The following is a 144,179-nucleotide window of genomic DNA, read 5'->3' on the forward strand; positions in this document are numbered from 1 at the left end:
CCGTGTGGGTCATGATTGTCCATAGTGTGCTCCATATTAACTAGTGCATCATTGTATGGTATATTGGTATACATGGACTCGATGTCCAATATAACCAATATATCACTGTTACTTTTAAATTACTTTCCTTCATATTAAGAAATGAAATCCATCGAATCTCAGATATAGGATTTGGTTTCTTTTACTATAGGTTTTAAAAATGGTGAGCAGTCAAAATATCGAAAATTAAATATCGACCTACACTAATATAGAGGTGACTATATCGAAGGGACAGAATATCGATGTTAAGAATATCGATGGACAGAATATCAACCCTAAGGTAAGTAATATCGATTTTTTTTCTCGATGTAAATAATATCGAAGTTAGTAATATCGATATCAAATATATCGATGTTGTTAATATCGATGTTACTAATATTGATATATATATTATTGTTATGTATTTTATTATGTATTTAATATGTATGTGTTATATGTGTTTTGTTAAGTGTTCTACTTGTTTAAAAATATAGGTATACAATTTGTATATGTTAATAATGTTTTTTTAAGTTATTTTAGTTTTTTAGTGCAGTAGCGGGTTGTGGGTTTATAGGGGAATATGGTGGGGAGTAATTTAATTATACTAAATTAATTCATATTTTTAGGAATTATAAATTAATTTTGATTATTTTTTGTGTTTAAGTTCTGTAGTGGGTTGTGAGTTTATAGTGAAATAGGGTGGGAAGTAATTTGTGATTAAGTAATAATGTATTTTAATTAATTGGTATTGATAATTATATGATTGTTAATTAATTATTAATTGGTAATGAATTTTTATTAATTGGAAATTAATTATTGTTAATTGAATAATTGATAATTATGTTAATTGTATTATTTTATTATTGGAGTGTGTTCTGCATTTATAGGGAATAGTGTTGGAAGTAATTACAATTTATTTAAGTAATTATTAAATTTACTGTTGGGTATTGATAATTAATTTATTGGACATTAATTATTAATTGGAAATTATTTTAAATTCTAATTTGCTGGTTGTGAAAATTAATTTATTGTTGTTTTATCATTAATTGGTAATTAAATATTATTAAATAGTATGGATTGATAAAGGTCAATAATATATTAATAAGTAATTATTAATTGGTAATTCATGTTTAATAATTATTTTGGTGATGAAAAATAATGTATTTGTTCAATATTTGTTATTTGGTAATTGCGTTTTAATAATTAGTATGTTTTTGGTATTACAAATATGTTATTGTGCAATATGTATTATTTGGTCATTAATATTTATTAATTAATATTTATTGGTATTTATTCCTAATTTATTGTTAATTAATTATTCATTGGTAATTATGGTTTTAATAATTATGTATTGTATTTGTAAATAGTTTAGAGTTATTTAATAATGAATTCATTAATTATTTAAAAAAAGTTTTATTTATGAGTATGTTATTTTTAACTTCTTTGCTATCCAACGCTTACCCTACTGTTGCACTCTCTGGAGTTGGAATAGTAATTTTTACCCCTACGCTATCCAATGCTTTCCCTACTGTTGCACTCAATGGAGTGGGAATAGTAATTTGTATCCCTACGCTATCCAACGCTTTCCCTACTGTTGCACTCTCTGCAGTGGGAATAGTAATTTATACCCCTACGCTATCCAACACTTTCCCTACTGTTCAACTCTCTGGAGTTGGAATAGTAATTTTTACCCCCTACACTATTCAACGCTTTCCCTACTGTTGCACTCTCTGCCGTGGGAATAGTAATGTTACCCCTGCGATATTCAATTTTTTCCCTACTGTTGCACTCTCTGCAGTGGGAATAGTAATGTATACCCCTACGCTATCCAACGCTTTCCCTACTGTTGCACTCCCTGGAGTGGGAATAGTAATTTTTACCCCTACGCTATCCAACGCTTTCCCTACTGTTGCACTCTCTGGAGTGGGAATAGTAATGTTTACCCCTACGCTATCCAACACTTTCCCTACTGTTGCACTCTCTGCAGTGGGAACAGTAATTTATACCCCTACGCTATCCAACACTTTCCCTACTGTTCCACTCTCTGGAGTGGGAATAGTCATTTTTATCCCTACGCTATCCAACGCTTTCCCTACTGTTCCACTCTCTGGAGTTGGAATAATAATGTTTACCCCTACGCTATCCAACACTTTCCCTACTGTTCCACTCTCTGGAGTTGGAATAGTAATTTTTACCCCCTACGCTATCCAACGCTTTCCCTAGTGTTGCACTTTCTGGAGTCAGAATAGTAATGTTTACCCCTGCGATATCCAATACTTTCCCTACTGTTGCACTCTCTGCAGTGGAAATAGTAATTTATACCCCTACACTATCCAACGCTTTACACGTGATCTTCATAGAATCGGGAGGCAGGGAACGGAGTGGGCGGTCACCAGAACTGGTGACTGCGATTCGAACCTTTCCCAAAGCTATCATACGGCGGGATCCTTAATTGTTGTCGGTTCAAAATTCAGAGTACTGCCCATACATATTTTAGATACTGGCCATTCAACATATTGGCCTATTGTGAAGCGGTCTTTCCCTTACTTCCTATCAGATTTTAAGAACGGATACAGGTCCAGTGAATACCCTCTTATAAAATAGCCCTGACGAAGTTCCTTGTGAACGAAACGCGTTGGCTGAGGAGTTTGTTTTAATTGGAACTGAATAAAGGAATTGTTTAATACTTATTGGAGCTCTTGGATATTCTTCTCTGGTGCAGCGTCCTTTTATATATGAGCTATCCATCGCTTTCCCTACTGTTGCACTCCCTGGAGTGGGAATAGTAATTTTTACTCCTACGCTATCCAACGCTTTCCCTACTGTTGCACTCTCTGGAGTGGGAATAGTAATGTTTACCCCTGTGATATCCAATGCTTTCCCTACTGTTGCACTCTCTGCAGTGGGAATAGTAATTTATACCCCTACGCTATCCAACGCTTTCCCTACTGTTGCACTCCCTGGAGTGGGAATAATAATTTATACCCCTATGCTATCCAACTCTTTTCCTACTATTGCACTTCCTGGAGTGGGAATAGTAATTTTTACCCCTATGCTATCCAACACTTTCTCTACTGTTGCATTCTCTGGAGTGGGAATAGTAATCTTAAGCACTACGCTATCCAACGTTTTCCTTACTGTTGTTTTTTTTTGGAGTTGGAATAGTAGTTTTATTTCCTCCGCTATTTAATATTTTTTGTATTATTTTAGTTAATGTAGTATATAATTAATTTAAATATTAAAAGTAAATTTGATTTTATTAATTTGCTATACATAATTGTATTTATGTTATTGTTTTATGTGTATAGATGTATTTGTAATTTATAATATTGTTTAATAATTTATAAGGTATAAAGTATATATATTATATATTATATGTATATGTTTAATTAATGTTTTATTAAATTATAAATATTACGTGTTCATTTTAAACATAAAATATTTTTAACTGTGTTTATTTTATTTATAAGTATTAGTTAGTTTATTTTACATATTTTTTTAACTAAAAAAACAATATTTTTACTAACATCATTTTTGATGCCAATATTATTTTCCGATATTTTTGTACTTACCATGTTGTGGAGAGGATATCGATATTTTTGACATTGATATTCTTGCTCCGATATTTTTGTAGGTTGATTTTTTGACCTTCGATATTTTGTCAGTGATCCTTTAAAAATACGTCCACATATAGTGCAAGTGGATCAAGTAAGGAGCCGCATCCTGAAATATTGGGTCTCCTTGGCGGCTGTTGATGGTTTTTGTGGATTTTGGGCAGCATATAGATATCCAATGTTATATTGTTCCTCATCTAATATAGCCATAACCCTGCCTTTGTTCTTAGGATTAGTGGATAGTGATTGGATTGATTGCTTTTTCCTCCTTGTTTAAATTGTTTTGTACGAAAGATATTTTTGATGAAGTTGGTTTATTTGTATTGAGGACCATGTCCTCAAAGGTGCGGAGGACAGAAAGTGGAATGTATTTTTAGATCAGACAGGGTTTCTTTTATTGTGGCTTCAGTGTTAGCAAAGAAGATTTGTAGTCTTATTTTTCTAAGAAATTGTAATACCTCGACTTTAGTTTGTATGATGTCTTGTGTTGCAGATAGAATAAAGGACAGATATTTACTAGAGTTCACAAGTGGACAGAGTTTGAGTGGATGAAATATATATCAGTATTTCTGTTGTTTTTACCACCGGTACAACTTCCTCCTTGTTTGTATTTCGCCTGGGTATTGAACAGTGCCTCGACCCCTATCTCTGGATCTGACTCTGTTGCCTCTCCCTCTGTCAAAAACAGAACCATGGTCCTGGTATATGGATGGTTCGTTATTTCTGTGACTGTCTGAACTTGACTCTGAACTGGATGTATCTGAGAAAGTGATAACATTTTCCTGGCGCATCTGGGAATGTTCGGATTATTGAGTGGTCTTGTAGTAAAGAAATTGTCTTTTAAGTAAGGATAGTTTGATTTGTATTTTGTAATTCATTATATCTTGTGATGTCTGTGTGGTTTTTTGATTAACAGTAAAAGTTTTTCATTCTGCAATGTGTTTTTCTCTCTCTGCCAAAGGTTTTTTGGCATCATTAATGCTCTGGTCTTCAAGTAGCTCTTTCTCTAATGCTTCTATTTGTTTGAGCTTCTGGTCACTCCTTTTAAGAGCTGTTTCTATAGACAGTGACAGCCAGTCACAGGAGCACTTAAGTAGCTTTTGTCATCTTCAAAGATGATTGGGACATTCTTAACTTTTTATCCCCATGGAAATATATTATTTTTCACCTGTTCCAATAGTACTTGAGCATGTAAATGCGTTCTTATTTGTTTCTTTTTCAATCTTTTTAATCTCTCTATCTTGTCTGACTTAATGTTTGTATTGGCAGTTAAGCCCATACTTACAAGAGAAGGGTTCTCTAAGAGTTTTGTAATTTGATCCTCAGTGTAACTGACTGTGTAAGGTTCTGACATCCTCTGTATATGGTCACAAAGCAAGTTAGAACAAAATCGAGGATCTTCAGAATCCAGTGCAAAACAACCAGGGCCCCCCTAGTTGAACACTTTTTAGAAAAAAAACACTCAGAAGATGATTTGAGATGATCAGTACATTTTGTAGCTTCCTTGGATAAACGAGGAGGTAAGGTAGAAACACTCCTGCTACAAACAGAGAGCAGGCTAAATACCAAAGCTATGAATGTGGCCCCAAGGAACAGGAAGAGCTGTGGTCACTTTTCAGTTGATTTAGAACTATAAGTTTCCATAAAGTGTGAAACCCACCACTGTTTCCTTCAGTAAAGAGCACATCATCATTTTGTGTTCACATATGAATAGCATTTTTGCCTTTATGAGATTTCAACATCACACACCATTCTAAAACAACAGTGGCATATGCCAATGAGAGCTGACCATAAACGTAATGCTATCTTGGTATGAAAGTAGGCCGTTTTTCCATTTAACCATTCTCTATCGGTGACATATAGTTATGATGAGTTTATTTTCTGAAATGAGTCATATCATGCATAAACATAGTAACTGTTTTCTAAATATTTAATAAAATTGGTTGTTTGTTCTTTTTATCTGTGTCATTCTGTAACTTATGCAAGTGCACATTCCCCTTTTGAGCACTGTTTGCTGCCCTGTATTAATATCACCTAAGGGAGAATATTAACCATCCGGAGATTGTCCCAGTCTTTCATTTTTCATTTGATTATTTCATTTGATTTGTAGAAAAGGCTAGCGTCTGAGGAACACACCACACTTTGGGGGTGATTAGGATGGTGGGTGGCAGTGGTGTAACGAAACCTGAGGGGACCCCCTGCAAATTTCACAGAGGGGTCCGCTCAGGCCCCGGACCCAGTCATGAACTTTAAGGACAGTGACCTCACTGCCTGTGCAGGAGGGGGCACCCTGGAGCCCGGGGGGATAGCCTGTACGTTTGGCCCACAAAAGATCATCTGTGCTTGTTAATGCTGCAAGCTACTGTACTTCACTCACGAACGATTGAACCACGCCACAATGTCAATGGTACCAGAGGGTGCTTTGATATTATCATGTAAGCAACTTGCTTCTCAGCACACCCTGTTCATTGCTGTTACAATTATGTTTATCCAAGCCCCAAAAGCTGAAATCCAATATGCATTTTGCGGATTTCAATTAAGGATATTTAGGTCGGAGAGTTATGTTTTTTTTCCTACAAGCAGGTTCATGGCTTCCCAGGCACCTGTAAAATATTTACTTTTTTACGGTAGGAGAGGTTATCTTTAAATCATTATAACATTAATTATAGCATTTGGTCTATTGCTGCGATACCTTCGAACAGTTACAACAATGGGCATTTGTGAGTAATTCAAAGAAAAGGGACTAAAATCAATACTAATTAAGCAGGGGTTCCGAGGTCAAGTATCGCTCACCTCAATGCACAAGCCACCTCTATGGAGGTAAGAATTAGGGCCCACCTCCTGTCAAATGGCGAACGTGACCCCCCCTTCTCCAAGGGCAACAGAGCCCTCAATGACAGCACCTGACAGAGAGACACTCGGCTATTGGTGGGGGACAGGGAGACTAAGAGCTTCACGTCTCAAACCCAACCCATACTCCATACCCTAATATCCTCTGCCCTCCCCAGTGCAAGAAAGGCCACGGACACAATATAGCCACTTCTTCATAAGCACATGTTCACCTCCTAACAGTGTCTTAGAGCTAATCAGGTTTTTTTGTTCCCCAACTCAACCATGAAATCGTATCGACCCCAGAAGATGAGAGGCTGAGTAGGTCCATCATTATTCTAACTTATGAAGACATGGCTGTAGACAAGCTCCTGCTGTGCTGCATCAATCTATGAGCCATCAGTAGGAAACCCGAAAACAACCAAGGGGAAAAAGCCAGTTCCCAGGATAGAATTTGAAGACAGGAGGCCCTTGTATATTTATAACCATTGACCACCACTTTTCACGGCAAGTGCCCGAGCTTTGGTAGCGTTGGCTTTCAAAGCAGTAGGGCACGCTATGGGTGCAGCAAGCAAGGTCCAGAGTTCTGCACGCTATTCTACACAAATTACTGCATTATGGGCTCTCAGGAAGACAAGTTGTCAGTCAAAGAATTCAATATGCTGAATATGAAAAATATTTAAAAAGATAAAATAAGATTTATATGCAGGGATTTAAAAAGTTTTTGTATGGAGTATTGGGGGAAAATAGATGGTTTGTATTTGTGAAGCCTGTAAAAATATATTGCTTGATTGTACATATTGTATATTGGGCAGGTCAGTGCTAATATAAGGTTGTCAGCAATCTCTGTTACAGTAGTGATGTGTACCTTGTGCAGACTCTAGAACTGTCAAATGGGCTGTATTCATTGTGAAATGTGCACAATTGACTTTACTTCTTTTGTGATAAACTGTTAGACCTGTCTGGCTTTCTGCGTAGTCCCTCCAATTTATTATTTATTTTGTCCCCTTTTTGCCCCTCATACCTTAATTAATTTTTGTGTCCACTAACTTTTTCTAGGTGTTGGTCAAGGGGATAGGTGTTCTTTTCCCCCCTCATAGTTTTTCACCTCAGGCCTAGAGGCCTGTTCTAACCAACTGCCCTAACTGCCAAACCCAGAACTTGCCCATAGACTAGTATAGGGCGTTCCAGAACTTTCTGGTCCCTTCTGGACTCCTGAGGGGTCAGCCTATAAAAGGCGGAATGCTGGACAGCCATTTTGTCTGTCAGTGAGGAGCAGTTAGAGTGAAGGCTGAGGTCTGGTAGGGGTAGGATCCTGAAGGGTGGATTGCTCTACAAGAGTAGCCCTCTGTCAAGGCTTTCTCACCGCCCGTTCCTGTTGTCCTAGCCAAGCTAGTTCATCCTGCTGACCCTGGACAGTTAGGTGTAGGGGTTAACTTTCGTGATCTGGGAACTGAATTAAGAGGTCTCCTGTGCCCCTAAATCTGTCCAGTAAGGAGGGCTGGTGGTCTAGTGCTGAAAAAGTGCACTGTGGCTTAATCCTGTGGGAGCCCCCTTTTGATCCCCCCTCCCTCCCTAGGGCAAGTAGTAAGCTCCTGGCCTGGGTAGCGCTGGGCTCCTCTTACCAGTATCTGGACTTGAAGTGAGCAGTCACTCTCCCAACTGTCAAGGTGGCGGAGAGCGGAGAAAGGTCCCATTATGCCTGGGCAGTCTTGTGAGGCTATCGCTGTGATCGGGACCCCGGGGGCGCCTTCCGCGCTCTGTGACAGCGCCCGGCTGGATCAGGAGAGTGAGAGCGAAGTGCTCATGTCCGGCGCCAGCGCGCTAATTTCCCACTGAATTGGGGACTGCCTTGCAGGAGGGGCCTAGGGCCCAGCAGGCCCGGTGCGGAGACACTATACCTCCGCGCATGCGCAGAAGAACCCGTGTGTGAGAATCGACGATTTCCGCCGCTGAGGAGAGCTGAGAGGAGTAGGCGGCTTCGTCGAGTGGCTGGGGACCGATCCGAGCGCCGAGGGACAGATCCTTGTCGGTGAGGAGCAGCCCTGTTGAGTGGCTGAATCACCGTGACAGCGCCTCGGTTTTGCTCCTTGGAGGGCCTCCGCTCCTCTGTGAGGGGGCGGGAGGGCCGATCAGCTGAGGAGAAGCGTCTTGAGGCACAGAGGGTGAGCGGAAGAACCGCCTGTTGGCCACCCTCGCAAGTAAGCAGGGAAGAGTGAGGGGTGGCGAGGGAGAGCTGGTTAGGCCTCCTGATCGTCTGGCTTCCTCCTCACACTGGGCAACCCTGATTGAGAGGAAGAGGGTGGAGGGCCTGAAAAAACGAGTGACATAACTTCCCAAAACTGACCGATTCAAGAAGCCTGGCTTTACCTGTGGGGTGAAAGGAATATAAAGGCCTCATTTAACCCCTGGTTCTTGACAATTAGTGACAACTTGCCCCCCCTGATGGAGTAGAATTATGGAGGAGTAAAAGCAGAGTACATTGTGTAATTATCTGATCTATGAAAATATTAGTGTTACCTGCCAGACATGGTTATAGTGCTTGACTAAATATAATGTACTGAAAAAGCTAGTTGATAATTTGCTTAGCAGTTTATAAGGTATATTTGCTATTTCCAAGACAAACTGAAATGTCCTAAGCTGTAAATTTTGGAACAAAAGAGCAGAGATATTATTTTCTTTTTATAAACCAGTACATATTTTTACATACATTGGTGTAGTGTCCTTTTTGTGTGCTATTGCGTGGATTTACTGTTGGGTGGTTTGCAACCTTCACACTTAAGCCTCTAGTATTGTGTCTTACCCTAGGCCAGGCTACCCTAGGTAACCTGTCATCCCAGGTTCCAACATATTGGTGTCTAGCGGTGGGATCCTGACTGTGGTTGCAGCTACTCAGTAGTAATTAAACGTAATACACTAGCCTACACCAGGAGTTTTCTCCTAGCGGCCCTCCTAATTTGTCCCTTTGTTTTTCCAAATTTGTTCCTGGTGGTGGGGTGGAGGTGGCTTTAGGTTGCCCTTGCAACTCTAATTTCCTTGTGTGTATAACTTGGTATTGCCTATTGTGAAATGGAGTTTGCATTAGAAAACCTAGATACCTATTCTGTGGCTCAGCTGAAAGATTTCTGCCAGAAAATGGGGGTATTTTTTAAGCATGGTGCCAAGAAGGGGGAACTCCAGACCAGTCTAAGGGCTTGGGTGGAGGCACACAAAGAAGGGAAGGAGGAGGATGAAGGGGCAGACCGGGACCCGGTTGTGGAGATAAATGGATTATTCCACTCGGAGGGGGAAAACCTACTCCCAGGACCAGGGTCCTACTCTAGGAAAAGCAGTAGTGTCTCCGGGGGAAGCTTAACCGAAGCAGAGCTCGCTGACAGGAGGGAAAAGAGGCAATTAAAATGGGAGTTGGCTAAGCTGGAGCAGGAGAAGGAAGTGAAGAGGATGGTTCATGAGTTCAGGTTGAAAGAGTTGGAACTCCAGGCCCTGCAAAGGGGGCCCTCTCCTGTAATAAATGGTGGCAGCGAATCCAAAGAAACAGCTAGGGAGTCCAGACCCTATTTGCCAAAAGACCTTATTGCTAGCTTTAGTCAGGGAGATGACATAGCCACGTGGTTGGCTGCCTATGAGGTCTCCTTAAGAGCCCATGGGGTGCAGGAGAAGCACTGGGGGGGTGGTTTGTATAGATACATGCCTCCTGCTGGTCGGGACACCTTGCTGGCCCCGGAACCAGAGGAGCAAACCAACTACCCCATCATGAAGCTAGCATTAGTAAGGAAGTTTGGGCTTACCCCAGAAAGGTACCGTCAGAAGTTCAGGGGGAGCCACAAGTTGGGTACCCAGAACTGGGTGGACTTCCTTGACTACGCACGTAAGGCATTGGAGGGCTGGGTCAAGGGCAGTGAGGTGAAGGACTATGAGGGGTTGTATGATCTATTTTTGAAAGAGCACCTCCTCGAGAAGTGTTTTCCCGAGCTGCGCCAACACCTGGTGGACAGCAAGCTGACCAATCCCCGGAAGCTTGCAGAGGAGGCGGACATCTGGGCAAGTACCCGGGTGTCCTCAAAGGGGACTGGAGGGGATTCCCAAAAGGCCGGACAGGGCGCCCCTCAGAAGAAGGAGGGGGGAGACAAAAAGAGGGAGTTCTCTAAAGGTCCCCAAAACAGTTTCCAAGGGAAGGGAACAGGTTTCACCCCTAAGGCAATCCCGCCCAGAAACCCTAATCCTGGCCAAAGCCAGCAGCCAAGGGTTCTCCACTGTTTTGAGTGTGGTGGTGTTGGACATTATAAGGGAGATGTCAGATGCCCAAAGAGACCACCCCCTCCCACCGGAGGAAAACCACCGGGAGTAGCTAGTGTAGCGCTCGGGGAGGAGTTGCCCTTAGATAAGGGGGGTGAGTGGGCGGGTGTCACCTTAGTGTCCCTGGGAGAGCGGGAGATGGTTCCAAAGATCCAGGTGCCCCCAAATACTACAAAGTATGGGCAGTGGGTCACCATCAATGGCCAGAGAGGGGAGGCTCTGAGAGATACAGGAGCCAGTATGACTATGGTGAGAAGTCAACTGGTGTCTCCAGAGCAGGTGGTTCCCAATGTACTCCACCCCGCCGCGATGGCTGACGGCAGAATGGGCCACTATCGAGTGGCTGAGGTTCCCTTTGAGTGGGAAGGGGTTGCAGGTTCACTTCGAGTTGCCGTAAGCCCTGCCGTGCCAGTTGATTGTCTGCTGGGGAATGACATGGAGCACAACACTTGGAGAGAGGTGGAATACCGGTCGCACTCTGCGATGCTGGGTACACCTGACTGGGCCTGTGTGAGCACACGGTCTGCGACTACCCGAAGAGGGAGTTCGCCTGGGTTGGAGCCTGGAACAATGGCCCAACCTGCTGCCAAAAAGGGACAGACCCGAAGACAGGAAGAGCCTGCTTCGGCTTACACGCCCCATGTGACAGATCGGCCACCTGCGGTGGTGCGCCAGGAGTCCATGGAGGGGGAAGTAGACTCTCTGGAGGATTTACCCATCCCTGCTGAGTGGCATGTGGAGGGAGGACCTACCAGAGAGGAATTCTGTAAGGGGCAGAGGGAGTGCCCTACCCTTGAGGGACTGAGGCGTCAGGCTGAAGCCCAGGCAGCAGGTGATGCTACGGGACACCACCATATTTACTGGGAGGATGGACTCCTCTACAGTGAACCCAAGGTACCCCTACCTGGCTCATCAAGGGCCTTGGTGGTCCCGCAGCAATACCGAGCGTTTCTGCTGGAATTGGCTCATGCAATACCCTTGGCAGGACACTTAGGCCAGGACAACACCTTTGCTCGGCTTGTCCTCCACTTTTACAGGCCTCAGATGAAAGTGGCGTCCAACACTTACTGTCGGACATGTGTATCCTGCCAGACCAGTGGGAAAACAGGGGTGAAGCTGAAGGCTCCCCTGGAACCACTTCCGGTCGTTAGCACCCCCTTTGAAAAGGTGGGCATCGACATTGTAGGGCCCTTGGATCTGTTAACGCGGGATTACTGGTTACTAGTTACCTTACCAGATCCCAAACCAAGTCGACTGGATCGTTGGTATCTGTCATTGAGTAAAAGGCAATCTAACATTTAGTCAATCAATTAAGAACTTACACCACTCTAAATGACCACTGACCAGGATTAAGTTTCAAAGATTTAATATGAAGTCAAAGATAACTGAAGATACAAACTTCTTAAAATGAGATTCAAAAGGTAAACTGGTATCACTATGAACATAAATTCTTTGAATAATCTGAGTCTACAAAACAAAATAATGAGTACAAGTTCGAATATCATGAGCGTTGCCAAAATAGATACAAGTTGCAACCTCAAAGTCATTACAGAAAAGAAAATTAAGGTTAGTCTGTCCCTACTCTACACTAAGTGACATCCCTACTTAACAAGATCTTTACCCCTCTAGGTGTCAGCCGTGGTGACTTCTTAAGAAAATCACGCACTTCTCTTTGTCTCTTCTCTGATAATGGATCTCTCCTGATCAGTCTATCTGCCTACCCATCCGCTTCCTTAGGCTCCCAAAATCATCTGCTCTACTCTCCTCCCGGGTCGCTTTCTCTAATACCAAATCACATTTCCGATAGGAACGCCCCTTGGGACGCCCCTCATGTGGTACATCTTTGCGCGATAAACTCCATGATGGTACTCTTCAAGACCCTCGTTAAAGTTGACCTTGGTTCCCAGGCTTCTTCTCCAGTGCGCCAATACCCCCGGAAATTCCTGAAGACTCCTACAGGCCTGCGCCAAGCGCCACTGAACAAAGCTCCATTCATTTCGACTGATTAGGACCCCACGCACCTGCATACAGGCCGTCCTACAGTGGGCCTCAAATTCCAAACTCCACCATATCTATAGGTCATAAAGCATTATGGAAAGCTCTGTACTTGGCACCTCTCGACTTCTCCTCTAACGAGCACATTACAGATCAAAAGGAGCATCCCTATCAGTTCGGGCCTACTTGATTTACATGAAGCGGGTCCCTGCACTCTGAAAATATTTAACTTGATTTAAACAGCATTCTTAACTAACATACGTTTCTTAAAGCACACATCTATAAAGCATATATTTCAAACTAAATTAGATAATACGTTTTGGAAGAACCACGTTAACCCCACCTCACATTATTTTAGCAGCACGTTTAGATTTTCTGTGAATTGCCATGAGGCCTACACAATATACTGGTTTTGTAGAGTTCCACTTAACTCTGACATGATTCCTTTAACATGAGAACGTGAGGTTTTCATATTCATTCCAACATTTCTACATTAGTCTCATACTGCTATGATTATTGTTACCTTAATTAAAACACCCTATACATTTTACTACTGAATATAAGACACTCTGGTGCAAGGTATATGTTAACTAACTACGTGCTTGTAAATATGATGCACTTATACATTTTTTCTCAGACTAGTGCTCTCTCAGTCCCCCCTTTGATGACCTTCAGGGGTCATCACCATTAAAACACCATCACAAAAATGTAGGACTCTTCAAAGTGAAGTCGTGGCAGTACCACTTCTTTTCATTGTCTCCAATGCCTTCAGACTCTTATATTGTGTATCTTGCATCGCTGTCAACCTTTTCTCCTGTTCTCTCATAGATCTCTGCAATCTGTTTGCTCTATACCACTGATACAAACGCACCAATCCCCACAAAGTGATTACACAAATCACAATTATGATGATGGGTTTCAATATGTACCAAACGATACCCTTTCCTAGGTTGGCAAACCAACCTCCAACTTTGCCCATTCCATGACCTACTTTTTCCCACACGTTTATATTTGTCAGATCCTCAATTTCGTGGTGTATGGCAGTGATGTTTCGTATGTACTTCTCTAGAGGTTTTGAATTGTCTGGAATGTAAGTGCAACATTCCTGGACCTTCAAAGCCTTACAGACCCCGCCCTCTTTGGCTAACAGAACATCCAAAGCAAGTTGGTTCTGAAGAACCATTGCCCTTATCGATTGCATCTCACCCTCTACCAGCATTAATGATCTAGCAGTACTGGCAGATAACCTATCTACGACTGTAGCCAATCTCCTAATTTTGATGTCATTCAGTATCACTCCTAGGATAGGGAAAGCAGCACCGAATACATCCCCAATTACTTCTGCTGCGCCTAGCCCTCTTTTCCCTCTAGTTGGTATTCCTTTCTTTGTCGTTTCTAAATTCTCAACATGATATATTTTAGGGAAGACAATTGCCAGATAGCATGATCCGTACCAATTATCTGGTAGCTTCACATAGGCATTTCGTCCACATACAAAATATACATTTGGAATTGCTTGCATCTCTTTCAGGAAATCCTTGGAGTAGTACTCCAATTGAAAAGCATGTTCACAACTGACTTGACCTACATACAGATTCTCATAATAGGAGTAACTCCTGTGAATGCACAGTTTCCCCCATTTCTCCTTGTCTAAAGCAATTGGACCAAAGCTACCCTTTCTTTGGTGTATCCTTTCTTCCTTGGTCCAATCCGTTTCCCATTGCCCTGAAGCCTTTAGAATCTTCTGCCTCCTGTATCTAGTATCCACCTGCCCTATAAACTTTTTCTCGATTTCTGACACTTGACAAGTCAGATTATTTCTTCGGGCATGTGAAGTATCTAACGTTTTCCATGGAATGAACCATTTGTGTAATCTGTCTTCGCTCTTGTAATAGTCCCACTTGTTCAGATGCTTGTAATTTGGGACCTCTGGTAATGTCGAATCAAAGTTCGAGAAATAATACTCGAACCCCTCTCGTCCATAGAATATGCTTAACAATAAACTACATGTAATTCCATATGTCAATGGAAGATGATGGTATCTGATACCCTCCTCTACCGAAGCTGGTAATTGCATACAAACGTAGCAATTCTTCGCCTCCATGACATCAATATATTCGTAAAGCAATTTTGCATAAGCATTTGACCTGAAGTTTCCCTGTGACTCGTCAGTGTGTAATCTTTTTATTTCCGCTTCTAACAACGCTTTGTCTTTATCATTGATGTTTCCCCTACTATTAACAGTGATTGTCCTCTGTGTTGACACTCCCTTGATTTCCTTAACTGCAGTTGCATCTCTCTCGTGTCCCACTATATATGAAACAGTAACCACTAAAACTATAAGTGAAATCACCACCCCTAAGAGTGTGCCAACTATACATTTTGCCCTGCGGTTCGGGTTGCCAGCCTCCATGATCTCAAACAGTGTAGTTATGGATGTTCTTCCAGCATCAACTTCTTCTTCTCTCCAAACAAAGACTTTCTTTCAAACAATGTCTCTCTTTTGAACACTTAGAAGCTGACAATTTGCTCCGCAAACAGTTTAAAGTCCTGTAGAAAATAGACAACCCTAGCCCTTCTCCATCCTCTAAAAAGGAGACCCTATCATTTTCTTCTTCCACTCGGCGCTAGGTTATCTTGCAGCAATATTTTTCAAAGTCCTTTTCAAAAAGTCTTTTATCAAGCAGAATCTATGTAAGTTGCAAGGAGTGACACTACGTCTTCATAAATGTCCATACGAAGAAACATTCCCTCAAGTATTGGGCATTCCTTGCAGCAACATGGGAATTCAACTGTCTCTAGGATTATTCTCCTTATTTCACTCTGGACCAGGGGACGAACAAAATGAAGAGTTAATGTCTTTTCAATCTCTACTCCTGGTACTATCAGTTCTACATCCACAGTTACAAAGGGGTCCGTTCTGACCAGGATCACTTTCTTCACTTTCCCAGTTCTGCGCCCCTTTGAAGACATTTACAACAAGGTATTAATCCAAGACAATGAGTGTTCCAAGAACTTCCACTACTCGCTCAAGCATTTCCAGTTGAAGAAGAGTTCCCTCCAACACTGGATATCGTGAACAGCAAACCGGAAAATCAACTGTCTCTAAAATCAATTTTCTTATTCCGCTTAGGAGAGGAGGATAGACGATGTTGAGTGTCAGCAACCTTTCGGTCTCCGCCCCCGGTAACAGGAACAGTATTTGCACTGTAATGATCGGATCAGTTCTGATCAGGTTCACTTCCCTGACCCTCCCGGTTCGGTGTCCCACAGACATCTGCAACGAGGTAGGTCCAATCGGGAGTAGAGTACCTTCTGCTAGGCACTCGCACCCTTCTTGATCTTCTAAGACCCTCCTCGGCCTGATCCTGGGTATCTTCTTCTGGATCCGAGTCTTCGGATATAGGGGCAAGCATTTCTTCCTGAGCCGACCTTAAACTTAGCCTCCTTCTTCTTTCCGGCCAAGTGGCAGCTCCAATCCTTGTTCCCCTATTTCTCGTCCTCACCCTCGGTTCTTGATCGCTCTGGTACTGATCTGTGTCTGTGTCGTATTCACTGCAGCTCTCTCCTTCGGTTGCGTCTTCAGTCTCACTGCCGTCCTGTCTTCTCTCTTCTTCTGGATCCGATGCGTTCCCAACTTCTTCCGACACCCCCTCAGCCGATCCGATCCCCTCTTGTGACTCTTCTTCCACGTCTGGACTTTCGTCTGGGATAGGAGCTGTTTCTTCTAGAGGTGCTGGAACTCTTCGAGTATGGGATGCATGGATCCAATTTGGTAGCCCCCCGCACTTCACCGCGGTGTTCGTGATCAGGATTACCTGAAAGGGCCCACGCCAGCGTACATCTAGGCAGTTCTTCCGGACGTGCTTCTTGACCAACACCCAATCTCCTGGGTTCAGGTCATGACACAGATTCCTTGATGCTGGAACTTCAGCCGCCTGCACCTGAAGGGACACAGAATGGATGGCGTCACACAGTCCCTTACAATAATCCAAGATCAGATCATCTGTAATATTCAATAGGGCAGCAGTTGGAACTGTGGGAAGTCTCATGGCCCTCCCCATCAGAATCTCGTGTGGAGAGAGACCTGTCCTCCTGTCAGGTGTGCTGCGCATGCTCATGAGCACTAAAGGAAGAGCATCTGGCCAACTCAAAGATGTGGATGCCACTACTTTAGCCAATCTATTCTTCAGAGTGCCGTTCACTTGTTCCACAATTCCTGAGGCTTCTGGTCGATAACTACAATGCAGTTTTTGATCGATCTTTAATGTGGAGCACAACATCTTCACTATTTCGCTGTTAAAATGTTTTCCTCTGTCCGATTCCAGAGAGGCAGGCACCCCGAAGCACGGTATCAACTCCCTAAGTAACAATTTAGCCACTGTGAGTGTATCGCACCTACGTGTAGGGTACGCTTCAACCCATCTGGAAAATATACATACAACCACCAGTACATACCTAAGGCGGTTAACTCTTGGCATTTCAATAAAGTCTAATTGCATTCTATTGAAAGGCCCCCCTGACCTCCCAATGTGACTCAGTGTGACTGGTGTCCTTTTGCCTATGTTCAGTTGTTGGCAGGTAACACATCGCTTGCATACTGATTCTGCCGCTATCCTAAATTTTGGGCAATACCAAGTTTGCCTAAACACTCTCATCATAGCGTCTCTTCCTAGGTGTACAGGACCATGTATTTGCCTTGCCATGGGATTCGCTAGTTCCTCAGGTAACACAGCCCTCCCATCTGCTGAAATCCAAAAATCCATTTCACTTCGCACGCAACCTGCTATTTCCCATGCCTTTTTCTCTGCTTCAGGTGCGTTCTCCTGCATCACTCTTAAATCCTCCCAAGTGTCTACAGTCTCTAACATCATGCTTAATTCTGTCTTTTCTTCAGCACCATCTATTTCCACTTTTGAAAAAGAATAATCTTGTTCCGCACAATAGCGTGCGACCTCATCAGCGTACCTGTTGCCTTGTGATACAAAATCTGTATTCTTAGTATGAGCTACACACTTCACAATTGCTATGGCAACTGGACCTTGTAGTGCTTCTAACAACAATCGCACAAATTCTCCATTTCGAATGGGCGAACCAGAGGAGGTCATGTAACCTCTCTGAGACCACAACTGCCCGAAATCGTGAACCACACCGAAACCATATTGGCTGTCAGTGTATATGGTGACTCTCTTTCCGTTTCCTACTATGCAGGCATGGGTTAGGGCAATGATTTCTGCTACCTGTGCGGAATGTACTCCTTCCAGGCAAGCGGCTTCCACAACTCCAGTAATGGTACAAACAGCATAAGCTGCTCTCAACCGACCAGTATCGTCTCTTAAACATGAGCCATCGACAAAGTAAATCTCATCAGGGTCAGACAACGGCTCATCCACAATATCTGGTCTGGGTTTCGTGCATAGTTCAGTCACATCAAGGCAATCGTGGTCTTCACATCCTTCGCCTTCTATTACAGTAGGTAATGGCATCAAAGTAGCAGGATTCAAGACAGAGCATCTCCTGAGGGTCACGTTCTCCGCGGCAAGAATAACTTGCTCGTAGCGCGTGAGCCTGCTATTAGTCAGATGCTGCGTCTTCGTCCTGGTCATTAACAATTCTACAGAATGCGGTACATACACCACTAACGAATGTCCCATCACAATACTCTCGCTCCTCTCAATGCTGACACCTGTTGCAGCAACGGATTTGAGACATCCGGGCAACGCTGCGGCTACTGGATCTAATATAGCCGAAAAATATGCAACTGGTCTACGGGCATTTCCATGGGTCTGTGCCAAGACTGATAAAGCACATCCCTCTCTCTCACAGCAATAGAGTGAAAATGATTTCTCGTAATCGGGCATTCCCAGAGCCGGAGCACGACATAAATCGTCTCTCAGCTGCAAGAACGCCACTAGGCATTCGTCATCCCATGGTACCGGATCACTCACCTCCTTGTGCGTCAGTTTCTGTAAGGGTTTTGCTTTCAGTGAAAAGTTAACTATCCACTGTCGACAATACCCAACCATTCCTAGAAACATCCAAACCTCTCTCTGTGTCGTAGGCGCATTCATCTTCATTATTGCCTCAATCCTCTCTGGGGACACCTTGCGTTTTCCCTTTTCTAACCGGTGCCCCAAATACTGTACTTCTGTCAGACAGTATTGCAACTTGTTCGGAGATACCTTATGTCCATTTTCAGCTAAATGGTTCAATAAGGCAATGGAATCTACTTTACAAGCTTCCTCAGTCTCTGACGCAACAAGTAGGTCATCTATGTATTGGACCAGAACCGAATTCTGCGGCAGTACTAGATTTTCGAGATTCTTCTTCAACAATTGGTTGAAGATAGATGGGCTGTCTGTGAATCCTTGTGGGATTCGACACCATGTTAAAACGCGATCTTCCATTTTAAAAGCGAAAAGGTATCTGCTCTCTTCATCCAATGGGATTGAAAAGAAAGCCTGGCAAAGATCTATCACTGTGAACCATTCTGCTTGACATGGTATTTGAAACAGTATCACTGATGGATTCGGTACCACGGGACAACATGAAACGACTATATTGTTAATTTTTCGTAAATCCTGAACTATCCTGAACTTCCCGCTAGGTTTCTGTAAACCCATAATCGGGGAGTTACAGGGACTACCCACGATTTCTTTCAGTATTCCCTGTTGTATCATTGACTCGATCACAGGTTTTATTCCTGCAATCGTTTCCTGGGACAATTTGTATTGAGGCGTTCTTGGAAACTCAGCGTTTGGCTTTACCATTATTTTTACTGGTTCTACCCCTTTAATCAATCCTATTTCCTCTCCTGTGAAATCCCATACCTCTGACGCTACTGCATCTCGTAAGTCTTGGGGAAGATCTTCTACTGTCAGAGTAGGATATAACTCTACACAGGATTTTGAATTGGCTACCTTGGAAGTAGCGTCATCGTCTGTAGTCTGTACCTCCACTCCTTGCGGGGTGCAGTATATTGTGCAGTTCAATTTGCACAACAAATCCCTTCCTAACAGACATACAGGACTCGAATCACAAACCACAAACTGATGTTCGTTCATATGGTTTCCTATCTTCACAGACACTGGTTCTGTCAATGGACTAGTCAGCCTTTTGTTTGCGACTCCTACCACCTGAATTGTTTCCCCTGACATCGGCAAGTCTGGAACCACTGCTGACCTCAGAGTTGATCGAGTAGCTCCAGTATCCACTAAGAACGTTGTGGGACACCCTGCCACTTCTGCCTCAACAAACGGTCCTCTCTGATCCACCTCTAGGACTGCCCCGAGGGTACAGTCCTCTTCACTACCCACACGTTGCCCAGTCAATGGATCAATATAATAACACTTTTCTTCCTCGATAAAGAGAGGCATTTGTTTAAAGACCTTTCCCCCTGTCGCTATTTTCGGTGGCTGTGGGAACTGGGCCCGTGGAGCCGAAGTCCCCCCTTTGGCCACCTTGCTTCCTGGAACTGTCACCTTTGGAGCTGGAACTTCTTGAACCTGCTCCTCTACTTCTAGCTCTCCATTTTCAGGGTTAAAGGGACACTCGCGTCGCCAATGTCCCACTTGGTGACACAAATGGCACTTTGTTGTTTTCTTTAAAGTGGCAAAGTCTACTCTAGGTCTCTGCCCTTCTTCATTATCTTTGTTCTGACCGTTTGGTTTTCGTCCCATCCCCTGCTTCTGCTGTCCACCCTTCCCTGCTGACTGCATCTGTACTACCATCAACTTCTCCTTTAGATTCTTTGCTTTAGAATCTATTTCGTCACTGCAGTATCTCGCATATCGCAAGATCTCATCTAGTGGTTTGTTCTGCCAACAGATTAAATGTTGCTGTATCATCAAACAAATATCAGGTCTCAACCCCAAGACAAACTTTGACACAAACTGCCCTATATCTTTGGGATCCATTACATCGAGTCCACTGTATTGTTTGAATGTTTTCAATAATCTCTCATAAAACTCGTGAACGGTCTCCTTTGGTTCTTGTCTCGTTCGGTCTATTTTTACCCAATCTATGTCCTGTGGTGGTACCTTATCTTTCAGCCAAGCTATTACCCTTTCATACTTCTGCATGACAATCTCGGACGGTCCATTAGTCCGAACATCCCTCACTGGTTCAGTATTCGGCCATTCAACACTAGTCTTGCATGGTGTCCATAAGTCAGATGGAACCACGATGTCAAACAACGTGTTCAAATCAAAACACAATACCTTCGAGATCTTTACAAACCTTTCTACCTGCTTATACCACTCTACTGGATTGTCCCTTAACTTCGGAAATGAGTTGGTAAACGCAGCTAAATCTCCTCTACTCCAGGGCACATGTACATAATTTCCGTTCGATATTTCTCGCAAAGGGAATGCCTCCATCTGCATTATCCTTCCCTCTGGGGTCATCATACTTGTACTCCGTCTAACAGTGCCCTTTTTCGACCACCTCTCTTCCCATTTGTCCAGTTCTCTCCACACTCTTATTCCTGATACCAGCTCTCTTATGTGTGTTTTTAATCCAGTAGTTCTCTTCTCATCTAGGTCTTGGTCTGCGTACTACAATCTGTGGTTACTCTGCAATGCCCTTGTCCTAGATAAATCTACGGCATACCTGTCTGCCAAATTGGTCAGTTTCTCATGAAACGCTCTAGCTTTCCTAGTAATATCCTTTGCCTCTTCCCCGTAATAATGTTCACTTCTTTTTCTTTCAAACATCCCTTTCAAACACTTAAAACACTTCATGATTTCTCTTTTCTCCGCGTTTGTTTACTTCCTAGTGACAATCTACCAATCGCCGTGCTGTTTCCGCTAACTGGCCTATCCGATCGCGACTTTTCACTGACGTCGCACCAGCCGCCCAATCGCGTCGCGGCTCTTGCCGACGTCACACCAACAGTCCTATCACGTCGCGGCTCTTCACTCGCCACCCTATCTCAGCGCGGCTCTTTCTGACGTCACTCGTCCCCCTTTGCAGCAGTTCCCCTCCTTTCTCAGCTCGTCTCCTCGGTCATGCATGCGTCCCATTCATACTCTGAAAAATGATTACTTCCGTCCAAGCAATCACCTTTCTTGACTGTACGCCCACAGTCTTTTCTGTAGTTGTCACCTTAACTTGACGAAATGTCTTTCCGTTTACGTCCAGACAATCGCCTTCTCTGATAGGTTGCTTACGCACAGTAACTTTCGACCAGCGTCCGTTACTCATACACTCACTCTTACACTCCCCCTATCTCGGTCCCACGGCGGTCAATGGTACCTCGTGACCTCCGTACTATGGTCGACAACTACTCTGGATGTTCGATACACCCAAAACCACTTAAGCTCTGGCCTGAACTTAAGATTTGCCAGTTCACCCGTTTACCAGGTTACCGGTTCACCAGGTTGCGCGCGCTCACAACCTTCTCTCATTCACACTACAGGCATTCAACTCCGCAAGACATTACAATACAAATACAACACGAAACACCGCAATCTGTTCACGCATGACCCTTGTTATACTCACTCTCCTCCCGTACTGCTGCTTTTCTCGCACCGTCTGCACCTTCGGCTCACGATTCTTCCGCTCCTCGTCTCTCGATGTCTAGGGGCCTTGGGGTAAACTAACCTCTCTAGATTACCTTCCTCAAGAAGATAACCATCCTACTCTGCTACCAACTGTTAACGCGGGATTACTGGTTACTAGTTACCTTACCAGATCCCAAACCAAGTCGACTGGATCGTTGGTATCTGTCATTGAGTAAAAGGCAATCTAACATTTAATCAATCAATTAAGAACTTACACCACTCTAAATGACCACTGACCAGGATTAAGTTTCAAAGATTTAATATAAAGTCAAAGATAACTGAAGATACAAACTTCTTAAAATGAGATTCAAAAGGTAAACTGGTATCACTATGAACATAAATTCTTTGAATAATCTGAGTCTACAAAACAAAATAATGAGTACAAGTTCGAATATCATGAGCGTTGCCAAAATAGATACAAGTTGCAACCTCAAAGTCATTACAGAAAAGAAAATTAAGGTTAGTCTGTCCCTACTCTACACTAAGTGACATCCCTACTTAACAAGATCTTTACCCCTCTAGGTGTCAGCCGTGGTGACTTCTTAAGAAAATCACGCACTTCTCTTTGTCTCTTCTCTGATAATGGATCTCTCCTGATCAGTCTATCTGCCTACCCATCCGCTTCCTTAGGCTCCCAAAATCATCTGCTCTACTCTCCTCCCGGGTCGCTTTCCCTAATACCAAATCACATTTGCGATAGGAACGCCCCTTGGGACGCCCCTCACGTGGTACATCTTTGCGCGGTAAACTCCATGATGGTACTCTTCAAGACCCTCGTTAAAGTTGACCTTGGTTCCCAGGCTTCTTCTCCAGTGCGCCGATACCCCCGGAAATTCCTGAAGACTCCTACAGGCCTGCGCCAAGCGCCACTGAACAAAGCTCCATTCATTTCGACTGATTAGGACCCCTCGCACCTGCATACAGGCCGTCCTACAGTGGGCCTCAAATTCCAAACTCCACCATATCTATAGGTCATAAAGCATTATGGAAAGCTCTGTACTTGGCACCTCTCGACTTCTCCTCTAACGAGCACATTACAGATCAAAAGGAGCATCCCTATCAGTTCGGGCCTACTTGATTTACATGAAGCGGGTCCCTGCACTCTGAAAATATTTAACTTGATTTAAACAGCATTCTTAACTAACATACGTTTCTTAAAGCACACATCTATAAAGCATATATTTCAAACTAAATTAGATAATACGTTTTGGAAGAACCACGTTAACCCCACCTCACATTATTTTAGCAGCACGTTTAGATTTTCTGTGAATTGCCATGAGGCCTACACAATATACTGGTTTTGTAGAGTTCCACTTAACTCTTACATGATTCCTTTAACATGAGAACGTGAGGTTTTCATATTCATTCCAACATTTCTACATTAGTCTCATACTGCTATGATTATTGTTACCCTAATTAAAACACCCTATACATTTTACTACTGAATATAAGACACTCTGGTGCAAGGTATATGTTAACTAACTACGTGCTTGTAAATATGATGCACTTATACATTTTTTCTCAGACTAGTGCTCTCTCAGATCCACCAACAACAGCTGGTCACAGGTTTATCCTGGTTCTGGTGGATCATGCCACACGGTACCCAGAGGCAATTCCTCTGAGGACAGTCACTGCACCTGTTATGGCTAGAGCCCTAATGGGGATCTTTACCCGAGTGGGATTCCCCAAGGAAGTTGTGTCCGACAGGGGGACCAACTTCATGTCAGCTTACATGCGGGCGATGTGGAAGGAGTGGGGAGTGACTTACCGGTTCACCACTCCTTATCACCCCCAGTCGAATGGACTGGTAGAGAGGTCCAATAAGACCCTAAAGGGCATGATAAGAAGTCTGCCTGAGAGCCTACGGAGGAAATGGGACGTCCTCTTGCCCTGTTTGCTGTTTTCATACCGAGAAGTGCCGCAGAAGGGAGTGGGCTTCAGCCCTTTTGAACTGTTGTACGGGCACCCTGTGCGTGGACCTCTCAGCCTGGTGAAGGATAGCTGGGAAAAGTCTCCCAGAAAGCCTCCTCGGGATGTGGTGAACTACATGCTGGCCTTCCGGAGCCAAATAGCCAAGTTGTGGAAGCAAGCTTCTGACAACTTGGAGGCCAGCCAGGCAGTAATGAAGGAATGGTACGACCACAATGCTCACCCGGTGGAATTGGAGCCTGTCCAGAAAGTGTGGGTGATAGAACCTGGAGAGCTAAGTGCCCTTCAGGATCGTTGGACAGGCCCATTTGAGGTGTTGGAAAAGAAGGGTAAGGCCACTTACTTGGTGGATCTTAAGACCCCTCGACAGCCCCTACGGGTGCTGCATGCCAATCGCCTCAAACCCCACCATGAGAGGCCAGAGGTCATCCTGATGATGGTGACTGATGGTGCCGAGGAAGCAGAAAGCGAGCCTCTCCCTGATCTCTTTTCATCTCAAGAGAAGGATGGGTCGGTGGAGGGAGTGATTCTCTCCCCATCCCTAACTCCTGAGCAGCGAGAGGATTGCCGCCAGGTATTGGAGCAGTACTCTACGTTGTTTTCCCTTGTCCCGGGAAGGACTCACCTGTGTACCCATGATGTGGACACAGGGGACAGCCCACCAGTGAAGTCGAAGACCTACCGGCTGTCCGACAAGGTGAAGGCTAGCATCCATGGAGAGGTTGCCAAGATGCTAGAGCTGGGAGTTATTGAACCTTCTAACAGCCCTTGGTCCAGTCCGGTGGTGCTCGTGCCAAAAGCCGCGCCACCAGGCACCACACCCGAACTGAGGTTCTGTGTGGACTACCGAGGACTGAACTCAGTGACAAAGACTGATGCTCATCCGATCCCTAGGGCGGATGAATTAATTGACCGGCTAGGAGCTGCCCAATACCTAAGTACCTTTGACCTCACTTCAGGGTACTGGCAGATCTCCTTGACAGATGGAGCAAAGGAAAGGTCAGCCTTCTCCACGCCTGAGGGACACTTCCAGTTTTGTGTGATGCCCTTTGGGCTCAAAAATGCCCCCGCCACATTTCAGCGGCTGGTGAACCAGGTCCTCTCTGGAATGGAGAGTTTCTCTGCTGCTTACCTGGATGACATTGCTGTCTTCAGTAGCAGTTGGGAGGACCATTTGCAGCATTTGCAAGCAGTTCTCCAGGCCCTGAAACAAGCTGGATTGACAATCAAGGCCAGCAAATGCCAGATTGGGCAGGGGTCGGTTGTGTACCTTGGACACTTGGTGGGTAGGGGGACTGTGCAGCCCCTGCAGGCGAAGATTGAGGCAATCACGGCCTGGGAACCCCCCAAGACACAGACTGAGGTCCGAGCTTTCCTGGGCCTCACAGGTTACTACCGTCGCTTTGTGAAGGGGTATGGCACTATTGTAGCGCCTCTCACAGAGCTCACCTCTAAGAAAAAACCTCGACGGGTAGTTTAGACAGGAGCTTGTCAGCAAGCTTTTGAGAAACTAAAGCAGGCAATGTGTGCAGCACCGGTCCTGAGGGCCGCAGACTTCTCCAAGGAGTTCATTGTCCAAACAGATGCATCAGAACATGGCATTGGGGCAGTGTTATCGCAACTAAATGAAGAGGGCCTGGATCAGCCTGTGGTCTTCTTATCCAGGAGACTGCTTCCCCGGGAACGGAGGTGGAGTGCAATTGAGAGGGAAGCTTTTGCGGTGGTGTGGGCTCTGAAGAAGCTGCGGCCATACCTATTTGGCTCGCACTTCCTGGTTCAGACTGACCACCGACCCCTTCGTTGGCTGATGCAAATGAAGGGGGAAAATCCCAAGCTGTTGAGGTGGTCCATCTCCCTACAGGGAATGGACTTCCGGGTGGAACATCGGCCTGGAGTGGACCACGCCAATGCAGACGGTCTCTCCAGGTATTTCCGCCTTAGTGATGAGGACTCCCAAGGGGTTGGGTAGTCCTCCCCACTTTCAGCTGGGGGGGACGCGTGTTAGACCTGTCTGGCTTTCTGCGTAGTCCCTCCAATTTATTATTTATTTTGTCCCCTTTTTGCCCCTCATACCTTAATTAATTTTTGTGTCCACTAACTTTTTCTAGGTGTTGGTCAAGGGGATAGGTGTTCTTTTCCCCCCTCATAGTTTTTCACCTCAGGCCTAGAGGCCTGTTCTGACAGGAATATAGTTGGAACCACAAAATGGTGGCTACCAACTGCCCTAACTGCCAAACCCAGAACTTGCCCATAGACTAGTATAGGGCGTTCCAGAACTTTCTGGTCCCTTCTGGACTCCTGAGGGTCAGCCTATAAAAGGCGGAATGCTGGACAGCCATTTTGTCTGTCAGTGAGGAGCAGTTAGAGTGAAGGCTGAGGTCTGGTAGGGGTAGGATCCTGAAGGGTGGATTGCTCTACAAGAGTAGCCCTCTGTCAAGGCTTTCTCACCGCCCATTCCTGTTGTCCTAGCCAAGCTAGTTCATCCTGCTGACCCTGGACAGTTAGGTGTAGGGGTTAACTTTCGTGATCTGGGAACTGAATTAAGAGGTCTCCTGTGCCCCTAAATCTGTCCAGTAAGGAGGGCTGGTGGTCTAGTGCTGAAAAAGTGCACTGCGGCTTAATCCTGTGGGAGCCCCCTTTTCATCCCCCCTCCCCCCGTAGGGCAAGTAGTAAGCTCCTGGCCTGGGTAGCGCTGGGCTCCTCTTACCAGTATCTTGACTTGAAGTGAGCAGTCACTCTCCCAACTGTCAAGGTGGCGGAGAGCGGAGAAAGGTCCCATTAGGCCTGGGCAGTCTTGTGAGGCTATCGCTGTGATCGGGACCCCGGGGGCGCCTTCCGCGCTCTGTGACAGCGCCCGGCTGGATCAGGAGAGTGAGAGCGAAGTGCTCATGTCCGGCGCCAGCGCGCTAATTTCCCACTGAATTGGGGACTGCCTTGCAGGAGGGGCCTAGGGCTGAGCAGGCCCGGTGCGGAGACACTATACCTCCGCGCATGCGCAGAAGAACCCGTGTGTGAGAATCGACGATTTCCGCCGCTGAGGAGAGCTGAGAGGAGGAGGCGGCTTCGTCGAGTGGCTGGGGACCGATCCGAGCGCCGAGGGACAGATCCTTGTCGGTGAGGAGCAGCCCTGTTGAGTGGCTGAATCACCGTGACAGCGCCTCGGTTTTGCTCCTTGGAGGGCCTCCGCTCCTCTGTGAGGGGGCGGGAGGGCTGATCAGCTGAGGAGAAGCATCTTGAGGCACAGAGGGTGAGCGGAAGAACCGCCTGTTGGCCACCCTCGCAAGTAAGCAGGGAAGAGTGAGGGGTGGCGAGGGAGAGCTGGTTAGGCCTCCTGATCGTCTGGCTTCCTCCTCACACTGGGCAACCCTGATTGAGAGGAAGAGGGTGGAGGGCCTGAAAAACGAGTGACATAACTTCCCAAAACTGACCGATTCAAGAAGCCTGGCTTTACCTGTGGGGTGAAAGGAATATAAAGGCCTCATTTAACCCCTGGTTCTTGACAATTAGTGACAACTTGCCCCCCCTGATGGAGTAGAATTATGGAGGAGTAAAAGCAGAGTACATTGTGTAATTATCTGATCTATGAAAATATTAGTGTTACCTGCCAGACATGGTTATAGTGCTTGACTAAATGTAATGTACTGAAAAAGCTAGTTGATAATTTGCTTAGCAGTTTATAAGGTATATTTGGTATTTCCAAGAAAAACTGAAATGTCCTAAGCTGTAAATTTTGGAACAAAAGAGCAGAGATATTATTTTCTTTTTATAAACCAGTACATATTTTTACATACATTGGTGTAGTGTCCTTTTTGTGTGCTATTGCGTGGATTTACTGTTGGGTGGTTTGCAACCTTCACACTTAAGCCTCTAGTATTGTGTCTTACCCTAGGCCAGGCTACCCTAGGTAACCTGTCATCCCAGGTTCCAACATAAACCTATAGGAACGTTTCCTGGTTTTTAAAGGCTTAGCATAGGACTCAAAAATGCAGATCTGAATTTGGAGTCAACACGACTTGCATTCTAGATCGTTGAATCCAGCGCCATAAGACTGAAAGGAAAACTGCGTGGCCCAGAATGCAGTTTGTTTTTGGCTTGAGATGTCAGAACTAGCAGTTGCCATACATAACATTGTGTCAACTTGGCAACTATTCTTTGACTCTTGACCACACTAAAAACATAGATTTTACATTAGTTTTAAGGCAGGCAGACCAGGTTTCATAGCTTGTACCATGGACAGCTGGATAGTTACCTAACGTGCAGAATGTTTTTTCTGTAGTGGCCCTCCCAATATAGGGATGCGTATTTCAAGGAGATTTGTTGTAATGCTGACTTCTTAAGTCAGAAATTGTGGAGATATTATGTTTGTAACATTTAATAACATAAGGTCTCATTTATGAGGCACTACCGGCACTATTACGCCGCTGGAACGTCACTTTTTTTACAATCCGGTGCCGCAATGTGCCACTGGCATACTTATAAGGCCACGTAAAGTAACATTACGTGGCTTTACATGGCCTTATAAATATGTGCCCCAAAGGGTCTTCCATGGGTGTTGCTGGGGGTGTTCCCAGCAACATCAATGGCTTTTTGACACTGTCCCAGAATTACGAGAAATCGTAGGTCTGAGGCAGTGGCAAAACAGAAGCCTCCCAAGGAGAGGTTTACAGTAGACACAACGAGGAGAAATATATTTATTTTTCCTTGATTATCCTCTTTCCATGTGTGCTGCTTTCTGCACACCCATAGAAAGAGGAAAAAGCCTCTTGTGATTGTTTTTGTGCAGAAAGTTTCCCCTTCCTGCACAAACATAATCATCCCCGCAATGCAGGCACCCTTTCACCCTGGTGCAAAGATGCCTACATTGGTGCACGGTACAAAAGGGGGTGGTGATGGACGGAGCATCTGAACCAATCAAACACTCACACCCAGTCAAAAGATCTGGGTTTGATCCATCACCGTTCTTTAGCCCACTCTGCCACCCCAGTTCAGACATGGCTATATGCAAATCAGTCTGACCCTGTGCCTCATGGCAATAGTCCAGCCCGAACTGCCAAGCCATGCTTTCCGTGGACCGGAAACAAGCTTCCAAGGACCGGTTTCTGGCATTACAGCCGTCTTCAGCCCGGCTTGCTTGAATCCAGTGGCAAAGTGAGCAAGGGACTCACGTCTGAGCATATCCCGCCACACTTATGGCGGCCAAAGCGGTACAAAAGGGGGTGGTGATGAACGGAGCATCTGAACCAATCAAACACTCACACCCAGTCAAAAGATCTGGGTTTGATCCATCACCGTTCTTTAGCCCACTCTGCCACCCCAGTTCAGACATGGCTATATGCAAATCAGTCTGACCCTGTGCCTCATGGGAACAGTCCAGCCCGAACTGCCAAGCCATGCCTTCCCTGGACCGGAAACAAGCTTCCGAGGACCGGTTTCTGGCATTACAGCCGTCTTCAGCCCAGCTTGCTTGAATCCAGTGGCAAAGTGAGCAAGGGACTCACGTCTGAGCATACCCCGCCACACTTATGGCGGCCAAAGCGGTACAAAAACGGTGATGGATTAAACCCAGATCTTTTGACTGGGTGTGAGTGTTTGATTGGTTCAGATGCTCCGTCCATCACCACCCCCTTTTGTACCTACATTGGTGCACGGCAGCCCGTTGCGCGCCGGCCCAGGGGGAAAGGACTGAAATGCACTGTATCTAATAGATACGATGCATTCCTGCCCTTTTCTTTTGCCGTAGGTCAGCGCAGCAAACAGACCTGCTGTGCTGCCCTAAGGTAAAAATCCCATAAATTAGGCCCTGATATCCAATAATTAAAGGTAGCACCACATTAAGTCCTTTCAGTAAACAGTTGTCCATAACGTCAAGGTTGCAAATTTTAACAATGACAAGGCCTACTCAGCATTTCATCTGTATGAGCTTAAACAAAACTTTGCTTTTGATTATACATTGACACGTCACTGATAAGTCTTCAGTTCATGTTTAACAAAACACTGTTCTGTGATTGAAGTCTTGGATCATTTACTTTGTACAAACGTACCAAACTAATTTTGTTGGTGATACATTTTTGCTTGCAGGTCCTACATGTAGCATAAACAAGCTAAATAGAAAAATTAGACATTTAAAATTAACTTGTGTGGGTGTGTGGTGGGAGAGCGAAAAATAAGCCAATTGCAGAGCTATCAAACAGTCCTGTGGCTTGTGAACAATATCTTCGGCCACTCCAAGCTTTTTAAGCAACGTCAGTGACCATTACTTGAACAAATGGGGGCATTTTCTAATATTTCTCTCAATAAATTGACATAACAGCTTTGTTCTACTTACAATGAAGTGACACTCGAAGTGGCCACATACGGAATGAAAGCTCCCACATAAGCGCTCTAAAACATGAAAATATCAGTCATATCAAACTATACACTTGTCGGCTATGCACTAGTTAACCTGTTATCTGGCACTGAAATGACTTGTAGATCGTGTGAAAAGCATGTGCTTAAAAGTCAGTCGACGAAAAGTAAACATCGCAGCACAGCATAAGAATAAGGGGAACAAAAGTGAGCGGCCAAAATCTGAATTTTGGAGAGGGGACACCATCGTTTTATGCTAAGGGTAAGAGAACATTTCATTATGAATCGAGTAGTATGAATGTATGCTCTGCCACAGCTATTGAACAAAAACCTTTCAAATTTTTCTTCTAAAGAATAACCGCAGCATAGAAAACAGCCTTGTCTCCAAATATACTTAACAACCTGGCTATTTTAAGTAAAAAATTCTAAAACAGATATTTTTAGTTTATATAAAAGACACAGAAGGTTAGACCTAAAGTCCATGTCTCAAAGCAGAATATATTGCAATCGAATTACTCTGCAACATTGACTGTACATATAGATCATTATATGTCGGCCATAACTCAGTGTGTGCGCGTGTGTGTGTGTGCAGCCATAGAATTATCTAAATCCTAAATTACCTGATTCCACCTCAGTATATTAATTCAGTGTACCTCCCGCTAGGTATCATGAAGATGTGCACTTTGGTCCTACTCTTCTACTAAAGTTCTTAAGAACAGAATCAAATGCACTGGTTATGAGGTTATGGATTTCCGGTATAAGGTTGGTCTAGGGTAGGCTCTAAAGAAAGGCAAGACTAGGCAACTGCCTTCCATGCCAGATTGCTGACATTATGCCCGGAAGATGAGTGGCAAAATATTACTGTGGTGGAGGCAGTCATAGATCCTTTCACTGAGCCGGAGCCCCTCTGTGTAAAATAATCAGCCTTTCCAGTTAAATTCCAGCGAATTATCTGCTTTCCATATGCCACAGTGAGCAGGCATGCTGGAAGTTGGTACCATATCCAGAAACTTATTTTTTTCTCTGACCATGTGGAAAGCGGCGCAGTACACAAAATGCCTTTTGACTTTAATATCGGCTGCCACAGCGTTTTACTATGGAAGGCAGATATAAATGGCAGTGCCAGCCAACGTTAAAATCAAAGCACCTTGTATGCATGGGGCCAGTGGCCAATTTACTAAATATGTGGATATGAGACCAGGAGTTGAGTTCGCTTACTGATCTGCTGCTCTGCTAGGAGTAGGTTCAAAGGGCAGATTTCTAAATATGCTGCAAGCCTGGAAAGCTAAAAAACGGTGATGGATCAAGCCCTGATCTGTTGACTGGGTAGGAGTGTTCTGATTAACTCAGATACTCTGTCCATCACCACCCCCTTTTTGAAATTATTTTGGCCACCACAAGTGTGGAAGGGTATGCTCAGACATGAGTCCCTTGCTCACTGCACCATCAGGATTCAAGTAAGCCGGGCCGAAGACGGCTGTAATGCCAGAAACCGGTCCCCGGAAGCTTGTTTCCTTTCCAGTGAAGAATTGGCTTGGTAGTTTGGTCTGCCCTGTTCCCATGATGCACTGGGCCAGGGACAGACTAATTTGCATATAGCCAGGTTCTGAACTGGGATGGTGCAGTGAGCTAAAAAACGGTGATGGATCAAGCCCTGATCTGTTGACTGGGTAGGAGTGTTCTGATTAACTCAGATACTCTGTCCATCACCACCCCCTTTTTGAAATTATTTTGGCCACCACAAGTGTGGAAGGGTATGCTCAGACATGAGTCCCTTGCTCACTGCACCATCAAGATTCAAGTAAGCCGGGCCGAAGACGGCTGTAATGCCAGAAACCGGTCCCCGGAAGCTTGTTTCCTTTCCAGTGAAGAATTGGCTTGGTAGTTTGGTCTGCCCTGTTCCCATGATGCACTGGGCCAGGGACAGACTAATTTGCATATAGCCAGGTTCTGAACTGGGATGGTGCAGTGAGCTAAAAAACGGTGATGGATCAAGCCCTGATCTGTTGACTGGGTAGGAGTGTTCTGATTAACTCAGATACTCTGTCCATCACCACCCCCTTTTTGAAATTATTTTGGCCACCACAAGTGTGGAAGGGTATGCTCAGACATGAGTCCCTTGCTCACTGCACCATCAGGATTCAAGTAAGCCGGGCCGAAGACGGCTGTAATGCCAGAAACCGGTCCCCGGAAGCTTGTTTCCTTTCTAGTGAAGAATTGGCTTGGTAGTTTGGTCTGCCCTGTTCCCATGATGCACTGGGCCAGGGACAGACTAATTTGCATATAGCCAGGTTCTGAACTGGGATGGTGCAGTGAGCTAAAAAACGGTGATGGATCAAGCCCTGATCTGTTGACTGGGTAGGAGTGTTCTGATTAACTCAGATACTCTGTCCATCACCACCCCCTTTTTGAAATTATTTTGGCCACCACAAGTGTGGAAGTGTATGCTCAGACATTAGTCCCTTGCTCACTGCACCATCAGGATTCAAGTAAGCCGGGCCGAAGACGGCTGTAATGCCAGAAACCGGTCCCCGGAAGCTTGTTTCCTTTCCAGTGAAGAATTGGCTTGGTAGTTTGGTCTGCCCTGTTCCCATGATGCACTGGGCCAGGGACAGACTAATTTGCATATAGCCAGGTTCTGAACTGGGATGGTGCAGTGAGCTAAAAAACGGTGATGGATCAAGCCCTGATCTGTTGACTGGGTAGGAGTGTTCTGATTAACTCAGATACTCTGTCCATCACCACCCCCTTTTTGAAATTATTTTGGCCACCACAAGTGTGGAAGGGTATGCTCAGACATGAGTCCCTTGCTCACTGCACCATCAAGATTCAAGTAAGCCGGGCCGAAGACGGCTGTAATGCCAGAAACCGGTCCCCGGAAGCTTGTTTCCTTTCCAGTGAAGAATTGGCTTGGTAGTTTGGTCTGCCCTGTTCCCATGATGCACTGGGCCAGGGACAGACTAATTTGCATATAGCCAGGTTCTGAACTGGGATGGTGCAGTGAGCTAAAAAACGGTGATGGATCAAGCCCTGATCTGTTGACTGGGTAGGAGTGTTCTGATTAACTCAGATACTCTGTCCATCACCACCCCCTTTTTGAAATTATTTTGGCCACCACAAGTGTGGAAGGGTATGCTCAGACATGAGTCCCTTGCTCACTGCACCATCAGGATTCAAGTAAGCCGGGCCGAAGACGGCTGTAATGCCAGAAACCGGTCCCCGGAAGCTTGTTTCCTTTCTAGTGAAGAATTGGCTTGGTAGTTTGGTCTGCCCTGTTCCCATGATGCACTGGGCCAGGGACAGACTAATTTGCATATAGCCAGGTTCTGAACTGGGATGGTGCAGTGAGCTAAAAAACGGTGATGGATCAAGCCCTGATCTGTTGACTGGGTAGGAGTGTTCTGATTAACTCAGATACTCTGTCCATCACCACCCCCTTTTTGAAATTATTTTGGCCACCACAAGTGTGGAAGTGTATGCTCAGACATTAGTCCCTTGCTCACTGCACCATCAGGATTCAAGTAAGCCGGGCCGAAGACGGCTGTAATGCCAGAAACCGGTCCCCGGAAGCTTGTTTCCTTTCCAGTGAAGAATTGGCTTGGTAGTTTGGTCTGCCCTGTTCCCATGATGCACTGGGCCAGGGACAGACTAATTTGCATATAGCCAGGTTCTGAACTGGGATGGTGCAGTGAGCTAAAAAACGGTGATGGATCAAGCCCTGATCTGTTGACTGGGTAGGAGTGTTCTTATTAACTCAGATACTCTGTCCATCACCACCCCCTTTTTGAAATTATGCAAGCCTGGAAAAGGCAGATAGTGTGGTTCACGCTTGTGCTACACTTCAAGAAGAACGTCATGTTCTTCGGCTTGCCCCACCCCAGCTCAGCTCAGCTCAGCTCAGCCAATCTGAGCAGCTATTTTGAGTAAGGGAGGGCAAATGCAGAAAACAGTATAAAAAAAGCTAAAAAGACAATGAAGGGCAAATAAATAAATGCTGGAGCTCCAAACGAAGCCTTAGTTTTTAGATGCAATCGATTTTTTGGAGACCCCTGGTTAGTGCTAAGTGTTGCGCGATTGCGGAGTGGACCCTGGTAGCATGGGGGCTCCCCACACTGCGGGGGCTACGGGGGCCTGTGTTACGCCCCTGGTGGGTGGACTTTGTTTGCCCGCCATCCTTTCGTGGATTGGGGCCGCCCGCCATCGGTGCGGGGGTCCCGTTGCAGACATTAGGATGCGCCCGCCACACTGGTGGGTGCATCCTGCCTTCCTGACATTGTGGAAGGCGGTGCTCTCAACACCACCTGCCGCAATGCTAGGAAGGCATGTTGTGCACTTCCATTCACAACGTCGCAGGCACCATAAGGTGCCTGCCATGTTGTGCATGGAACTGCAGGTAGGTACCAAATGTACCCACCCATGTGCACCCCCACCCCCCAGAATGCCTGGAGTCCCACTACAGGCCCCCAATGGCAAAAACTGGCTGCCTTTCCGTGGCGGCAATGCACATCCCCGCATTTATGCTAATATGGATGGCGGTGTCTCCCAGACACCGCCACCATGTTAGCTGCTTTTCTGCCCGGTCGACTCTGCGACCGGGTGGAAAACCGGCGGACGTCTTTCCCTCCGCCGGGTCCCCCCCGCCATGGTAATGTGGCGGGGGAAAATCCTAGGTGTGCTGTGGTGTTTAGCGGGCGGATCGCCACCGCCATATGGGCAGTGATGATCCTCCTGCTATCCAAATGACCTCCATAGTTTGTGGAAGTTATATCACCGGGGAAACTGTGATCATAGGTGCGCATGGTTTCACTTCCCGCCTTCTTTAATAGGACTATCAATTTTGGCCACACACATTCAGGTGATACCATATTTTCATGGTAATGGCCTCTTCCACTTTAATCAGCTACGTAAGACGCGACCCCTAATGCAGCATCAGCAGCATCTTTTGCATTACTGAACAATGCAATAGCGACAAAAGATGTGACTCCTTATCCAGACTGAATGACTTCCTCATGCCTTTCTGTCATATCAGCGACCAGTAAGTAATCCTCACTTTTACTGCACCATTTTTTTGTGCACGTTTAGCTCGTAAGTTTGACTGACATACATTCACTCGCTTCTGTTTCATCTAGGAGAGAGCCATCATCACGGATACCTTCCAGACCTTCCAGTCCGAAACACATTACATGTGCCGCAATGTGGTCATGACAGATTTTGCCAATCTCCACTACTTGAGCTGTAAAATGGAGTTCACAACCGGGAACATTTCTAATAAGTTTATCCCGGGACTCCTTAGCCCTCTATAACACATTTTCTAGTGTCCCCAGATTGAGCACCAGTTTCCCTTTTTGCTTTATTCCTAATTTTGATCTCATCTGCGTACAGTGTAGGTAAGCAGACCCGTCTCCTTTTTTAGGGTTCAGCCTTATTGCATACTCACACTTCATAATTTGGTCTTACAGACACTGCGTTTTGCATGCTTCATCACCCATGTGGGGCTGGTGTTTCAAATCCTTGTAGACATCACTCTAAGTCTGCTTTCATAGATGTGTAGCCTACAAACTATGTTTTTTGTCTCCTATACTCCGGTGATTTCCATCCTGTTGGCATTCAAGCATGGTATATAACATCATGAATTGCATAATTAAGCGACAGAACAGTCTGGCTTGGAAAGAGGTACCTAAGAAGATGTGCGCCTACAGAACTACTTTTGACTTCTGTACCTCTTCTCTTTTAACCTCATATTCATTTCATAGTATGTATTACACACTATTGAAACTTCACATATTATATCATTTTGAAAATTTGGGTTATTCTGATCCCGCTTCGTCCTGAGGACGTCAAAACATGTTGACCCTTACCATCTAGGACCAGCACCATTTAGCGTACAAAAAAAGATATAAACCCATTTGGGCTAGATCACAAAATTAATGTTGCAGATAATTAATCTTTGAAATCCATGCGATGGTCTAATATGAATGTGATGCTGGGACCTGTAGACAGTTTTTACAGTGGTGCCTCTAGAAGGGCTCTTTATCTGTCATTTGCGTATACCTGTTTAACCTATTACATTATACGTTTCGTTATTTGTTTGAGTAACCTTGAAAATTGATTGGGAGTTACAACAATTGATTGGAAACTCTATTTATGACTCTATTTGAATAATGTCAGTCTAAACTTTGTACATCCCTAGATTTGGCACAACAATTCCTTTTAGCACCAAATTAAAATGATTCTACCTTTTTTCTTAAAAAAATAAATAACTATAGCAAGTGAGCTTTCCCACAGAGACCACAAATAAAAAGTGAGCTCATCCTGACATTGCATGTATCCGTCCTACTGGACCTTTTTGTTTCTTTTTTTACACATATTCATTCAAGCATGACCAAATACCTCAAGCATATATTTAATGGATTAGAAATAGCTTCCTCTCCAACCGATCTAAGATTTAAAATGTATTACTTGATAGGTTTACCTTAGAACACTGTTTATCTGAGTGGCCAACAAGATCAGTGTTTTGGTAAATAACATCCATTTCAATTATCCAGGCTGTGGAAACCAAAGTGCAGCTAGCACAAACCTTTTGTAATGTTAAAAAATCCTCTACAATGGTATTTGCAAGAAACTTATAGACTGATTACAGGGAACAGGACCAGGTTAATCAGACATTACAATCACTCCAGTGGCTTTCAGAAGAGTCAGGAATTTAAATACTAAGCACAATACACAAGGCCTTGAGAAGAGCTCACAAGGGGCATTATAGTACTGTGTCATCAATTCCAGTTATAAAATGAAATAACATATTGGAGAAGTAATCATTTGCCAGCTTTTTTATGTAAGTGTAATCAATTCCTTTCCCATAATCTGCAAAACGTTTTGGGACATTTTTCCCCTCAAAGTGTTTTTTGTCTTAACACCTATCAAGCTTTCTGGTCTTATGGTTCTAATGGCTTGTCAGACAAACTGGTCCACAATCAACACTTCTACTTCCCATTTGAGAGTAGAGGCTAAATGTGCACAATGTTATGTACATATATCCTCTTCTACTGGTGATAGTCAGTCTGTATTTCTTTCCAGCATAGATTATCATTGGGCTCATCATCCACTTCAACAGATGCAGGTTTAGCTAGAATTTGAGTATCAGGAGTCACAGGTTTGAGCAGAGAAACATGAAACACAGGATCTATTTGCAATGTACAGATAAGTCTAAATTCACAGCAACAGGATTCACCTTCTTTATGATCTTGTAGGGACCAATGAACCAAGGCTTGAACGTAAGGGGGCCCTTTAAAGCGATATTTACACTGTAATTTGGACCTAGTGTTCTATGAGCATCTGCATGCTTCTTATACATTTCCTTACCTTTGTCTAAATTCTCTAAAGCAGTGTGCTGTATATCATGAATGTTATCTACCAAGTTTTGTGCTGTGGGTATACAAGAGGTGGACCCTAAAGGGAGAAGCAAAAGATGAGGATAGAACCAAAAATTGCATTGAAAAGGAGACATCTGAGTGGAAGTATGTATGCCATTATTGTTAGCAAATTATGTAGCCTATAGGTAGATATTCTAATCATCAGTAGATATTGCTCAATACACGGATTCACTCTCTCACTCTGGCCATCTGTCTGGGGGTGGTGACTAGATAATAATCGAATATCAACCTGTAATGACTACACCAATGCTTTCTAAAATTTGGAGGTGAACTAAGAACCCCTATTTGAGGTGATAATAGAAGGAAGGCCATTCTGCAGAAAACTAGTGGATAACTCCTTTGCAGTGGGTAAATATTTCAGAGGCATCAAATTGGACATTTTTGTCAGGACGTCAACTACTGCTAAAATGATGGTATATCCCGGTTCTGTCAGTGGCCATTCCACAATTAAATCCATTGAAAAAGTGTACCAAGGGGCAGGAGGTGTGGGCATTGGTGTTAACAACCCTGGAGGCACTTGATTGGAACACTCGCCTTGTGCACAGATATTACACTCTTGTATGTTGTATAAATAGGCTAGTGACTTAAGAAGGGAAGGCCACCAGAAGTATCTAGGTAACAGTTCAAATGTCTTTCTTTCACCAGGATATCTTTGAGTAAATGTGTAAGACATCATTCTAATGCCTGTTGTTGTAATGGACCTGTAAGAACATACAGACTACCTTGTACATTAATTAAATCATGAATCAACATACTATTATGTATGAATGCTTCGGATTTGGCCTCCTCAGAAATGGTGCTTGGAATATGTCATCCAAAAACTGATCCTCTGAATAAACTACATCTACTATCTTCTCTCTTGATATTATATGGGGTTGTTCATTTTGATTCTTCTGTATCTGAAATTCCAATTGTGAAAGAGAATCTGTCTTCCAATATTGGAGCCCTGCCTGAAGCTGAATCACAAAGTCAAAATCACAAAAAACACTGCGCCCAGCATAACTGTCTCATGGATAGAGCTTGTGTAAACTTTAAAATGTTTACGTTTCAGTGATGAGTTAGCACCGTGACAGTATGCAGAGCACCCAACAAATAATGGAACCCTTCCTCAAAAGCCTTTTTAATAGTCAAATGTTCTCTATCCCCAAACAAATAGTTTTGTTCTGCAGGACTGAATTTGTGAGAAAATAAAGTGACTGGGTATAAAACTCCTGTGCTACGATCTTGTTGGGATAAAATACATCCCACAGCTATTTGTGATGCATCTGCCTCGAAGATGAATGGTTGAAAGTTATCTGGGTATTGTAATATAGGTGCACTGGTAAAAGCTAATTTAAGTCTTTAGAAAGCCCTTTCTACTTCAGGAGACCATTGGAAAACTATTACCTTTCGCGACAATCTGGTAATGGGAGAACCTAAGGAGGAAAACAGTTCAATTAAGCGCCTGTAAAAATTAGCTATACCCAGAAAACTCTGCACCTCCTTGACCATCTACAGGGACTTCCACTGAGTAATAGCCATCACCTTTTGTGGATCCATGCTCACCCCCTGGTCTGAAAAAGACATAACCCAAAAAGGAGACAATGGGAATGTGAAATACACATTTTTTAATTTTTACAAAAAGCTGATCCTTTTTTAGTCTCTGCAATATAACCATGACATGCGTCTTGTATTCTGTCATAGTAGATGAATACATGAAAATACCATCTATATATACAATGACACATATTACCAAAAACTCCCTCAACATCTCATTTATAAGAAAACTGAAACGCTACAGGAGCATTACAAAGGCCAAAACACATGACCAAATACTCAAGACATGAAACCACCCAAGAATGGCAATCACTCCATGACACAGATATATGGTACTATATTTAAAGTCCAGCAATGAGACTCATGTTTGTGTAATGCTGAGACAATTATTCACATCATTTGGTTTAAATATATACAAATCTGTCCCATATATTTCTGTCTAGAGAATCTTTCATGTGAAAAAATATATAAAACTTTGACTAATCAGTACGAATGATTAGATAGATGAATGTGTCATGTATGAGGTTTGCTTTTATTTTAACTACGAATATGAATACTATCTAAATTATCTTTAATAAATATTATTTTTGTACATTTCTATCGAGGTGTGTCTGTTCTCTCTTCCATAAATTGCTATTTTGTTCTTTTTGAAAATGTATTGAAGTTGCACTAGGAATTTGACAGTATGGCCAACTACTCACACAGTCCAAACTTTGTACAGAAAGCCGTCTTCCACTCATCTCCCTCTTTTACTTGCACCAAATGATATTGCCCTATTAAGTCTAACTTAGTGAACACCTTCGCCTCCTTAACCTGGTCTAACAAGGAATGAATCAAGGAGTAAGAGATACCAATTTTTTATAGTAACGCTATTGAGTATGCAACTTCGAAGACCTCCATCCTTACAAGGGATGAAAAATAGAGAAGAGGCAATTGAATACATTGGTCAAATGAAGAGGTCATGGCAACTGAGCATCTCATCCAAGTAGTCACAGAGATGTATGTTTTCCTTTTCTTTTAAAGCATAAATTCGACTACAAGGAATCTGAGCCCCAGGAATCAGATCTATACTACAATCATAAGGTCGGTGTAGTGGAAGAGCAGTAGCCTTTTTCCTCATCAAACATATCTGCCAGGTCCTTATAACACAAAGACAATTGGGGAATCTTAGTTCCATTAGTTGCCATGACGTCTTTACATAAAACATCTTCCTGTCTGCATTTGGTAGCTCAAACGTCAGATAGAAAAATAAGGGTTCTGGTAGCTCATTCAATATCAGGATTATGTTTCATAAGCAATTGAATACCTAATGTGGCCTGAAATTGAGGAGCCTACATTAAATCAAACTCTAAAATTTCTTAATGAATACCTTGGATTTGTAACCGTATGTTCTGTCTAGAAAGTGTATTGGGCCAAGACGTAGTATCACTTCCACCTAGGGTCTTCAGTTCTTCTATACTAACCTTTTGTCTTGTGGGAATTCCTAACTTACTAGCCATGTCTTTGGCCATAAAATTGTCTGTAGTGTCTGCTGCATATTTTCTCCAAGAAAGCAAGGCATGAATAAAAAATTGCTGCTGAGAGTGAATTGACGTAGTTTGAGCTAAACTATTTGAAACTATAAACCTAGAACAACCTGGAACTCTTGTCTCATCATGTTTCAAGTTCCTTTGTTTCCATACTCTCCTCTCCATTTTGGTTTCAGTGTTTATTCACGTAAGAAATGGCCTCTTAGTCTACAATATAAACATAATTTCATATCTCTTCATCTTTGTCTTTCACCGACACTTGAAGGCCGTCTTACACTCCTTATTTGCATAGGTTCTGATTCCTCTACCATGTTTTCAGGTTCTGCTTTCCTTTATTTAGGTACAAAAGTTCTGATGTCCAAACACCCTCTGTCTCTATGTCTTTTTGATAATCTGTGGTTCAATTTAACTACATGATCAGTTAATTCAAGATTCTGGAGGGTCTACTACTAGTGCAAAGAGATTCTTCAATTCCATCTCTTCATCCCCTGTGTACAGTGAACTACGTTTAGCCTCAGGCCAAGCAGATTCAGCTACCAATCGATTGAAATTAGAAAAATATGTCATCAAATCTCTGTTTCTCTGTCTTAAATTAGGCAATTCAGGTACCACTGATTGAATTACTGAATGATGATCAAAGAATCTTTTTCACTCTGTTTTAAAGGCAGTATAGTCATACAACAATGGATTGTTGCGCTCTACCAAAGGAATAGAGCAGGTTGAAGCAATCCCCCCCTTCAGTACAATACAAATGCCACTTAGATTGCTCTGTTTGAAAACATGCTGCCTTGCACATGAAGTGTAATTGACATTGGTTAATAAATGTAGCAAACTCTGTAGGGTCCCCTGTAAATCGTTCAGGTGGGCCCAAAGGTATAGAAGGAGCAGTTGTAACTTGAATAACTGAAGATGAGGCTTTCAGAATTATATTACCAAATGTGCCCATGCTTGTCCCTGGAGCTGTATTAGTGGCACTTGAAGACTGTAATGGGTATACGCTCTATGATAATATCTGTATTTTCTTTAGCAGATGTTCTATCATATGTGCTAAATCAGCTAATGTAATAACTCGGTTCTCCATGGTGCTCGGGCAGAAACCAAATGTAGTCTTGGCGTTCTATGAGATTCTCACCTTGTATTTCCACAGTTGCGATAGGATGCTAAGTAGCTAATCCCCAACTTCATTCTTGAAGTAGGAAACCCAACACTGTCAAAGTTTTCTGAGTTCAATGAAGAACAGGTGATGGGAAGAAATAACCAAATATCCCTCAGAGACTACTCTGGTATGCGACTGCTTAAGCACCCAATAACATTCTTCCTATAAGATGAGACATAGAGAGTACAAGAGAGTGCTTGCATGTACAATATTATTCAATGGTAAAGACAGATTGGAAATCAAGGCTTATCAGTATCTGCATGTGTTGGTCTAGTAAGAGGAAAACATATGTATAAGATGAAGAACTCCTACTGACCACTAAATTTACACTCTATGGTGTTGTCCACACACCTACTTTTACACTGTATATCAAGGAAATAGGTCGCAGTAGTGAATCTTTAAATAGTCCCAAAGACATTCATTCACATCAGGTATGTACACGAGGAATACTGTTCCAACCAAAAAACAAAAAGGTAAAAAATTTAAATACAGGGCCTTCTCTCATAAATCAGGTACAAAGAGCCCTACTTTTCTAAATATATGATGTCCCAACACCTTCACCAAATAGCTTTTATCTTCGTTTCTTTTGTGCAAAAGAGCTAAAGCACTCAAGGATCATGAAAGTGCACAGAAAGTGCAATTATAAATAAGTAACTCTGCTTAGTATTTTTCCCTGCAGGCGTAGCGCATTACCATGCTTTGAATTGACATTGATACTTTTTCATTATTTTTCCATACTCTTGTTCTATCAGGTTTCCATGAACTTCAGGAGTCAAATGAAATAAAATGTGAATGGGCTACCAGAAACATGGGAGAAAAAGCAAAACAACAGCCAACTCCACTTTCACCAGATGAAGGCGTCAATAACGACACAGCAGCGTGGTGAAAACCCGGAATCAAAAGGTAAGTGAATCCGATAGCAGGAAGTTGCAGGCATGAAAATTACTAGAATGCCAAGCAGATTCATTTTGTGTCCAGTCGCCTCATATGTGAGTTGGCTCCGCCCCTGTCATGCCTATTGTCCGGATTGTGGCAGGCCTGGCAGCTGGATTCGAAGACACAGGAGGCTGTCGTGAAAAATGGGGTGGTGGTCGTCAAGCCTGGCGATTCTATCATCAGACATAGAAGCTCGGATGCATCCATTAGGATGAGGCTGCACACTGTAGCCATAGAGGTCTCCAGGAGGCCCAATACTGCTGCTAGGAGGTCCAACTGAAAAGGATTTGCTGCTGCTGAGAAGAACATAGCGAGAGCTGTGACATAACCATGTGATGCACCTTTGTCAGATTGGCTTGCAGGCAGATCCTGATCTCCTGTCAGTTCTCAGAGCATGCCCTGAGTTTTGGATCTTGGTAAGAGGAGGCGACTTTAACATCACACCAAGGCTTCAGGACCTTGGGAGGGCACCACTTGGAGGCTAAGACTCACTTCAGCAGGGACTAGCAGCAGCAGGCAGGTAAGTTGCAGGGTCTCTGAGATGTGTTGTGTTCCTGTAGCTCACACGGGAGGCCAACCTGTCAGCACTTGGAGCTACTCTGGTGGTTCTGGGTTCAGGGTCCAGGCTTCCTTCCTTATGCAGACTCGCAACTAGGTAGTCCTTCCAGCAACAAGGCAGTCCTCTCAGCTACATGGCAGCCCTTCCAGCTGCAGGGCAGCAGAGCAGTCCTTCTTCTGAGTCTTCCACAGGTCCAGAAGTGATCTAAAAAGTGGTTCTGGAAATCCAATATTTATACTTGGAGCCAGCCTTTGTGTGTGAGGGGTATACTTGTTTCTGCATTATTGCGTATTGTTTTGAGGTTCAAATTGTAGAAATTGCTCTGCTTCTAGTCGTGATTTATTAGGGGTCCATAGAAATAAAGAGGTTAAGAACCGCTATTCTACAGTAATTCTTTGAGTGGTTATTCTTTTTCCATTTTTTGGGGTGTCTACATTTACACCCAAGTCTGGGAATGGAGTGGTTAAAGGAGAGAGCATTTCGAGTCTCTTATGTGTTGCCATAAAATTGATTTATTCACTGTATCCTATGATGCAGGTATTTTAACAAAATGACAACAGCACCATTTTGACAGTTCTGTTGACCCTGTTGCCAAATTCAAGTAAACAAAACATTTGTCCATCGTACTGTGCTCCTGGTGAAAGCCGACCGGTTCACCAGGCACTAAATTCAAGTCCAATTAGCTAATAGGAATATGGCTCCTTCACCCCTTTCTTAAAGATAATTTTAACCATTTTTGGCTCGAGGGCTAGCATGGTAGCTGGAATGGTGTCGGGACAGATGAGCAAGGGACAGAATGGTTATACTAATATGTGAAGCTAATGATTTTCAGTAAGAGATGGTCAATGTGAAAAAGATAAATGTTTCTATAACCGATCAGGAGCTTTATCTAAAGAGAAAAAGTGGAAACTCGTCAATTCTATGGCACCCTACTGTCTGGTGCAGAATCCAAAAGCGTCGAGCCATTTTCAAACACTTATATATATACACAATCCTGAATAAACCAAATTTGCACCAAGAACAGAGAACAAGACAAAATGAAATAAGACAAAAGGAAATCAGCCCTCCTTTCTTAATTAATTTAAATATTTAAAAGCGCTATAGAGAATTTCGTAGGATTTTACCTCAACGCTGTGCCCTGGCTGGAGTGAATATGCATTTTGTAATTTAATTCATCCGGGCTTCTGCATATCCAGGATAGGAAACAAGCAGGGCTCCATTCAAGGGTAGACACGTCAACCCACTATTTTCAGAGGGTAGATGTCATTTGCCCTGCTGCAAAGCTGCCCACTTTTAGCTGACTGCCAAGTTCCTTTCCTACTTCTCCACGAATCCTCAGAAATAACCTGAACTCATTCCGGTGGCATTTTCTGACACAGGAACACTTTCAGCAGCGCCTGCACATTGTCATCTTTTGTTCCAAGCAGCAACTTGCAGGCAGGTAGGTGGCTTATCAGATTACAGCTTCACCCATAACAAAAGCTGGACTTATGGGGCCATTATGCCTCATTTTGTTGGAGCTGGAAGTTATCAGGAGCCTCACACCTAGATGCAATGGAGGAAAACAAAGGCTCACATGTAATCCCTTCACCGGTACTTGACCTATTTAACGCGGCAAAAAATTTGCTGCAGTGCAGGCGTTCGGCGGAGTTGACGGGGCTGCGTTGACCGTTGGTCGTGCGCAGCACCAGGGAGGTATTGCTCGCGTCGGCCGTTGGCCGACGTAAGCACGGAAGGGGTTAAGAGAGAAATGCTTTTGACTTTATTCTGTCCCTGTATCTAAGAGATATGCATTCACTGTAAGAATGTCAGATGTGTTGCGCGCCCAGTATTTACATAAATAACAATTTAAATATCAGTACTTAGTTTTATCACGTTTAGTACTTTAGAACCACTCAATTTCAATTCAATATCAACTTTATTTCAGTTCTTTGGACCATAAAAGGGCATTAGATGAAAATTAAACAAGGTACTACTCATCCAAATGCAGGGTGTCAGAGAACTTTACATCACGTGTACAGATTATGCATTGACAATAAATCATATGTGTGTACATCAATATTAAACATGTCTGACATAAGACAGTGAGGATTACAAACTGTAGGAGCAACATTTCCTTCATACCTTACTGCGCTATATTAGAAGGATTACAATTTATGACATGCAAGTAATAAAAGGATCTCTGTCTTAAAAGCAGTAACCACTTATCCATTTACATAAAATAAAAAACTGCCATGTGTGTGTTACATAATGTGCTTTGCAGGAGACATATAACCCTCTATGTTACTTTGATTCAAAACTAGGACTAGGCAAAACATGTAGAGAGCGAGAGATAATAGGACCAGATGCATTCTCCCAAAGTTAATATCACACACAAAAACAACTGGAATGTTCAAAGGAATCAGTTGCAGAGGGGATTGGACACTGTTCAAAGGAAAGAGGTCTCTCCTCAAACCTCTTGGCTCTCCAAAGATATTGGAATATACGCCTCACTCAATTATCGTGACAGGATAACACCAGCAGGACGGACTCAACCAAAGATAAAATGGGAGTTCTTACAATTAAATCAAGCTGGATAAGCTGGGATCCCGATGAAAGATATACAGTTAAAAATACCTACAGGTATACCAAAAGGTTTCCTTTATATATAGGGTACCTGGAGTATGGCTAATACGTTTGTTGAGGTATTTTATTAAATGCATAGTTCAATTAAACCTCAAAAGATTGCGCCAACACGCTTCGGCCCTCTCTATGATCCCGTTCGGGTCTGGGGCCTGTTCTGAGGGTTTTCTGTAAGACATAAAGTTGTTTAACGAGGTTAAAGGTGGACACAGATCTTTCCAGCATATATGTTATCCTTCAGAGTTATCTTGCCATCATTATTATTCCCTGAGTTTTAGCTGGCACACAAAGATCTTTGCAGCAGATGCCTTAACTCCATAAGATATTTTAAAATACAGACAATGCAACCAATTAAGCAGATCAGATGTACTGCCACATTTCTTCTTGTTGTCATTTTCTTTGTAGCAGGGTTAAAAAAAAGTATAAGTTGAGGTCAAGATTTCGCGTCTGGGTTGTGTCAATATTTTGTCCCAAAGCAAAATCTAATTTATTAAATACTGTAATGCGGTTAAAAAAGAAAATATCACTTACCTGCAGCTGGTCACTGCCTCTCCTCCGTCCTCTTCTGTCAGCTGGAAGCAGACATGCTTCCTCAGTCAATCATAAAGCTACTGTCACCAGCATGAAAGCTGCGTTGTGATTCGTCTGAGTGGCCTGGTTTGGCATTCAGACAGGGAGTTGGATTCTGTGCATGTTTTCGACCCAGGCTGTGCAATACACCCGGGTGGAGAACATGCATGACTGTTTGGCCGTCCCAAGACGGTCAAACCGTCATGAGCACTTAATTAGGTGCACCAACCACTCCTCCCCTCGGCTGGCTGTGACAACAGCCAAACCCCGTCCCAAAACTGGCTTCAGCACAGAAAAATAAAATGATAAAAACATAGCATTATTGTAATTTTATTTTTCCTTTCTTGCACTGCTGTAAAGCAATGGGGCGACGCTCCTTCGCCTTAGGGGAGGAGCCGCAACTTTGAGAAATAGGTCACCAAACGAATATGGAAAACCAGCATCTCACAAGTGACTGCTTTTCTTAACGGCAGTAATGACAACGAGTGTTAAGCAAGAACATGACAGCTCCTCAGTGCCAATTGAAACTAGCTTTTTCGTTGTTGTAGCAGTACCTCTCACAAATGAGGCTGATTTTTGCTGCCGCAGGGTGCGTCTGTTCTGGGTCTTTTCTCGGATGCTCCGTGTGGTAAAGGTAAAAAGCCCGCTCATTGCGCTGCAGGGGGAGAACAGACTCTCGGGGCCTCAGTGGTTGTCACATAGCACTGTAATGAAATGATTACTGTCTTTCAGCTGGCATTTCAGACAGCGATCGCGTGTACGAGGCTGCTGGCATTACTCTGCAGCCTTCCTTTGAACACCGCAGGAGCTGGTTCGTTTAATTAGACACCGAAGTGAGCAGGCGGCAGCAACAATAGCGCCTTTTACCTCCTGGATGGCAGGTAGTCTGACACGCGGCTGCACCTTTCATCCTCCGTAATGAAAATCAGCCGCCAGCCTGGGATCAATGTTTAATGAAGCGTGGGGAGCGTGGCCGCGCGGGCTGCGAGCGCGTGACCGTTTTCCGGAAATGGATGTTTAATTGTATTGACTGGTTGCGAGGGGGTCAGATATTAATAATCCATTGGTATAAGAATGAACATGATTGAAATTACAATGAAACGTTCTTTAGCTTTCACGGAAAACATGTATTTCGTGTTCAGGCTAATCGACCAGTTGAGTCATATTGTACATGGCAGGCTTTCAAGCAAAATCGCCTCTAAATACACGGAAAGGACAGCAGAGACGCAGTTGTATACTTTATTACTGCATAAGTGGACAGTCACAAAACACATAAAGTAATTAGTTTTTGGACAAGTGAGACGGATAGGCTGGAGAGTGGAGTCCAAGGAAGACATAACGATTTATTCAAGCAGACACTAGGAGGAGTATGTGTACACAGTTCATCTGTCTCAATACCTTCTTTGGATACAATAAAAATATAAATTGCTAGTTATATTTGGCATGCACGTCAATGGTGGATAGAAGCCAAGCAGCAGCTTTTAATAAACGCAGTGGGGGTAGAGGTTACCGCCACGGCTCCTCTTTCTCGTTACATTACTGACAAATGAGGCTGGTTTTGTAAAGAAAAAGAAGCGTTGTCTTTCCCCGGGGGTGGGATCCACCTATACCAATCTGTAATAACCGCCGCAAAAGGGAGACACATTTCCTTCCTAGGCTTTTTATCTGTCTAACAAAGCACATGAAAGTTGTTGTGGAGGGCTTGCTCCCTACGCTGGGGACTCTAACAAATCCCTTGCGCAGCTGGTGACACCCCGGCGGCGCAAGGTAAGTGTAAATAAGCCCTGAAAGCTTTAGTCTCCCTATCTCCTCGTGGTGTTGCTGGTTGCAGTTACGCCGCTGTCAGGAGCATAGAGCATAGTGGCAGGGGATTGTGGTGCTGGTGGGAAGCAGAGCCATGGAATTCCAGCTTGTAGCCCCTTGTTCTAAAAAAACAGGTGCTGAGACGGGTCCCTATCGCTCTCTCCATGTTTGCCTTCATCCTCAGGATGATAAAAAAGTAACTCTGCAGCAGTGCCACCCTTCACTACACTTTATGTAACTTCAAAGAGACTCGTTATAGTTCTTTTACAGTCTCATCATTTCAGAAGTAAAGCATTTTCAATATTTCAGGCCATAGTTGTTGTTTATTTATCTTATGCAACCAACATCTATTGGCAAAGCCAATACTCCTGGCTTGTTGTAGGTGCAATGTTACTTGTTGTGTCATATATCTGGATGCAATGACAGAAGCAGCAAAGTACTAGTCGGATGACACACTATGCTAAGCACAGATTTTTAGTTTACATGCTTAAAGCCATGCCCTAATAACATCGACCATGCCCCATTGAGGGACCCCCCAGTTTTTTCATCTCACTTAAAGCCCTGGCCCTGCTGCGCATGTGGCTACACGGTGGGTATCAGTGCAATTAGGGGAATGTTGTGTTGGCTCACAGCAGGAGGAGCCATTAGAGATGTTTGAACTTCCTGACCTCCTTATACAGTAAGTGTGTTCAGGTCCCATCTGCATGTTTTTTTCGGAACCTTCATATTTTAGTAAGGCCCTTAGGAAGACCAGGTATGCGCAGCATCTATTCTCTACTTCAGCATTTATTGTGGTGGGTCAGGCAGGAGTTGTGGTGTTGTTGGGACACAGTATCATCAGGACTTGCCTTGTGGTAGTGCCCTGCTGTCAATAGTGTTGTGCACGAATGCAGCAAGTTTTGTTGTCAATCCCAGAATATATGTGTTACTTTATGATAGTAATGGGTCACTGTACATGTATTTTTCTGCTGAGTCCTTAGCTGGGACAGTGATGTCTTATTTGCTCTCCAATCTCTAAACTGGCCTTGCCAACCAGCTTGAGTCTCCTGTTCTCGTCCACCCTCATTTGCATGGTTGTGGCAGTGGTGGCCTGACTTGCTTCTACAAGCTGTGGTAGTGAAAAAAATGCTTGACTCTTAGTTACTTATGGCCTAGTGGTCTAGGTCTCTTGAATCAGTCAGTAGGATGAAGGTTCCTTCTGTAAGTAAGTAAGTATTTCTTTATTCGGTTTTTATCATGTAAAAAAAAACATAAAAGCAGTTTCACACATAAATTTCATTTCACATTTTACATTAAAACTCAATGCTGTAGCTAAAAAAGTGTTTTAAAAAACGTGTAATAGTTCTAAAATATATACAACTTAAAAACAGATTCATGATATATATATGGAACCTTGTAATGGAAGATCCTCTTACTTGTTACATGCATGATTATATTTATCGATACGTGTGACTATGCAATAATATTTACAAATTTGTTCGATGTCGAAAAATACATTTCAGAAACTTAACAATGTACTTCGATGTCCACTCCTCACCCAAAAACTGTAGAAATAGCAAGGCCGGACGGCATCTTCTGATGCCCATAAGTTTTAATAACGGAATCAGCCAAATCTTTCTATGCCCACTGTAATATTTACAGAAAAAGAAAGTGTGAATTGTTGCCTGAGTAGAAATCTCATCACACGGACAAAGAGGTAATTCTGAATCCCAGTAATTTCTTATTGGGAAGGCAACCAGACGGTGTAAAACATTTAACCTGAACCTAGTCAGGAGAAATCTCTCAAAGGTGGTAAAGTCATGGGTTAGATAAGGCTGAATTAAAAAAGTTGTTTGAACATGCCATACAGTGTTGGACAGAAGGTTTAGAGGCTTCTTTGGTTATGAATGAAATTGAATGAAATTTTATTTGTAACGCGCAGCTATGCCCAGTGGGCGTCAAGGCGCCTACACCAAAATATAAAGCTGGTAACAGACAGAAACAGAGCCTACTGGTATGCCTTAATAAAGAGCCAAGTTTTCACAGACTTCCTAAAGAGATCAAGGGAGGGAAGTCGTTTGATTTCAAGGGGGAGTGAGTTCCACATCAGAGGTGCCAGTATGGAAAAAGCTTTGGACCCCCATCTGGCCTTCTTGGCTCTGGGGATTACCAGTTGGTGTTGCTCGCTGGATCGTAAGCATCTGCTCGGAACATATCTGATAAGTAATGAACCAAGGGCATCAGCCGAGCCTGCAGTTAGAGCCTTATAAGTGAGGCAAAGAAGTTTGAAGGTGATCCTTGACGGAATGGGGAGCCAGTGAAGGTTCTTCCTCGCTAAGGTCATAGATGACAACCAGGGCAAAGCGAGAGCAAACCGCGCTGCAGCGTTCTGTATGACCTGTAGACGCTGGAGCAAGCCCTTGTTGGCCCCGGCGTACACTGAGTTACAGTAATCGAGCCTTGAGCCAACAAGGGCAATCACCACCTGTTTCCGCGCCTGTGGGGACAGATAGTGCACAATCCTTTTCAGGGTCTTGATAACGCCCCAACAGGTCGCCACCGTTCTATTCACCTGTAGCTCCATGGAGAGCTGGGTGTCAAAGATGACACCTAGGTTTCTAGCAGATTTAGTAGGTATAGGGCAGCTGCCTAAAGAAGGGGGCCACCAGTCATCTGACCATATGTCCTGGTCCTTGCCAAAGACCAGGACCTCTGTCTTGTCCCCGTTCAACTTTAGGGAGTTGGAAACCATCCACTCTGCAACAAGTTGCATGCAGGCCCTAAAGTTAGAAGCAGTTTCACTGACAGAGTGGGTCAGGGATACCATAATCTGCGTGTCGTCCGCATACGACACTACCTCCATCCCCTGAGATCTTACAAGTCTTGCAAGGGGGGCCACGTAGATGTTGAACAGGGTCGGACTCAATGCCGACCCCTGTGGCACACCACATTGCAAAGACTTGGCAGGGGAGAGGTATTCACCTAGCATGACACGTTGCTCTCGATGTTGTAAAAAGGAGCTCAGGAGACTGAGCGCTGGTCCGGCTACCCCTGCCTCCCTTAACCTAGATGTTAAAGTCAGGGGAGACAGGGTTATCCGTAATTCTTCTAAATGTGTACGGGACAACGCCTGTAGTGCTTTCCTTGATAATGACCGAATAGAGGTTGGTACTAGATAGTGTTTTTCCAATCCTAGGTGATATAAGAAGCTTTTTATATAAGACAGCTAGCCAATTTTGTATGAGTGGTCCAAAACCATACAGTCAGAAATGATTCGCTGTGTGAATTCATTTTTGTCTGTCGACCAAATTCTATGCCAGAGGAGGAGTGGTTGTATTTTGGCTAGATCTGATAAATAAGAGATCCCGAGTTCCATATGACATGAAAAAGTAGATACGCTATTTTGTACCGCTAGAAGGAATCTCAAAAAAATGTTCTCAGCCACTTGTAGATTGTTGGTATTTGCATACCCCCACACTCCGGCCCCGTATAGCGCTACTGATTGGCATTTAGCTCTATATATCTTTAAGAGCTCTACCGGCATCCTCTTTCCCAATTATTTAGAAAAATTTACGAGGGCCGTAGTGGCTCTCATAAGTTGGAATTTTCTGGACTCGATTGCTGATTTACAATTAAGTTTATGGTCGATAATTATTCCCAGATATGGGTATTGTGCTGTGATAGACAGTTTCTCCTTGTTTAGATGTATAAATTGGGAATATCTTATTTAAAGCCTTCTAGAGTTCTAGGGGTGTACGGGCCAGTATCACTGCGTCATCCGCGTATAGTAGAGCTGGAATCGGACGGTTTTTTATTAATGGAAGATCCTGGCTCCCCTCCAACATGGCCCTCTCCAGACCGTTGGTGTAAAGCGTGAAGAGGAAGGGAGCCAGGACACAACCTTGTCGGACTCCTCGCTCTACTCCAAATGGCGCAGATAGTTTGCCCTTTACCCCGAACCGCACCCTAGCTGAGGCATTGGAATACAATTCGCGCAGGAAATTTACTAATGGTAGATCTACCCCCATATCTAATAGCACGGACCAAAGTTTAGCATGGCAAACGCAGTCGAAGGCTGCGGACAGATCAACGTATACCATGTACATACTACCCGCCTTCGCACTTACGTACTTGCCTAATATCATTGTCAGGTTTAGGGCCTATTCAACTGTCCCTAGGCCCTCACAAAACCTGAATTGGAGGTCCGAGAGTATCCCGCTATCGTCCGCCCACCGCTGGAGACGCTCAAGGATAACTCTGCCCGCCACTTTGCCCAAGGAGTCCAGCAGTGAGATCGGGCGGTAGCATGATACCTCCTGACGGTCCCCCTTTTTAAAAATAGGGACCATAATTGATTTGCTCCATGAATCCAGTAAACCCACCTCACAGGCTGCCTTTAGTACTCTAGTCAAAATTGGGGCCCAGAGATCTAAATTTGATTTGAAAAGATCTATTGGAACCCCATCAGGGCCAGGGGCCTTGACGTTTTTACTGGCATTTAAGGCCTGAAGTAACTTGACAATAGTAATTTCTAATGTAATTGGATAAGAGGGCACAGATTGTGCGGGGGTTATATCTTCTTGCCCACCCATGTTAACTGGACCTTTCTCAAAGATCCTTGAAAAGTGCGCCACCCAGACCGATTCGTCAATAGCCACCTCAATGGCAGGCACATTTTTGTGAGCGAATAGGAATGGAGATTTAATCACGGCCCAGAAGACTGAACTATTTTTATGGATGCAACTTTTATGTAATTGGTCCCATGAAGCCTGTTTTTGTTCAGATTTCCTGTCCTTTAGGGCTATGTTATACTCCCTCCTAAGAGTTGCTATTTCATGGGCCACCCTGTTAGATTTTTGCAGGGCAATTTTTAATTTGGAATGCGCTACTGTGCATCTATGATTAAACCACCCTGCTTTGTTCGATTGGGCATTTTTTAATTTTACAAAAAGTGCCTCGTTTATTGCTGTTAGAACCACCCTAAAGTTGCTTAGTACTTCCTCATCTAATGTGGACAGATCTAAACATTTAAGAATTGGAAGATAAGCTGTATATAGGACTCTCCTTGTGATTTCTGGAGGATCGACTTTCTCCCATTTTATGGAGAATCCGTTTGATCTGTCCAGGTGTAGTATGTTTTGTTTCAATGCACTGACTATACTTTGCGTACTGTGCTGATAAAGTGGTCGAAATGTTAAGCTCAGAGCACAGTGGTTGCTTAGTACATTTATCAGTGTTGCAAAATTAGTGGCGTGATTACCCACAGTGTTTGATATCAGAATGAAATCTATGGTGGTCTGCCTTACCCTCCCGAGAAATGTTGGATCCAACAATTGGGTTGAGGCGTTCATTTCATTAGTAATTACGAGATCCAAATCAAAAATGATTTCGTTGGAGGAGCTTCGCGCGCGCCCAAGATGGTCGCGTGAGCACAGGGCTCCCGGACCCTCGCCGCCTCCACCGACTATCCTGTACTTTATCCTGTTTTGGACGACGGGTGCTTGTGGGCGAAGATGTGCTGATTCTTTATCTGTTCTCTGAACTTTATTTGGACTTCGGGGTCCAGAGCTACGGAACGCCACATTTTCGGGCCTGCTCCATGGTGCCGCCCCGGGCTATCCTATCTTGGCCAGCCGTCTAGTAAGCGAACAACAACGGATTGCTAGTTTCGCCTGGGCTTGACGATCACTTTCGGTTTCGATTCCTGTACAGAGACCAGCTTCACTTTGCCAGTTGCGCGGCAAGCCCGAGGTGTTTTTGCTTTTTTGTCTCTTCGTCTCTGGGGCCGATCTATTGTGGCTTCCAGTTCTGAGACTGGCACCGGCTTCATCCCTCTTGGTCCTGCTCATACTACCGCAGTAACCATTTTCACTCGGCAACAGGCGACCCTCGGGGGTCCGGGATCCAAGATGGCCACCAAGCCGGAGAGTGAGAGACGCAAGACCAAAACGGGCATTCGAGGTAGTGCTTTGCAAACGAACATCATGGACCGGTACACCCTTACAAAGGGATCGCCGGGTGCAGCATCTAAACCCTCGACAGCTATTCCGGGGGACTCCTCGATTGAAGAAGAGCTCTCGCTGCGAGATGTCATGGGTGCCATTTCCGAAATGAAGGCTTCTTTGGGACAACAATATGAGGCCTTGACTCTCAAATTAGATACTGTTTCGATAGACGTCAATTTGATCAGGACGGACCTGGCTAAGACGAACGAGAAGGTCAAGTCCCTGGATCTCACGACCTCTAGTCTAATCACTGACGTCTCCGACTTACAAGCCGAAGTCGGGAACTTGCGGAAAGCTAATGATTATTTCTCTGGGCGTCTGGAGGATTTTGAAAGCCGTGCCAGGCGCAACAATATTCGCCTCATTGGGGTCCCGGAATCGTCGACTGCTGCCTCGACGGACTTATTGGTGGAAGACCTGGTGCTGAATCACTTGGCACCCAAGGGTCTCAGTAACTTTTTCACTGTCGAGCGTGCACATAGGGTCCCTGGTGGCAAGCCTAAAGTGGGTGCTAACCCGCGTCCCATCATTGCGAGGATCTTCAATTTCCGGGACAGAGACGCTATCCTGCAGGCTTCGAGACAGTCAGGTCCCATTGCCTTCGAGAACTCTACAGTCAGCTTCTATCCAGACTTTACACAACAGGTCCAGAAACAGAGGCTAGGGTTTCAAGGTGTCAAGAAGAGACTCAGGGAAAGGTCTATGAAGTATGCCATGCTCTTCCCGGCCCGTCTGCGAGTGGTGCATAATGATCGCACTTTTTTCTTCGACCATCCTGGGGTCGTGAGTGACTGGCTTGACTCGCTGCCTGCGGATCATGATCGTTCTGAGGACTCTGGCAAATCGGATCGAGCGGAGGGTGGCCTAATGGACCAGGAGTAGATGTTGTCTTTGACCCCCGTTCACTTACAGTTAACTTTGATTTGTGCTAATGCCGTGATATTCATGTCTGCAAGTATTAGTCCATATGGGGGCGGGAGGGGGGTGGGCAGATCCTTTCTCCTCCTGGGTTTTCTTTTCGTAGACTAGTTGGGTGGTTGGGCGACAGGCACACTGCAAGTTTATGGGGCTTTTTGGTCTTCAGCAGGGGTGCGGGGTGGGGGGTGAAGTTGTCTGGGTACTGTTGGGGAAACGGGGATGTTGGTTTGAGTTTTATTGTTATTTGCAAGGCGAAGGGCAGACGTACTCCTGTTTTTTTAAGTTGCCTCGGGTGTGGGGCGGGGGGGGTTTGACTTTGGGGATGGGGGGTAGGGGACTACGGGTGCTGTGTTGGAACGTCAATGGGTTGGGGGATGGGATTAAGAGGAGGGTGGTATTGCAACTGCTGAAACGCTTGTCTCCTGATGTTGTCTACTGCAGGAGACACATCTGCTCGGCAACAAATGCTATGCCCTGAACAGGCGTGGCTATCGCCTTGTGGCGCACTCGGGTTTCACTTCGGGATCCAGAGGGGCGGGCATTTTGGTTCGGACCTCCCTCCCCTTGGCCATTGATGATGTCCTACTAGATGATAAGGGACGATACGCCGCCATTGTTGGGTGATGGGAAGGGAAGGTTGTTATCCTGATTTCCGTATACGTGCCCCCGGGCCTCCAAGCCACCACATTCGCTGACTTGTGTGGACTTATCCTGGGTCTCCCCGAGGGTCTGCTTCTGGTTGGGGGCGATTTTAATGCGGTGGTCTCGGGGATGTGTGACCGTCATCCTCCTCGGGAACTGCCTAAGGCCCAGACTTGGTTGAGCGACTTTCTGGAAACGTTGGGGCTAACTGACTGCTGGCGTCTGCTCCACCCGGGGCAGTCGCAATATACCTTTCATTCTGGTGCTCATGGTAGTCTCTCGAGGCTGGATCATATCCTACTGCCTTCTGCCCATGCTTCCATTATACGGGAAGTTAAACACCTAGCGAGGGGTATCTCAGATCACTCTCCGCTTTGGCTGGTTGTTGATGCACGGCAGGGCTCGGCGGGCCGTGTGGCTCCGATTAACCCCTGGTATTTGCGAGATCCCAGGGTCAGGGCTGAGCTAGTCAAAACGCACGACTGTTATTTTGCTGAGAATGTGGGCTCTGTTTCCTCTCCAAGCTTGATCTGGGAGGCTTACAAAACTGTCATTCGAGGCCAGGCCCTCTCGTTGATTGGTGGTGTGCAGTCGGCTAATCGTGCTGAGGTGGTTCGCCTCGAGGGAGAGGTCACGGCTTTGGAGGGGAAATTGGAATCTGGGGTCACCGCTGAGGGGCTACACTTGTTGGAGCTGAAACAATATGACTACAGGGCTTTGGTTACGGACGCAGCTAAGGAAATGGGCAGGGACCAACAGGGCCGCCTGTATGATGTGGGTGATAAAGCTGGGAAGCTGCTTGCTTGGTTGGATAAGAGGGAGAATGCAAGTCGAGTTGTTCCTGTGATTGTTGCGGAGAGTGGTGAGAGTTATACTGACCCTGCTGATGTGGTTACATGTTTTGCTGACTACTTCCGTGAGGTGTACTCCCCGGTGTCTGATCGGTCTGAGCAGGATTCCCACTTGCTATTGCGGGATATCGCACTTCCCCGATTGTCTGACATTGATAGGGATGCTCTGGATGCGCCGCCTGGTGTGGAGGAGGTCGCCGCTGCCATCCGTTCGGTCCGATCCGGCAAGGCATCGGGCCCTAATGGGCTTCCCATTGAGCTTTATAAACTGCGTCCGGACACGCTGGCCCCGCACCTACGCTCGATGTTTCTCGTGTCCTTGGAGGTGGGCTCCCTCCCGCCGGACCAGAGACTGGCCTCTATAGTCGTCATCCACAAGGATGGCAAACCTCGGGATCGCTGTGCCTCTTATAGACCCATTTCGTTAATTAATGCTGAGCCTAAGATCCTGGCCAAACTGTTGGCGACGCGTTTGGCTACTGTCATTGGGGACCTTGTTCACCCCGATCAGTCCGGCTTTATACCGCACCGCAACACGGCACTTAACCTCCGAAGGTTGCACGGCGTCTTGGCGCGAGCCGAGACGCTGCGTGAGCCCGCCATCTTGGCGTCCTTAGACGCTACGATGGCGTTTGATACTATAGAATGGCCGTATTTGTGGGCGGTGCTTGCAAAGTTTGGTTTTGGTCCGGACTTCGTTCGGTGGGTCAGGTTGCTTTACACCGATCCCATCGCTCAGGTGGTGGTAAATGGTCGGGTCTCTGCTCCCTTTGTATTGGGCAGGGGAAAGCGACAGGGCTGTCCTCTGTCCCCTTTGTTGTTTGCTCTTGCCTTAGAACCATTGGCGGCTTGGCTGCGGTGGGAACCGTCCCTCAAGGGCATTAGATGGAATTCGGAGTTTGAAGACCGTGTATCTCTCTACGCGGATGATATTCTGCTGTATCTCACGTTTCCCCGTAAATCCCTCATTGTACTGTTTGATGTCTTGACGTCCTTTCGTAAAAATTCGGGTCTTATCATTAATTGGTCAAAGTCCTGTATATACGTCCTGTCGGGGGACGTTCCTCTTTTGCCCAGTGGGTGCCCCATCACGATTGCGCGAGATGGATTTCGATACCTAGGCATTTTCATCACTCTGAAGCCTGAACTGCGGTTTGACCGGAACTTGTTGCCCCCTCTTCAGCACCTTCGGGCAGATGTTGTCGCTTGGGGGAAACTTCCTCTCTCTCCCCTGGGTAGAGCGGCATTGTTCAAGATGATGTCGCTGCCCCGCTTCCTCTATGCTTTGCAGAACACACTTGACATAGTCCCGGCCAAATATTTCCGTGAGATTGAGACCCTACAGAGACAATTGGTGTGGGGGGGGGGTAGATCCCGAATTGCCATTGCTAAACTGACGCTCCCGTGGTATGACGGGGGAATTGCCTTACCTGATATCCGTCGCTATTATTGGGCGTCTCAATTGGGGGCGATAAATCACTGTATGTATGGCCCTTCACCGAACCCAGCCTTCGAGATGGATAAGTGGTTATTGCCAGGGGGTGACTATAATAGAGCCCTTTATTCCAGACTCACCCCTCGAACTGTGACGGGCCCCACTAGGACGGCTGCCCAAGTGTGGAGGCATGCCTCCATGGCGCTTGGGTGGTCTGATAGATTGACTCGTGCCACCCTATTGTATGCATCTGATAGACTTGGATCTCTCTGGCAGTCGAAGGGGTTTGACAAGTGGGATTTGATAGGCATCAGTAGAGTGAATGACGTTTGGACCAAAGGGAGAATTAAAACGTTTGAGGAATTGAAAGCCGAGTACGCTTTGGGCGATCGTGAATCTTTTCGTTATGCGCAGGTTCGTCATGCGGTGCTCTCGGTCTTCCCTCCGGGTGTTGAGATACCGGAAGCGTCCCTGCTTGAGGATAGGATACTGGACGGACATGTTCCAGATAGTACTATTTCGCTTATTTATAAGAAACTCATCAACTCCAGATCCGATCTCCTGTTTCGTCTTAGAGAGGTCTGGACTAGTGATGGGCTGGAGCTTGACGACGAGGATTGGCAGGCGGCGATCTCCTCCCCTAAAGAGGTGGCTATCCCGGCGCGCCTTAGATTTGTTCAGCTCAAAATCCTACATAGAGTGTACGTGACTGGTCCCCGCTTGATACACATGGGCTTTTCTGTGGATGGCTTGTGCCGGCGTGGCTGCGGTCTCCTGGGCACATTTCTGCATATCATTTGGGAATGCCCTGAGATAGTGAGATTCTGGACCCGTGTGCATGAGGTGATGAGTGAGGTCACGGGTGTGCGATCGATGCCGGAGGCTAGGAGATGTTTGCTGAACGTGTGGGAACCGAACGACTATAATGTGTCTCAGCTTCGATGGGTAACCTTGGGAAACATGATAGCCAAGAGAGACATTGCGCAACTGTGGGGTGCTCAGGGACCGCCCGGGATTCGGAATTGGAAACAAAATATGGATTGGTGCATGTTCAGGGAAAAAACTGTGTATATTTCTCGCGGTACGCCCCGTAAATGGGGGAAGATATGGACTCAATGGAACTCTTACCGTGGTGATATATGTACCCCCCTCTCCCAGACCCAGATAGTGCTCCTGTATCCCCATGACCCACTGGTTCCTCCACTTAATACTATGTACTAGACTGTTTTGTGTTTCCTCTGCTCCCCCACACGAGACTCTTTCTTTGAATAACCCTTCTGTTCAATGGTCGACCTTTCCCGCTCACACGCCACACTGTGCAACGTTATTTGCAATAATGTCTTCTCCTGTTCCTTGTTCCTTGCAAATTGTTTGTGTTTATAAAATCAATAAAAAGTTTCAAAAGAAAAAAAAAAAAAAAAAAAGATTTCGTTTAGGCAGTTTCCAATACTTGAGTGGGAAAAATGGACTATAGGTTCTTCATTTTCGTCTGTTATCCCACACAAATTCCGGTTGCTGTGTTGGCATGGGTGTTGATTAAAATCGCCCCCCCAAATGATGGTAGCTCAGTCGACAGACCCCCTTGTCAAGGGAGATAGTTTGAGGCGCAACCTACGCAAAACTTTCAACAGTTCTCCATCTTGTAAGTTGTTATCAAAATTTACCAAGAGAATGGTATCCTCTACGTTGAAACGAAGACTAAGTATCTGGAAGTTCACTTCCAGTTCTACAGGGGTTATTTCCACCCTCCCTATAGAATTCGAGATGAATATACTTAAACTACCTTTTGCTCTACCAGATGCTACAGGTAATGCGGGGGAGAAATAGGTTTTATAACCTAGCAGATGGATTTCTGTGGGGGACCAAGTCTCCTGAAGACAAATTATACTGTGATTCTCAAAAAATGTCAACCCAATGCCATTTTCTACCTAGGGACAGAGTCCGGCTATATTCCAGAAAAGAAACGCTATAGGAGGACCTTCTTTAACAGGGCTGTTATTCGGTAGTGTTATAGCCTGTTCTACCAGTGGATCATTGATCGTTCCGAGTACCACATCCTTTCCAAAAGGAAGAGTGGATGGGATACTTACTGACGACCTGGTATTTTTGCAGCCTACTACAGAGTTAGCTATCACCTTTTCGGTACAATTTAATTACACTGATGGTGTGCCGGAAAACATTGATTTAAACTGACTGCCTTCGAGACCAACAGTCGGGATTTCTAGAATTAATGGTTGTTTAAATTCATTACTGTCCCCGAGAACCTGGTTGGGGAGTCAATTAACTCCTTCCAGCCCAGAAAGCGTAGAAAAGTGATTAAAGGTGGGGACGTTGAAACCAGAACGTTTTATGCTGCACACATATAGGGCGCGGGATCTTAGAGGGTGTACCAACAATGATTGCGGGTAGAAATAGCTTAAATTGTGTGTCGAGATTTCATCCCCGCCTCTCTCAGTGTACCAGTCGCCAATGTGTCTGATTACTCTTCGATCCCTAAAATTAATGATAATGACATCCCCCCTTATATCCTTAGGTCTCTGACCCACCCATCCAAGTCTTCTTACATGGAGGATTTCGCCATTAATGTTGGGATGTAATGGCCTGTTGTTTCTCAACCAGTATATCACTTTGTTCTTGAGCTCTTGATGGCCTTCAGTTTTTCCAACCACTAGTTCCTGAACCCCAGTCAATACCACGACATAGGGTGCGGCCTCTGGTGGCAGGTCTATTTTTTCCTCTTTTACCCTTGGGTACTTAACGGGAGGAGTCGGCCTTAATGATGTATTGCTGGTGGATTGTTTTTGTCTACACGTTGTCAGTTCCCTAGTTAAGTCTGTGTTCTTTATAATTTCCTTTTCTATAGAGCCCAATTGTACTGCCATTCTTTTGACTCTCTCTAGTAATGGCAATATTAGTGATTTAACCAATTGCTCCATGCTCCCCATTAGATCTTTAATGGTGTGAGAAAATGGGGGATGATAGTCTGACGTGATCTTGCTTGTAGTTTTTCTTAAATTCCTTAAAGGGCTTTGAAATAATTTGGGTGTTTTTGCAGTTCTGCCATTCTGACTGAGCCCCCGCGCTTTCTTTTTCTTGTGATGGGCCCTGGGCCAGTTGTTTTGGTGTGTGTTTTATCTCTCGGGGTGTGCCTACGGGATATTGTGAATGATTGTACCTCAGATGGAATTTCTTACGGTGCTTTTACATTTGAATCGTTTGTATTTGATTCAGTTAAAACTGTTTGATCTTGTGACTGTAATGGATCGCTAATGTCTACAATTTGGTCTTTTTCCCTGCTGTGAGCTGGTGGAGTGGTCGCTAATTGGATAGTGCCCAAGGATGAGCGTTTTTTATACAGATGTTCCGAGGATAGGCGCCGTTCCGTGATGGCTATTTCACGTTCTAGCACCGAAGCAGCCCTAGTAATAAAACTATCCAATGTCCCCCTGACAGACCCACCGACCAGGGATTGCCTGCCTTTACTGAGACGTGAATTCATACTCCTTTAGCTTATGTTTAAAGGCTGAAGTAAAAAAAACAAATAGAGTAAGGAGAAAAAAGATCTCAGATAATTGACACTGCAATGAGAAATTATATTAACGGTATATGATCGCACTATAGTAAATATTGTTAGACCAATAGCTGGAAGTTCTTCATGAAGGCTATGATCTTACTGTGAAAGTCCCGGAACTGATCTTTAGGGGGGTGGCCCAGCCCAGCCTTGGCCAGCCCCGGACGGCCACAGACGGCCTGCCCTTTGCCCGGGCTTAGCCCGGCGGCCGCCCGCGCGTGTCCCGCGACGCGGAGGAAGTGCAGGTGTTTTGTGCGCCTCTGGGCGCGGAAGTGCGTGTGTCTGTGGGCGTGACAGTCTCGCCAGGAATTGTGGGGGCTGTAGTCCTCCCGCTCAGCGGCCGCTAAATGGTGTAATGAGCGGCGGCGGGGAGGACCGACAGCCGTGGGTGGCCGTGTGCTGCGGTGATTCCTCTAGGCAGCAGGAAAGCAAGAAAGCAGGCTGAGCAACCAAGCAGGTGAATTCAAAAAGTCTCCCGCTCCACCGAGGGAGCGCCGGTGTTTTGTGCGCCTCCGGTTGCGGAAGTGCACGTGTCTGTGGGCGTGACAGTCTCGCCAGGAATTGTGGGGGCTGTAGTCCTCCCGCTCAGCGGCCGCTAAATGGTGTAATGAGCGGCGGCGGGGAGGACCGACAGCCGTGGGTGGCCGTGTGCTGCAGTGATTCCTCTAGGCAGCAGGAAAGCAGTAAAGCAGGCTGAGCAACTAAGCAGGTGATTTCAAAGAGTCTCCCGCTCCACCGCGGGAGCGCCGGTGTTTTGTGCGCCTCCGGGCGCGGAAGTGCGAGTGTCTGTTGGCGTGACAGTCTCGCCAGGAATTGTGGGGGCTGTAGTCCTCCCGCTCAGCGGCCGCTAAATGGTGTATTGAGCGGCGGTGGGGAGGACCGACAGCTGTGGGTGGCCGTTTGCTGCGGTGATTCCTCTAGGCAGCAGGAAAGCAGGAAAGCAGGAAAGCAGGCTGAGCAACCAAGCAGGTGATTTCAAAGAGTCTCTAGACAGCCAGTGACGCATTCTTTGTATAAACAACCCTGGATGGTTGCTTATGACCGATTCTTTACTATATCTCGGTTCACAACGGCACTGGTTTCGTCCTCAATACCACTAAAAAAAAAAAAAAACGAAAAATAAAATCCTTCTGTTGTATCCATGCCATATGTCGGTTTACAGGACTATTGCCCTCCATTCTCTTTCTTTCATTCCGTTGTTGCTGTTGGGCTGGGGGTGAGCATGACATTCTTGCTCCATTTCATTACTCCTTTCCATGTTGATGATTGTGTTTTGGTGGCCCTCTTTTTGAACTGTATTTTTCCTGGAAGCAGATGGAGGACTGTTTTGTAGATATGACCTCAGGAGATTTCACTTCCTGCATTTCCAACATGAAAAATTGGCAGGTATGTTTTTTAAGTACAGTGGCAACCCAGAGGTCTGTGCTCACTGGTTGGATATCCCACAGTGTTTCTATTGAGGGAAGCATTGCTGACTGCATTTTAGTCTTTGCCTGTTGGTGGTCTATGATGTATGAGTGGCAACTTCCACCCTCTGGATTCCAGACCTTGTTTAGGTTCAGCTAGGAGTGTAGGCCAGCTCTGTGATCCTTTCCAGACTGGTGCTGCCAGGTGAACTATATACCCACTGTTGGACTTGGCCCTTTTGACAGGTTCACCCCTAAACTTTTTGCTTTTTAAGGGGACTTGGCGTTAGTTGTTTTTGGCTTCTGTGCACTTCAACACTGTGTCCCAGTGTAAAGTGCGTGCACACTCTGAGTGCATGTTGTGAGATTGGCCTGTCCTCCCATAGGAATGCATGGGGAATGTGTATGTCCATGGTAGTTCCTGATGTGTGGGGAGTGCAGGGGCGAGTTTGGTATGTGCAAACTCGTGAGATTAAATGCTGCGCGACAGTGTGTGCAGATTTAATGTGTCTAGTGTGGAAGTGCCACTTCTAGAAGTTGTCATGTCTGTGTAGTAAATTTGAATTGACTGTCTGGCTTGTGATTGGCTGGAGCTGGCTGGTTTGCCTGGCTCTTGGAGTCAGGGTGGGTCTGCCCCGGTAGTGAATGGAGAGATCTGCACGTTGATGGGAGGGAGTAGTGCACCTGGGACCTGAATAGGGCTGGGCCTTTCCTACACAATGCCTATACCTCTAAATGTATTTTTATGCTTAGGAGATTGTTTTGCCTTGTCTAGTTTATGCTAGTTAGTTTATGTGTCCCTGCATGATCTATACCTAAAGAGACTAGTATTGCGTAGTGTGTACCTACCTTTTACCAGTGGTTACTGGTAGTGTCCTACAATTGTTATTTTGTGCTACAATTATTCCATGTTCTAGAAGTGCTATTTCTACTAAGTGCTATTTCTACTAAGTGCTATTTCTACTAAGTACTGATTCTGACAGTGGCCCACGTGGCCCTGTCATGGGTATATAATCCCCTCTAAATACTGTCCAGTGCCAGTTGGCACAGTGTATCTGTGTGATTATGATCTAATGTGTTTATGGTAATACAAAGGCTATTTTTATATATAACCTTTTGTGGAGTTCCTTTTTGTGGTGTGCCTAGTGTGTTGCTGCTGTGTGTATGTGTTGCGCAAACGCTTTACACATTGCCTCTGGGATAAGCCTGACTGCTAGTGCCAAGCTACCAAGGGGGTGAGCAGGGGTTATCTTGGCATGTAACTCCCTTGCCCTGACTAGAGTGGTGGTTTCTGCCTGGCTTTGGTGCAAGCCTTAGCCAACCAGAAATCCCATGCCTAACACCCACTGTCCCACATGGCTCCTTCCATTCCTTGGCTTTTCATGGACCCTACGGTGGCTGCTGAGGGGAAGTGTTGGATTTGTGTTTACCTTAGGTCGAGCCTATCAGCAGCGCACATGCACTGCTTGCTCTGTGAGACTGCTGTAGTAGAGTATGAGAGAGAAGCCGCACCCACTGTCCTCCCATATTTTTAATTGGTTTGTGTCATTGTTTTTCATAAATTCTGAATTTGGATTTGTTAATAGGCTTGTCCCTCCTTAGTACACCCTTGTCTTCATTTGTATCCTCCCAAGACCACTGGCCTATTTACTTCGGTTGTTACACGGAACCTGTTATTTAGTCTGTAAGCACTATTTACTTTATTGAGTTCCACTTACTGCAGGCCGGACATGCGTTGCTTCAGCTGAAATCCCTTGTGTTTCTTTAAGCAGCAGGACTTCCCCGTAACAGGGGCGCCCGCTTTTAATCACTTTAACTCAGCATTATCTCATGTCTGTTTCAAACCCCCGCCCCAAAGCAAAATGGATTTAGAAATGATTAGCGAAGTAAGTCATGTGAATTCCAGGTAGCACATAATCGTATGCTAATGGGCTGAAGCTGACAACAGCACATCTATGTTACATGTCATCTGCACTAAGCTACCTGAAGTTTTTTTTTCAAAAGCCTGTTTTATAAGCAACACCACCACCACCAATAGTACCACCACTATTACCACCAAAACCACCACCACCAATACCACCACCATCAATACCACCACCTCCATCACCACCGATACCACCACCATCAATTTCGCCACCATCACCAATATCACCACCAATACCACCACCCCCAATACCACCACCACCAAAAATACCACCACCACCACCACCACCAATCCAATTCCACCACTACCAATACCACTGCCAATACTAATACCACCACCAATACCACCACCACTAATACCAATACCACCACAACCAATACCTCCACAAATACCACCACCACCAATACCTCCACCGCCACCAATACACCACCACCAATACCACCACCATTACCAATACCACAACCACCAATACCAATACCAATACCACAACCACCACCAATATCACCACCAACAACAATACTGCCAATACCACCACCAACAATACCACCACCACCACCACAATACCACCACCACCAATACCACCACCACCAATACCCCACCACCAATACCCCACCACCACTACCACCACCACCAATACACTACCACCACCAATACCAACAATACCACTATCACCAATACCGGTACCACCACCACCAATACCAATACCGCCACCAATACCACTACCACCAATAGCACCACCATCGCCAATACCACCACCACCACCACCAATACCACCAGCACCACCAGTACAACTGCCACAAATACCACCACCACCAATACCACTACCAATACCACTGCCAATACCATTACCACCACCACCAATACCACCACCACCAATACCAATACCACCACCAATACCAATACCACAACCACCAATACCACCACCAATACCATTACCACCACCAATACCACCATCAATACCACCACCACCAATACCATCACCATCACAATACCATCACCACCACCAATACCACCACCACCACCAATACCACCACCACTAATACCCCACCACCATTACCACCACCCTCCCAATACCACCAAGACCACCAATACCAGCAAGGGGGGGCAAAACGCCACTGACCAGGGAACAGAGGAGGGTCACAGGAGCACCGCAGCATTCCCGCAGCATTCCCGAGCTGCTTGTCTGCAAAGTCACCGCCGGCCGCCGCATCTTTGGGGCATCGCGGCACGGCGGACTCCATTACCCAGCAGCGCCCAAGCGACCGGAAGTCGCGCACGCCCTGTACCGCCCCCGGAGGTGCTCTAAAGACCAGCTAGAGCCCCGGGGGAGCGGGGGGCAAAACGCCACTGACCAGGGAACGGAGGAGGGTCACAGGAGCACCGCAGCATTCCCGCAGCATTCCCGAGCTGCTTGTCAGCAAAGTCACCGCCGGCCGCCGCATCTTTGGGGCATCGCGGCACGGCGGACTCCATTACCCAGCAGCGCCCAAGCGACCGGAAGTCGCGCACGCCCTGTACCGCCCCCGGAGGTGCTCTAAAGACCAGCTAGAACCCCCACGTCACGGGACGCGCCCGGGCTGAGCCCCGGCAGAGGGCGGCCATCTGTGGCCATCAGGGGCCAGAGGAGGCCGGGACGGGGCACCCCCCTTACATTGGCTGACCCGGATTGGGAGTAAATTAAAGACATAAGGTACTGTCATTCATTGTTACTCCCCAGTTTATTACAGGCCCGGTTAGAGCTGTAACACAGCTGAACGTTTTCATGGTGGCTCGATTCCGATCCAGTTGTAACTGATAGAACCCATCTCGTCATGACCCATGAGGAGGGGGAGACCCGAAATACTTCCTCCCAGAGTCACACCCTTAAGGGGACAATGGACTATTTCATCAAAAGGGTAACTCTCCCTATTTCTAGTGAACTAGAGAGAATAGAATGATCCCCCGCGATGGATAGTCCCCCTAGCATATGTTCTCTTGTACAGTCTCCTGATGCACTACCAGATTTATCGCTACTGGACGAACTAAATCAATTATGCAAATCCACGTACGTTACTGTGGAATCAGGTAATGTGCAAATTAATGCCCCTATTTGCACTATAGCAGCCATTACTCCCATTACTCCCCAGCCCTGCAGACAACTCCAACTAACTGAAAACTCCCAGGGTACCCCCCTTCTAGTACTACCAGAGTCAAACTTTAAACCTACAGGGCCACCACAGGTCTCCTCTATCAAAAGGAAGAAAGATGGGGTTAGACAAATGGGGAACCATGCTAAGCAACACAAACTAAACCCAAATTCTCCACTGCCCAACACTCCCAGCACTGTCAGCACTGCCAGTATAGCACCTGCTCAGGCTTCTCTATTGGCCCTGATCGAAAAAATGTTGGAAACATTAATATCACCCCTGATAGAAAAAATAATCAGCTTAGGGGATAGGCTCACGGGGTCGAGGAAGCGATTAAGGCTTACTCGCCACTCACAAAAACCCTGGCAGGACCCTCCCAGTCACAGCGCCCAGCCCCTACGGAAATGCCCAAATCCGTTATACAAAGCAAGACTACTCATAATCAATTAATCAACTCACAAAAGACAGCTCTGAACCCCTCGAAAGAAGGCACAATAGCACGGAGCTTTTACTCCAGAGCAGGGCCGAACAAAGCACCTATGTTACATAAGGGGTTACCGGCAAACAGCGAGAATATGCGATACAAAACCAATCTCCTACATTTGCCACCGGAGGCCGTTCCATTTGTGTGTGTCCTCGCAGGAGTACCAGAACTGACCATGGGGAACAATGAAAGACAACAGGACCTAAGAAATAAAGTCATGTTCTGGCTAACCAAAAATAGACCTCTGCCAACTAATATCGATGGTACTATATTTATTTATTTATTTATTTATTAATAACACTTATAGAGCGCGTACAATTACCCGTGGGCGTCTCGGCGCTGATATGCAATGATGTCTCTCCCTGATCAGTTTGTTCAGGAGCTTGATTTACTGATTAAATAACCATGTTTTCAGTTTTTTTCTAAACTGAAGGAGTGAGGAACTTGTTTTTATGTGGTTTGGTAGGGTATTCCAGATTTTAGGGACCGCAATTGAAAAGCGGCGGTCACCCCAAGAAACTGTTCTGCTGCGTTGAACCACTAGTTGGTTAAGTGAGGCAGATCGAAGTATTCTGGACGGATTGTAGGGAATTAGTTGCTCTTTGAGAAAACGCGGTCTTTGGTCCTGCAGTGTTTTGTAGACTATGCACAATGATTTGAATTTTACCCTGTTTTGGATGGTTAACCAGTGGTAGCTTTTCAGAGTGTCCGAGATGGGTGCGAATTTAGGTTTTTTGGACAGCACGCGTGCCGCTGCATTCTGCACGGTCTGTAGTTTTTTGGTAACTCTGTTTTGTGCATTAAGCAAAAGACCGTTACAGTAATCTAACGATGTTAGGACCAGGGAGGTGACTAACGTCTTGGCTGCTGAATCTGGTAGATAAGGTGTGATTTTTCTTATCATTTTGAGCTTAAAATGGGCGTTAGCTGCCACCTTGTTCGCGTGGGCCATGAAGTTGAGCTGGTCATCGAATGTCACTCCTAGGTTTCTGACCTTAACGGTGGGGCAAGGAGGGGTTCCTAGAGCCGATGGCCACCAAGCTGCAGACCAGGCTGGCAAAAGGTTACCAAAGATAACCACCTCCGTTTTATCGGAGTTGAGCTTCAGGCAATTTTTTGCCATCCACTCACCGATGGCATTCATCCCGCTTTGGAATCTCTCTGCCACCTCCTGTCCATTACCCTTTATGGCCAACACCAGTTGAGTGTCATCGGCGTATGAGGTTAGGCCCATCCCATGTGCTTTGATGACACTAGCAAGGTCCGACACATATATATTAAATAGTGTCGGACTTAGGGATGAGCCTTGGGGGACCCCACACGGTAATGACAAATCAGCTGATTGAAAAAGGCCCAGTGTAACCGCCTGGGTTCTGTTGGCCAGGAAGGAAGCAAGTAGGTCCCTAGCAGTGAGCTGAATACCCATCCTTTCAACACGGTCGACCAAGATCTTGTGGTCGACCGTGTCGAAGGCTGCTGAGAGATCAAGAAGGACAAGCAAAGCTGTTCCTCCTTGATCGCGGATGACTCTTATGTCATCAGCAGCTTTGATGAGAGCGGTTTCCGTACCATGGTGTTTACGGAGACCGAACTGAGTGTCATCCAGCAAGTTGTGACTTTCTATATATTCCGACAACTGCTGATTCATAGCCTTTTCGGTAACTTTAGCTAGAAAAGGGAGGCTCGCTATGGGGCGGTAGTTTTTTAGTTCACCTTTATCTAGACCGGGCTTTTTAAGCAGGGGTTTGATCAGCGTATTTTTTAATGAATCAGGGTAAGTTCCAGATGTCAGTATTGTGTTACAGACATGAGTTATGATACTATCTGTCAGAAGGGTGGGCTGGCTAGGACCTTTACCTAAAGACGCTGCAGGGGATTTGATACTTGTAAAATTTAGGAGCAAATATGTAGTCCCACATCTCCAATCATGGCAGCCACAAATAGGAGATGGTCCCATATCCACCTGGAGCATAAGTGATTTTTATCCCAGAACATTATATGCCCCGTCCCCATGTTAACACCTTAGGAGCTTCGTAAATATACCTCCCCAGTGCTGCGCTGTCCATTATCCAGTGCTGAATGGACGTCCAACGGTCGCACGCAGCACTGGGGAGGTAGTGCCCGTGACGACCGTTGGCCGACGGCAGCACTTAAAGGGTTAAAAAGACATGAAGGGTTGAACTGGATTTGTTTCGAGTGGCCGCTTAACCCCTATTTTTAATAATTTTGAACCACCCCTGGGTCAAACTTTGATGAATTAATATGTATGGATAGAGACACTATTTTAAAGAAAAGTAATGATCTAATCCATTTTTATTTGGTAACAATTCTTTATCACACTGCTTTATTTACTGTTTTTATGGAATTACATTTTTATTGAATTTTTGTTATTTTATAGTGTATGTAATATTACATGTTACGCTTTTATGGTTATATTTTTAACCGAATAAAGTTGATCATGACAATACCAGCAATACCACCACCAATGCCACCAATTCCACCACCACCAATTCAATTCCACCACTACTAATACCACTGCCAATACTAATACCACGAATAATCAACAAAGACCACCTGAAAAAAATATTAAGTACATATTCCGATGTTGTTGGAATATACTCAGTGTGTTAAAAAATTTTAACACACTGAGTATATTCCAACAACATCGGAATATGTACTGAATATTTTTTTCAGGTGGTCTTTGTTGATTATTCATGCTTTCATAAGAGGAGGATTAGCCCACCGCGGTGCCGAGTTGCACCACCTCTTCACTCCCTTTTTTGATATTCCTTAATACTAATACCACACCAATACCACCACCACTATTACCAATACCACCACCAATACCACCACCACCACCACCAATACTACCACCACCAATACCACCACCACCACCACCACCACCACCAATACCACCACCAGTATCATCACCACTACCAATACCACCACCACCACCAATACACCACCACCAATACCACAACCACCAATCCCACAACTATCACCAATATCACCACCAACAACAATACCACCAATACCACTACCACCAATACCACCATCACCATAATACCACCACCACCAATACCACCACCACCAATACCCCACCACCAATACCCCACCACCAATACCCACCACCAATACACCACCACCAAGACCACCAATACCAACAATACCACCAATACCACCACCAATATCACCACCACCAATACCAGTACCACCACCACCAATACCAATACCACCACCGATACCACCACCACCAATACCAATACTGCCACCGATACCACCACCACCAATACCACCGCCACCACCAATATCACCACCACTAATGCCACCAATGCCACCATCACCACCAATACCACTACCACCAATAGCACCACCATCGCCAATACCACCACCACACATTTCACCACTCCACTACCAGCACCACCAATACCATCACCACCAATACCACCAGCACCACCAGTACAACCGCCACCAATACCACCACCACCAATACCACTACAAATACCATTGCCAATACCATCCCCACCACCACCAATACCACCACCACCAATACCAATACCACCACCAATACCAATACCACAACCACCAATACCATTACCACCACCAATACCACCATCAATACCATTACCACCAATACATCACCATCACAATACCACCACCAACAATACCACCACCACCAATACCACCACCACCACTAATACTCCACCACCAATACCACCACCCTCCCAATACCACCACCACCAAGACCACCAGTACCAACAATACTACCACCAATACCACCACCACCAATACTTGTACCACCAATACCAATGCCACCACCAATACCACCACCACCAATACCAATACCACGAGCAATACCTCCACCACCGATACCTCCACCACCACCAATACCACCATCACCAATGCTACCACCAATACCACCACCACCAATACCGCTAATACCAGCACCACCAATGTTGTATAGCATTTTTGGACCCTAGTGTAATTTTCCCGATTCATGCCCTTATATAGGTATTAATCACCCTATCCTTTTATGGGCATAGAAATCATAACCATATTTAGACATGACCGATCCAGTCCAAATACGGCATGGCTATTTCCACTAGTTCCGAAACGCCACAACGATTTCTTGGAAAACTCGGCTTCAGCAGTTAGGGACTTCCCCTTGCTTGAATATTGATTTTTCCAAGAACTCATGGAGTTTTCAAAGAACTACGACTCTTTGATGACCTTATTATGTTTAACTGTATGTCAAACTCTGCACCTTCAAGGTATAAATATACCCACACTTGCCATAGCAAACACACAGTGGTTTGGAGCAGTTCGACTATCTTCTTGCCCGATGCATCTCGCTACAGCAATTGCCGAAGGAAGCTGACCCTCCAGCAGACGCACTGAGAGAGACGCTGTCTTTTCTCTTGCCGAGAAATCCAGCTCCAGTGTTTCCAGGATCCCCTTGCGGGGTGTTGGGAAATTGAGTCCCGAGACAGAGAGATACCAGACCTCCTTCATTCTAAACCAAGGTACAGAGCTGTTTAGACCCTAAGAGAAATCTCGGATAGATTCTTGGGAAAAGAATACTAAACTTATGCTATACCTCACTTACTTCTTCCCTCGTACTAGACTTTTAGTCTTTATTTATTTATGTATGTATTTTATGGCTTAGAAACCTTACCTTGCTTTAACAGTATTATTTTATAGTACTCTTCTTGCTGTACGCATTATACTTTACAGCCAGTATTACGATTGTAGCAGTTCATTTCTTCTGCATGAGAAAGAAGACTGTTCAATAAAATACTTTTTATTGAAAACGCCCATCTCTCTATTTCGCTCCACCTCTGGTGGAACGAAGCATGCGCGAATGACTAAGTAAAATATCTATCTATTGTTTCCATGACTCTGAAGATCAGTTTTATCTTGGGGAACAAAGTTGTCATGTTTATGCGGTTGTCAGAAACTAATTCAAGAACGTTTCTAGTGACCTCTGAGCTAATTGGCACTCACAATTAAGTTTAATATATTCGATAGAGACCTAGTCACTTCTATAGGATATATTATTCCAATGCACAGAGCCTATTGGGAATATAGGAACTACACTACACCAATACCACCAATACCAATAACACCACCACCACTAATACCATTGCCAATACTAATACTAATACCTACACCACCAATACCAAAACCACCACCTCAACGCCTCTCGCTCACTAGTAAAAGCAGGGGCACTGTACAAGGCCAGAGCTGCAGCAGAATTAATCCCTCCCTCCATCCATGCTTGCGATAAAGCACAGTCCGCACTGCACCAGGAGGTGAATCCAGGGCTCTACTATAGCTGGCATATTTTTTATTAGGCCAAAGATAGCAAGGACATTACGCAATGTCACACTGCACACTCAAATCACGGAGAGGGCAGGAAATAGGCCCTCTTCCCACTCTTCCTCCTGAGCCACGACAGTGTAATCACAGAGTGAAAGGACGCATTGTCGGGCTGCCGCCTGTTGTTTTGGTCAGTTGCCTTGCTATCACCTGCCACTGAAGGTGAGAGAGGGACTTCCAGTCCCAGAAGGCCTGTAGGAGGATGATTATTAACTGCTTAGGTGCAAGACAGGAGGGGGCTGGATTTGTATGGTCATTTGGGACACTGCGATATCGCAATATTGTGATATTGAGTTATTGAGCTAATCTGCAAACCCCTTGTGATTGCATTCTTACTGCTATCTCCGCCCACCGGGGTGACAATGGGAAAATGCAATGGGATGGCCATTGGTGCACCTGTGTCACAAGGCTCTACGATGGATTCATTCCTCTTAAGAGCAGTGGGGATCATCGACAAAGAGATTGAGCTTGTCACCTGCCAGCTGTCTCGGTCCCCAGTCCCCTGCCCTCCATACAGCTCACTTAACATGGTAAGGGCTAGTACTGACAAGCCTGAAAGTTCTGTAAGGCTTGCCTCCCCGCCCCAGATATAGATCTGGGCTCCTTTACCCCTCGTTCAAGCACCACTGGCCCAGAGGTGGATGCAGGTCCCGGCCTGGGTTAAGAAGCGGCCCCAACCATGGGGCTGGATTCAGCATCTTGACTAGTCACTGAGGGCACCAGTTGCAAGGGTGTGGATCCCACCGAAAAGTCAAGTAGCACCCGAGTGGGGACAGGGCTGGGACTGGGATAGGTAAGGGAGTTAAAAGGAAAGGCCTATGTCCGCAAGTAAAGCGAAACGCCCGAGGGCAGAGAGATCGGCACCATGCACAAATAACCAGCTATCCGTAACCAATGGAGAGCTGGTAGAAATAATGGAAGGCTGGCTGGAATCACCACGGGCAAGCATTGAACTTAAACTAGATCCTATTTTACAACACATAGCCGCCATTGAATCGGAGCTTCTAAAGACATGACAGGACACGCCAGCAGGGGTCTGAGCAACCCTGAGTAGGCCGGGGATGTGTCTGACCCTCGACCGGATAGTGCCACTGTACATGGTTTTGGGACCAAGGCATAGATGCCTCCACCCTCTCTGAGTGTCTTGCTTGGCAGATAATTCCTTCCCTGCCGGCCGCAGGAGGACTCAAACCCCCTGAAGGCAGACTTCTCGGCTGTAAGAGTGGAAACAGAAAAACTCTTCCCCATAGCCTGGACCTGTCTCAGGCCAGCTAAAACCTCATGGAGAGAAATCAGTGAGCAGCGGGGGGTGCTGCCTGGAGACCCGAGCAGCAGTGTACACGGGACCAAGTCAGACACAGAGGTTACTGGTTTTAGACCTACCCCCCGAATCAACCCCATATTTAGTGGTCCTTGGAAACGTCCCGGTACTACCCCAGGGTGGCATTGAAGCCTATGACCAATTAAAGAACAAAGTCTTACATTGGCTGTCTTGTAACACGCCTCTGGGTTTACGGATGGAGGGATTCATCAACATGGTACAAGGAGACTCATGGATCGGAAGGTCCAATATATATATGGAAGGAGACTGTGTTGTAATCAACTTTAACAGGTGTCACCTGGTAGACAGGGTCTTGCACACAGTCGCTCAGAACTATTCTCGTGGCCCTGCTTCATCCATAGTAGCCCTCCCATTGGGACATTTCTATAGTACTTCGAGTATTGCGAGACCGCATGGGGAAGGGAATGACTGGAATCACCCGGTTCATCCTCTGTGCTGCCAGCCTTTTAGACAGCCGATGATTCAAGATACCTCCCTTTTTAACAGATTTGCTCCCCTGGATACCCTGGGTTCCTCTGATTGACTCACTGATAAGGAGCCGGTACAGTCATTATCACTGTTTATTAATTCGATTTTGGCAGGCCCTATTGGTCCCAGAGAAGGAAAGGCTTGCAAACGTGTGTCTTGGAACATTTCTGGGTTAATAAGTAAGCTCAGTGACCCTATCTGGTGTGCTTTCATAAAGGGCTTTGATGTAATATGTCTCCAGAAGACATGGACCAACACTAATAGTATTTATTTTGAGGGTTACACGCTTTTTTGTGCCTGCCATTCCATCAAGGGCGGGAAGACACAAGGGTGGGTTGATCATTTTGTTTCCCTGGCTGTTCGGTGCTGTATGAAGGTGATGTCAATGGGCAATCCTTGTTTGCATTCCTTGTTATTTTCACAGGGTTCTGGTAATCTGTTGTTATTGAAATTTTGCAATGCCGTTGCTGCTGTCCTAGACGTTTGTAATATCTCCAGGTGAGGTTTATTCACAATGGTTTCCTTATCATTGATGGAGACTTTAATCTTCATTTATGCGTGGACCCTCCTGTGCTAAATTCTCCCAATACATAATGTCCACGCTGGGCAGAAACGCATGTAGAGTACACCAAGCAGGGAGAGTCACTCAACACTTCAGCAGAAGCGTTTGACCTCACTATGGCAGCGTGCCGGCTGGAGTGCAGTGGGAGGACTCCTGTTCCCACTTTTTCAGGGATGGGGTGTGCATCTTACATTGATTTTATTTATGTGTCTAATCCCTTTCTTCCCTTTTTGATGGAGTTCTCTATTGAGGAGAGTATTCATAGCAACCATAATCCCCTATGCGCTACAGTTAGTTGGTTCCAGTCAGGGAAACCCAGGATGAAAAGAGTAAAGGGGTCCCTCAAGGTTACAGACCAGAGTAGAAGGCTTAGGCGGGCCCAGATCACTCCGGACTCCTTCTATGTATACTTTGCAGTTAGGTGCAAAAAGAAACCCGATATCTGTGCCAAAGGGCAGGAAGCTCCAGGAATTATCCTTGATGCTATTGCAGCTATCTCATGTGCCATTGGGGACCTTCTAAAGGTGCCATCTAGGTATTTGAATGAGCGGGCCCCAAGATGGTTTGACCGCAACTGTTCCAGAGCAACAAGGGAACTGAGGGGAGTGTTAGGCACTAAACCCAGGTACCCAGCACTAGTGAAAGCCTGTTGAGGACAACACAAGGTAGACCTAGAAAGGCACAAGGTCGAATTGAAGGATGGGGCATGGAATAGGCTCCCCGAGGCCAGTACCCTAAGAAATAGCTAAATGTTCTGAAACATTGTTAACAGTCCATTTCTGGTAGGAGATACTGGTCAGGATCTTGAAGCACACATTACAGAGGAGGAATAGGTTGGACATTTCTAGGGAATGTTTTCTAGTCGACCAGAAACTAGGCCAGCGGTATGTAGGGGGGAGGAAAGTTGGCTCTTGTCATATATGCCGACAAGGTTAAAAAAGGTATTGAGGGATTTTCCAGAAATAAGACTCCTGGACCAGATGGTATACCCCTTACCTCTTCTTATTGAACCCTCAGCTGTGGGTGCCAGTTCTTACTTCTATAATCAATGAAGCCATAAGATAAGCCCTACACAGCTCCTGGACCATGTTCATCATCGTTTCGATCTTTAAGAAAGGCAATAGGGATAGCACTCTTTGTTACAGGTCCATATCGCTGTTGGATTCAATGGTAAAGGTGGCGGGCCGCATTTTACTGGAAAGGTTAACCACATGGGCATATGAAAAAAACATACTAGCTGATATTCAATATGGTTTTCGCCCTGGAAGGTCAACAGTGGTCCAATGTCTTATTTTATATATTATTTTAAACACATAAACGGTTATGCGCACTGGCACGATTTACTTGGCCTTCATGGACCTGTTGTCAACATTTGATCAAGTGAACAGAAGCAAAATATGGGAGACTCTTCTGTATATGGGAGTAGACAAAAACATTGTCCTTTTCTCCATAGGGACATCAAAGTGGTGGTTGTCTACACTAATCATGGCAAAGTGACCAATTAGTTCCCAATACAGAGAGACATATTAGCCAAAAAATGCCCTTGCGATTCAGAAAGTAACACTTCTTTGCTACCTATGCCAAACATAACTGCTTCTGGAGAAGGTTTATAAGTTTTCCCTATTGCTGTACTAAAATACACAAATATTTATTCCCCAAAAACTTGAAGGTTAGGACAAGAAAAAAAAATATGTCGCCATCCTCCGGCTGCCAAAGTCCCACAGTCAAAATAGCTATTCCGCACTTCTGGATACATTTTATTTAATGCTTCTGGAGTATAGTATACCATCCAATTAGCAAAAAAAGCCCTCCTTTTATAGTTAGCTGCTCTCAGGGCTTTATTACCTAAAGACGAAATCGTTTGCCAATCTTGATACGAAAAAACACATTGAGTATGCCCCTCAACTTTTTCCAACATCTTTCGTACCAAAGTAGATTTATCCTGCTGGTTTAGTAAACGATCAAGCAATCAATCAATCAAGGAATTTGTAAAGCGCACTACATACCCGTGAGGGTCTCAAGGCACTGGAGGGGGGAGCCGCTACTGATCGAAGAGCCAGGTCTTGAGAAGCCTTGAGAAGTCTTCTGAAGGTCAGCAGGTCTTGATACCAGTTCCCGACACCAGTTAATCTTGCAACATATAATGCTGAGGCAATTTTACCAGGAGGAATGCAAGAAATAAAATTATACTTCTTTAAAAAGTTGATAATTTGAAGAAATTCAAAAAAGGAGATTTTATTCGACCCCGTGCATCTGGCATGAGCTTCCTGCCAGGTAATCACCCTGCCCTGGATGGCTAGTTGGCTCAGAATCAATAGAGCAGAGTGAATATATAAACCTAAGCCGCAGCACTCAGTTAATTTTAATGAAAAAAAAAACTGAGAAATCTTTTAGCTTGAAAACCATACGTAAACGATATGAAAATTCTACCAATGTTTTATAGCGAGTTTTTTTGGGAAATTTTGCAGTCTTTAAAAAAGCCGGAAGTTGAGATCCGGCTTCCTGGATCATTTTGCTGAGAAAAAAATTGCCCATCAGGTAAGGTTTAGACAGCAGACATGCTATATAATCAAGTAATGCTGCTTCATAATACAATCGAATATTCGGGAGAGCAAGCCCACCCAAATTGGCATCTAATTGCAAAATCGGGAGCCTCACTCTGGCAATCTTTTTATTCCAAACAAAAGTTCTAATCATAGCATCAATTTGTTTAAAAAAACTAACATTAACTTTAACTGGGATATTTGTGAATAAAAAAATCAAAATCTTAATTAGCGCTACCCATCCTATCAATGTCAGGGGAAGATTGGATCATTTATTCAAAAGATTTTGAATTTTAGTGCTTGTAGTCTCATAATTATCCTTAAATAAGTCCCTATAATGAACTGTGACGTATATTCCCAAATATCCAAAGGGGGCTGTTTTTGTTGCCTGGTGTATTAATTTATCTGGAAGACAACCTGAGCCGGAATTTAGCATCAACATTTCTGTTTTGGAAGGATTTATTTTAGAACCCCCTATTTGCTCAAACTTTCGAAATTCCAGCATATTAGCCTGTATATTTAATTTTTCAGGATCTAAATATAAAATAGCATCATCTGCAAAAAGTTTTAGTTTTGGCATCCCTCTTATAGGGGCTCTAATATTGCTATTCATACGTATTTTAATCGCGAGAGGTTCAATACAAAAGGTAAACAAAAGGGGTGATAAGGGGCAACCTTGCCTTGTTCCCCCATTTATCTCTATTAGACCAGCTTGATCCCCATTAATTATAATCTGCGCCTGAGCCCCTGGTAAATATTTGTAATCATAGTTATTAGAGATAAAGGAAATCAAACCTAAAAAGTGCTTAAAATAATGATTCCCAATTAACTAAATCAAAAGCTTTTTCTGCGTCTACCATCATGATACAAGCAGGGGTGTTGTTTACATTAAAAAACTCCAGTGCTTGAATCAAAAAGCGGGTATTTGTTGACATCATTCAGCCCGCAATAAACCCAGTTTGATCCTCGTGAATTACTTCCTTAGCTTTAAAACAATTAAAACAATTTGAGGAATTTCCACTCTATCGGTAGCCACTGTATTCGATAAATGATCTATTATTTGCACGATACAAGCAGATTCTTGTCGAGCTCGAGTTGACCAAGCAAGCATCTTACCGACCATTTGGCTCTCTTCATACACCTTCTGTAAATAGGACTGGGAACTGTTTATTTCTTCCAAAACAAAAAAATCTCGTAAAGCCTTCCTAGCCTGATCCAACAAAGGTTTATTTAATACTCCCAAAGGATTAGCAGCGTTAATCAATGACTGCTGAAGTTGTGATATCTTAACGAGGCATTCCCTTATTTTCTTAGCGGAAGTGGAAATCATCCTCCCACGGGCTGCCGCCTTAACACCCCCCAGACTGAAAACATATCGGCCGTCCCTTCATTAATCAAAAAATATTCTTTTATCCATTTTCTAAATTCATGAACCCACATTGGGCCCTGCAGAAGGAGCCGGTCCATCTGCCACTTGGACCTAGCCCGTTTGTCAAGTCCCAAATCTATACATACTTTCACATAAGAGTGATCGGAGAAGGCATTAACACCAATGTCTGCCTCACTAAAACTCAGAGAGCGTAATACCAATATGTAATGTATACGAGATGCCAATTGATGTTGGCGTGAGAAACAAGTATATTTCTGAACAGTTCGATTTAAGAATCGCCAAGCATCAATTAGCTGAAAATCATCTTTCAATGTATCAAAACGTTTCTTAGTTTTAGGTTTCAAGTGTTTTTTCCCTATGTTAGAAGTATCTAACTTCAAATCCTGAATATAATTAAAATCGCCCCCAAAACAATTTGCCCCGTAACTCCTAATAACAACCTATGTAACAAACGTAGTGTAGATTCATCATCAAATATTGGACCGTAATAATTATTAAAATTCAAAATCTGGTTATTTAATGACACTTGTACCCATATCCACCTCCCTTGAGGATCTCTTTCTTCCTGAAGAAACACCCAATCAAACTCACGAGAAAAGTAAATTGCCACCCCCCTCATTGCCATCCCCGCTGAGGCGAAAAAAACCCTGGAAAACATTCCCTGAATATAACAATTCGGGGTATTTGATTTCAGATGGGTTTCCTGTAAATAAAGAATCTGAGGTTGTAAAGTAACTAACCATCTGATCAATCCCCCATATTTACGTCTATTCAAAATGCCACTTACATTCACGGAAAGGATTTGACAATTACTCATTTAAAAAAAAAACTTCTTTCCAAGAAGCCCCATATTCTACATTTCTTTCAATTCTTTCAGAAAAATTCCTCAGCCATCTCATGAATTCCGTATAGCAACTGCTCATTTTTTTGTTTTTTAACCCCGGTAACCCACCCTCAACCAAAAATCCTCCACCCCCAAGGAAATGTGGATACTCCCGCTGTCCACATACTCCGCCCCCCAACACATACAGGTGCCCTGTTTTTGCACTTCAAAATGACCCCCCTACCCCACATTAACAAAAGCTTTTCTCAGATTCTTTTCAGTATTTTTATGTTCTTTCACTTCTGCGGGGCTTTTAAGGGGTGATATCTGGTGTTTTAATGCCAATTGCTCTCTGAAAGGATTCTCTATGTGCCCCTCTGCCTTTTTCAAACTGCAGAATCTCCTGTAGTAGGTTTTCTTTTCACCGTGAAGCCATTTGGCCTCCAGCCTGAACACTCCCCATTGAGATTGTTTTCATGGGGGTGTTCTTCTGTCTATTTTCCTGCTGTCTGCTTATAGACATACAGAGTGTTTGGGATTCTGGCTCATGCCGTAGTTAGTCTAGCTCCAGCCCTAATTTTTTCTTGTGATAGGTGGAACCTTAGAGACAGTTCATCAGATTTTTTGTTTTTCCCCCAAAAAAGTCATGCATTATCTCAATCATGAAGAGGCTTTAGGTTATCTGGCTTCCTCCATTGGTCTGTTAAACTGCCAAGCACATTTTGCTCCCACCCACTACAGCATACAGGATATCGGTTTGACTTTCTTCACTTTGAGTGACTGCACTCTTCTGGTACACGTTGTTCTCAACTGCCTAAAAAGTTTTGTTCCCCTCAGTAACTAAGATAGTTGAAAGTGTGCTTCTTTACTTTTATTTCCACTTTAAATACCCGTTATTTATTTTGCTTGCAAGTAGGGTACTCAGTTAGATGTTGATTTATTCCCTGTACAAAATAACACTATGAAAGAGGGTCAGAGGGGAATATTTACCGACCTAGTACCCCATACCCCTATTCGACATTACAAACTACAAAAAGGGGGATACTGGGTCCTGAGTGTGTGTTAACACCAAAAAACTAAGGTGAAAGAGACCACATACTAAACATACTGAGTCATATCTGGCTGAGAAATACCCATCCGACCACCCTTTATTGGCGGAGTATCGTCATGTGGGAGTTGGTACATGATCCTAATACCGCTTTAACCATCAAACGACGGTGTGGGTATGGATCTGTAAAGAGACTCTTGCCAAGATAATGCTCAAAAGAGTGGAAAGAGATGAAGATAAAGTGCAGTGCTCAAAGTGAAAAGTGAGACTAAAATTGACTACTTAAACAAAAAATATGTTTAATCAGGATTGTTTAAGTGTCAAAATTAAAACCACGCCCTGTAGTGGAAATTAATAACTACAAAGTGGCACTGTGCAGGACGGTCAACATGTTTCAGCCAATTGGAAAAATGATCCGGCTTTCTTCAGGACCCAATGATATAATAGCTACTGCAAGTATACAAAGTGTAGTGAAAAAGAAAATTTAATACTTTACAAAAGCTGTAGTCTCCCTGGACCTTGGAGCCCCAATGTATCCTGGAGAGCTAGTTTTCCTTTCCTGTTTATAAAAAGAAAACTATCAGCATATATGTATGTATAATGTATATAGCCACCTCACACACAAAAGAAATTATAAGTGCACACACTGGCATAAGTAGTATTTACTTAGCCACAACAGAAGAGTAATAAATCTCTATTTCAGGGAGGTATTAGCCTCCACTGAGATACTCACCCAGCGTTATGTGGGAGAAGACCTCACCTCACCCGGCGACCTGCTCGGGAAAAATTGAGGCCCCACTCTATTTTGCAATAAGAAAAGAGGGGAAAACATGATGTTAATCAAACATTGTCCCCAGCTTGCTGGCTTTGCATAAAAAAACAAATTTTAAAAACACTGGACAGCACGCTCTAAATCATAGACAGACCAAAACAAGACAAGTGAATATGATTTAATCACATTGTCAAAATTTGTTATGTAGGTATGTTTGAAAAAGCAAAACAAAACATAAATGGAAAACAGTGTTCCCAAGAGCAAAAGGGGTTAACCCCTACTCAACTCAAACTGTAGAGAATACCAAAGGAGGGAAACCAATGTTTAATTAAACAAAAGAAGAATTATAAAACTAAAGTCTCTTAGAGCTTGTACAGAGACTGATTGATATCAAAACAAAATGCGCATGGGCTGGGAAACTCACCTGTCCGTCGGTACCTCTCGCAATCATCCAAGAGGAAGTGGAGGTACCGACCGGACAGCCTCTTCCGTTTAAATAGTCTCGCTAATTGGTCGAAATTGAGAGACTAGAGGCCAATTAGTTTTGTGATTGCTGCCTGGTCATAAAAAGTCGCGTGGTTAGTTTTCAGCGCATGCGCGATCTCTGAGGAATTAAGTCCGCTATCCCGTCTTTATACATAGAGTGCATGCGCGAACATGTAGTACACTAAACGTTGGTCATGCACTCGTTATGCACAATCTCTAAGGGATTAAGTCCGCTATCCCTTCTCCATACATTGTGCGCATGCGCGAAAGTGTAGCGCACTAAACGCTGGTCATGCGCTCGTTATGTACGTGTTCACAGAGCACTGTTGAATGTCATGCTCATGCGCAGTGGCCCGCTATTTGTTAGTAAAGCAGAAGGACAAAAAAGGGGGAATACTTTTATTTCGTATTTAGTAGGTAGAGCCCGAAAATATATCATAAATTTGAAACATACTTCATTGCCTGCAATAATACTGGTAATCAAAGTTACCTAATCTTTATATATTTAGTGCAGAAACACTAATGAAGGAAGTTAACTTTCTTAAGGAACAATGGATGCTGTATAATAATGGAGACACTTTAGCATGTTAATTTGGTCGAGTCAGAGAATGTTTGTTTGATTCAAGATATTCTGCCTTAACTATGTTAATATAAGATGGCGAAAATTACTTTGTTTGATAAATGCAGAAACAATTAATGAAAGAGAAGTGTAATATTAACTTAGTTAGAAGGCAGTGAAACCTGTATGGATGGCAGTAAGTCATCGCTGTCTCCCTGTGTCAATGTACAGTGTTGTAAGAAATAGGCAATCGCACCCAAAACAACGAGGTCCCAGTGAACATACATCATGGTGGCTGGTCACGACTACAGGGAAACCCAGGGAATTGCATCATGCAGGCCCTTGGTGTCACATTGAAGTTTATAAATCCATTTTTGTTCTTTCAAAAATAGGAACTTCGAAACGTCACTGATGTGTGGCGGAATGAATGGATGTTCTAATATCACCCACCGTAGGTCCTCTGCTTGGTGTTTGAAAGAGATAAAATGGTTAGTAAGGCAAGTGGACTGTTTTTGGCGTCTGATAGTACTTTTATGTTCACTAATTCGTATTTTCATTTTGCGAGTGGTATGGCCAACGTATCTTAGTGAACAGGGGCAAGTTATCATGTATATGACGCCCTCAGTATTGCAGTTGGTATGCTTTCTGAGCAGCCATGGTCTCCCTGTGCCTATATCAACTTTGTCGATCTTAGAGGTTTGGGGACATGAACTACAAGACCCACAGGGATAGTGACCTCGTACAGGTGGAAGATTCCACAATGTATTGGTCACATCACTAGTCTGTGATCTCGGTCTAGTGTGTACTAAGGTGTCACGTAAGCTAGGGGCTCTTTTGAAGGTAAAAAGTGGTGGTGTAACTGTACTCTGTGCCACATTCAAAATATTCCAGTGTCGCCTGATGGTTTTTTTAATTTGATTTGAAAGGACACTGAAAGTGCTGACAAACGTGAGTCTCTCCAGTGGTTGTTTATCTGTTTTCTTTTCCAACAAAGCTTCTCGATTGTTGTTGGAAGCCCTTTTCCATGCTCGAATCACGAGATGGCGGGGATATTCTCTTTCCTGGAGCTGCTGGGCCAATTTTGTAGCGTGTTTTTCATACAGTGGTAGTGACAAACAGTTTCTGCGGACTCGCAAAAACTGTCCCACTGGAAGAGTTTCTCGTAGGGCCCGCGGATGGTGGCTATTAAATGCAAGCAGTGAGTTCCTCTACATCGGTTTTTTGTAGAGTTCACTCTCCAGCTTACCACCACTTGGAAAGATTAAAATGTCCAGAAATGGCAATTGATGTTGGCTATATTCCAAAGTGAATTTCAGGTTGCGGTTCTGCTGGTTGAGCCATCCATGGAATGCTCCCACCTCAGATGGTGTACCTCGCCAAATCACTAAGATGTCATCAATGTATCTCTTCCATAGCAACACCTGATGGAAGTACGGGTTGCTATGGTTGAGTACATGAGCTTGTTCGAACAAGTGAACGTAAAGGTTGGCGAGGCTAGGGGCAAAAATGCTGCCCATGGAGGTCCCTGAGGTTTGGAGATAAATATCGTCCTCAAATCTGAAGTAGTTCTCCATCATTGCCAATCTGGCACACTCCATGATGAAGTTAACCGGAGTGATGCTGTTTAAATCGCGGGCATCCAGAAGTAGTCTAATGGCCTCTAAGGTTTCCTCTTGCGGAATGCAAGTGTACAATGACTCAACGTCAAAACTGACAAGAAGGTCAGTCTCGACGTCGAAGTCAACCTCTGGTAACAACCTAAGTACGTCAGCCGTATCTTGAAGATATGTGGGCATCTCTTTCACTAGAGGCCTAAGAAAGAAATCCACAAAAGTGGAAAGTGGTTCCAGGAGAGAGCCAATCCCCGAGATGATCGGTCGCCCCGGGGGAGGCCTCGTTGCCTTGTGTATTTTTGGCAGGCAATAGAACCCTGGCATTACGGGATTGGGAGTGACCAAAAATTGGGCCTCCTGGCGAGTTATCCAACCTTTTGCATTGCCCTCATCGACCAAAGTTTTAATCTCCAAGAGTAGCCTTGGAGCAGGGTCACTGAGTAAGCGTCGGTAAGACCTGTGATCGTTCAATTGTCTAAGGCATTCCTGGCGGTAGGTTGTCATGTCCATGACAACCGTTGCGCCGCCTTTGTCTGCCGGCTTGATTATAATTGATGAATCCGACGACAAATTTATTAGGGCAAGTCTTTCTTTAGTTGGGAGATTTTGGAAATTTGGTTGGTTACTTTCAAAAAGAGCCATAACGTCATGTGTGACAGCTTGTTCGAAAGTACTCACTTTAGATGGTACTTGATGTACTTGGGGTGTAAATGTTGACTTAGGCCGTAGGCCTGTATTAATGGAGCTGTCATCTCTTAATGACGTGTCACTTTCTTTGGATTTAAAAAAGAAGTGAAGACGTATCTTTCTAAAAAACCTCTCTAGCTCACATCTGGTTTGAAAAGGGTCACCTTTGTTGGTTGGGACAAAGCCCAAACCTTTCCTCAAAACGATTTGTTCATCGTCAGTTAATTGTTTGTGTTAGACCTGTCTGGATTTTTTTGCGCAGTCCCTCCTCATTATTCTTTATTTTGTCCCCTTTTTGCCCCTCATACCCTTACTATTTTTGTGTCTACTACTTTTTTATAGGTGTTGGTCAAGGGGATAGGTGTTCTTTCTTCCCCCCATAGTCTTTTACCTCAGGCCCAGAGGCCTGTTCTGACAGGAAAGTTGGAACCACACAAAATGGTGGCTTCCAACTGCCCCAACTGTCGCACCTAGAACTTGGCCATAGCTTAACATAGGGCATTCCAGAACCTTCTGGTCCATGCTGGACCATTGAAGGGCAGCCTATAAAAGGCGGAATGCGGGGCAGCCATTTTGTCTACCTGTGGAAGTCAGCTGGAGGACAGGCTGTAGTTGAGGGTGGGAAGAGGTTAGACTAGGGTTGACCTCCTGGACTGGGAAGCTGCCTTATTGGTCTAACCCACTATTCCCCTGTTGGTTACTTGTCTTGGCCCCGCTGTGGGAAGTTACTGGAGACCCTGGGCGCCTAGCTTGCCCCTTTTCTAAAGAATAGAGGGGAAGTCTATAGGAGAAGGAGACTGCAGCGCTGCGGAGCGCAGTCCTCTGCCCAGCTGAAGGGACTTGTGAAAAGTGTGCTTATCTTCAGCCTCTGTCCAGAGACTGGTAATCGTGTTGGACTGTCCCCTTTTTAATAATTCCCTGGAGCGTCACCTCTCACCTGCTGTGGTGGAGCGCCACTGAGGAGAGCAGAAGCCAGGAGAAAACGGGCTGTTCCGCCCTTCCACACCCCCAATCCGGTACTGGGCGAGCGGCGCCGTTGTGGAGCTGAATTTGAGTGCCCTGAGGTGAGGAGCGGACTTGGGGAAGCCCTTGACAATTTCTGAGTGGGAGAGCAGCGTCGGACGATCAGCGCGGTCTCAGGCGGTGAGACACGCATCACTCGCGCATGCCCAGTGGCGCTGTCAGGCTCCGTGAGGAGGAGCCGGATCATTGAAGGCGGGAGCGAGGAGCGCTTCGCGCATGCCCCTTAGAACAGCGCGTCCTCTGCCAGAGTGAGAAGGAGCCCCTCGCGCATGACCGGAGGATCAGCGCGCCCCATGCCAATGCGAGGAGGAGAGCCGGGAGTCCCACGGCGGTAGCTGCTGACAAGAGCTTCTCTCCCCCCTGCTCGAGCGCCATACAGTGAGGCGGGCGCGAGCGGAGAGGGAGGCCTGAGAAGCCCAAAAGCGGCTGAAGAGCTTCGAGGAAATCTGCCTTGATAACGGCTGGTGTCACACTGAGGAGAGCTGAGGGGCCCCAGAGGCTGGCATAACTCGCCAGCGCGTGGCTCTTTGGTCTTGCTCCCTGTCCCTCCCTCGCCCTCTGGTGCAGCCAGTTTACCACTTCCTGGTAGGAAACAAGTAAGGAGGTGTTTAGAAGGGGGAGAGTGACGCTAGTGCTTAGATTGAGAATAACTTATGCACTGATCAGTTCCCCAGTTGTGCAGCCTACAGTGGAGAGGAACTTTAGGAAACCCTCAATAACTGTGTGCTGGAAGGAGAAGGTTAAAGGCACTGTGGGAAATAAGTATAGTGCGCTATATGTTAGCCCCCTGCAACTACTTCTGGGGCTTAATTAAATGCTGAGTTAAGTGGGTTTACCCCCATTTCATTCAAATAAATAGTAGAAGACCTGTAATGTTTCCCTGCAAATGAAAGTGTTGCTTTGATCTGATTAAGAGCTGTTATTGCCAAATCTTAAAGTAATACTGTGCTCAAAGGTAATATAAAGTAAGCTGAATACAGTAATTGCGTAATTGAGTTGTAGAAGAGTAAGGGTTATCTGCCAAAGGTCTAAGTGAATTATCTATTTTACAAATGTTGGTTGTTCTTATGTCCTAGAATTGAAAAGTATTTCTGCTTTATTCCACACAAACTGAAGTGTAATTTATTTGTGAATCCTAAAAGTAAAAATACAAAGAAATTATTTTTATAAACCAGAACGTATTTTTACAACAAATTGGTGTAGTGTTGTTTTTGTGTGATATTGCGTGGATTTACTTTTGGGTGGTCTGCAACCTTAACACTGTGCCTCTGAAGTATATGTCTTGCCCTAGGCCAGGCTACCCCAGGTTCTAACATTTGGTGCCTAGCGGTGGGATTACTGACTTGGTTGCAGCTACTCACTAGTAATTCAACGCAATACACTAACCTACACCAGGAGTTTTCTCCTTGCGGCCCTCCTAATTTAAATTTTGTTTTTTCTAAATTTATTTCTGGTGGTGGGTGGAGGTTAACCTCAGGTCACTTCTTGGTTTTCTCCTGTGAGTGATTTTAGTCCATGGCAAAGATGGAGTTGAATTTTAAAGAGCTGGAAGCCAATACTGTGGCCCAACTCAGAGATTGGTGTCAGCATCAAGGGGTATTTTTTAATAAAGGTGCCAAGAAAGGAGAGTTGCTGACAAGCATAAGGGCATGGGTGGAAGCTCATTTAAGGGAGGAACCAGAAACTGAAGAGGGTGACGGGGACACTGTTACTGAGGCTGCATTGTTGAACCAAGTGGGGAGTGGGAATCTTCTGACAGGTCCCAGGATACCTTCAAGGGCAAGTAGCAGCGTCTCAGACAGGGGTTTAACTGAAGCCGAGCTGGAAGATAGGAGGGAGGAGAGGAGAATGAAGCTGGAATTAGCTAGGATGGATATGGAAAGGGAGGAAAGGAGGTTAGCTCATGAGCGAACCATCAAGGAGATGGACCTACAAGCCGTCCTAAGAAGGTCTCCCAATCCTGATAATGGTGGCAGCGAAAATAAAGTGAACACCAGGGAATCCAGACCCTATTTACCCAAAGATGTCATTGCTAGCTACACCCCAGGTGATGACATTGCCAAATGGTTGGCCGCCTACGAGGTTTCTTTAAGGGCTCACGGGATCCTAGAAACTCACTGGGGAGGTGGGCTGTATAAATACATGCCACCTGCTGGCAGAGACACCTTGTTGGCTCTGGAGCAGGATGAGCAAACCCACTACCCTGCCATGAAGGTGGCACTGGTGAAAAAGTTTGGACTTACCCCTGAAAGGTACAGACAGAAATTCAGGGGAAGTCACAAAATGAGTACCCAGAATTGGGTAGACTTTTTAGACTACGCCAAGAAAGCTTTGGAGGGTTGGGTCAAGGGCAGCGAGGTAAAAGACTATGAGGGGCTGTACAATCTATTTTTGAAAGAACACCTCCTCGAGAAATGTTTTCCCGAGTTGCGCCAACACCTGGTGGACAGCAAGCTGACCGATCCCCGGAAGCTTGCAGAGGAGGCGGACACTTGGGCAAGTACCCGGGTGTCCTCAAAGGGGACTGGAGGGGATTCTCAAAAAGCCGGACAGGGCGCCCCCCAGAAGAAAGAGGGAGGGGATAAAAAGAAGGAGTTCTCCAAAGGTCCCCAAAATACTTTCCAAGGTAAGGGAGCAGGTTTCACCCCTAGGGCAAACCCGCCCAGAAACCCTAATCCTGGCCAAAGCCAGCAGCCAAGGGTTCCCCACTGTTTTGAATGCGGTGGTGTTGGACATTATAAGGGAGATGTCAGATGCCCAAAGAGACCACCCCCTCCCACCGGAGGAAAGTCACCGGGAGTAGCTAGTGTAGCGCTCGGGGAGGAGTTGCCCTTAGATAAGGGGGGTGAGTGGGCGGGTGTCACCTTAGTGTCCCTGGGAGAGCGGGAGATGGTACCAAAGATCCAGGTGCCCCCAAATACTACAAAGTATGGGCAGTGGGTTACCATCAATGGCCAAAGAGGGGAGGCTCTGAGAGATACAGGAGCCAGTATGACTATGGTGAGAAGTCAACTGGTGTCTCCAGGGCAGGTTGTTCCTAATGTACTCCACCCCGCCGCGATGGCTGACGGCAGAATGGGCCACTATCCAGTGGCTGAGGTTCCCTTTGAGTGGGAAGGGGTTGCAGGTTCACTTCGAGTTGCCGTAAGCCCTGCCGTGCCAGTTGATTGTCTGTTGGGGAATGACATGGAGCACAACACTTGGAGAGAGGTGGAATACCGGACGCATTCTGCGATGCTGGGTACACCTGACTGGGCCTGTGTAAGCACACGGTCTGCGACTGCCCGGAGAGGGAGTTCGCCTGGGTTGGAGCCTGGAACAATGGCCCAACCCGCTGCCAAAAAGGGTCAGAAACGGAGACAGGGACAGCCTGCTTCGGCTTCCACGCCCCATGTGACAGATCGGCCACCTGCAGTGGTAGGCCAGGAGTCCATGGAGGGGGGAGTAGACTCTCTGGAGGATTTACCCATCCCTGCTGAATGGCATGTGGAGGGAGGTCCTACCAGAGAGGAATTCTGTAAGGGGCAGAGGGAGTGCCCTACCCTTGAGGGACTGAGGCGTCAGGCTGAAGCCCAGGCAGCAGGTGATGCTACGGGACACCACCATATTTACTGGGAGGATGGCCTCCTCTACAGTGAACCTAAGGTACCTCTACCTGGCTCATCAAGGGCCTTGGTGGTCCCGCAGCAATACCGAGCCTTTCTGCTGGAATTGGCTCATGCGATACCACTGGCAGGACACTTAGGCCAGGACAAGACCTTTGCACGGCTTGTTCTCCACTTTTACTGGCCTCAGATGAAAGCGGCGTCCAACACATACTGTAGGACATGTGTATCCTGCCAGGCCAGTGGGAAGACAGGGGTGAAGCTAAAGGCTCCCCTGGAACCACTTCCTGTCGTTAGCACCCCCTTTGAAAGGGTGGGCATCGACATTGTAGGGCCATTGGATCCACCAACAACAGCTGGTCACAGGTTCATCCTGGTTCTGGTGGATCATGCCACACGGTACCCAGAGGCCATCCCTCTGAGGACTGTTACTGCACCTGTGGTAGCTAGGGCCCTGATGGGAATCTTTACTCGTGTAGGATTTCCGAAGGAGGTTGTGTCTGACAGGGGGACTAACTTCCTGTCCGCTTACATGCGGACCATGTGGAAGGAGTGTGGGGTGACCTACCAGTTCACCACTCCTTATCACCCCCAGTCCAATGGACTGGTTGAGAGGTTTAATAAGACCCTGAAGGGCATGATAAGAAGTCTGCCGGAGAGCTTACGGAGGAAGTGGGACGTCCTCCTGCCTTGCTTGCTGTTCTCCTACAGAGAGGTGCCGCAGAAAGGAGTGGGCTTCAGCCCTTTTGAATTGTTGTATGGGCACCCTGTGCGTGGGCCTCTCAGCCTGGTGAAGGAAGGATGGGAGAAGTCTCCCAGAAAACCTCCCCAGGATGTGGTGAGCTACATGTTGGCCTTCAGAAGCCAGATGGCCAAGTTGTGGAAGCAGGCTGCTGACAACTTAGAGGCCAGTCAGGCAGTCATGAAGGAATGGTACGACCAAAATGCTCACCCGGTGGAGTTGGAGCCTGGCCAGAAAGTTTGGGTGATGGAACCTGGAGAGCTAAGTGCCCTTCAGGATCGTTGGACAGGCCCATTTGAGGTGTTGGAGAAGAAGGGTAAGGCCACTTACTTGGTGGATCTTAAGACCCCGCAGCAGCCCTTACGGGTGCTGCATGCCAATCGCCTCAAACCCCACCATGAGAGGCCAGAGGTCATCCTGATGTTGGTGACTGATGGTGCTGAGGAAGCAGAAAGCGAGCCTCTCCCAGACCTCTTTTCATGTCAAGAGAAGGATGGGTCGGTGGAGGGAGTGATTCTCTCCCCGTCTCTCACTCCTGAGCAACGAGAGGATTGCTGTCAGGTATTGGGGCAGTACTCTTCGCTGTTTTCCCTTGTCCCGGGAAGAACCCACCTGTGTACCCATGATGTGGACACAGGAGACAGCCCCCCAGTGAAATCTAAGACCTACAGGCTGTCGGACAAGGTGAAGGCTAGCATCCATGGCGAAGTTGCCAAGATAATGGAGCTAGGAGTGATAGAACCGTCTAGCAGCCCTTGGTCCAGTCCGGTGGTGCTAGTCCCAAAAGCCGCCCCACCGGGCACCACACCAGAACTGAGGTTCTGTGTGGATTACCGAGGACTGAACTCAGTTACCAAGACTGATGCTCATCCAATCCCCAGGGCAGATGAGTTAATTGACCGGCTAGGAGCTGCCCAATACCTAAGTACCTTTGACCTCACTTCAGGGTACTGGCAGATCTCCTTGACAGATGGAGCAAAGGAAAGGTCAGCCTTCTCCACGCCTGAGGGACACTTCCAGTTCTGTGTGATGCCCTTTGGGCTCAAGAACGCCCCTGCCACATTTCAGCGACTGGTGAACCAGGTCCTCTCTGGAATGGAGGGTTTCTCGGCTGCTTACCTGGATGACATTGCTGTCTTCAGTAGCAGTTGGGAGGACCACTTGCAACATTTGCAAGCAGTTCTCCAGGCGCTGAAACAAGCTGGATTGACCATCAAAGCCAGCAAATGCCAGATTGGGCAGGGGTCGGTTGTGTACCTTGGACACTTGGTGGGTAGGGGGTCAGTGCAGCCCCTGCAGGCGAAGATTGAGGCAATCATGGCCTGGGAACCCCCCAAGACACAGACTGAGGTCCGAGCTTTCCTGGGCCTCACAGGTTACTACCGTCGCTTTGTGAAGGGGTATGGCACTATTGTAGCGCCCCTCACAGAGCTCACCTCTAGGAAACAACCTCGACGGGTAGTTTGGACAAAGGTTTGTCAGCAAGCCTTTGAAAAGTTGAAGCAGGCAATGTGCGAAGCACCGGTCCTGAAGGCTCCCGATTTCTCCAAGGAGTTCATTGTTCAAACAGATGCATCCGAACATGGCATTGGGGCAGTGTTATCGCAACTAAATGAAGAGGGCCTGGATCAGCCTGTAGTCTTCTTATCCAGGAGACTGCTTCCCCGGGAACAGAAGTGGAGTGCAATTGAGAGGGAAGCTTTTGCGGTGGTGTGGGCTCTGAAGAAGCTGCGGCCATACCTCTTTGGCTCGCACTTCCTGGTTCAGACTGACCACCGCCCCCTTCGTTGGCTGATGCAAATGAAGGGGGAAAATCCCAAGCTGTTGAGGTGGTCCATCTCCCTACAGGGAATGGACTTCCGGGTGGAACATCGGCCTGGAGTGGACCATGCCAATGCAGACGGTCTCTCCAGGTATTTCCGCCTTATTGAAGAGGACTCCCAAGGGGTTGGGTAGTTCTCCCCACTTTCAGCTGGGGGGGACGCGTGTTAGACCTGTCTGGATTTTTTTGCGCAGTCCCTCCTCATTATTCTTTCTTTTGTCCCCTTTTTGCCCCTCATACCCTTACTATTTTTGTGTCAACTACTTTTTTATAGGTGTTGGTCAAGGGGATAGGTGTTCTTTCTTCCCCCCATAGTCTTTTACCTCAGGCCCAGAGGCCTGTTCTGACAGGAAAGTTGGAACCACACAAAATGGTGGCTTCCAACTGCCCCAACTGTCGCACCTAGAACTTGGCCATAGCTTAACATAGGGCATTCCAGAACCTTCTGGTCCATGCTGGACCATTGAAGGGCAGCCTATAAAAGGCGGAATGCGGGGCAGCCATTTTGTCTACCTGTGGAAGTCAGCTGGAGGACAGGCTGTAGTTGAGGGTGGGAAGAGGTTAGACTAGGGTTGACCTCCTGGACTGGGAAGCTGCCTTATTGGTCTAACCCACTATTCCCCTGTTGGTTACTTGTCTTGGCCCCGCTGTGGGAAGTTACTGGAGACCCTGGGCGCCTAGCTTGCCCCTTTTCTAAAGAATAGAGGGGAAGTCTATAGGAGAAGGAGACTGCAGCGCTGCGGAGCGCAGTCCTCTGCCCAGCTGAAGGGACTTGTGAAAAGTGTGCTTATCTTCAGCCTCTGTCCAGAGACTGGTAATCGTGTTGGACTGTCCCCTTGTTAATAATTCCCTGGAGCGTCACCTCTCACCTGCTGTGGTGAAGCGCCACTGAGGAGAGCAGAAGCCAGGAGAAAACGGGCTGTTCCGCCCTTCCACACCCCCAATCCGGTACTGGGCGAGCGGCGCCGTTGTGGAGCTGAATTTGAGTGCCCTGAGGTGAGGAGCGGACTTGGGGAAGCCCTTGACAATTTCTGAGTGGGAGAGCAGCATCGGACGATCAGCGCGGTCTCAGGCGGTGAGACACGCATCACTCGCGCATGCCCAGTGGCGCTGTCAGGCTCCGTGAGGAGGAGCCGGATCATTGAAGGCGGGAGCGAGGAGCGCTTCGCGCATGCCCCTTAGAACAGCGCGTCCTCTGCCAGAGTGAGAAGGAGCCCCTCGCGCATGACCGGAGGATCAGCGCGCCCCATGCCAATGCGAGGAGGAGCGCCGGGAGTCCCACGGCGGTAGCTGCTGACAAGAGCTTCTCTCCCCCCTGCTCGAGCGCCATACAGTGAGGCGGGCGCGAGCGGAGAGGGAGGCCTGAGAAGCCCAAAAGCGGCTGAAGAGCTTCGAGGAAATCTGCCTTGATAACGGCTGGTGTCACACTGAGGAGAGCTGAGGGGCCCCAGAGGCTGGCATAACTCGCCAGCGCGTGGCTCTTTGGTCTTGCTCCCTGTCCCTCCCTCGCCCTCTGGTGCAGCCAGTTTACCACTTCCTGGTAGGAAACAAGAAAGGAGGTGTTTAGAAGGGGGAGAGTGACGCTAGTGCTTAGATTGAGAATAACTTATGCACTGATCAGTTCCCCAGTTGTGCAGCCTACAGTGGAGAGGAACTTTAGGAAACCCTCAATAACTGTGTGCTGGAAGGAGAAGGTTAAAGGCACTGTGGGAAATAAGTATAGTGCGCTATATGTTAGCCCCCTGCAACTACTTCTGGGGCTTAATTAAATGCTGAGTTAAGTGGGTTTACCCCCATTTCATTCAAATAAATAGTAGAAGACCTGTAATGTTTCCCTGCAAATGAAAGTGTTGCTTTGATCTGATTAAGAGCTGTTATTGCCAAATCTTAAAGTAATACTGTGCTCAATGGTAATATAAAGTAAGCTGAATACAGTAATTGCGTAATTGAGTTGTAGAAGAGTAAGGGTTATCTGCCAAAGGTCTAAGGGCCCGATGTAGGTAGGCCGTTACCGATCGGTAACGGCCGAAAATACCGAATCTGGGCCCTTACCGATCGGTATACTGGCATCGAGATGTAGGGCACAAAAAAAAGTACAAATCGGAGCGAAAACCGAATCGGAATGATTACCGAATGTAAAAGAATGCGATACGTACATACCGAAAATCGGATACAGTACGAATCGGTAACACACCGAATCGGATGCAAACACCGAATCGGTGCATGTACCGATTCGGTAGTGACACCGAATCGGACATAAGCCGATTCGGTGCATGTACCGATTCGGTAGAGACACCGATTCGGACATAAGCCGATTCGGTGCATGTACCGATTCGGTAGAGACACCGATTCGGACATAAGGCAAATCGGAGAACCTACCAATTCGGTAGATTCACCGATCGGGAAAATCCCCGCTTCGGACAGATGGGGAGATGTAGGGAGACACAGAAACACCGATTTTGGCTCAAAATCGGTAGAATCCACTCGGCAATTACCATGGATTACGATCAGGTGGTAACCAACTCCAACCCATAAAAACAGCCCCAAAATGCATTGCAACTTGCAGGATGGCAGCTTTTTATGTCATAGCGAGGCGGCTACGGCTACAGCAGCAAGGAGAGAGGGAATGGCAAAGAGAGGAGCAGGTATACAGACAACGTATCACCCTGGTCATGCTGACAGATGCAGAGATCCTACAGCGGTACAGGCTGGACTCAGAGACCATCACAGACCTCATTAGGGACCTCCAACCCCTGTTGCAGCACCCCACCCCAAGGGCACACGCAATCCCTGTGCAGGTGCAGGTGCTATGCTGCCTACACCTGCTGGCGTCTGGCAGCTACCAAAGTGTAGTCGCTGTGGCAGGAGGGGTGACCCAGAGCAGCCTGTCAAGGTTCTTCCACAAGTTCCTTGATGCCATGATCCAGAGGATGGCCCACTACATTTCCTTCCCTGCAACCCAGGCAGAACTTGTACAGACCAAAGCAGACTTTTACCAGATGGCAAGATTCCCCCACATCATTGGCTGCATAGACGGCACACACATTCCGATTTGCCCACCATCTGACACAGAATACATCTACCGCAATCGGAAGTACACTCACACCATCAACGTACAGGTGATCTGCAATGCGAAATGCACCATCACAGACCTGGTAGCAAAATTTCCGGGTAGTACCCACGACTCCTACATTTTCCAACAGAGCGGCATCTATGCACGGCTGATGGCTGGGGAATTTGGAGAAGGATACCTCCTAGGTGAGACACATCATCAGCCCCCCATAACCAAAAACAGCAAAGTGAAATACATGTATGCATGTAAGTAATTTTACCCCTTTTCCTTCTAGGCGACAGTGCATATGCCCTCCGTTCATTCATTCTCACCCCCTACCTCAACCCCTCTACACCCAGCCAAAGGAGGTATAACCGTGCCCACAAAAGCACCAGGAATGTTGTGGAAAGGACATTCGGCATCTGGAAAAGCAGGTTTAGATGCCTGCACAAGAGTGGAGGTGCAAGGCAGTACACCCCCATCACCTGTTGCAAAATCATAGCTGTCTGTGCAATGTTACACAACCTTGCGGTGAAGAAGGGCACTGAGGTGGAGTTGAGTGACTACGAGGACCATGATGACGACGAAGCTGTGCCACTAACACAGCCAGCTGGGGTGTGTACGCCAAGTGATGGCAGATATAGACGTGAGGAGATAACAGCAAACTATTTCTGAGTGAGTACAAATGCACAGACAGGTGAATGGTTGTGTTGAATTAGCAATTTTTAATACTGTTGCTACACAGTTACTGCACTGATGTGCAACAAAAAAAAGGTGTAATGTCAATGAAAACAAAAGTCTAGGGTCCAGGTTGCCTCACCCGCCCTTGCTAGGCTATTTCTTTGAGCGCTTTGCAGCCCCACTGTGGTGTCCCTCACCCCCTTCAGAATGACCAGCGGCATCTGCGGAGCGCCTGGTGCTCCTGCGTGGCTCTGACGCAGCGCTGGCCGGGCTGCTGCGGCTGCTGCTGTCCCCAGCATCCCCCAGGTCCAGGGCAGGATTTGCGGCAGTGTTAGAGATGATCAAGGCCTCCATTGCTGTCGTGATGCGGGCCATTCCCCTTGTCAACTCTGCGGTATTTTGAGCGAGACTAGACTCCATGTTGGCACCACGCTGACAGAGTTGTGCCGTTGCTGCAGCAAGGCGGCTCAAGGAGCGGTTCTGCACCCGGGCATCCCGCCTGCGCACCACCTCTTGCTCCTCCATTCTGCCACATAACTGTGTGATGGCAGTGGTTAGCCTGCCTAAACCTGCTACTGCCTCCTTGTTGGAAGCCACAAAGGCCTGAAATCCTTTCACCATTTCCCCCATCTGCAGGTTGTGCTGCAGGAGCTGGCGTTGGCATGCCATGATGGATTTCGCCTGCTGCCTTTGGATCTTCACCATATTGCCTTCGAGGCCCTGGAACACACTGGCCTCCCGTGCTGGGTCTGCAGTGGTGGGAATGGCACGGCGCCGGGTACTGCTGCTGCCCGCCTGCTGCGTGGGCTGGGGTGCCACTGGTGGGGGTGTGGTGCTGGCCGGGGCCTGAGCCCCTGCTCCCAGGACAGGGTGTACTGGAGCCACAGTGGCAGGAGCTGGTGTAGGTGGAAAGAGCTCCCTTGTCGGGGAGTTCTCTGGGGAGAATTGCAAGGAGGGTGTGCTTTGCATTTGTGGGGAGTTAAGTGCATCAAAGTCAATTTCCAGGTCTCCCTCAATATCCAGGCCTATGGTGTTTTCCTCCTCCTCCTCGGCAGCCTGACTCGTGCTCGGCCCTGCGAGTGCAGTGGTAGATGGTGCTGCTGCCTCCTTTGGCAGTGTTTGTCCGCCTGATGGTGCCCCTAGGTACAAAGAAGCATTTGTAAATAGAGTACCGATGTATTACAGTCAGTACAATTAAAGCATTCCACATGTCCTAGCATCTCCGTAGAATGTGTTCCACTGTTTCATGTCTTGTGATTCTGCACTGCCATATTTTGATACCTACTGCTGACTGGATGTACCATGATGCTTGTCTCTTGTATGTTGGTTGCAGTACTGTGCTGGGGTTTGGCTATGCATTGTGTCTAATGGGGAGGTGTCTGGTAGGGTGTGTCCTGATGCGCATGCCTCTTACCTGTAGCTGTAGCTCTGGCTGAGCTGTCCAGGGTCCCAATTCCGGTCACGCTCTCCCTCTCAATGGTGCTGGAGACCAGTTCCTCCAGCTCGGTGAGGGGTGGCGCCGGGTTCCTGCCACCACCAGTGACTCCAGCCTGCTTCTGGATCTCTGCCATCTTCCGTTTGGTCAGGCTGCGGATGTCGTGAAAGCGCTTCTTCAGCTCATCCAGGGACCTGGGGGTGACACCCACAGCGTTGACCTTCTGACCGATATCGCTCCAGAGCCTCCTCTTGGTGCTTTCTGGCACATTGAGGGACAGCTTTCCGAATAGCTGCCGGTGCACCCTCACCACCTCCTCAACCAACACCTGCAGCTCGGTGCTGCTGAACTTAGGCTTCCTCTTCTGGCTGGACTTCTGGCTCTCACTCTGGTTTGCCATCTTGGTCTGAACAGTTCACTACCTCCTACTCCCACTGCTGTTAACTGTGACTGCTCAGCTCAGGCTGGCTCTCCAGAAAGTTCTTAATTGGCTGCACCTGCCAGGGTTGCCACTCCCTGTTTGGGAGGGGGAGGGGGAGCCACCTCATTGGCTGAAGCGGCTTTTACCGAATCGGCTATCTCCGAATCGGATATTACCGATTCGGTAAAATCCGAATCGGTATCATCCGATTCGGAGATAGCCGATTCGGTTTCTTCAATGCATTCCTATGGGCTTTTTGGCCATGGGTGTGTTTTCATACCTCCGATTCGGTAATTGCCGATTCTGATTTTTCCGAGTCGGCTAATTCCGATTCGGTGGTAGCCGATTCGGCTAGTTCCGAATCGGTGGTAGGCGATTCGGTACTTTCCGATTCGGTCCGTGCTGATTCGGTACGTACCGATTCACATTACCGATGCCGACCGATTCCCTATTATTTCGCTGTTTGTTTCCTACATCTCGTTTTCCGATTACAGAATACCGAATCGGCCCGCCTCGGTATTTTGGAATCGGAAATTCCCTTTTACCTACATCGGGCCCTAAGTGAATTATCTATTTTACAAATGTTGGTTGTTCTTATGTCCTAGAATTGAAAAGTATTTCTGCTTTATTCCACACAAACTGAAGTGTAATTTATTTGTGAATCCTAAAAGTAAAAATACAAAGAAATTATTTTTATAAACCAGAACGTATTTTTACAACAAATTGGTGTAGTGTTGTTTTTGTGTGATATTGCGTGGATTTACTTTTGGGTGGTCTGCAACCTTAACACTGTGCCTCTGAAGTATATGTCTTGCCCTAGGCCAGGCTACCCCAGGTTCTAACAGTTTGGAACTCAGGTTGACTACTAGGTCCCTATCGTCTCTGTTGTCGACGTTTGTTGTGCTACCCTCCTGCTCCTGGTGTTCTGGAAGGGTTGTTCTGGTTCCCAATGAACGTTTTGCTGTCCTCTCCTTCTGCCATAGCTGCGCCCTCGGCCCTGCAATAAAAAAGAGGGATCTTGAAAAAATTGTGGTGGGTATTGTGGGAAACCTTGCATCTGTTGCGCGAAAGGTGGCGGTTGGTAGCCCCATGGTCCCGGCGGCCACCATTGGCCTTGATTTTGATACGGGCCACGCGTTCCTCTTCTCCTATTGAATCTACGTTGTTGGCCTCTTCCTCTAGGTTGTGAAGTGGCTGTATCCGACCCATCGGAGTCATTACCTGGGTCTGAACCTGAGGAGGAGTAGTTGGACCCATACCGTCTCCCTTTATTATTAAATTCAGGTGCAGTCCAAGTATCACTCGTGTAAGGGAAGATTTTAGTCATGGAGAAGTTCGCTAGGTCCTTCTTAAATTTATCTACTTTGATGGCAAGAATGTTGTCACTATAATGTTTGTTGTTTTTGTTTGTCTCATCCAGATGTTTTTTAAAAACACTGTTGGTCAAAGTAGTTTTGATTTTGCCTTCTAACAGTTGAATCTCTATTAAAATTGCATCTGCTGCCCGTTTTGCGGTATTTACGATAAGGATCAGCCAATCACGTGTACAACGCCTTGCTATGAGTGACCAATCTCTAAGGAATATTTTATCAGTGAGGAAGAGTCTGGGGGTATTTGTGACAATTAAGCCTGTTGGTGTACATTTACCCCGTAAATATTCTGCCATGATAATACCATGTATTGACGTTCTGGAGTGATTTTTCTTTATATTCAACAAAGTTGTCCAGTCATCTTGTGTGGTGATTGTTCTTTCTGACACGGAGTCTAGGATACTTGGGTTATTCTCTAAGATGAAGTTAAGTGCCTCATCATCAAACGCTAATCCTGCAAAATCGGCCATGACTGAGCGCGCTGTTGTCCAATGTAGAAAGAAAAGGTGAGCAAATCAGTGGAGCAAACCAACTATGTTTACAACCACGTATTCATGACCCGCAACCGAGGTTGCTCTGAAGCACAAAATAACACTATGAAAGAGGGTCAGAGGGGAATATTTACCGACCTAGTACCCCATACCCCTATTCGACATTACAAACTACAAAAAGGGGGATACTGGGTCCTGAGTGTGTGTTAACACCAAAAAACTAAGGTGAAAGAGACCACATACTAAACATACTGAGTCATATCTGGCTGAGAAATACCCATCCGACCACCCTTTATTGGCGGAGTATCGTCATGTGGGAGTTGGTACATGATCCTAATACCTCCTTAACCATCAAACGACGGTGTGGGTATGGATCTGTAAAGAGACTCTTGCCAAGATAATGCTCAAAAGAGTGGAAAGAGATGAGGATAAAGTGCAGTGCTCAAAGTGAAAAGTGAGACTAAAATTGACTACTTAAACAAAAAATATGTGTAATCAGGATTGTTTAAGTGTCAAAATTAAAACCACGCCCTGTAGTGGAAATTAATAACTACAAAGTGGCGCTGTGCAGGACGGTCAACATGTTTCAGCCAGTTGGAAAAATGATCCGGCTTTCTTCAGGACCCAATGATATAATAGCTACTGCAAGTATACAAAGTGTAGTGAAAAAGAAAATGTAATACTTTACAAAAGCTGTAGTCTCCCTGGACCTTGGAGCCCCAATGTATCCTGGAGAGCTAGTTTTCCTTTCCTGTTTATAAAAAGAAAACTATCAGCATATATGTATGTATAATGTATATAGCCACCTCACACACAAAAGAAATTATAAGTGCACACACTGGCATAAGTAGTATTTACTTAGCCACAGCAGAAGAGTAATAAATCTCTATTTCAGGGAGGTATTAGCCTCCACTGAGATACTCACCCAGCGTTATGTGGGAGAAGACCTCACCTCACCCGGCGACCTGCTCGGGAAAAATTGAGGCCCGCTCTATTTTGCAATAAGAAAAGAGGGGAAAACATGATGTTAATCATACATTGTCCCCAGCTTGCTGGCTTTGCATAAAAAAACCTAATTTTAAAAACACTGGACAGCACGCTCTAAATCATAGACAGACCAATACAGGACCAGTGAATATGATTTAATCACATTGTCAAAATTTGTTATGTAGGTATGTTTGAAAAAGCAAAACAAAACATAAATGGAAAACAGTGTTCCCAAGAGCAAAAGGGGTTAACCCCTACTCAACTCAAACTGTAGAGAACACCAAAGGAGGGAAACCAATGTTTAATTAAACAAAAGTAGAATTATAAAACTAAAGTCTCTTAGAGCTTGTACAGAGACTGATTGATATCAAAACAAAATGCGCATGGGCTGGGAAACTCACCTGTCCGTCGGTACCTCTCGCAATTACCTCTCTTTCACCTTAGTTTTTTGGTGTTAACACACACTCAGGACCCAGTATCCCCCTTTTTGTAGTTTGTAATGTCGAATAGGGGTATGGGGTACTAGGTCGGTAAATATTCCCCTCTGACCCTCTTTCATAGTGTTATTTTGTGCTTCAGAGCAACCTCGGTTGCGGGTCATGAATACGTGGTTGTAAACATAGTTGGTTTGCTCCACTGATTTGCTCACCTTTTCTTTCTACATTGGACAACAGCGCGCTCAGTCATGGCCGATTTTGCAGGATTAGCGTTTGATGATGAGGCACTTAACTTCATCTTAGAGAATAACCCAAGTATCCTAGACTCCGTATCAGAAAGAACAATCACCACACAAGATGACTGGATAACTTTGTTGAATATAAAGAAAAATCACTCCAGAACGTCAATACATGGTATTATCATGGCAGAATATTTACGGGGTAAATGTACACCAACAGGCTTAATTGTCACAAATACCCCCAGACTCTTCCTCACTGATAAAATATTCCTTAGAGATTGGTCACTCATAGCGTGGCGTTGTACACGTGATTGGCTGATCCTTATCGTAAATACCGCAAAACGGGCAGCAGATGCAATTTTAATAGAGATTCAACTGTTAGAAGGCAAAATCAAAACTACTTTGACCAACAGTGTTTTTAAAAAACATCTGGATGAGACAAACAAAAACAACAAAGATTATAGTGACAACATTCTTGCCATCAAAGTAGATAAATTTAAGAAGGACCTAGCGAACTTCTCCATGACTAAAATCTTCCCTTACACGAGTGATACTTGGACTGCACCTGAATTTAATAATAAAGGGAGACGGTATGGGTCCAACTACTCCTCCTCAGGTTCAGACCCAGGTAATGACTCGGATGGGTCGGATACAGCCACTTCACAACCTTGAGGAAGAGGCCAACAACGTAGATTCAATAGGAGAAGAGGAACGCGTGGCCCGTATCAAAATCAAGGCCAATGGTGGCCGCCGGGACCATGGGGCTACCAACCGCCACCTTTCGCGCAACAGATGCAAGGTTTCCCACAATACCCACCACAATTTTTTCAAGATCCCTCTTTTTTATTGCAGGGCTGAGGGCGCAGCTATGGCAGAAGGAGAGGACAGCAAAACGTTCATTGGGAACCAGAACAACCCTTCCAGAACACCAGGAGCAGGAGGGTATCACAAAAAACGTCGACAACAGAGACGATAGGGACCTAGTAGTCAACCTGAGTTCCAAACAATTAACTGACGATGAACAAATCGTTTTGAGGAACGGTTTGGGCTGTGTCCTAACCAACAAAGGTGACCCTTTCAAACCAGATGTGAGCTAGAGAAGTTTTTTAGAAAGATACGTCTTCACTTCTTTTTTAAATCCAAAGAAAGTGACACGTCATTAAGAGATGACAGCTCCATTAATACAGGCCTACGGCCTAAGTCAACATTTACACCCCAAGTACATCAAGTACCATCTAAAGTGAGTACTTTCGAACAAGCTGTCACACATGACGTTATGGCTCTTTTTGAAAGTAACCAACCAAATTTCCAAAATCTCCCAACTAAAGAAAGACTTGCCCTAATAAATTTGTCGTCGGATTCATCAATTATAATCAAGCCGGCAGACAAAGGCGGCGCAACGGTTGTCATGGACATGACAACCTACCGCCAGGAATGCCTTAGACAATTGAACGATCACAGGTCTTACCGACGCTTACTCAGTGACCCTGCTCCAAGGCTACTCTTGGAGATTAAAACTTTGGTCGATGAGGGCAATGCAGAAGGTTGGATAACTCCCCAGGAGGCCCAATTTTTGGTCACTCCCAATCCCATAATGCCAGGGTTCTATTGCCTGCCAAAAATACACAAGGCAACCAGGCCTCCCCCGGGGTGACCCATCATCTCGGGGATTGGCTCTCTCCTGGAACCACTTTCCACTTTTGTGGATTTCTTTCTTAGGCTTCTAGTGAAAGAGATGCCCACATATCTTCAAGATACGGCTGACGTACTTAGGTTGTTACCAGAGGTTGACTTCGACGTCGAGACTGACCTTCTTGTCAGTTTTGACGTTGAGTCATTGTACACTTGCATTCCGCAAGAGGAAACCTTAGAGGCCATTAGACTACTTCTGGATGCCCGCGATTTAAACAGCATCACTCCGGTTAACTTCATCATGGAGTGTGCCAGATTGGCAATGATGGAGAACTACTTCAGATTTGAGGACGATATTTATCTCCAAACCTCAGGGACCTCCATGGGCAGCATTTTTGCCCCTAGCCTCGCCAACCTTTAGGTTCACTTGTTCGAACAAGCTCATGTACTCAACCATAGCAACCCGTACTTCCATCAGGTGTTGCTATGGAAGAGATACATTGATGACATCTTAGTGATTTGGCGAGGTACACCATCTGAGGTGGGAGCATTCCATGGATGGCTCAACCAGCAGAACCGCAACCTGAAATTCACTTTGGAATATAGCCAAGATCAATTGCCATTTCTGGACATTTTAATCTTTCCAAGTGGTGGTAAGCTGGAGAGTGAACTCTACAAAAAACCGATGTCGAGGAACTCACTGCTTGCATTTAATAGCCACCATCCGCGGGCCCTACGAGAAAATCTTCCAGTGGGACAGTTTTTGCGAGTCCGCAGAAACTGTTCGTCACTACCACTGTATGAAAAACACGCTACAAAATTGGCCCAGCAGCTCCAGGAAAGAGAATATCCTCGCCATCTCGTGAATCGAGCATGGAAAAGGGCTTCCAACAACAATCGAGAAGCTTTGTTGGAAAAGAAAACAGATAAACAACCACTGGAGAGACTCACGTTTGTCAGCACTTTCAGTGTCCTTTCAAATCAAATTCAAAAAACCATCAGGCGACACTGGAATATTTTGAATGTGGCACAGAGTACAGTTACACCACCACTTTTTTCCTTCAAAAGAGCCCCTAGCTTATGTGACACCTTAGTACACACTAGACCGAGATCACAGACTAGTGATGTGACCAATACATTGTGGAATCTTCCACCTGTACGAGGTCATTATCCCTGTGGGTCTTGTAGTGCATGTCCCCAAACCTCTAAGATCGACAAAGTTGATATAGGCACAGGGAGACCATGGCTGCTCAGAAAGCATACCAACTGCAATACTGAGGGCGTCATATACATGATAACTTGCCCCTGTTCACTAAGATACGTTGGCCATACCACTCGCAAAATGAAAATACGAATTAGTGAACATAAAAGTACTATCAGACGCCAAAAACAGTCCACTTGCCTTACTAACCATTTTATCTCTTTCAAACACCAAGCAGAGGACCTACGGTGGGTGATATTAGAACATCCATTCATTCCGCCACACATCAGTGACGTTTCGAAGTTCCTATTTTTGAAAGAACAAAAATGGATTTATAAACTTCAATGTGACACCAAGGGCCTGAATGATGCAATTCCCTGGGTTTCCCTGTAGTCGTGACCAGCCACCATGATGTATGTTCACTGGGACCTCGTTGTTTTGGGTGCGATTGCCTATTTCTTACAACCCTGTACATTGACACAGGGAGACAGAGATGACTTACTGCCATCCATACAGGTTTCACTACCTTCTAACTAAGTTAATATTACACTTCTCTTTCATTAATTGTTTCTGCATTTATCAAACAAAGTAATTTTCGCCATCTTATATTAACATAGTTAAGGCAGAATATCTTGAATCAAACAAACATTCTCTGACTCGACCAAATTAACATGCTAAAATGTCTCCATTATTATACAGCATCCATTGTTCCTTAAGAAAGTTAACTTCCTTCATTAGTGTTTCTGCACTAAATATATAAAGATTAAGTAACTTTGATTACCAGTATTATTGCAGGCAATGAAGTATGTTTCAAATTTATGATATATTTTCGGGCTCTACCTACTAAATACGAAATAAAAGTATTCCCCCTTTTTTGTCCTTCTGCTTTACTAACAAATAGCGGGCCACTGCGCATGAGCATGACATTCAACAGTGCTCTGTGAACACGTACATAACGAGCGCATGACCAGCGTTTAGTGCGCTACACTTTCGCGCATGCGCACAATGTATGGAGAAGGGATAGCGGACTAAGGGCCAGATGTAGGTAGGCATTTACCGGTCTGTAACGGCCGAATTCGGACGTTACCGACCGGTAAATGCAATTTGAGATGTAGGGCCCTGTATTTTACAGAATCGGTAAATTTACCGATCGGTAAATTTACCGATTCTGTAAAATACCGAGTCGGTATTTTTACCGAATCGGGAAAATTGATATGTAGCTGGGACTCTTCTGAGTCCCACAAGCATTAAAAAATCGGTATTTTACCATCAAATCCTATTTGATGGTAAAATACCGATTCAGGTGTGCATGCAGATCTGTGCATGCACACCTGTGCCATATGACAGGCAGACCTGCCCTTAGGGCAGGTATGCCTGCCACATGGCACCTGAACCCGTTTTGGGGGTGCTAGAGGGTGTCAAAGTGACACCCCCTGCACCCTTGTGAAATTCGGTATTTACCGATTCGGTAATTACCGAATCGGTAATGCCCAGTCATTCCTATGGGCTTCAAAGCCCATAGGAATGAATGGGCATTACCGGTCGGTATTTACCGAATCGGTAAATACCGATTTTTACCGATTCGGTAAATGCACATCTGTATTTACCTACATCTCGGTACTTATATTTTACCACTTCTTAAATACCGAATCGGTATGATTCGGTATTTAAGAGGTGGTAAAATAAAATTACCTACATCTGGCCTTAAATCCCTTAGAGATGGTGCATAACGAGTGCATGACCAACGTTTAGTGTACTACATGTTCGCGCATGCGCTCTATGTATAAAGACGGGATATCGGACTTAATTCCTCAGAGATCGCGCATGCGCTGAAAACTAACCGCGCAACTTTTTATGACCAGGCAGCAATCACGAAACTAATTGGCCTCTAGTCTCTCAATTTCGACCAATTAGCGAGACTATTTAAACGGAAGAGGCTGTCCGGTCGGTACCTCCACTTCCTCTTGGATGATTGCGAGAGGTACCGACGGACAGGTGAGTTTCCCAGCCCATGCGCATTTTGTTTTGATATCAATCAGTCTCTGTACAAGCTCTAAGAGACTTTAGTTTTATAATTCTACTTTTGTTTAATTAAACATTGGTTTCCCTCCTTTGGTATTCTCTACAGTTTGAGTTGAGTAGGAGTTAACCCCTTTTGCTCTTGGGAACACTGTTTTCCATTTATGTTTTGTTTTGCTTTTTCAAACATACCTACATAACAAATTTTGACAATGTGATTAAATCATATTCACTGGTCCTGTATTGGTCTGTCTACGCTTTAGAGCGTGCTGTCCAGTGTTTTTAAAATTAGGTTTTTTATGCAAAGCCAGCAAGCTGGGGACAATGTATGATTAACATCATGTTTTCCCCTCTTTTCTTATTGCAAAATAGAGCGGGGCCTCAATTGTTCCCGAGCAGGTCGCCGGGTGAGGTGAGGTCTTCTCCCACATAACGCTGGGTGAGTATCTCAGTGGAGGCTAATACCTCCCTGAAATAGAGATTTATTACTCTTCTGTTGTGGCTAAGTAAATACTACTTATGCCAGTGTGTGCACTTATAATTTCTTTTGTGTGTGAGGTGGCTATATACATTATACATACATATATGCTGATAGTTTTCTTTTTATAAACAGGAAAGGAAAACTAGCTCTCCAGGATACATTGGGGCTTCAAGGTCCAGGGAGACTACAGCTTTTGTAAAGTATTACATTTTCTTTTTCACTACACTTTGTATACTTGCAGTAGCTATTATATCATTGGGTCCTGAAGAAAGCCGGATAATTTTTCCAACTGGCTGAAACATGTTGACCGTCCTGCACAGCGCCACTTTGTAGTTATTAATTTCCACTACAGGGCGTGGTTTTAATTTTGACACTTAAACAATCCTGATTAAACATATTTTTTGTTTAAGTAGTCAATTTTAGTCTCACTTTTCACTTTGAGCACTGCACTTTATCTTCATCTCTTTCCACTCTTTTGAGCATTATCTTGACAAGAGTCTCTTTACAGATCCATACCCACACCGTCGTTTGATGGTTAAGGCGGTATTAGGATCATGTACCAACTCCCACATGACGATACTCCGCCAATAAAGGGTGGTCGGATGGGTATTTCTCAGCCAGCTATGACTCAGTATGTTTCGTATGTGGTCTCTTTCACCTTAGTTTTTTGGTGTTATCACACACTCAGGACCCAGTATCCCCCTTTTTGTAGTTTGATTTATTCCATGTCTCTTTTTTTAAGTTGCTCCTTAGACCTTTTTAAAAGATATTGTAACAATTAAGCTTTATGCGATTTGAGTGCTTACGTATATGGTGATATATCATTGTTTTCTTCACCAATAATAGTATGAAATTGCACAAACAGCTGAAATTCTTGGAATTTCAAAATATTCAGAGTGAAAATAGTGATACAAATAAATGTTTTAAATGTAAAAATGTATTACAAGCATATGGTGACTGTGTTTAAGGGGTTGTATATTCTTTTTAATTTGGTGCATTGTTTGTAACAAAAAGGAACAATTTTAAGCATCACACCAGCTTGTCAAGATGAGACCTTTTGGCTTTTCCAGTGATTTTTTTGTGTCATGAACTCATTCTCCTCTGTTGTCCCTGTTGGGTGTCTCACTTCTGTGCCGGTCTTCTGCTCCTCTGGAATTGAGATTAATCTTCTGGTCCTGTCCTGCATGAGAGCTCTGCTGTATGAGTTGGCTCTTTTATGTTTGATGACTCTGCAATAGTGAGAGTTGAGGGAATTGGGCAGTGACCGTAGGATCTCTCTTTTCAATGGCAGTGAATGCTATTGAGTGATATGAAGGTCTCCATCTCCTCAGTGCTACCTGGGGTTGTCCGGTCTGCTTATTTTGGGTTGTACAGTGTTCATTTCTCGCTGAGGTTTGCTCATAGTTCCCGAGCGGCTACTGATTCACCCTTTTTCGCTGCTGATACAGATGCCTCTGTGTATTGTGTTCTTCAACGGTGTCTTCCTTGTGGATACAAATCCCTTTCTACAACTTGCATCTCTAGTTTCATTGTTCTGCCCTGAACTTTGTTTATATTTTTTCCTGAATACATGGGTGTTGCTACTTGACTAGGGGTGTTCTATAAATTCCACTCCACGATGGAGTTGGCGGAGTGTTTGGTCACTTCATGTTATGGATGTAACACAGAGTCCTGGCCAAGTTCAACCAACTGCAGAGGGGGGAGTTTTTCTCAAACATGGCTCGCCCATGGTTAGTTAGCAGAGTGCTTGAAATTTGGCATCCCCTACTGTAATTTATGGTTGCTAGGAGGGCACCCAGTGAGATATTCCCAATGTGGGTGGTCTAAACTGTTTGCAGTCTGAAATCTGTTGCTCGAGTGTTGCATAGTGGGTTATAGTAGTGGTGAATATGCATCTACCACTAGCAATAAGGCCACTAACAGTCTACAGCTCAGAATAGGTCTCAGAAAATTATTCCCATTCTCAACCCCCTGGTAGCTTGGCTCTAAGAAGGCAGGCTTAACTTCAGGGACAGGTATGTAAAGAATTTACAAACACCAATCCAGTAAATAATTAAGACACAGCACACAATAAAAATCCCACACCAATTTATAGAATAGAAAATAGTTTTATCTTTAATATGACATCAAAACAAAAAAAATTCAAATGTAGGGAACCGGAGATATGCATTTTTAAAGATTTAGCACTAAAGAGCACATAGCAACCTATTGCGCCTATTGGGACCTCTGGTTGCACTAGACCAGGACAAAGTAAGAGTTTCAGGCCGGTTGTGATGGAACCCAGCACGGCTACCCCTCACGGTAGGCCTCAGTCAAAGGTTTACCTTCGGACATAGAAACTTTTCTGGAGCTTTTTCTGCTGGGGTCCCCCGATGCTCTTCACCAGTCCGGGTTCGGTGAAGGTTTCCCGGCTTACTTGCCAGGAATCTCCCGGTCAAACTCGGGAAGTCATACAGCTGGAGCTTTTCAGCGGGACGAAACAGCAGGGCAGGCCATCTCGGGATTGAAAGTAGCTGGCTTGAGTCAGTCCCCCTCTTGAGCTTGTTTCCAAAGATGCTCCCAAACTTCTGGTATTTCATCCTGAAGTTCCTCAGGGGGTCCACAAGTGTCCAACGCACAATCTAAGGGTCTGGAATCTCCAAGATGGTTACTGAAAGTTTGGGACTTCAGTTCCACAATCCACTTGAACAAAACCCTTACAAGTCCACTGGAGTCACTCCAGGCTTGGGATTCTTGGTTGTGATGGTCTTGGTGCGCTGTGTTAACCTGTAGCTTGCAGGGAGTCCACACATTATTTCTCTTGAATCAAGTTAGGTCCACATTGCTGTAGTTCCAGATTGTGCAGCAGACACAGTCAGTCAGAATGCAGGGCCTGGTGGAGCAAACCAAACTTCCAGCATGGACCCTTCTTCTTCTCTTAGTTTCAAGCTACAGATCGGAGAGACTCTGCCCCACTCAGATACTTATTCAGTGTTCTCTGGGGTCAAGCAGGAGGGCACTCATGTTCAATGAGGTACAGGGCAACGCCCCAGAGCATGACCGCTTCCTGCAAATTTGGCATAATGGTCTCCCAGAAATCACAAATCCTCCAAAGTTCAATATGGCTGAAATTTCAGCAGAGGATCAAGAACTAGTTAAACCAACCCTCATTATGGCTCATTTTCATAGCTTTCCGCCCCTGACCTCTGCAAATTCCTTCCTTAAGTGTGCCATCTGGCTGGGTTCAGAGGGGATGGGGGTAGATCGACCTGGCATTTCCTGCCTCTCCTATACCCCCATGAACCTCCATGGTTTACGACCCCCTCCCCCTGCTCTGGCATTCCTATGAAGCAGAACCCTCCCCTACCAGATAGCTGCTCTCCTCTGGTGGCACTTATCACTTCATCAAAGCAGCCTGGCTAATCCTGACAAATCAGGGAAGAGGGCAGGAATGCTGAAGTTTGGCTTACAGACTAAAAAGTCTTATAACTTATTTTCTGTATATTTCAGGATAAATTCAATAACAGCACATCGTTGGATTTATCAATACCATTCACCCAAGTCCTTGAATGATGTATTTTGTGAATTCATAACAACAGTTGTTAATGATTAAACTACTGCTATGTTAACATATGTGGCTGGGGATCTACAATGGGGAAATTAAATGTCCAGTTTCTCCTACACCAGGGTCTATATAATATTTAAAAGGGCCCTGCTTATAGCTACATGTCCGCCACTCCGTCCCCCCACACCGCCCCCCCCCCCACCTTGGACACCAAGGGGAGACTTCAGTGGTTCTGTATATGCAAAAATAATGTAGATCCTCACCTTACAGTGGTCCTTGCACAAAAGTCGATTTTGGGAAGCACTTTACTACAATGGGAAAAGTGAAATGTGCAACTTCTCTATCCAATGGGCATCCAAAACAGCTTTTACAAAAAACCTTTTAGGTAGCTGACTTTTTGGGAAACTTAGGGGAGACCCTAGGGGTACCTAATATATCAGAATATTGTAGTATATCAATTTCTAAGTGCTTCTACCACCACATTCAAGTTTGGGCACAATTTACTTTTGAAAGTAGTGCTGCAACACAGGGCATCTTTAAAATGACCTAGGGCTCCCATCAGTGTACACAAGCAAGCGCAGAAAGGGTTGCTGGCCTCTAAACTGCAATGCCCTATTATGTATCAGGGACTTTAAGGTAGTTGCATCCCACCTGCCCTATTATGTACTAGGGACTTATAGGGTAGGTCATGCCTATCATAGTGGTACCATAACACATAGTGTACCATAACACATAGTGTACCCTAATGTGTGTGTGTGTTTTCACTATGTTTTGACTATAGCACTGGCCCTGGGCCTCATTAGGCAGAGCCCAGGAACAGTCAGAGTCATTTACCACCGGTATCAGTCAGCAAAAAATGGGGGCACCCAGGCCACAGGATGACTTTGCAACATTGAGTAAAAAACGACTTGAGCGGCAGTAAAATCAACTCGAGCAGCTGCGCCCTCTGGCATGCTGCGTGGTGCTATCGGTATAGATTTTTAAACACAGAACAAGCTGCTGGTGCTAAAAATCAGCGTGAGCAGCACAACATACCTAATTCTGCCCATTCTCGTAACCCTGCAGAATCATGCAGAGTTTTCATGTAATCTTGAAGAGTTTTCATGTAACTCCATGTGATTCTGAAGAGTGAAATTCTGCGAGTTCCACCCACCCCTATTCAAGACTCTTCTTTTTTGCCCATAGTACTGTTTCATTCTTTCGTGGATCTAGTGGTGGATCTGCTAGCTGTTGTGGGAATATTGTTTTTCCTTGCCTTTCAGAGCTGGATGGGCTGACAATACTAACCTTGTGATTACTCGTGTTTCCGGAATGTGAGACAATATTTGTTAACGTTGTTTCTGTCTGTAAAGGATTAACACCAGCTCCAGGTACCCTATGCAGATGTTCTGCAAGGTTTTCTTCCTGGTGGCTGTGCTGCCCTTTCTATGTTTTGGTACTCTGAGTTCACTGGTCTGCTCTGAGCTTTGTTTACACATACTCCTGGATGCTTTGGTGTTGCTTTCAGATTCTTCTGTTGCCCACTGCGCAATTTCCTTATCTTGAATACCTGGTTGTGGTTCTGCTAGCTGTTGTAAGCATAGTTGTTTTATTTCCCCTTCAGGGCTGGATGGGATATCAGGACTTCCCTGGTGGGATTATTCGTGTTTATGGCTTGTAAGGCATTGTTTTTAACTTTTGTTCCTTCCCATGAAGGATTGACACCTATACAGATGCATGTAAAGTATCATTACCTTGGCTTCTTGGTTGTAGGCGGCTCGCTTATCTAATGCCTTTCCATGGCAGAGACTCCACCATCGAAAGGCATGCGATTTTGTCTTTGGGGGCCCGTTGCGGACCCCCAGGGTGTTCGTGGGGCTGGGTTGTGTACATGGGTACCCCACTGCATTTGAATGCACAACGTGACAGGCACTGTCTCGAATGCTCATTCATGAATGTGAATGAGCATTCGAGAGAACTTCCAGTTTAAACCTAGCTAATACAGTTTATGCATGGAGTGCTCTGCTGATGTACAAAAGTGCATTTCTACAGACACACCCATCCTGCAGTAGGCCACCAGGGACCTCTAAAATTGTTTTGTTTGTGTCTTTGGCTTGTAATGAAATTAAATGAAATACATTTTTTATTTATTACGCACACTAATACCCATAGGTGTCTAGGCACTAGTGCTCCGATTGGGAGGTGAAGAAGAGAAAGGACCGAAGAAGATAAAGTGAGCAGTGTTAGATACGTTTTACCTATTGAACATCCAGGGTTTTAGACTTCATCAACCATCACATGATTCACCACAATAAAAATGGATCGTTATGACGCCTACAAGCGTGACTGTTCTTTGCTCATAATTCTATACTTCTCATACCAACAATTTCCAGAGACGCTTTAAGGCATGGACAAAGTGGCCACTGGCCCAGGGCCCAGCCTTTCAGGGGGTCCCTGACAGATTCAGCTCTGTTCTCCGCCCAGTCCTGCCCTGTTGACCTTAAATGATTCTTCAACATAGATTGTTTTAAATAACATTTGCCTTTGATTTATTTCTAATATGAGTGATGTGTGGGAGTCTATTCCACAAATGTTGCTGAGAATTGTGGTCTGTTTTTTAGCACCATGCAACATCCATAAAAAAGATCTTTAGATCAAAACAGGACTTGTTGATTGAGAAAGGTCAAATGATTTGCAATAATATTAGTGACGTGCTGCTGTTTTACAATATTTAATATTTGGACCAGTGCGCATGTGCAGTATCGGTCATCTGGTCAAAGAGGGTATGAAAAAGCTGAGATTGGATCACAAAAAAAATCAAAATGGTTTTGGGCTGGGGCCCCCAAAATACGTTGGTCCCACGGCCCCCAAAATCCTTAATATGTCCCTGACAATTTCAAGGTATAGTGGGAAAAGGTCTTTGAGAATAAAGCAAGCATACTGTCATTCTCCAGGGAGTATATGACATAGGGGGTGAAAACAAAGCAGGTAACATCTGCGGAAATGAAGACTTTGAAACTAGTTGTCTTCTGTGAGAATCATTAACTAAAGCCGACTATAGTCATAGTCGCCAGGACATGAAGGCCTTCAGATGTATAGGAATCAAAAATAATGTAAAAGGATGCATGAGCTGCAAATATGCTTGAGGCATTGATTCACACACGAAAAAGAAGGAAACAACATCCAGAGTGATATAACACAAAGTAAGCCCGAAGCAGAGTAAATGCTATAAGTCAGCTACAGAAGCACATTGGCAGATACCTCATAGATAATCTGGACCTGAGAGCATCATTCTTATGTGAGTGTTGTAGCATAATGATAATTTGCGGTCAATCTTTAATAGTAGTGGAAAAAGAATAAGGTGCGCGATTTGCATAGGGGGAGTTATATCAGTAATGAGCAGGTTTGATAGCATTAAGAGCTACAAAAAATTACTACTATGAAGATACTACACTGTGCTTATGCATTATACTCTTTTCCCGTTGTAGTGAAGCCATGATCTGCACCATCTCGCTAGGCTGCTCTGCTGAAGTCATATCCACCAACTGTTTGCCTACTTTTTGGCCTATGGCCAACTGTTCCAGAGCCTTTGAATAGTGCATGTACAGACATGAAATAGTAACATACTCTACTTTTGGAATTGTTAATCCCGTGGAGATACTGTACTTTTAGCCCCTTCCACGCGGGGCTAATTCCCCCTCGGTGCGTGGGGAGAGGGGCCGCGCGTGGCGCTGCGGTGCTCATGATGAGCCCAGCTCGTGAGGTTGCACAGTGGAGCTGTGTTCATGACGAGCTGAGCTCGTCACAACTCCGCACACTCCTGTCCCATGGAACGCCCGCGCAGGAGGGGAATTAACCCTGTGTGGGCGTTCCCCTGAAGTTATGACGAGCTCAGTTCGTCATGAGCACAGCTCCACTGTGCCTCATGACGAGCTGAGGTCGTCATAAGCGTTGAAAGTGTTAAGCGCATGGCTAACACAGATAGATAGAAATAAATAGTATATAGACAAATAGATCCTTGTCGTGTTTGTATGAACAATCGCTGGAGATGGAGGAGGGGAGTTTGAGCGTGTGGTACCAATGAATTGAGATGTATTTCCACCCACCTAGTAGGAGGCTGAATCCTAAGTGCACATGTGGATTTTTTCCTATATCCTAGCACTGTGAAAGTGACATACATGCTGCTCCTGCCTGCTTCACTGCATGGGTTAGGAATATGGACAAACTCTTAGAAGCAAATACTCTTAATTTGACATGGCTGGTGCATGTGGCAGAGAAAGCAGCAGGGATGAGAAAGTGTTTTGTAATTTTGAACATCTGAAAATAGTATTTGACCGAATAGGTTGAAGATTTATGTAGAGTATTTTATATCATATAGGTGTTGGCCCCAGGTTTACTAAATATGTGAACTTTTGATGTACACTCGACCCTGTACACAAGGGTAAATTTACACATGCAGATTTACTCATTTAAATTTACTATTACATCTAGGTATAAGTCAACACTTTTTTGGCATTAATCATTTTCTAGTGTAGATGTACACTTAAGTGTAGACTTACATGTCTCAATCCCCTGAAAGCTGGGAGTATAGAAATCTAAGACTGAAATTACAAATGCAAAGTTACTAGCAGTAATTTTTCACAAGTAGGTTTAGACCGCCACCACATGGCAGAGATCTCCACCATCAGGACAAAGATCTCCACTGCTGGGGCAGGGATATCCATCACTGGGGCATACACCTCCCTACGGTAAAGTATGGGGAAAAGTGATACAGTGTCTAACGTTTGTGAAACAAATATTCAATGTAAAAAAAAATATAAATTATTGTTTAAATATTATTATTGACCTTGAACTAATACAATAAAATGTTACAGCACAATAACTCATCAAATAAAATGCTTATTAAATATTAAAATAATTACTATTTATTGATTTATTTTCTAAGTGCTATTTCAGAGACCGAGCAATGTGACTGGCTGGCCGCAACAAACAAAAATTTTGCAGATGCCATTTCAGGATTTGGGGACTCGGTCCCTGAGTCTTAAGAAAATAAAAATCAACACCATAAATGGGAGAAGGTGGGTGCTGGACTAGGCTGTCTCTGCAGAGCCATCCCTAAACTTTTTGGCTTAACTCTCCTGTTTTCTGAATCAGCTATTGTTTGCCTTTAGAACTCTGCACACTTTACCACTGCTAACTAGTGCTCAAGTGCTTGTGCTCCCTCCTTTAAATATAGTGAAACTGGCGTACATCCATTTGGCACCTTTAATTCACTTTTAAGTCCCTAGTAAAGTGCACTGCAGGTACCCAGGGCCTGTGAATTAAATGTCACTAATGGGCCTGCAGCACTGATGGTGCCACCTGCCATTGCATCCCGTGTGTGAAGTTTTAAACTGCCATTTTGAGCTTGTAAAATAAAACTTTAGCCAGGCCTAAACCACCCTTTTTAATATATATAAGTGACCCCGAGGGTAGGCACCAAACAGCCCAAAGAGCAGGGCATCTTATTATATTTAATAAGCAATTAACTTTGATGGGAGAAAGAAGGAGAGTCAATTCAAGTCAGATCAACTTTAATGGCAAATTTGCCATAAAGCATTAAACATATACAAAAAATGTGATAACATTATTTTGAAAATGTAAATAGTAATTTTAAAATATTTATCTCAAAAGGACAAAAACATTAGCATTCGTTAGTAACTAACAATAGTACTCATAAGGAATATAATAAATAATCACATAAAATATGGTTTGCGGCCAATTAAAAGGTTAGCAACTCATAGCGTCTTCCAATATTTAGCGCACTCTTAACAACATTTAGGACTGCATGGCACACATCTATCGAGACTAATTTTTGTAAGTACTCCATGGCAGGCACAAAATACATAATTCCTGCCTGCCGCATTATAGGTACTAGGAAGGCAACTCTTGGACCTGAGTATAAAGGACAAAATAAGATAAAATTATGTGAACTGTGATGAAACGCTGTTGCAATGACATGGTGGTAATTCATAATTCCATGTACATAGTGTTGGGAAAGCAAATTTAAAATGAATTTGATTTAGTCTAAAATATGTTAACAACAAGCAGTGAAATGTATTATCAATGCAGATTTAGTAAGGTTCGGCATTGGTGCCTATTGGTATATGGGCATACAACGCAACAGACTTCATTTTGAATGCGCTCTGTAATCTTTCATCCCTACAAACCTCTGCATGGTGTGATTTGACAATGGCCTTTGCATTGGCATTAATGTCCCAGGAATGTGTCAACAAAGTAAGGCCCAATGAAAACCAGATTTAATGTACGCCAACCACTGTATTTTGTTAACATTTTGTAAGGCTCAGAAGTCTGAGATACAACCTCTTGCCATCCCAGCCTCAGAATTCAGCCAGCATTTGATCCACAAGAAGAGTGGGGCAGTTCTTATCTGGTCCCCTACAGACGGGATGCCCAGCTCCTCGTGGGAAATAAAATTTGCAGTGTTTTTTTGCACTGCCAGCAATATACGGATAAAACCATTTTCAATACGCCTCAGTTTATCCGCGTTTTTGAACCCCCGCATACCAAACCTATAGATCGCAGTTGAAATACATTTTCGTTTAAAAAAGACAATCATCTCAGGCAAGGGTTTGTGATTTAGAGTCCTTAAAAAACAGAAGATAGCTTTCTTTTCTCTGCCCATTTGTAAGGATTTTGTTTAAATATGTGCCTTCCATCTTAGAGTAGGGCTAAAATGTATTCCTAAGTAACAAAAATTAGTTGTCTTTTTAAGTGAAGACCTCCCATTCTCATGCACTTTTTTTTATGTGTAAAGGCCTCCATGTCATGGTATACGATTTTGTCGGATTAATTTTGAAATCCAGGCCTTCCATCTACTCATAAAGTAATTTAGCAACTTCTGGAGACCATTTGGCGTGCTCCCAATCAGAACAGCATCATCTGAGTAAAGAAGTATGGGGAGAGAGCGGTCACCTATTCTAGGAATGTCCACCCCAGCCTGCACAAGGTGATCAGTTATGCCATTTATATATATAGTAAGAACAGGAACGGGGCTAGTATGCAGGCCTGTCTAACTTCTCTTAGGGACAACATTTGGGAGGTTAATTTCCCTATGGTCCATAGCGTACTGCTATTTTCAGATCGTAGTGAAGACGTTTTACTAAGGTAAGATCAGGTTCGATCCATATATTCTGCATTAATTCCCAGTGTTTGACCCTGTTGACCAAATTGAATGCACTTGAGAGATTTATAAAAGACATATAGATGGCCCCCCTTTTTGCCTTTACATGTTTGCTAGCGATAAGGTGCAGGTTTAATGATTGCTCTATAGTGCCTATGCCTGGTCTGAACCCAAACTGAACGGGGGTTAGGATCTTATTCTCATTAGCCCAAGTTTCTAGGTGGGCAAGTATTACCTCCCCAAGATTTTTGCAGTAGCATCAATCAAAGATAGTATTGTGAGATTCATGTTTGTTTTTTCTCTGAGGAATTATAATGTGAAACCCTTGTTAATGATAAAGTCATATTTTAAGTCACAATTCTGATAATGCCATTTTAGAAAGTTAAAGGCACACAATTGATGGACGGAATGCAGAACAAATAAAAAAATTCACCCGCAGATCTAGGTTAAATCCATCATTCTTTTGCTCACCATGCCACCTCAGTTTAGACCTGGCCACATGCAAATCAGTCTTGACCCTGTGCCTCATAGGAACAGTCCAGCCTGAACTGCGAAGCCAGGTCCCCCCTGGACTGGAAACAAGCATCCTAAGAACAGTTTCGGGGTTTCACCCCTCTTCAGCCAGGATAGCTTGATTCCAGTGGCACAGTGAGCCCAGGACCCACGTTAGGAATATCTGGCACACTGTCTCGAGGCAAGATGGCGGTCTGTCCGTAGACCGCGAAGCAGCACCTCACCTGAGCTCCGCTCCGCGTCTCCAGGGAAGGGAGAGGAAGAGACATGGCTCTGCTCCACGGCGTTCAAAGCCTCGCTAGTCCCCTGTAGTAATTGGAAACAACGGAGCAGCTACTCCCCTAAGGGGAAAAAAAAAATCTCACGGTGGTTGAACAATCTGTAATTATTTTTTAGCACTGGTCTCACCTTGGATTTTGTTTTGGCGGCATGGTGTTAGGGGTTTCTAAAGATCAGCCACGATCCCCCTGCTCGTTCCGAGGCACGGGGAAATCGCCGTTTGCTCACTGCTGTACCGCTTTCGATTGCCGTCTCAGCACTGCGGAGTCAGCGGAGGCTCCGGCGGAGGGATCCCGCCCACATTTGCAGCCGCCACTGCAGCCGCCTCTCCAACAGTCACGAGAGCAGCAATTACGGTCGCGGCTATTCCTTGGCGGCCACATTGTATCTTAGATTGCCTAACTGGGAGGCAGTGTGTTAATTTCATCTTTATTGCCCGTGTTTTCACTTCGGAGCTTCGCGATTCTTCAGCGATTATGCCCCCCGAAGACGGCTCCTTCTGCAGCGGTGTCTAGAGCTCGAGTAGCTAAAGCTGCCAGAATTCTCCGCAAAGAGGCTGAGCGTCAGCAGGAGGAATCACCCGATGAAGAGGTCAGGGCAACTCCCTCCCCCACGCAGTGAAGTCTAAGAGCAGGAAGCAGCAAGTCTTCTTAGAACAATCCTCTAGACAAGACACCCTTGCCACCAGAACAAAAATGAGCAACACCGGGGGCACAGTATTAGACTTGCTTTTGAAAAAGGGGGCGCAGAATCGATCACGGAAAGGAAAGAAGGCTAATCAAGACACACAGGACATTGTGAAGAGCCCCACTAATGAGGAATCAACTCATAGTCTGGGACATGATATTAGTAACTCCGGGGGCCCCGCAGGGATGCCGGAGCCTGAGCCTGAGCCTCTGCTTGAGCCTGAGCCACAGCCGCACATTACTACCGACACTTTGGTTGGCTTGACTTCTACTTTTACAACCTTGGCTCCAGGGCAGCACCCTCCAACAGTCACCATAACTGTAAGTAGCAATGATAACGCTGCTCAATCTGCTCAATCTGCCCAATCAACTATACCCGGCGGGATATCTGCTGGTGGTCTTGGTAGTGTTGAGGAGGGGCGAGAACTTGAAGGGCGATGTATGTCTTTTTTAGGGGCAGGGGGAAATGTGCTGGGGGTACAAGGTGCAGTAACTCTGCTGAGCCTGAGCAGTTATTGCAGGCGTCACCTATGGGACTGCCGATCTTACCTATACCAATCGTACCCGCTGGCCCCCCAAGCCCAAGTCCCGCCCATCCAACCCATTGACAACTCCAGTCTGATGGCAGGGAATCAGATACCTAATGAATATACACCAGGGGAAAGTTTCTCAAAAGATTATACATCTGAGGAGAAGGATAAAGAGCCTAGTGAGTTTTACTCTTTTTCTGATGAGAATGCAGTCAATATTATGGGAGAATGGTCAGATGACTGTGATTCTATAGAGGGCTCCGAAGATGATGAATCTGAGTCTGAACCTTTGCTTAGTTCTTCTGAGGACAATTACTGTGAGGAAAGCTTGAATGCTAACACTGTCAGAGCCAAACCTAAAGCTACATCCAGACTTAAACAGGCTGGTCCAGCCGATAACTGCTCCGCTTCTAATTCATTGTTATATATTGGGGAGACGCCCACAACCTCAGCTACTTCGGAGATGTCGCACTCTGCAGTGGAAACCATATTACAGGCCATTGCAACTCATAGAGAAGAGACAGCTATGGACAGTAAGAGATCCCGAGCTGCACTTCGTAAAATGCAGGGAGTTGTCAGGAAACTTTCCAAGTCTTGCAACCTGGTTGGGGAGAGGGTCACCGAGATGGAAGCCAGGGTGATGATGAACGAGAAAGAGTCTATTGTGAATGCCGAGCGAATTAAACTTCAGGAAGCCGAACTTATAGACATTAAATGGAAGCTCGAAGATTTCGAGAATCGGCAGAGACACAATAACCTGCGTATTTTGGGTATTCCTGAGAAAATGGAGGGAGAGGATACACGTGCCTTTGTAATTAAACTATTTAGAGAGTCTATGCCGGAACTTAAGAACTGGAACTGGGATGCTGAGATTCAACGTGCTCACCGTATGCCTTTCAAATTACCACCCAAACCCGGGATATATCCCCGAGCCATTTTAGTTTATTTTGGCAATTTTTTGTTAAGGCAGACGGTGGCTGAGAAAGCGAGACCAGACCACAAGCTGGCATATAATGGGCTCTCCTATTTTACAAGACCAGACTTTTGCCATGCAACTGTGGAGAGACGGTGGCGACTTCGCTCTTTGATCAAACCGTTCCAAGATAAGGGTGCCCAAGCATACTTGAACAATCCTGCGAAGCTTTAAATTATGCTTGGTGGACATACAACATTTTTCCTTTCTGAAATCAAAGCCAAAGCTTATCTAGATGAACTGACTGATAAATGATTATGTGAATGATGATTGTATATCTATACTTACCAACAATGATTGTTGGTCTGACTAATCGGCCTGGGTAGCGCTTAGGAATTTTTTTTTATTTTTTATTAATGTATAATGTAGACATTTCACTAGGATATGAGGATGATGTGGTTATGGTGGCAGGGATTGAAATACTATAGGGCTGTTTTATAACACCTAATTGTATTTGGTTAGTATTGATGGTCTCTCTTTTTTCCTGCTGCTACCCTTCCCTGGGTATTCATTATAAGCGTCATTTTTCTTATCCGCATATTAGTTGGCTGTAGCTTAGATGTTGTGCTGCAACTGCATCACTCAGACTCTGGTTGAGTCTGATTGCCTTATGTTTGGGGTGGGAGGTCGCAAGGGAGGGTGTGGGGGTAGGTTGGGGAGGGTGGTAGTGAAGGGGGAGGGAGGGAGGCTTGGGGGGGGGGGAAAGTTAAAAAAAGAACCAGCCTTGTCAGCAAGAGGCTTAAGTAAGAGCGGTATAAATCGAAAAAAACCTCAGTTGGAGCTACATTTCAACTTGAAACTGAATAGTGTCATTGCGATTTTGTTATCCTTTCCCATTAGCAATGGGTAGATTAAGTGTCCAAACGTGGAATGTTGGAGGGCTTTTATCAGAGGATAAACAACGACGGATGGCTGAGTTATTGAAGTTAAACCCTGTTGATATCCTTTGTCTTCAGGAGACTCATGTCCCATGAGTTAAGAGATCTTGGTTGAATTTGAAGGGGTATAATTTATTGATAGCCTCTACACAATCTTCAAATATTAGGGGTGTAGCAGTCCTAGCCAAAACAAGTATTGGCGTAGGGACAAGTCATCTTTCAGATCCCCGGGGCAGGTGGGCTATTTTTAAACTTGCTTGTGGTATCACTATTTGTACCCTATATGGATCGAATCACGATGATCCAACAATATTTGAGGTACTTGAAGCAGAATTGGCCACCTGGCAGGGCCCATTAGTTTTGTGCGGTGATTTTAACGTATCACTTATACCGCCGTTGGGTAAGCCTGTCTCTAGACAGAATTACGCTGGTCGTAAGCCAAGGGTGTATCGGGTGGTTAAAAAGTTGGTGGACAGTTATGGATTGAGTGAAGTGTGGTTGCAAAACAATCCTTATGACCCGGGCTATACTTATTTTTCACACTCTCACCAAAAACAAGTTCGGATTGACTATGTGTTCGTCTCCGGTGATTTAGCACCACAAGCAACAATTAACAAACCCACGAGAATAATTTCCGATCACAATACACTCATTCTGGGGATTATTGTAGATTCACAATTCACACAACAGCGGTCCTGGTCTTTCGATAGGAAACTTTTGTCTAATCATGAGTTTATCACCCATATTAAAAAATGGACTGAAGAGTTTTTTAATATAAATCGATTTAGCACTTCCAGAAATATGGTCTGGGATTCCTACAAATCTGCTCTAAGGGGAGAGATTATTAGCTTTCAGAGTCTTGCCAGAATTAAACTAAGACGAGACCATGAATCAATTGTGGTAGCGCTGGCTAAAGCGGAGAGAGACCACACTACATGTATTGCTCAGGGTAAAGATGCTAGCAGTCTGATGCTCCATAAAGCGGTCCTAAAGGCTGAGCTAAATACTAACCTTAGTCAGAAAGCTGCCCAAACCTACAGAGCACACAGGAGGAAGGTTTATGAAAGCGGCGAAAAGGTGGGCAAGCAGCTGGCGCTTCGAACCCATCAAAAAAATGTAATAAAGAACATCTCCTCTATTGTAGATGGGGGCAGACCCTTACGCAAGCAGCAGATATAATTTGTCAATTTCAAAAGTACTACCAAAAACTGTACTCAGAAGAAGTTGTTGCCACCGAAAAGGATATCAATTACTTCTTGGCGAATTTCATTAATAACTCGGCGGCTGCTAGCTTACTTGATGATATTACCAGGGATGAGCTAGAAAGTGAAATTACGTTGGCAGAGGTAGAGTCTGCACTGTCGCTTTTGGCCCCTGGCAAGGCCGCGGGCCCAGACAGACTGCCAATTGATTTATATAAAATTCTTGGTCATCAATTATGTCCCTTCCTTTATGATTTATTTTTGGGGGTTCAGTATAATGGTGTCCCTCCAGTTTCCTGGGATGAAGCTAGCATTATTGTTTTTCCAAAAAAGGGGAAACCCCCCGAGCAGTTGTCATCCTATCGTCCAATATGCGTGATCAATTCGGACTCTAAATTATACGCAAAGGTGATGGCTGTCAGACTCAATAGGGTCATTGAGCATCTGGTCTCTTTGTGGCAGCATGGCTTCGTCCCTGGCAAGGGGACTACTGATCACACACGCCGGGCAATTGCCTTATTTGATGCCATGTCTGTTGCGGCGGGCCGGATGTCAATGATCCTACTCGATGCTGAGAAAGCCTTTGATCGTGTTTCATGGAACTTTTTGTGGGTAGCCATGGCACGTACTAATTTTGGCCCTAAATTTGTGAAATCTATCAAGTCTATGTATTTACGTCCCAAGGCAAAACTTCTTATGTTAGGTTCAGAATCTGGTTATATTAATATTGCAAGAGGCGCAAGGCAGGGATGTCCTTGTTCACCCCTGCTCTTCGCTCTCTATATCAATCCCCTAATTCTCAAATTATTAGAAAGCAATATTATTAAGCCAGTGCTCTGTAATCAATTTGAGACAAAAGTCCTAGCCTACGCCGATGACATTGCTGTTTTAACACCTGACCCGATAGAGGCGATTCGTGAAATTGAGCGAGTGGCCTTAGATTATGGTAACTGCTCGGGGTACTCCCTTAACAAAGGAAAGACTGTCATTTTATGCACCGACAATACTGTTTGCCCTGATCAAAGAAGAACCAAGACTGCTACCTATCTTGGGGTCACCATTTGTTCTAACACCAGGTTGGTTGTGAAGCTTAATTTTGAACCACGCATGGAAAAGATAAAAAATGATCTGGATAGGGTAAACGGTCTGTACCTTTCTATTATTGGCAGGGTCAATTATTTGAAAATGAATGTTTTGCCCAGATGTCTGTATTTATTTCGGGCTATTCCCTTAGCAGTTGAACCTAAAACTTTATCTGTTATTAACGCCCTTATGTCTAAATTTGTGTGGCAACAGGGAAAGATCAGACGATCTCATTCCTTTATGTCACTTCCATTGGATGGGGGGGTGGGGGCTCGCTCTACCTATTATGATTCTCTATCACTGGGCAGCATTTCTTAAACAGCTTACTCCTATGGTTTTACATTCGTCTGTAGAGAATCGGACAGATAGTCCGTTGACTCCGTCAATCTATGAGCTTATACTCGGACAGGATGCTAAAGGCTTGTTGCTAAGAAGGACTGAGTTAAATCCTGATTAGTGCTTGGAGAATCTGGGACAAAGTAGTTAAACATATGCATATTGGGAAAATCAACCGCTATATGCCTCTGTTGCAGTCCAGTATTACATATGGTCTTGATTTTGATTCTACCGCAAGAAAATCGGAAAGGCTCGGCATTAGAACTGTTAACGAGTTTCTATTAAATGGCTTTGATACTGTCTTTATGGATTTAAAAATAAAGCACGGTCTCCCTTATGGGGACTTTCTTAAGTTCGCTCAGCTGTTCGCCAAACTAAGAGCTAAACGATTTACAATCTTTCTCTCAAAAACTGAGCTAATCGAGGGATTGGCCAGACCTACTACTAGGATAGGAACTATATATGATACCCTGCTGACTGAAATACATGATGATATAGAGCACACTGAAACCAAATGGGCGGCGAAACTTAATAATCCAGATGTTGATATAGATAGAGTCCTGGAGTTGAGTCAGAAACTATTTATGGCCAGCAACCTAAAAGCACAACTGTTCAAAACAGTATTTGACCTCTACTTTACCCCGGCCAAACTTTTTGCGTGGGAAAAAGAGAGAGTGATTTATGTCCACGCTGTTTACAAGGACCCGCGACCCTTGCCCATATGTTTAGCAACTGCTCAAAGCTCATCGTTATAAAAGGTATGATAGCCTCTTTTTGGGGAAAAATATTTGGCCATAAACTTCCCGAGTCAGATACTCTCTATGTTTTAGGTATTGATAGTTCCATAAACCTTTCAAGAACTGAAGAAAGGTTGTTATTTATTGGTACAGCGGTGTTGAGATTAATCTTGTCCGCCCGGTGGAAGGAAGCCTCCCCACCCAGCTTCCAGATGTGGTTAGCTCGCTTCTTAGCTGTGCACAGCTATGAGTTGGCTATCTTTGCTACTAGAGGCTTTAAATCAAGGCTAAGAGGGATGGCAATTTGGCGGCCAGTTGCGAAATGGAAGGCTGGGATAATTCCTAGGGGAATTGGCTGATGTAGATTAGATGTTGTTTGTCAGCCATGCTATAATGTTGTTATTGTTATTTTATTTCTTTTTGTCAGCCTCAATACTTTGCATCACAGTCTTTCTCTCTTGATTTTTCCTTCATTACTTTTGCTCTTTCTTATTACTTACTGGTTAAATGTACCTTGGTTTTGTCTTTTGCTGTCGCTGGTTCTAAAAATAAAAAAAAAAAAAAAAAAAAAAAAAGAAAGGAATATCTGGCACACTTAGGGCGAGAAAGCAAAAGACACACAATTGCTGGACGTCAAGACTGATTTGCATATGGCTGGGACCAAACTGGAATGGCATGGTGAGCAAAAAAATTATGAATTTAGGCCCAGATCTCTGAACTGGGGTGAATGTGTGACATTGTTCTGCATTCTGTCCATCAATTGTTCTTTTTGCATTTGTCACCCCTAGGGGACGGGTATGCCCAGACGTGGGTCCCGTGCTCTCCATGCCACTGGAGTCAAGCTATCTTGGCTGATGAGGGCTGCAAGCCCGAGACCAGTCCTAGGATGCTTGTTTCCAGTCCAGGGAGGACCTGGCCTGGCAGTTCGGGCTGGGCTGTTCCCATTGGGTGCAGGGTCAAGACTGATTTGCATACGGCTGGGTCCAAACTGGAATGACATGTTGAGCACAAAAACGTGGATTTAGGCCCAGATCTCTGAACTGGGGTGAATGTATGCCATTGCTCTGCATTCTGTCCATCAATTGTTCTTTTTGCATTTTGGAAAGTTGGAATTTTCTTAACTATTTGGTGCCTGCAGCCTTTACCCTAGATCACATGACTAGGTGTAGTTGTCAGTTGGTCTTTGTGTATTACTCCCAGACAGTATCACAATAGAGAGCCTAGCAAGATGTCAGACAGAACTGTCACCTTCCACACTTTAAAGGCAGTGGCACAGCTCACACACAAATGACTTCACACTAACCTATTGTGCCCCAGACAGTCTGAGACCAGGGCGGGGAGGTAGAAATTTCCAGATGTCGGTTGGAAAGCATTCTGACCGACTCGGTCTATGAATGGTTTCCGACCGATTCGGACTCTGGGAGTCCAACCGACCGATTACGATGTGTCCGAAAACCGTTCGTTTGAACTCCCATTGACTTCAATGGGATTCTGTGCTCAAACCGACAACACAGGCTCCCATTGAAAAAGGGTTGATTGCAGAAAACCGTGCACCCGGTGGCGGGCACCCCTTGGTGCCTGCCACACCAAGCATGGTTGGAAAGAGGGGACCCATGGTGACCCTCACAAGCCCCAATTGGAGGCCTCCGGGTGAATCGGGGGCTGCTACGTGCCCTCAAAGCCAGATTCCAAAAGCTGATCCATGTCGGACAGCTGTCGGAAAGGCTGTCAGAATCCGACAACATAATTGCTCGGTCAGAAACCCGGTCCGTAGAGATTCACGAGTCAGCTCCGGCTGACTAGGTGTCTCTGAATGCCGTTTGGACATGAGTCGGAATCAACCCATAAGTCCGAACAATTTCCAACCATCGTAATCGGTCGGTCAGAAATGTTTCCGAGTCGGTCTTAAACAAGGCCTCTAACATCGATTTGGACGATCGCCTAGTTCCACTGAAGAAAGTTTACTTTGGACTTATCTTTACAGTCATACATTTCTTGCTTACAGTGTTGATGGAGACAGGGCACATTCTTCCTACCATAAGACAAGCATGTTGATGATAATATAATGTTTGGTGAGGAGATACAAGAAGCTTTCTTGCGAGTCACTGAGATAAGAGGGTTCCTTGTGGAGAGCACCACACTTCACTTTCTTACCAGGAATTTAATTTCTGCTCAGCTCCACAGTGAAGCACATTGCAAAAATCACACTTTGACGTATGATAAATAGGTCAAATGGCAAATCTTGGGCGAACAAAGATGAATGTTTTCTTTCAATCATTCTCTTGCTATATCTAATGCCAGGTCACTAAGTCATAAAATTATGAAAAATTATTTTGGCAGGCGCAGGCAATGGAGCCCATTGAAACAGGGGTGCAAGGTCCTTAAATTCAGTATATGTCTCTCATGTAGATGATTATCTTTTAAGGCAAAGTTCACTCTAGCAGTACCAGTCAGGCCTGCTTTTATAAGAGCTTGATGGAAGTTCTTGCAAAGTAGCACAGAAGTTAAGATGTTATGAGCCTGCTTTCTATCAAACAGGAGCTTAGCCTACTCAGGTTTTTCTTTTTAGGTTTCTAATACAATTCATGTATATTTAGACTCCTTTTGGCAATATCACCAAATGAGCAAGTCCTGTAAATTGCCAGCATAATTGGTGTGTTAGATTTGTCCATGTTTTGCCAGCTAATATTTTAGAATATAGTCTTGTTTCCCATTTGCTTATATTCTCCCCTGAGTAAAGCCTGTCTACAGAATAATTCTTGTACTGGACTAGGCAATGACGTAGTAAGGGCAAGATATTTTGTCCATGGGTATTTAGCAACTGGAAAATATATGTGTGTCCATTTTGGGGATATCATGTCTCAAAGGCACATTTTTGGGTGCATATAGCAAGTTCTAAGCAAGTGAATTCGGCATTCATCTTGCACCATTCCAAAATGATGGAATGGTCTAGGCATGTGTGTGCAGGTACTAAACCAAGATACAGGCAGGGTACCTTGTAGGATAAAATGTCAGCTAAAAGTCAGATTATCTAGGAGCCGATATAGAAGCCATGTTATAACATCATCCATTGTCTTCATAACGTTTCTAGGAAACCAGGACATGAGAAGTGGAAACAAATATGGCAGATGGCATGATATCTGATATGTGTAATAGAGCCCACACGCTGTGCCATCCCCCACTTATTATCCATACTTCTAAAAAAATTGATTTAATAAACTAGCAGAGGTGTGTTGAAATAATCATAATGTATTTGCGATAGCCAGGAAAAAAACCTTTACATTCAGTGTGTCTTCAGGGAAAACAGGAAGGGTTAGTTTTGAACTTTGTATTATTGCTATCCTTTAGTCTCTATCCAGTACCATGCAGGGTGTCCTTATTTTTGTCACCATCCCTTTTTGGGTGATGCTTAGCAATAATTTCTGCTCGTAGAACTCCACCCATTTTGCCCCTGTTGTTCAGCAAGATGAAGTAGATTCAATGACTGTCATATTTTAAATATCTTCTCTTGGTCTGTTTTAAGACCCCTGAGGCTAAACTGATCACAAACATTCTTCCCTAATGACTACACCTGTGTCTTATTTTTATGCTGCATAGACCCTGATCATCATCTCAGGAACTATGAAACTAAAGGTATGCTCACACAAGAGATGCTCACCTTACAACTAACAAGCAACTGGCCGCCTTCCTCGAGACGAACGGCTCCCTCGACCTCTCGCAGTCTGGCTTCCGGGCCAACCACAGCACCGAGACCGCCCTGATCGCAGCTACAGATGACATCCGAGCCCTGCTCGACAACGGAGAAACAGCGGCCCTCATCCTCCTGGACCTCTCCGCGGCCTTCAACACTGTCTGCCACCGTACCCTAGTACAGCGCCTCAGCAACGTCGGAATCCAGGAGAAGGCACTGGAGTGGATCACCTCCTTCCTCGCCGGAAGGACACAGAGAGTCCGCCTCCCCCCGTTCAGATCGGAGGCCACCGAAGTCATCTGCGGCGTTCCTCAAGGCTCCTCGCTCAGCCTAACTCTCTTCAACGTCTACATGAGCCCCCTCGCAGCCATCGCACGCCAGCACAACCTGAACATCATCTCCTACGCCGACGACACCCAGCTGATCCTCTCCCTCACTAGCGACCCCGCCACCGCCAGAGCCAACCTGCACGAAGGGATGACAGACGTAGCCAAATGGATGTCGAACAGCCGCCTGAAACTGAACTCGGACAAGACGGAAGTCCTCATCCTGGGATCCTCACCCTCCGCCTGGGACGACTCCTGGTGGCCCCCCGCCCTGGGCAGCGCACCCAAACCAACTGACCACGCACGCAACCTGGGCTTCATCCTGGACTCCTCCATCTCCATGACCAGACAAGTCAACGCCGTCTCCTCGTCGTGCTTCAACATCCTGCGAATGCTACGCAAGATCTTCCGATGGATCCCAACCGAGACCAGGAAGACGGTCACCCAGGCCCTCGTCACCAGCCGTCTGGACTACGGCAACTCCCTCTACGCCGGAACCACCGCCAAACTCCAGAAGAGACTCCAGCGGATCCAGAACACCTCAGCACGACTCATCCTGGACATCCCCCGCCGCAGCCACATCTCCGGACACCTGAGAGACCTGCACTGGCTCCCGGTCAACAAGAGAATCACCTTCCGGCTCCTCACCCACGCACACAAAGCCCTACACAACCAAGGACCAGGATACCTCAACAGCCGCCTCAACTTCTACGCTCCCATGCGCCAGCTTCGATCGACCAGCCACGCCCTCGCCGCCGTCCCCCGCATCCGAAGAGCCACCACAGGAGGAAGGTCCTTCTCCTACCTGGCCACCAAGACTTGGAACTCCCTTCCGACCCACCTCCGCCTGACCCAGGACCACCTCGCCTTCAGGAAGCAGCTCAAGACCTGGCTGTTCGAGCAGTAGCGGACCCCCCCCCCCAGCGCCTTGAGACCCTCCGGGTGAGTAGTGCGCTATACAAATGCTCTGATTGATTGATTGATTGATTGATTGACTAATATGGAAGCGGACCGTTGTAAGTAAAAAGTATGCAAGATTGTTTATGATCGGAAACATTGTGAAAGTCCTGATTTTCACGAGGGTGCTGTCCTTTCATGATACACATTGAACCTGTTGTTCTTGTGAGAATTATTCATGCTACTTGAGGAAATACTACTCACCTTTGCTTAATCCAACTGATGACTGTAGGACTTGTGACACCAATGCTCCTAAGCGCTGTGTCCCCAGGATTGTATGTACTGGCCTCTGTCATAGATGCCTTTCAGCCACCTTCCAATATTAAAATCCATATTTCAGTTTGATGAGTATATTTCTAAACAGACATTTGGACAAAAGTTGAATTTAGTGTTGTAGCTTAAAGAGACACAGTAATCGGGCAAATTGCAGCAATGGAAGAATAAATCCAGGACCCACCTCCATCCAATATGGAGGATAAGCTGTCAAAATGTTTCTCACTATAGTGGCCTTGCACCTCATAGAAGAGCTGGGAGAATGACAGAAACAACATTAATTTCAGTAGTGTGAAACTGGCTTTCCTTGACGAACACTAGTGTGGCAAATCGATCATATTGCAATGTTATCCTCCTGCTTGATAATCGTAAAGCAATCTCAGACTTGGGAAGTAAACATTTCTAGCTTGCTAATGCCTGAAGAACTGCAGCTAGTTTGCTGTGTTGTTTGCCTCTCTGTTGGGCATACTATGACTATGGCAGTGGTGGATGCATATCTGGACGTTGGTCTTACAAATATGAAAGTTGGCAGTGATGTTGGTGGAACCACATCCCTCTGAGTAGGTTGAATAGGAGGGGTCTTCTTGGTGTCCTCTGAGCCACCCTCCATATGGACAATCTCTGATTCATCATTATCACTGTTACTTTCCATAATTCTAAGGCTTTCAGGAAATGTCCTTTTCCCTTGTCTCTCGAGCAGGTCTCACATTCGGCCGAGGTCCAATCCATGCCGAGATTATCAGAAGGGGGGTTGGAGAAGGTGATAGAGTCCCCTTTCTTTTTCATTCAGCAGGACGCTCAGCCTCCTGTTCTGCTCTTACCTCAGGAAGAACTGTTGCTATTTGCGGCTCCTGTTGTCCACTTTCCTGTGACGATTGGGTACTTTGTGGCTAAGATTAATCCAGTTCAGACTCACTGCTAGTCGCCAAGACTGCAGTGGCTGAATTGCTGAGAGACATGGGCTTGGGCTTAGCCTTACAGGTGGGGTGGTTCTGTTGATGATGCGGGAGTGCTGACCCCACCATTTGCTGCCCAGAGGAGGGTGCAACGTTTCCTCCACATTTCCTGAAAAATGTGGATGGCAGCATTCTAGTGGGGGCAATATCCTTCTCATCCTCATTGGCCACTTTCTTGGCAGGAACACCCTTCTTTGGGGGCAATCTTCAAGTTCTTTCTTAGCTCCAGCAGTTGCTGCTTAGCTGCACAAATGGAAACAGAGGACGACTCAGGTGGTGTGGGTCAATGCTGGCCTTCTTTTGGGCTGTACTGTGTGTGATGATGTGTCTTTTGCAACTAAAAGCAAATAAAGAAGAAAATAAATCAGTGAAACGTGGCATATGCAGTGTGAATCTACAGGCAATATAATGTAATGAGGTCACATCACAAATAATTGACAATTGTGTATCAATTCCAAACCAAAACATAATATTTCAATAAGATACAGATTGAAAAGTTTACTTTATGTGACTCTAAGGCCTATGGTATGCAGGGGTGCAGGGGGAAAATACAATATATCTTAAAAAAATATTGGTGGTGTGCGCCTATGAGACGCCTGGGCAGGAGGTGAGTGAAGGAGAAAATGGAATACTCCTTAAAATATTATGCCTGTGCCTATGAGACACTTATGACAGGCAGGCGGGGCAGGGGGGAAATGGAATAACCCTTGAAAGAATTATTGCTGGTGTGCGTCTATTGCCTGCATGTGTTCATTGTTGTCCTTGCCTTCACCCTTGGTAGCCAATTTTCAAAGCCATTGCTAGGGACATTGTTAGAAGAGGCCTGTGCCTTTTTGATTTTAGTTCATTTTTTCTTTTATTTCTGATGTGAATTTATTGTGCTCGAGGATGATCATGATTGTAGTACGTATGTGCAGTGTGTTTTAAAAAAAAAAAAATTTCCCCCTCAGCCTCCTTGCCTCCCAGAGGATTCTCATAGTACCTTGGGGGGCACCAGCAATAAATGTTTTTCAAATATTTGATTTTTTTCTGCCCTCCCTCCCTTCCATAACCACACACCAGCAATACTTTTTATGATTATTACATTTTTCCTGCACACCCTTCCTGCCATAGGTGTCTCATCCTAGGAGAACACAGGTATACTTGGGAACAGAGCAGCCGGAGTTGCCAGGCCAAGTCCTCCCTGGACTGGAAACAAGCATCCTAGGACAAGTTTCGGGGAGTCACCTCTCTCAGCCAGGCTACATTTAATCTAGTGGCACAGTGAGCAAGGTACCATGTCTGGGTATACCCTTGTTATGTTATGTTATGTTATGTTATGATGGTTTTTATAGAGCGCACGGCTACTCAAAAAGAGTGTCCCGGCGCTTTTATTTGAGGTAGGCTGCAGTAGACTAACATAACACATTAAGAGAAAAAGTGTCACAGACAGAAAAAAACAACAAACAAAAAAAAAGACCTACTGGGTAAACAACCAGGTTTTAAGGTCCTTTCTAAAAACTAGTAGGCTAGTGGCTCCCCGAAGTATAAGAGGCAGAGAGTTCCACAATTGTGGCGCCAGTAGTCCAAAGGAGCGACCTCCCAAGCGCGCTCTCTTCACTCGCGGGACAGTCGCCAAAAATAGAGATTCTGACCTCAGAGAGCGAGCCGGTCGGTAGAAGGCAAGTCTCCTTTGGAGGTACTTTGCTCCCGTCGCGTGGAGGGCCTTGTATGTCAGGGTTAAAGCCTTAAAGGCGATCCGCTTGCGGATTGGGAGCCAGTGCAAGGTCTGGAGCAAGCCCGCAGCACTGGCGCGTCTGTTCAATCCATAAATCGCTCTCGCCGCAGCATTCTGCACAACTTGGAGCCGCTGTAACAGGTACCCTGGCAGGCCCAGGTATAGAACGTTGGAATAATCCAACCTAGAGCCTATCAGGGCCTGCACAGTCAGCTTCCTGTGCTCCTCCGATAATAGGGGAAGAAACCTCCTAAGCATCCGGAGGAGGCCGAAGCACATGCCCGACACCCCCAGGATCTGGGACTTCATGGTCAACCCCTTGTCCATCTTAACACCCAAGTTCTTAGCCATTTGAGATGAACACGTTGGGGGGAACATGTTGGTAGGCCACCAAGCCTGCCAGTCTGGCTCCGTATCACACCCAAAGAAGAGTACCTCGGACTTATCGGAATTGCACTTGAGGCTGTTCAGTTGAAACCATTGAAACACAGCCCCAAGGCAATCCCGGATACTCTCCCCCTCAAAGTCTCCTCCTCTCTTACACGAGAAGAGGAGCTGGGTGTCGTCTGCATAGGATACGATCCGGGCCCCAAACGACTCCGCCAACGCCGCCAAAGGGGTCATGAAGATATTAAAGAGGGTCGGGCTCAAAATAGAGCCCTGAGGGACCCCAACTCCCAGAGGTGGCATCACGGCGGAATCTGGCGAGGCCCAGACCGTTTGCCGGCGGCCAGCTAGAAAGGAGGAAAACCAGCTGAACACCGTCCCCCGTAGTCCTATCTCATAGAGTCTTGTGAGAAGACCGTCATGGGGGACGGTGTCGAAAGCCGCCGACAAATCCAGCATCACCAGCACGGCTTTGCCCCCGGTATCCAAAATCCCCTTGATAGTTTCGGAGACCTCGAGGAGCGCAGTCTCCGTGCTGAGATTAGGACGGAAGCCCGACTGGGTGGCGTGCAGAATCTCATTCGACTCAAGAAAATTGGAAAGCACCGTCTGCACGTGCTTTTCAACAATTTTCGTAAGAGCCGGCAGCAGAGAGATAGGCCGGTAGTTAACAGGGGCCTTAGGGTCCAGACCAGGCTTCTTGAGCAGCGGGATGACCATTGCCTGCTTCCAAGCCTGCGGAACCACTCCCTGGCTCAGCGAGAGATTCAATAGCGGGTTAGCCAATGGATTAATCACCTGAGCCAATTTCGCCAGAATTTTAGCAGGGCATGGGTCCAAGGGCGAACCCGATTTCAAGTTGCCCATAAGTGCTAAAGAGGCGGGCGCAGATATAGGTGGAAATGCGCCCAGCGTCGGGCCTGGCGAAGCCGGGGGCGATCGATTGGCCTCAGAATCAGTCCGCTCCGCGGGTATAGCCAACGGAAAAGAATCCTGTATAAGTTGGATCTTGCTAGTAAAAAAACTAGCAAGATCAGCGGCCCAAGAATCAGAGTGCCTCTCCTCAGAGATGTTAATCCGTGGAGAGATAAATTCCCTAACTATAGAGAAAATCTCCTTGCAGGAGTTGGAGGCAGCTTCTATCCTCCCTGCCAGGTAGGCTTTCTTACCCAAACGAATGTCCCGGTGATACTCCTTAACCGCGCTCTTATAAGTCAACTTAGCCTCCGCATCATATTTTACCCGCCAAGCTCTTTCAGCTACCTTGCACTGCTGCCGCCTGGCCGACAGTGCTGCGGTAAACCAAGGGGCGGAAACTCGTTTAGGAGTAAGACGGGGGGATAGTTCCGGGGCAAGGTCATTAAGCCTATCAGACAGCCATGCCTGCAAGGAGTCCAAATCCTTCGTCAGGTCACCAGAGAGAGGGCAGGGATGATCCAAAGCAGCCTGAGCCAGCATCTCAGGGGTCACTCGATGGTACGCCCTATGGGATCGACCAAGCTGCTGTGGGGCGGCAACAGCCAATTTAACTGTGCCTTTGATCGAAAATTTAGCCAGCAAATGGTCTGACCATAGTACCGGGATAATCTCTAACCCCTCAAGAGGGGAGGTCGAGAAAACCTGGTCCAGAGTGTGCCCCTTGTCATGCGTCGGCCCATGCAGATAGGGGAGCAATCCGAACGGTGCCATAGCCTCTGAGACTTTAATTGCGGCCGCGTCCAAAGGATCGTCCATCCGGAAGTTAAAATCCCCGGCCACGATGCAGTGTTCTGCTTTCAAGGCCAGTCCCAGTAAGACGGAGTCAAGATCTTCAAAAAACATTCCGGGTGGGCCAGGCGGTCTATAGACCAATAATCCCTTGACTGATTGATGCGGAGCCAAAGCGATAGAAAAAGCGAGGGCCTCCGAGCCACGAATATCCTCCACTGGCAAGATAGTACACGCCGTGCCTTTCTTCACCACCAGTGCCACTCCACCGCCCCTTCCCTTAGCTCTGTCCTTCCTGAAGACATTGTAATCAGGCGGAATTGCCATGGCAACGTCTGGATTCGAGAGTTCTCCCCACCATGTCTCGGTGAGCATGAGACACAGTGGCTTAGCCATGTCAAGAAGCTCAAAGATGTCTTGTGCATGTCTGCACGCCGATCTAGTATTTAATAGCATGCAGGGATAACTCACACTGGCGCTGTTATTGCCAGGGGACCATGGCAGAGCACGGGAGGGACGCCAGCCGCAACCGGGGCAGATGGACTTACCACGGTGACGCCCAGGGAAGACAGTACAGCAGCCACTGGAAGCAGTAAGGAGAGCACGAAGCTCCCCGGCAGTGTAGCGCAGCGCTAAAGGTCCTGTTTGGCACATGTTGAATGGCCGAGCCTGCCCCGCCGCCCCGCGCGCCTCCGGGTCGCTGACGGGCGCAGACGGGCAGGACTCTGGCTTGACTCAGGCGCCAACCAGGCGCTACCGCTGCGCGTCACCGCTGCGCGGGTAGAGCGAGCATTAAGTAGGGCACACCTGTGGTCGTAATAAGCGCTAGAGCGCTCAACAAGTGGCACACTCGCCACTAGCCACCCCCAAGATGGCGGCCACGGGCCGAAACAATAGCAGAGAGATTACAAATCCGCTCAAAACGCGGTGAGGGGCACAATTAGCGTGCAAGTGTGTGGGCGCTACAAGCACAGTTAAAAACAGGGTTTAATGGAAATTAAAACAAAAGAAAATAGAAAAACGGTAATTTTAAAAATGACCAGCGCTGCAGCCTACAATTACAGCAGCATAGTGCGCGTGCGTGCTGTTACCTTATCCACTGAGGGCAACAAAAGCAAAAATAACTGATGGATTGCATTCTGAACAAATCAAAAATTCCTCCCCAGTCACAGATCTGGGTCTAATCCATTATTTTTTTGCTCACCCCTATACTCCAATTTGGACCTAGACTTATGCAAATCAGTCTTGACCCTCCTCCTCATGGGATCAGTCTATCTCAAACTGCAAGGTCTGGTCCTCCCTGGATTAGAAACAAGCATCCTGGGACCAGTTTTGGGACATCACCCCTCATCACCCAGGCTAGCTTGAATAAAGTGGCACAGTGAGCATGGGACCCACTCCTGGACATACCGATCCCACTTAGAGTGACAAAAGCAAAAAGAAAAAATAATGGACGAAATGATGAACAAATCAAACATTCACCCCCAGTCACAGACCTGGGTTTAAACCATTGTTTCTTTGCTCACCACACCACCCCAGTTTGGACCCAGCCATATGCAAATCAGTATTGGCCATGCTCCCCATGGTAACAGTCCTGCCCAAACTGCCTGGTCAGGTCTTCCCTGGACTGGAAACATGCATTCTGGGACTGGTTTCGAGGTAACACCCCACATCAGCCAGGCTAACTTGAATCCATTGGCACAGTGAGAATGTGGCACATGTCTGGGTATACCCTTCCCACTTAGGGAGACAACATCAAAAAGAACAAATGATGGATGGAATGCTGAACAAATCAAACAATTACCCCCTTCATCTACTTTTATCAACTTTCTAAAAATCGTATTTTCAGAATTGTGTCTTAAAATTCAACTTCACCTTTGAACAGGATTTTAAATTACAACTAATTTGAGCATAAACAACATGCCTCTATCTGCTCCCAATCCAATGATACCACTTATTAAATATAATAGGGTAATCCAGTGTTAGTAAAGGGGAGAGTCAGACCGTAAGACAGTGACAAATGACTTTAGGAGATTTTCAGGTCCAGTAGACCCAGGGGCGGCTCCTCTGCTAAGATGGAGGAGCGTCGCCCCACTGCCTTAAAGCACAGCAAACAAGTAAAAATAAAATGATAATAAGTAGATGCCATCATCATTTAATTTTTCTGTGCTGGGGCAGTTTTATGTGGCTGGGTTAGGCTGTGCAGGGGAAAGAAATTATAGGACCCTCCTAAGGGGTCCATTATGATATCGGGCGGATTGCCTCCGGAGGCAATCCGCCCGATATCATAACCAGATTTCCCCCCCCGCCATATTAGGATGGCGGGGGGGACCACGGCGGACGGAAAGACCGTCCGCCGCTTTTCCGCCCCGGTCGCCTTGCGGCCGGGGAGGAAAAGGAATAATATGGTGGCGGTGTCTAATAGACACCGCCAGACATATTATGATGTCACATTTTCAGTGCCTTTCCGCGGCGGCGATGCCGTCACGGAAAGGCATGCGGTCTTCACTCAGGGGGCCCCCTGTGGGCCCCCAGAGTGAAGTACAGGTGGGGGGTGCACATGGATTGTCATTTACAAAGCGGCAGGCACCGCGCGGTGCCTGCCGCTTTGTAAATGACAATGTGAAAGTGCATTTTCAGGATTGTGGCGGGCGATGCAGAGAGCACCGCCCGCCACAATGCTGCAAATACAGGATGTGCCCGCCACTGTGGCGGGCACATCCTAATAGCACCCCCGGGACCCCCTCACTTATGGCGGGCGGTCCCGATTTACGATGGGATGACGGGCGGGCAAAGTCCGCCCGTCATCCTAATGAGGCCCTAAGTGCGCATCAATGTTTGGACGGCCCTCTTGGGCCGGTCAAACATTCATGCACACTTTGCATGTTCTCCACCCAGGCTGCATTACAGCCTGGGTGGAGAACATGCCCCGGCTTCCATTCCCCATTTAAGCGCTGATCGATGGTGCTCAGACCAATCACAACACTGCATTGCAGCATTTTTATTGGCTTTGAGGAACCTGTCTGCTTACCAATCACAACGCTGCACTGAAGCATTGTGATTGGCTTAGGGGAGCCATTCCTGCTTCCCGCTCCAACAGAAGCCATGAAGAGGATGGAAGAGAGGCGGCAGCTGGCAGCTGGCAGTTTTTTTTTTGTGTGTATTTTCTCCTACCTTCACCCTCTAGCCCCCCCTTCCCCGCCCCACTGCCAATTTGCGGGAGCAGCCGTGACTGGTAGGACTCAGCCTATGAACATTTAGTGCCTCTGTTAGGGATGATATATAAGTATTAAAAATGAAGATTTGGGTTTATTTTGCCAGGTCAAAGTGCCAGTTTGAAACTGAACCACAGGCTGCAGTGGCAAGCCTCAGACATGTTCTAAAAGGCTACTTTAGCGGGTGGCACAATGAGTGCCACAGGCCCATTGGTAGCATTTATTTTTCAGGCCTTGGATACATGTAGTACCATTTAATAGGGACTTACAAGTAAATTAAATGTACAAATCAGATAGATGCCAATTAAACCATTTTTTCAGGGAGAGAACACAAGCAATTTGCCACTGGTCAGCTGGAAAAATTGCACAGAGTATGAAAGCCAAAAAAAACTGGTTCAGCAACAGAAGCCAAAAATCTAGACGAGACCATGCGAAAAGGGCCAAGTCCAATACCTGCACCTTGTGGTGATGTTTGTATCAGGGACACAAAAATCTAATTCAAAGGACCTTTACCATTTGCATGAAAGAGAATAAATATATGTACCTGTGAAATGATTTCTGAGTCCTTTGTGCACTACTCGCATCATCCAGCGCAAGAATGAAAATGAGGAAAAGGCTTTTGTAATAACCATAAATTAGATCAAAAGTTGGCCATATCCCCACCACACCACCCATGACTTTACCTGACAGCAATCACTGAACTGTTTGGTATTAGAATATTAAAATATGGAATTTTTGCTTCATAACTTATGAAGGGGAAGGGAAGAGGAAGGGGTAGAGTCTGGGGATGTTTGGTAACGTTTGTAGCCATTCATTTGCTCCTGGGTTCAGACTGCTAGATTATGATTGGTCACTGTCCACAATATCAAAATATTTAAGCCAAAACAGAGGCTGCATTTAAAACAAGCATTTGCAATGCAATAGGTATCGCATTTGCAAGAGTTTAAGCTATTGGCATTGTAAATGACAATGCCTTTTATGTATCTGTTTTGCTAATTAACACATACATAAAAGGAATTGTCATTTACAATACCAATAGCTCAAACTCTTGTAAATGCGAGACCTATTAAAAAAAGCGGTCGCCATTGTCCCGGTCTACTCGGAAAGTTAAAGCGTGAAAGCATATCGTGCCTGCAGTAGGAGAAACTCATTAAAGAAAATAGTGCTAACAGACTGAAAATGACGTACTGTGTAACAATCCGAAATAAAAGAGCAAGTACTCAAGGGAGGTTACAAATGAAGACAAGGCGGTACTAAGGAGGGAGTAACAAGCCTATTAACGAATTAGTAGCCAGCATTTACAAATGGGAATGACACAAGACAATGACAAATATGGGCGGAGAGTGGGCGGAGGTTCAATTCCATACGCCAATACAGCATGCTGCAGAGCAGCTCATGCGCTGCCCAAGCTCGACCTAAAAATACAGCCATTGTTACTTCCTGAAGAAATGTGCACATGATCATGCGATCACATGGAAATTCGTGTGGGGGGGGGGGAGTTATCTTTCCGAGCTCCCCAACAACTGTAGGCTGTAAACACATTTTCAAGCAGAAATTCGTAGCTCCACTTGGGACGGTGCTCAGCGGCGTCTGTGGATGATGGAAGACCACTGCCCCTCCCTCTCAAATGTCGCCTCATTACACCTTGTATGTATATTTATGTGTGCCTAAACATGCTAAACGTCCTAGGATTTCGGTTCTGATGTCTTGTTGGAATAGAATTCTTATTTTCGTTTTATTTGCTAATTGTGTATTTTTTCAATGCTAATAACCTCCTTCATTAAATACTAATATACTAATTAACTAAAGACTAATGAAATGTCCCTGATATTTTTTCCTTCCTCGCTCAAATTTGTACACAAAGGGCAGGGCCACTGGAATTATGCGGCAGGGGAGGGCCAACTTATGTGGCAGGGTTTACTAAACCATGCAGCAAGAAAAGGCAAATTATCCGGCATAATGTGGCACCTTTTTTGATACTTCATTAGTCTTTTTTTTCCTGTTTTACATGTTATTGTCTAGGCAAAGGGTTCAGCTCATGAGTTCCAGTCTGACACCCAAAGCCAGCAAGAAACAATAGAATGATGACAGTCAACCTTTCCAAAGAGCCTACCATTTAGTAATGTCTGATCTGTTTCAGCTAGAAACCTTTTTTGTTTATAGGTGAAGGATATAAAGCAGATGATGGATTATGTGGCAAATGCGGCAAATTCATAATTATGCAGGAAAAGCTGTGCCTGCAAAATCGTATAATTTCAGTGGCCATGCTCAACAGACTACAAACACTATGGCATAGAAGAGTGTATCCTGATGACTGATGCATCATTCAGCCTCATATGGAGTGCTTAGACTGCAGTGTATTATGAACTATTTTACATCCCAAAAGTAATCTGAAGCATCACTTATTAAGTTCTTTATCTCGTAGACTTATAGTGTACAGTAATTCATTTTTGTTTTGTTTTTACAGTGCAGCAACCTGTTTTTTAATGTGTACTCGGGACTCACTGAGACTGACCATTAGGCTTTACCAGTGCTTGTTGTATTTAGTACACACCTTGAACTAAATTGTCTCTCGGCGCTTCGGTGAAATCAGTGTCATGGATTGAGAGCACTATCACAGAAACGGGCCACCCATAGCACACTGTACTTTCTCAGCCAGTGGGGCTGGAAGTAGTTCTGGCCCCAAGCTCGTTCAATTCTTGGCCTCTTTGCCTCAACTGGTCTCAAATGTGCTATTGACAGGGGATTGTGACGGACAAATAAGTGAAAACAGCTTCTAAATTCGACGGTTTAGCAAATTAATCACCAGGTAGATCTGGATTGTTCCAAAGGTAAAAAGTTCTAGAACTTTGTGCCCAACCATAGAGTTGTACAGACCTCTTACCTGTAACCCCGCCATCTCCACTCCCTCAGGGCCGGTCCTAGGATTTCTGGGGCCCTGGGCAGAAGGGGAATGTGAGAGGCCCCCCTAATTTGCCTATGGCATGACATCACATTAATACTATTCATTGACTATTAATCCTGTGGCGTTGTTGAAGTGATTTTGCATGAATTAACTTTACTGATGCAGTATTAACAGAAATATAAATAATTGCACTGATAAAATAAGTTGGAATATTTTAAAAGTATATTAAGTGGAAATACATTATATTATTTAATCTAATTGTTAAATCATTAAACTATAAGATCATATATACATGCTCACTGGCAAATCTGTCCTGTTATCCAATGTCACTTACATCCCAAGGCTGGGAAGCCCTTCTTTAATTGGCAAACAAAACTACATATCCCAGAATGCAAATGATTTTTCACTAATTAAAATTTCACATGAGAACACCGAAAACCTAGAAGTGGCACACATAGGCAGACTAAAAATCTTTCCCTGGCCTCTCACACATTCTGTAGCCATGCCAGACCGAAAGTGGAGGCCCTCACTCTCTGCCTGTGGCAGCCTGGTCTAGTGGTAAGAGGACCAGCGGAATTCACATCTCTCCTGGGCTTCGCAGCACAATACCATAACTGCGAGGCCTAGGGCTGAAGTGCCCCTCTCCTTGTAAGAGAGCCATGGTATACCCCTGCAATGCCCACGGTAGGGGGCTCTGTCTTGGGCCTTGCAGCAATTGTGACCAAGGCAACAAATGAGGCACCCTCATGAGCAGTAGACACTGTGGCTGCTGTCTCCTCCACACCGCCCGAATCTTCTGTGCAGGGTGATAATCGTCACCCCCACACGGAGGAACCAGTGAGGCCCGGTGCCCCATAAATCCACAGCCCGTCAGAGCTGCTCGACGCCGGAGGAGATAACACATTGTTCTCTGCATGACTGCATCTTTTGACTGTGTATCTATGTGATGTCCGTCTGTTGTGCAAGGAGCACAATTGAACCAATTGGGGTGACGCACTTAAAACAATGGTTGGTAAAAGGAAGGCCTTGAACTGGTACATGGTGTCTCAGGACATCGGCTCATCTGGTGTCCATATTCTTATTGTAAGAGCTAAATTGATTTTATTAACCCCAGACCCGCAGACTTGTCTCCTTAAAAGGTTGTATATTGCACGCCAGGCGTGCGGACGTGACAAAAACATAATTTTTTTTGCAAGAAGACGTCAGAACGGGCAGAACGATGGGGGCTAGAGAGCACCCCGGGGGGGAGATAAGAGGGTCCAGGGTGACTCAGCAGAATGTGACACCGTGGGTGGGGCTTGGCCGCCGGCCATAGGTGTCTGAAACATTTTAAGTATAATAAATATATACGATAATTGAAGCAGGTCTCTTACCTTAACGTACAGAACTCAGTCTCAACGAGGAGGAGGCCGGGGCCCCTACGACCGACTCCTGCCTGCAGCCCTGCCCACGCGGCCCGATCCGTTCATCCGAGTAGTGACTGACTGCTCATGGCGTGTGCGCACGCATGCCATAAAATCATGTCCAGGGCCGTCATTGGTAGTGCTTTCGCGCGCTACCAGATTGACGGCCCTGGGACCCACTGTCACCCGCATCATCATGTCAGCAAGGCCGGCGTCACGTCACCACCACTAAGGCACCATCAAGCTAGGTGGTGGGGTGCGTGCAGGCGTCACGGTCAGGTTTGCGTGCGTGCGCACTGCGCAGACAGTGTTCAGTTCCCTCTGCTCCTTCCCTGCCTTAGTTACTGCCTGCTGCGACCCGGCCCCTGCGCGAGCGCGACGAGAGTGCTATGCGCACTGCGCATCGCTTTTCCCCATGCCATGATTATTTATTCCATTATTCCCGCAACTGCGGGGCCGGCGGCGGGGCCCCCCTGAGCGCGAGGCCCTGGGCAGCTGCCCATACCGCCCATGGCTAGGACCGGCCCTGCACTCCCTGGAAATGGAATCATAGTGAAGCCTTCCTCTTTTCTTCAAAGTTACTTACCATTCACCTGCTATTGACAGATCCCATCTGATTCTCTTTTAAGGTGGGTCTTCAAAATACAGGGAAGTTGTGAGCTATTGAGCAAGTACACCACTAGGGAATACACTGGGTGCTGGGCTTCTTTGGGGCTTTGGTACCACCATCAGGAAAGCTTGCACGCATCACCCTCCAGCAGTAATCATGCTTATTCTCCAATGTCTACAGCTCCAGCTCTTAGGATCCTAATAAGTCAAAATTTTCACTTTTAATCGCGTGGGAAATTTTAAAATCATATGTGTACGCACACTTCTAGAAGTTCAGCCAACCCAATGACCTCCGCTAGTTTTAAAAAGGGCTGATTAAATGTTATTACATGACCAGCAAACTCTTCCTGCATGTCATATATCAGCAAAACCACCAAGTCACGAACAACAGCCGACAGTCCCAAAACGTACCTGTGAAACCTATGTCACGCCCTAGTACATAGAGGATAGGCCAACCCAAAATAAGAAATCCTACCGGCAATGACTCTGTTTTGTAACACCCCCAAAGCAATGCAGACACCCCCTATAGAGTACTGGGGCCTCATTTATGAGAAGTGACACATCACTGTGTGAAAGCAGCGATGCGTCACTTCTCAGTGCGCACTCCTTGCGACATGATTGATGCGTCATAGTTTCTGTATGTCGCAAGGAGTTACAGATACGTCAGTATTTCCGTCGTATCTGTATGATGCAAAAGTGACGCATTGTAAATGTAAATGTAGTTGAGCT

At 45.5% G+C, this 144,179-nt stretch overlaps 1 protein-coding gene across 1 annotated transcript; it reads right to left on the bottom strand.

The window, feature by feature from the left end:
* Positions 1-37,629: 37,629 nt before the first annotated feature.
* LOC144828020 (uncharacterized) lies at positions 37,630-98,248 on the bottom strand. Its single transcript, XM_078686161.1, has 4 exons — positions 98,083-98,248; positions 97,379-97,807; positions 37,949-38,035; positions 37,630-37,769 (listed from the first exon to the last, which is right to left on the bottom strand). Exons 1-4 carry the CDS (start codon positions 98,237-98,239, stop codon positions 37,630-37,632), a joined length of 813 nt encoding a protein of 270 aa, XP_078542287.1. The 5' UTR covers positions 98,240-98,248.
* Positions 98,249-144,179: the final 45,931 nt, after the last annotated feature.

This window comes from Lissotriton helveticus, chromosome 4_1 (genome assembly GCF_964261635.1).
Source record: "Lissotriton helveticus chromosome 4_1, aLisHel1.1, whole genome shotgun sequence".
NCBI classification, from domain to species: domain Eukaryota; kingdom Metazoa; phylum Chordata; class Amphibia; order Caudata; family Salamandridae; genus Lissotriton; species Lissotriton helveticus.

What these genes read in the sequence shown, in the direction of transcription:
- LOC144828020 (XM_078686161.1), bottom strand. Translation starts at nt 98,239, where the DNA reads ATGGCAGAGATCCAGAAGCAGGCTGGAGTCACTGGTGGTGGCAGGAAC. An exon ending in AGCCAGAGCTACAGCTACAG is followed by an intron (nt 97,808 to 98,082) that starts GTAAGAGGCATG and finishes CTTTGTACCTAG; the next exon opens with GGGCACCATCAGGCGGACAA. An exon ending in TGTGTTCCAGGGCCTCGAAG is followed by an intron (nt 38,036 to 97,378) that starts GCAATATGGTGA and finishes TTCTCCCTTTAG; the next exon opens with GGTCCACCTCTTGTATACCC.